This window comes from the organism of the source record quoted next, unplaced genomic scaffold (assembly GCF_019419815.1).
Source record: "Pyrus x bretschneideri cultivar Hongxiangsu unplaced genomic scaffold, Pyrus_bretschneideri_v1 Contig9, whole genome shotgun sequence".
Taxonomy (NCBI): Eukaryota; Viridiplantae; Streptophyta; class Magnoliopsida; order Rosales; family Rosaceae; genus Pyrus; species Pyrus x bretschneideri.
The window spans coordinates 1495648-1638128 of NW_025999831.1; the positions used below are offsets into that span (position 1 = coordinate 1495648).

Here is a 142481-nt window from a genome sequence, read left to right on the forward strand (position 1 = left end):
TGTGATTCAAACATAAGACCTCATTTGTTTTTGTAAACAACCTAAGCCCTCATCTAATATTGGTTTTAATATAATGATTGTGGAATATCAGGACAAACATAACCATACATTCATAATATTGCAAGTATTGATCAGGGGCGTATCTAGGATTTGAAGATGGGGTGGGTTGGATCTTAAGCTAATTCTTAACCTTGTTCAATTAAAATTCTTGCTTAAATATTTTGCATACTAACATTTGTTTTTTAAAATACATGCAAAACAACAAAATTTACAAGACATCAAACAAATTTCTACATGCAAATTACTAAAAAACCAGAACATACGTGTTGTTTTTATATGATAGTGCGCTGTCATATTTTGTGCGTGTCGTCTCCTCTCTAATTGGTTTACCTTTTCAGTGACCGAAACCCTCGCTGCCTTTTTGTATTGTTCATAGCCATTGCAAAACCCTCCCCCTCAAAATGTCACACCAGCAAATTCGATTTCCCAAGTTCTCACACCTAATCTAAACCCTCACACTCACTGCCATCGCAAAACCCCCATCAAATCCTACAACCAACAAATTCAATTTCACAACCTTTCACGCCTAATCTAAACCCTCGCGACTTCACTATCAAGTGTTGAAGGTATGGATTGAACTCTGAATCTTCCTGCATCACCGGTCTCCGCAACGTTTTCCAAATTGAAGGTAAGCTTATTTGGTATTCTGGATTATAGTGGAATTGAAATAGGTTTGCTTTCATTAACTTTTTGGGTTATTAAATTTGTATGCTCTGATTATTTTGGAATTCGAATTTGATTTTTATTAACAAATTTCTGATAAAACCCCAACAAGAAATTTAGGAACTTGTATTTTTTTTTTTTTTTTTGGGGTCTTCTTTCTTCTGATTTATTGGGGTTTTCATCTGGATTATTTTGTGAACATGCTCCATTTCTTTTACGCTTGGTTTCGTATACCTACAGCAGTCAAAGAAATAACCTTGCTGAACCAGAAGCCACTCGCCATTTGAGTGGCATATATGTTTATTTCTATTTAGCGTGAGAATATGGGTCCGAGATGGGATTCTTCCAATTCCTGAGCAGGGAAAACAGGGAGGGATGGTGACAGTAGAGAACCACCAACTTCTTTGTGGTGGAAATCATAGCTTCATTTTAGATTTTCTTTTGGGTTTAAGAAATGGGTTGGAATGATGTCTCATGAGCTGTGAACCAAATAATCTATTCATGTCTCATGATTGTGTGAATATTAATAAATTTAGTTGTGAACCAGAATCTGGATATCAACCAAGGTCTAACTGCGATAGGGTTCATGTTTTTTTTTGTAATTTGATTATTTTGAGCTCATATTTTTTATAATTCTGTTTTTGAAGGAATTAATTGTTAATTGTTATGTTGCATTTCAAGGCACGAAGCCAGGACAGAGTTTTCGTCTGCACCAATAAGTAAAAGATTCAATATTTTCACTCTGGAGACTCTGGATACCATATGTGTAGCCATTAAAGGGTTCATAAACGGGCAGAGCACTTTCGAAAACGGGATTCCATCTGAGGTAGTACTCGATTTTGCTAATATTGCTCTTCTTTACTGATTTCGGTTGACGTTGTGAATGTAATTTGCTTTTGAATGTTTTTGGGTACAAATTTAGTTTCCAGTTTTGGGTTTGCCTGGATATGTTGAAAAATATATGCATTTGAGAGTGTTGGGACTCACAAATGATGTAGGTACTGAGTTTTGGGTACCGTCTTTCAGTTCAGATTCATATTGGGATATTGATGCTTTGAACAATCTGTTAGTGGTAACTTTGTATATTGGCTATGAATATTGGCATTAAAATATAATTATGGAGAATGGGAAATCACCCTTTTGTTGGTTTTACAAGTATTAGTGAATGATGAGCACTGGACCCAGCAAAAACCTTTGGTTTTCAACCAAATTAGGTTGTTCAGCTGAAAAGAAGCATCTTTTGATTTTTATTGTTATGCCTCTGTCAACTTCTTTTTAGTTTAAATGCACTCTTCATCTCCTCAAGTAAATTTGATTATCTATTAATTTCCCCCATTTTTATTTTCAAATTTATATCGATTGCTAAGATTGTGGAAGGGTGTATGGGTTTGGGTAATTTTCATAGGAAGAGAACACCAATTGTGGTGACGATGGAGAATCCCTTCTTTGCGGTGGAAATTGACGGTCCATGTGCAGCATTCAGCCCAGTTTATAAGGGACAATGACATGGGGAATTGTTTAATTTTATCAAGTTTTGTACTGAGGTAACACTCTCCCCATTTAACATGGTTTAAAATGCTGATTAGTATATGTATAAATAGTATTGTGAGTATGGTTGTATATATGTAGTAGTAGAATTGAAAACATTTTTTGTAATTATGTGTAACTAGAGTTGTAAACCCGCGGCATCGCGCGCGGGCTTTTTGGCTTGTGAATCCTGTCACAAAATAAAAAAAATATACACTCAATTGAGGGACATTGGCATTACCACTCAAAATGCATTTATACATAAAATGAATTGGAGCATTGACCGCTAAATTATGACTTGAGTTTCAATTTGATCCTCAAACTATTTACAAGAGCCTAAAGGCCCACTTGGTATTCAACTCAAATCCAGAGTTTTAAACTCAAAAACACTTTTTGAGTGTCGTTTGATTGATTCATTCTCAAGAACACAACTCAAAAACACTTTCAAACCCTTTTTTTTCCTTGTTTTCTTCTTCCTCTGTTCTGCACGCTCATACCCCATGGATACGCCACTGGTGTTGATTGACCTAAAACCAAAATCCATTAAAGATAATAAAAATTGTCATTTTACGTTTCAAAAAGATGCAATTATTTAGCTAAGCGGTTTTCTGGTGTTTTCTTTAAACAAAATATTTGAATTGAATTGATTTATTTTCCTAAATGAATAAATGCATACGATACTTACCATCAAGAGTCCATGGCATATGATCTTTCAATATATGCCTTGATGCGCATGCCTTCAATACTTGGGACTCAGAATCTAGGGCACGCGCCGCACACCCAAAACTATAACTGATCTATCACAGATCAGTTTTTATAAAGGTCGATGACTAAACGAAGTTCTATAAATCGGCCACAAAATGTTATGAGCAAGACTTTCTTCAAAACCTTGAGTAGCTAAAGGAGCCGCCTTTACCAAAATATTGAAGAGATTACTACAGGTCCAGCAAATCAAGCAGACAAATCACGTATCTTCAAATATCACCAGTGTTCTTTCTCCTCTACCTTCAATATACATACTCGGCGCATGCAATTTTCTCTTCATGTTCTTTTAATTGTTGTAGTAGCTCATGATAGCCATAGCAGTTTGGGCAGCTACGAGGACAAGGAGGATGAAGGCGTAAAAAACTGAAATGAAGGACCATGGCCTGCCAAAATAGGTCCGCATGAGAGTGGCCCAGTGGCTGCTGTAGTAGGACTCCACATCTCTGAATTGCTCGGAAAGGTAGCAGTCTCTTATTTCTAAGCCAGCATTTTCCCCCAACTTTCTGAACAGCTCAGCTACGCTTTGGTCGTTCAGTGAGAAGCCGGTACTGATGATCCCATCGGAACATAGTAACTTGACATCTCTAGTAGAAGTCAGGAGACAGCTCATGAAAGTAATATAAGTGCTGAACCACGTACCTGTGTATTGGCGACATTGTTCTAAGGCCAAACAATTGATGATGAAAGTAGTGGTGAAGTCATTGATGGTTAAAGGTGGGATATCTAGAACCCAATTTCGGAAATTGATCTCCAAGAAGCTGTCCGCTGCTTTGCGTGCCTTGAACTTGATCCCCGAGGATCGTAGTTCTGTGGTACACTGGATTGACTTCAAGGATGGATGACATAACTTTTGAGAAGAGTACTGATCATTTGAAGTGCATTGGAGGGGAAGGAAGGTTAAGTGAAACAAGTCAAGCAAGTGCTCGGCCTCCATCATTCTTGAGTTTTTAAGGACTTGAGGAGGCCTAGGCAATGAGTTACTGAAGAACTTAACCGCAAGAAGGCTTAGTGGATCCCCACCTTTACGTTGATCCGATGAGATGTCGTATAATCTTTCGAGGACGAAGAAAGGGAGTTGATTTTCAAGCTTGAGGAGGTCCCTCATGAGAATTGGAATCAACCATGGCATGGCTAAGATGGGGTTGCCATCCCGATCATTTTCATCAACAACGTGATCATCGCCACTACTTTCACAAACATATCGAAAAAGCTCAATGATAAAGCACCCATCAAGAACCATCATTTCAACAAATTCACTAACGCTCAACTCCTGGTGGTCGGAATAGCAACTTCTCGTGATTTCCTCCAACCTGCTCATGGCTCCTATGTAGTCTTTTAGGTCGCGCTTTGTTCGCCAAAGGAGGCCGTCAAGAAACCACCATTTGTAGCTCTCGAATTCCGATAATTCCTTTTTGCCGCGGTGGTATGGCCCGATGGAGACGATTTCAGGCTGAATGGATTTTGGGCTGATTCCGGTGAGGCCGGGAGGAACTTTGTATATGCACACAGATCTCCTATTTTTTGTTGTTGGAACACCTCGTCTGTTTTGCTCAAGACGGCTTCGCATAGCAGCCACAGATTCGTCGATATCAATCACCACTTCTTCTGCAGTACAATTTTGCTCTGCTACTACTTTGATACCGTCACTGCAAGCCATCTCTCTCTCTCTCTCTCTCTCTACAAGTTCGTGAACATGAAAACTTGGGTGCAATTAGACTATTATTAGAGATTAAACCTTCTGCACCCGATGCAACGATACTTTATGCACACAGATTAAATACTGTATTATTAAAGATCAAATCTTCTGCCCTTATTTTATATGTGACTTTTCTATAACCTCTATTATTAGTTGAGAAGTTATTTAATAGGAATATGCTATTCACATATTTTATTTTACTTTTCACATATCTTTTGATAATTTATGTTCGTTGATCTTCTTCAATTTATCCGATCCAACAGATAAAAATTAAAAATTTATGTGAGAAGTGAAATAAAATGTGTGAATATCTCATTCTATTTAATATTATAAAGAAAGGTGCATTATTGTGGACTAGTGGAAAGTCAATGTCATGACTCATTATCGCTGCAAAGCACGCGGAGCTTTTACAAAGCTGTTCGACGTATTAGTGCTCCCTTCATGGCTTTTTCTTTTTGCTTTGAAGACTAATTACAAAAGGTCCCAACTGGAGACAAGAAGAGTAGGCGAAATTACCGGCTTGATTAACTTATTTATTGGTGAGAATCTAATGCCCCAAAAATCTAAGGGTCAAGAAAACAAATATATTATAACTATTTGTATATGGATGAATTATTAGTGTATTTTAAATATAAAAACGAATAATCTTTACACCTATTCTCTATGTCTTTTTCGTTGTGTATATATTTATTTATGTCGATTAATATTGTGTTCAAACTTTCTTTTGAATCTGTGATACTTGTGTAGGTTATTACCACAGGTCCACAAGCTTTAAATAATGGGCAACGTTAAAGAGACAAAATTTAGAAACAAAATTTATAAATTAAATAATGTATCATTAATATGGATGAGTGCGCTTATCAATACTTAAGTAATAAATTAATCATCAACTTTTATGCTTTTTAATTTTTAAAATTTTATCTATAAATTTAATCTTCCTAACATTACTCTTAAATAATTGTAAAGTTCCGTAAGCGCGAATCAGTTCTGAAGCGATCACATAATGACAGCAAGTCAGATGAAAAATGATCTGGACCGGCCTTCACATGCATTCGGGGGTTTCGCAAGGTAAAGGATCTTAATCTTACATTTTTTTTTATTTTATATACCAGCGATGCGGGCAGAGGGATAATCCAAAACTCGAAATCTGGGGGTAGGATAAATGCATGCTTACATGCCCTTGCACCTTCACTGTTTGATGATGATTAACTTGTTTAAAGCAAGACGGAACTGGATTTGAAATTGGGGTGGGTAATAACTACGAGTTGTATTTACACACAAAAAATAAGAAGATAATCCTGCGTCAAACCAGACCACATCTTGATTAGTTTAGTTTGGTTCGGTTTGGTCTATAAGGAAACGACCTAAACAAGCAACACCGGTACACTTGGCATTTATTTATTGGTTTACACCATGGACAATCATGTTTCATCTCATTGATAACACTGATACTGTCTCTAATTTGCTAATTATCACTTGTACAATCCGTCAGATGTGTGATTTTATCACAAAAAGCTTCAGTATTACTTGGAATGGAGTTAAGGTATTCACATTTTTTTCTTAGAGACACGGCCGATGAGATATTTTAACACCTTCCCCATGTGGAACCTAATTAATGGTTCACACATGGGAGATAACAACCGCAGTTGAGGGGAAGATGTATCTGCTGGGTTTTTCCTTAGTCTTTCCACTTCCCCTTCTTCTCGCTCGGTCTTTTCTTGCACTATTATTTCAAGAAAAGCTGATTTGCTCTTTCTCCAACTCTTCTATTTTTTTGCCTGCCCAAGTTCATTTCCAAGAGATTTACACCTTTCACAATTGTGCTTGTTTAGAAATTTAGCCATTGTTGGACATACAAGAGAGTTCTCTGAGATCTGTAGATTCCAAATAGAGTTGGTGGCGGGTGTGGCGGCTAGGGTCTAGGTGGGGGTGAAGGTGAGGGATGCCAAATAGAGTTGGTGGCAGGTGCGGTGGCTAGGGTCTAGGTGGGGGTGAAGGATGAGGGAGGTCAAGGCAGGGATCAAGGTTTTATTTTTTAAATTTGTTTTTAATTTTAGAATATTTTTCTTTTTAAATTAATTTTTCTTAATTTGTTTACATCTACATTAGCATAAATGTGGAACCGCAATTACTACATCACCATTTAATGGTTAACTTAACATGAATTCTAACAGATGTATGAAATTGAATTCAAATAATAAGTAATGTATGAAAGCAAAATTTAAAGATGTATGAAGTTGCAATTGATCCTAAACCTGAGCGGGTAAAATGTAATTTACTCACTTTTATTAATAATGACACACCCTGACTCGAATTTTAGTAGGCAGCAAAATTGAGGTGTGCTAACCATCACCCAGATGGGTGATGAAGCCATGATATACATGAAAGTATAACTAAAATTATCAACTAATTAAATTTACCAAAAATTTGGCAGAATTTTCTTTAAAATAGGGATAAGACCAAACTAAAACACCTGCAAAAAGTCACATTCATATCAAACACATCCCCGCAGGGCCACACTTAGTGGGTCTCCAGTCCTCAATTATATACACAATAATAGTTCAGAGCACAATTGTCTAATACCCGTTTACAAATAACGTTGAGCAGATAACATACTCAATAAGGATGTGTCAATGCCTGAAAGGATTCCTCGACGTTAAAGATGCTCACATCAACTGCTACTGATTTTGGTTTACACTTAGAACTAATCAATACATATATACTAAACTAATACTTTCTGGTGGCTGCATACAATATCATCCACTAACAATAACTAGTGGAAGCTGGATAATATAATCATGTCATTGCCGAGCAATCTTGAGGGAAGGACAAGCTGAGAAAGTAATTGTGTAGTCATGTCATTATTGAGCTAGTAATCTCAAAGTAATGACAAGTTGATAGTATAACTATAGTACCCCAATACATGTGTAAGTTGATATATAATCATCCACTAGCCGTAGCTAGTGGAAGTTGGAAATATAATCATCCACTAGCCGTAGCTAGTGGAAGCTGAAAATATAATCATGCCATTGCCGAGTAACCTCGAGGCAATGACAAGCTAGAAGGACATGTCCACAATGAGGACAAGCTGGTTATACTTATACATGTGCAAGTTGTGTCTTATGGCCATGGACTTGTACAATACTTTAAGTCTGTATAGGTGTACGTGTACCACAAGATAAGTAGTAATGAATCCAACATTCATAAATCGTTATCATCATCATAAATCATAAGGCATAAATCATAACTCATAAATCTAATAAAGTATGTATCAAGATCGAATCATAAAATATCACATCCCGAACTCGGAGGCATGATACACCATTTAATTTTATATAATCTTATATATAGTTGCATCTAACTTTTGAGCTAGACTGCCTATATACTCCGTAAAGAGATTGAGCCAATCGTAATTGACCTCCATAAGAGAAATTCAACATACGCTACTTAGATCCATTTCCCTATCCCATTTCCAAAGTTAACAATCATGCAATACTGGAATACTTCCATTTTATAATTTCCCCAACAAGTCTAACATGAATAAAATTAGCCAACGTAATGGTGAGAATATGAAAATCTTAACATCAATTAATTAAAGTACAAAAAACTACCTCAATTATTGGTGTCACGATACTTTCATACCTCATCTTTTAAAATTAACAATGTCACACCTTATCTTACGAATTTGTGCCAATTTTATACATTCCATTAGCTTGACATAAATTTCTCAATTAAATGCTGACGTGGCTTGATCCGGGACCCATTTTCTATTAAAAAATTAATAAAATATTATTAAAAACTAAAAAAAATCATTTAATAATTTTTAAATATTAAAATAATAATGAAAAGTAAAAATAAATAAATAAATAAAATAAAAAAAAAGCCCTCACGTTCCCCCCCCTTCTCTCTCTTCTTCCCGATCTTCATCTTCTTCCCCCTTACAGCACCCTTCCTGCAACCCAAAAAAAAGCAGAAGGTAAAAAAAAAAAAACCAATTTATCTTCCCCCCCCCCAACTCGCGATTTTCCCCGACCCCCCTTCCTTTCTTCCCCCTGTCCCATCTTCCCTAAACCCGCACCCACCCTTGCACCCACTACCTGCAACCCAAAAAAAAAAAAACCCATATCCCGTTGAGGTGGAATCAGGAAACCTTCGTGATGGGGTGGGAGTGGTGGATTTGGGATTGGCAGGGGGTTAGGTTTTTTTTTTTTTGGGGGGGGGGGGGGTGGGGGTAGGGGAGAAGGAACGGGGTTTGGTTTGGGGTTCTTCTTCTTTCTGGGTTGCATTGTTTTTTTTTTTTCCCTTCTTCTTCTTCTTCTTCGGTGGGGGGCGTTGATGGGTTTTCAAATTTTTTTTTTGGTTGAAGATTAAGTAAGAAAATGAAGATGGGGGAGAAGAGAGAGAGGGGGAGGGGGGGAAGGGACGAAGTGAGGGGTTTTTTTTTTTTTTTTTTTTTTAATTTAATTTAATTTAATCTTCTTTTTTTTTTACTTTTGTTTTAATATTTAAAAATATTAAATAATTTTATTTTAGTTTTTAATAATATTTTATTAATTTTTTTTTAATAGAAAGTGGGCTCCGAATCAAGCTACGTCAGCATTTAACTGAGAAATTCACGCCAAGCTAACGGAAGGTATAACATTGGCACAAATTCGGAAGATGAGGTATGCCATTGTCAATTTTAAAAGATGAAGTATGAAGGTGTCGTGACATCAATAGTTAAGGTAGTTTTTTATACTTTACCCTAAAAAAATTATAATTGTCTTACTAAACTGTATTCTATTTCAGACAAAAGAAATATATTCACAAGGCTATACTATAGGAACGAATGCTTACATACATGCTCAAATGGGGAAAATTCACGAACCCATTACAAGCAATTTCGAAACCCCAAATGGAGCAAACCAAGTGAATTTGACCAAACAACAAAAAGGGTTAGCTGCAAAACTAAAACAACCCAGCACCTAATAACCAAAATGATAAACAAAACAATTTCTAATTACAATTTTATAAGCCCTAATTTAGAAGGATATGAACAACACAAATATTTATCAGCACCACCATGAAAAAAAATGAAGATATTTATTTGGGGGAACATTATATTAACAGATCAAACTATAACAGTATATTGGCAGATAATGAAATAAAATATGAAATTAACTAGCAGAGGCATTAAACTGTAAACATAAGGAAAGTTGGATTCAAGATAGGAATATGGATTACCTGCTTAAAAGTGATCTGAGATTTAGAGAAAGGAGGTTCTAGAGAGAGATATGTGGTTATGACCATGACAAAGTGATTATATAAGGTGGTGGCAATAATGATAGTGATGGAAGTGTCACATTGTGATTTTCAACAATATGGTGGTAGTAAAGATGGTGTTTTTGGTGGCGATAATAATATTAAATGTGGAAATAGTGGTGCCAACATGGTGTTGATGTGGTGGAGGAGTATGGGTGGCAGCGGTATGCTGTGTGACTATGGTGGTAGAGGCGGTCATAATAAAGGTGGTGTCGGTGTGATCATTATGGGGTGGCGGTTATAAGTTGGTCGTAGGAAGTTGTGTTTGTAGTGAAGGTGGCGGTAATGGTAGTGGTGATGACTACAATAATGTGGTCATAGGAGATTGGGCTACAATGGTGATGATCGTGGCAAGTGGTGGTGGTGGTGATGGGACCGTGGTGATGGTTATAGTAAGGTGGTAATAGTCAAGGTGGTGTGGTGGTTGCTGTATCGATGTTGATAAGGTGGTGATGATGCTCATGGAAATGATGGTGGTGCAGCGATGATGACAATGATGATGGTGAGAGTGGAGGAGATAGTCATGATAAGGTGACGGTGGAGACATGGTGGTGGTGGAGTATATTATTAAAATTGGAAAAATGAAAGCCATCAAAATCTTAGGGTAGGAGGAGATGTTAGATTTGATATGACAAAAAACTTACTATAAAAGCACTCAAGGGGTCAAAGGAGATGTTAGACTTGATATGACAAAAAACTTAATGTAAAATCTTAGGGCTGTAGGAAATGTTAGATTTAATAGTGTAGTTATCAGTGTATAGCTTTGAATTACTTTGTTAGGGCGTGTTGACTTACAGGGAACATGAATTGAAATCATTTTGATCTTTGAGTTTTTAATGTAAACTACAATACGGGTATGAGAAGCATTTCATTTCTTTAACTTCCCATGTGTTTATTAACAACCTTTAAAAAGTAATCTCTGAGTTGTTTGCATAGCCAAACTGTGCGACACTTGATGTGCTTTGACGAAAATTTTAACAAAAATTAATAGAGGTAGCACATCCATACTAAAATAAGGTAGTGCATTTAGTAATGAAATTTCTCCAATGCACAATAAAAATGCATATTTAAGTTACATATCTAAACAAGAGCCGTTAGATTCCGTTAAGTCAGATAATCTAATGACTTTTGTTCAAATGTGTAATTTAAATGTATACTAAAGAAAGCACCGAGTTAGTAAGTGGTCCAAAGAAAATACTTTGGATGGCATTTGCATATCGTCCAGTTCCTCTCCAAAACGAAAACAGAAATAAATGGGCTTGGGTCGTTGTCTTTGAGGTGTGGGTCAAAAGCCCAATTCAATATCTATTCCGTCATTCTGCTATTCTCCACCAGTTTTTAGTTCAGCAAAACCCCAAATTAACAAAATTAGGGTTTCTCACTTCACTCTGCTCTGCTTTCTAGAAGGGACCTGGAAAGAAATCCATCCAATTGAAGAGTCTGCAGAACCCATTTTTGCTCGCTTATGATCCCAACAATTAGAGTAAGATCCAATTCTTCTGGGTGCAAGAATTGTGACGGTAAAGTGTATACACCACTACTTTTCTTCGGTTTGGTTCAATGTGTAAAGTTCCCAAGTTAATTGGAGTTTTAGTGTCGATTTCTCATTGCATTGTTGTATAAACTGAAAACCCGAATTTTGTTGCAAAATCCAAAAGTTGCAAGGTAGATTTTATGGAGCACAAGCATACGTTAATGGGTACTGCAAGTTTTGAAGGCGAAGGTGTAGGAGCTTGTACTGAGAGTGTGATGGACAGGTTCAGTAATCTTCCAAAGGAATTTGCCCATCTCATTCTTTCATTCATTAATATAAAGAACCTCACTCGTTTCAGCTGTGTGTTGAAAAGATGCAGAGAGCTTTCCCCGTCACCTCGGTCGTTGAATTTTTGTGGATTTTCATCGGCAGAGATAGCCACATGTGAGCTGAGCTTTCCCCGTCAACTCAGTGCTTTAGTCTTTCTTGGGAAGCACCGTGCTTCTGTGCGAATGAGAATTTTCGAGTGGTCGCGTGGATTCAAAATGGTGTAATGTTGAAGAGCTTTTTCTTGATGTAAGTTTACATGATTGGGAGGACCGGGTAACATTTCCCTCATGCACCTTTCTTTCTGCATCGTTGAGGTCATTAAATGTGGTGCAGCTGATGAGTATGTATATTAAAACACCCTCGTTTGCCTTTTCCTCTAATCTCAGTTGATTGGAGTTGGAAATATTGATGCTATAGACGAGTCGTTTTTTCAAATGGATCTCGTGTTCCTGCAAATGCATCAAGGAATTATCTCTTAGAGAAATTAGGGATACGAAGCATCACGATTGAAAGCTCCTCTTTGGAGAGATTTGATTTTTTTGAACCCTATTGGTCTCAAATCTGTCATTTCACTGGAACCTGAAGTAGATGACTTTGAAAACATGTTTGAGGTTCTTCGTAGTGTACGCACGGTTGAAGTTCTAAGTCTATATATATGAATCAACCATTAAGGTAAATGGAACCATCCTCTGGACTCAATTTTTATTTGTTGCAAAAACTAGATAATCTGCAATTTGGAAGGACTAAAGTTTAAATTTTTTTTCCTCGTTTGGGAACAGTAGAAGTAGGTAATTTATGTTTCTTACGTATCAGTGTCATTAATCATTATGATCTCGCTAACTAGAATAAATATCAACCTTTATGTTTGAAGTTTGTGGTTAAAAGAATGCAGGTAAACTGAGAAATATGATATAGTTTTTAGCCGTATAAGATTGCAGGCTCTGTTCAGGGAAGGATCCACGCCTGTTCAGTTCAATAATCTTTTTGATTTGGACATGAGTATTCGGAGCTTTTCTGATGAGCTCGTTCCAGCAGTGGTCTATCTTTTAAGAGGAATGCCCAATTTGTGTACTTTATACATAGGTGAACAACCAAGGCTTAGTGATCCTGAATCTGATGTAAGTTAAGTCTATGTTTTTCCTTTTCAATATTTTATTTGGTATCCTTTTTCCTTTTTCTTTTTCTTTTTTGGAAAATTTCAATTGGGTTGCTTGTTGGCTTCTTTCTTTTGCAGGCATCTGGGTTTGATATGGAATACTGGAAGCTACAAAATCTGGACTTTATTCATCACATTGAGGAGGTTACCGTAGATCTTTTCGATGGGTCTAATGGGATTGAGTTTGCAAGGTATATAATCGAGAATGCCAAGAACCTAGAACAAATGGTCATAAGTCATTTACCCGAGCAATATGATGTTAGACAGAAGCTAATTGAAGTAAGATGATGATGCCTTGACAGTGTAAGATCTTTATACTAAGGTTCTGATATTCGAGATTCAATGTTCGAGATTTCAGTGTTTGAGATTCAACATGTTTACTGAGAAATAAATTTTGTTGCTGACACTTGCTGTATTTAGTTTTGTAACTCTCCCAAGGTTGTATTGCTCAAGTTATCGTTTGATAATGAACAGTTAGGACTCTCTAAGGGAGGCACTTTGTAAGTTTTTATTTCAATCACAAATAAAAATCCGCAACATGGTCCTGAGCATCTAGAATTACAGACGGCAACTTATAGGCTTGGCAAATGACTCGTGTTTGTTGTGTTCGTGTTATTCTCGTTATCTTAACGGGCCGTGTCATGTCAAACCTGTTATCTTAACAGGTGACCCAATGACAACTCGATTGGTTAACGGGACATGTCGTTTTGTGTCAATTTAACAAGTCATGCAAGAAATTGCCTAGGCTAATGTTTAGATATGGAAAACAGTATCTTTATTGAATTTTTAACAGGTGACTTGATAACCATCCGAAACGATAATTGGTTCTTAACGGGCTACCTGATAACGATCCGACTCGTTAACAGGTTAGACCCAAAATCCGTTATTTTCGTGTTGGATTAACGAATCGTGTAAAAAATTACCAAGCTTAGTAGCTTGTATAGAATGGATTCATCATCACCTTACTGAACCCCGGTACACTCCGGAGCATCATTTTTTGGAGCCCAACACTAGAAAACCATCATCAGTGGGCCAAAATAGGGCTCTAAATCAAGGACCCCATTTTAGAGCCCAACCCACAATAAACCCCCAAATGAACAAAATTAGGTTTCTCAATCTCTCTGCTCCGCTTCTAGAGGGACCTGGCAAATTGGCAATTCATTGAAGTCCACATGAGTAAGCTTGAATTCTATTGGGTACAAGAATGGTACGTACAACTACTTTCATAAATTATAGTTTATGTTGAAAAGTCTCAAACTTCTGCTGGCAATGAATGCCCACAAAGCTAGTCATCTGCATGGGCAAAGTTTTCAATGCCCATGCTGAATGAAAGTGTCAGATGTAGATTTTAATTTTCAAGATGCATTAACTGCATCAGTTCGAATTGCTCTATAAATAGAGCACTCCGCATGTAACAGAAATGAGATGAAGAAGAAATACAAGAGAGAAATATCAATAACATCATATATTCCTCTGCCTTTTATTATCTGTCTGTGCTATAGTTTTTGTGTGGCATTTTACATCTACCTTGCACCTACCACTTAAAAGGTTATCTCTCAAACTTTAACCCTTTTATAACACGTTATCAGCACGAGTCTCTAAATATATTTATTCTTTCATCTCTCTTCGCCGAACGAACGAAAGAAAAAAAAAATGTTTCCTTTAAGGTTTTTACTGTTCATCTTCTTCCTCTGCCTCAACTGCGCCGTGTACCCTCGCGACGAGTTGTTTGCTCCATGCCTGCTCATAGTTCTCCAACTAACGGTTACATACATCTTTGATTACTTGTTTGGTGTAGAGATTGATTACTAACCTAGTATTTATTTGTGTTAATTCTACTGCAATCCAAGATGGTGCGGTACAATCGCCCATCTTGAACTGCAAATTTAATCTTACTGCGATCCAAGACGGTGCGGTATCATCGCCTATCTTGGACTGCAGATTTAATTTTACTGCAATTTTTAGGTGGAGCGGTATAATCGCACACCCTACCCTGCATATTCGAATTTACCTGCTGTTTAATTTCATTGCAATTTTATGTGGTGCGGTATAATCGCCTACGCTGCTCTGCATATTTAATTTTCCTGTTACTTGAGTGGTGCGGAATAATCGCCCATTCTATATTGCATTATTTCAATGAGAATGGTGCGGTACGATCGCCCTCCTCATTCACCCTGAAAATCTCGAGCCAGAAGTTTCGAGTGCTTATCATTTTGGCCTGAAGATCAAAATGAAAAATTTGTAAGAACCAGAAGTTCTAACATCATATTCCTTCAGGAATACATATTATTGCAAGTTCTTACACATCTCATTTTCTTTCAGAAAAGAAAATGGCGAACTTGGCGAAACTTGAATTTGCTGCCCTGGATATTACCGGGAAGAATTATCTGACCTGGGTACTGGATACCAAGATCCATCTGGAAGCAGGGAATCTTGGAGATACCATCAGGGAAGAGAGCAACTCATCCTCTCAAGATCGGGCAAAGGCCATGATTTTCATTCGCCGCCATCTTGATGAGGCGCTAAAGAGCGAGTACTTAACGGTTGAAGATCCGTTAGCTCTCTGGAATGCCTTGAGAAGCAGATACAATCACCAGACAACGGTGATTCTTCCAAGGGCCCGCTATGAGTGGACTCATCTGAGGATTCAAGACTTCAAGTCAGTGGCAGAATACAATTCTGCATTGTTCAGAATTACCTCTCAGATGAAGCTCTGTGGGGATATTATTACTGAGGAGCATATGCTGGAAAAGACTCTCAGCACATTTCATGCCTCCAACGTGCTCCTGCAGCAGCAGTATAGAGCGCGAGGCTACACTGAGTACAACCAGCTGATATCTGTGCTCTTAGTAGCTGAACAGAATGATGAGCTCCTGATGAAAAACCATCATTCCCGACCTACTGGATCTGCACCATTCCCAGAAGTGAATGCTGCTTCTCTCGGAGTGAACACCACATCCTCTGGTGGTGATAATCATAAACGAGGACGTGGTCACAAGCGAGGTCGATGGAATAGGAAAGGCAAGAACCATGGAGTTCAGTTTCATAACCAAGTCCCCAGGAATAATTCAGGCCCGAGCTTCAAAAATGTGAATCGCCACAAAGGCAAAGCTCATATGAACAATGCTCCTAGAAACTCTGAAGGAGCCTGCCATAGGTGTGGTGGCAATGGGCATTGGGCGCGTACTTGTCGTACCCCAAAACATCTAGTGGATCTGTATCAAGCCTCCCTCAAGGAGAAGGGTGTCGAGACTAACTTTCTCGACGAGGCTAGACCAATGGATATACCTGATCCAGTGTTTGACTTATCAGGGCAGTTGAACACAACTCATCTAGATGTTTCAGACTATATTGTAGAAAGGGGAAATGAAGTATATCGGTCCGATTGAATCATTAATGTACTTTTATTATGAACTTGTAGTATTCTCAGATTCAATAAAAGTGGCATGTAAATTTTCTTGTTATAACTTGCTTTTAATTCTGATTCTCTTACTCAGAGAGCATGGATAAAAACTGTGGTTATTCTCAGAACATGAGAAATGGTGGAGATATTTGTCTTGCAGACAGTGCAACCACACATACAATACTTCGTGATCGAAAGTATTTCTCAAGCTTAATACCTACAAGAGTAGGGGTAACAACAATATCAGGACCTTCAGATGTAATTCAAGGTTCAGGGCAAGCCCAGATTATGTTACCAAATGGAACAATATTGTCTATACATAATGCATTGTATGCTACTCGATCTACTCGAAATTTGTTGAGTTTCAAAGACATACGTCTAAATGGATACCACATTGAAACAAAAAGTGAAGAAAATGTGGAGTATCTATGCATTACCTCCAATGATACCCAGAAGCGTATATTGGAGAAGTTGCGTGGTATGTCGAGTGGATTATATTATACATACATAAGGACAATTGAATCACATACTGTCATGAACCAGAAGTTCATTGATTCAAAGGTTTACATGCTTTGGCATGACCGTCTGGGTCATCCAGGATCTACTATGATGCGTAGGATCATTACCAACTCTAATGGACATCCATTAGTGAGCAGACACATTGCTGCCTCAAATGATAACCCTTGCAAAGCTTGTTCTCAAGGGAAGTTGGTAATTAGACCATCACAACTAAAGGTTGATGCTGAATCCCCATCATTTCTGCAAAGAATTCAAGGGGATATTTGTGGGCCTATTCAACCATCATGTGGACCATTTCGATATTTTATGGTTTTGGTTGATGCATCTACCCGATGGTCACATGTTTGTCTCTTGTCTACTCGGAATGTAGCCTTTGCAAGACTTCTTGCTCAAATAATTAAGTTACGAGCACAGTTCCCAGATTATCCTATTAAGTCAATCCGACTTGATAATGCTGGTGAATTTACGTCTCAAACCTTTGATGATTATTGCATGACATTGGGCATTGATGTTGAACACCCTGTTCCTCATGTCCATACTCAAAATGGTTTAGCAGAAGCATTGATTAAGCGGCTTCAGTTAATAGCTCGCACTCTGCTCATGAAAACCAAATTGCCAGTCTCTGCATGGGGACATGCCATCCTACATGCTGCATCATTGGTTCGATTGAGACCTATAGCCAACCATCAATACTCTTCAGTACAACTCGTGTTTGGACATCAGCCCAACATTTCCCATTTACGAGTTTTTGGTTGTGCTGTTTATGTGCCTATTGCACCGCTGCAACGCACTAAAATGGGACCTCAGCGTAGACTGGGAATTTACGTGGGTTTTGATTCACCATCTATCATTAGATATTTGGAACCCTTGACAGGTGATATGTTTACAGCTCGTTTTGCTGATTGTCATTTTGATGAGACAATTTTCCCGTTGTTAGGGGGAGAAAAGACCGTTCCAGAAGAACGGAAAAAGCTGACATGGGTTGTTCCCACCTTGTCTCATTTTGATCCTCGCAACATTCAATGTGAAAATGAAGTGAGAAGGATCGTTCATCTTCAAAGCATTGCCAATCAAATGCCAGATGCATTTAATGATGCTATGAAAGTGACAAAATCAAATATACCAGCTGCAAATGCACCTGCAAGAATTGATGTCCCTGTTGGACAAAATAAAGTGGCAGCAAATGATTCATCTGGTGCACGCCTGAAGCGTGGTAGACCCCCAGGTTCAAAAGATTCAGCTCCTCGAAAGAGAAAGTCGAGGGCACAACTGAATCCAAATGAAATCATTCAGGAAGAGAAAATGAATGATACATCCACAATTCATAATTCTGGACTTCCAGAAAAAGAAAATGTCCTTGATGAGACATCTGTCCCTGAAGAGACAGAAATACATGAAAGCAAAGAAATCTCCATAAATTATGCATGTACAAATGAATTGTGGGATCGGAATGAAATAATCATTGATGATATGTTTGCATTTGCAGTAGCCACTGAAATCATCTTAAGTGATGATATTGAGCCCCGCTCTGTTGATGAATGCAAACAGAGACAGGATTGGCCTAAGTGGAAAGATGCAATCCAGGCAGAATTAAATTCCTTGGAAAAGCGGAATGTTTTTGGACCAGTAGTCCAAACCCCGCCTAGTGTAAACCCTGTGGGTTACAAATGGGTATTCACAAGGAAACGCAATGAGAAAAACGAGATCGCAAGATACAAAGCACGACTCGTTGCTCAAGGTTTTTCTCAAAGACCTGGAATTGATTATGAGGAAACATACTCTCCTGTAATGGACGCAATTACGTTCCGTTACTTAATAAGTTTAGTGGTTTCAGAAAGACTTGACATGCGACTTATGGATGTCATCACTGCGTATCTATATGGAGAATTAGATACTGACATCTATATGAAAGTCCCAGAAGGACTTAAGTTGCCTGAAACAAGTAATAAACCACGAGGTATGCTCTCGATCAAATTAAGGCGATCATTGTATGGTCTGAAGCAATCTGGACGAATGTGGTATAATCGTCTCAGTGAGTATTTGATCAAAGAAGGGTATATCAACAATGTTATTTGCCCTTGTGTGTTCATTAAGAAATCCAATTCTGGATTCGCTATAGTGGCAGTATATGTTGATGATATGAATCTAGTTGGGACTCCTGAAGAGCTCAATAAAACTGCTGAATATCTGAAAAGCGAATTTGAAATGAAAGACCTTGGAAAAACAAAATATTGTCTCGGCCTGCAGATCGAGCATTGTGCTAGTGGAATTTTGGTTCACCAATCAGCTTACATTGAAAAAATCTTGAAGCGATTTGGTATGGACAAGGCTTATCCACTAAGCACGCCAATGGTCGTTCGTTCTTTGGACATTAAGAAAGATCCATTTCGTCCAAAAGAAGATGATGAGCTGGTCCTTGGTCCAGAAGTACCATATTTGAGTGCAGTAGGTGCTTTGTTGTATCTAGCACAATGTACTAGACCAGATATAGTTTTTTCAGTTAATTTGTTAGCAAGGTATAGCTCTGCTCCAACAATTCGCCATTGGAAAGGTATCAAAGATGTATTGCGATACCTTCGTGGGACAACAGACATGGGTCTCTTCTACTCAAAGAACTCCACAGATGACCAGGTCCTTGTTGGATATGCAGATGCTGGCTTCCTCTCTGATCCGCATAAAGCCCGCTCACAAACTGGATATGTGTTTAAGAATGGAGATACAGCAATCTCATGGCGCTCAACCAAGCAAACATTAGTTGCTACATCTTCAAATCATTCAGAAATACTTGCTTTACATGAAGCAAGTCGTGAATGTTCTTGGTTAAGATCAATGATCCATCATATCCGGAATTCATGTGGTCTAACTTCGAAGACAGACAATCCAACTGTCATCCATGAAGATAATGCAGCCTGTGTTGCCCAAATGAAGGAAGGATTCATCAAGGGCGATAAGACTAAACACATATCTCCAAAGTTTTTCAGTGCTCATGAGCTTCAGAAGGCTAAAGTTATTGAAGTCAGACAAATCCGTTCAAATGAAAATCTGGCAGACTTGTTCACCAAATCTCTACCAAAGTGCACATTTCAGAAGTTAGTGCAAGGCATCGGATTACGTCGACTTACCAAACAGCTAAATTTGGAAAATGCGGAATCAGGGGGAGAAACATATCAGGGGGAGTATCCATGATACATGCTTGTTGTACTCTTTTTCCTTCGATTAGGATTTTTCCCACTGGGTTTTTCCTATCAAGGTTTTAACGAGGCAACATAAGCATACTTGACACTATATCAACAATCCAGGAAAAGTTGTACTCTTTTTCCTTCGCTATGGTTTTTTTTTCCCACTGGGTTTTTCCAAGCAAGGTTTTAACGAGGCAACTCATGTTGATATGTGGGCATCCAAGGGGGAGTGTTGAAAAGTCTCAAACTTCTGCTGGCAATGAATGCCCACAAAGCTAGTCATCTGCATGGGCAAAGTTTTCAATGCCCATGCTGAATGAAAGTGTCAGATGTAGATTTTAATTTTCAAGATGCATTAACTGCATCAGTTCGAATTGCTCTATAAATAGAGCACTCCGCATGTAACAGAAATGAGATGAAGAAGAAATACAAGAGAGAAATATCAATAACATCATATATTCCTCTGCCTTTTATTATCTGTTTGTGCTATAGTTTTTGTGTGGCATTTTACATCTACCTTGCACCTACCACTTAAAAGGTTATCTCTCAAACTTTAACCCTTTTATAACACGTTATCAGCACGAGTCTCTAAATATATTTATTCTTTCATCTCTCTTCGCCGAACGAACGAAAGAAAAAAAAAATGTTTCCTTTAAGGTTTTTACTGTTCATCTTCTTCCTCTGCCTCAACTGCGCCGTGTACCCTCGCGACGAGTTGTTTGCTCCATGCCTGCTCATAGTTCTCCAACTAACGGTTACATACATCTTTGATTACTTGTTTGGTGTAGAGATTGATTACTAACCTAGTATTTATTTGTGTTAATTCTACTGCAATCCAAGATGGTGCGGTACAATCGCCCATCTTGAACTGCAAATTTAATCTTACTGCGATCCAAGACGGTGCGGTATCATCGCCTATCTTGGACTGCAGATTTAATTTTACTGCAATTTTTAGGTGGAGCGGTATAATCGCACACCCTACCCTGCATATTCGAATTTACCTGCTGTTTAATTTCATTGCAATTTTATGTGGTGCGGTATAATCGCCTACGCTGCTCTGCATATTTAATTTTCCTGTTACTTGAGTGGTGCGGAATAATCGCCCATTCTATATTGCATTATTTCAATGAGAATGGTGCGGTACGATCGCCCTCCTCATTCACCCTGAAAATCTCGAGCCAGAAGTTTCGAGTGCTTATCATTTTGGCCTGAAGATCAAAATGAAAAATTTGTAAGAACCAGAAGTTCTAACATCATATTCCTTCAGGAATACATATTATTGCAAGTTCTTACACATCTCATTTTCTTTCAGAAAAGAAAATGGCGAACTTGGCGAAACTTGAATTTGCTGCCCTGGATATTACCGGGAAGAATTATCTGACCTGGGTACTGGATACCAAGATCCATCTGGAAGCAGGGAATCTTGGAGATACCATCAGGGAAGAGAGCAACTCATCCTCTCAAGATCGGGCAAAGGCCATGATTTTCATTCGCCGCCATCTTGATGAGGCGCTAAAGAGCGAGTACTTAACGGTTGAAGATCCGTTAGCTCTCTGGAATGCCTTGAGAAGCAGATACAATCACCAGACAACGGTGATTCTTCCAAGGGCCCGCTATGAGTGGACTCATCTGAGGATTCAAGACTTCAAGTCAGTGGCAGAATACAATTCTGCATTGTTCAGAATTACCTCTCAGATGAAGCTCTGTGGGGATATTATTACTGAGGAGCATATGCTGGAAAAGACTCTCAGCACATTTCATGCCTCCAACGTGCTCCTGCAGCAGCAGTATAGAGCGCGAGGCTACACTGAGTACAACCAGCTGATATCTGTGCTCTTAGTAGCTGAACAGAATGATGAGCTCCTGATGAAAAACCATCATTCCCGACCTACTGGATCTGCACCATTCCCAGAAGTGAATGCTGCTTCTCTCGGAGTGAACACCACATCCTCTGGTGGTGATAATCATAAACGAGGACGTGGTCACAAGCGAGGTCGATGGAATAGGAAAGGCAAGAACCATGGAGTTCAGTTTCATAACCAAGTCCCCAGGAATAATTCAGGCCCGAGCTTCAAAAATGTGAATCGCCACAAAGGCAAAGCTCATATGAACAATGCTCCTAGAAACTCTGAAGGAGCCTGCCATAGGTGTGGTGGCAATGGGCATTGGGCGCGTACTTGTCGTACCCCAAAACATCTAGTGGATCTGTATCAAGCCTCCCTCAAGGAGAAGGGTGTCGAGACTAACTTTCTCGACGAGGCTAGACCAATGGATATACCTGATCCAGTGTTTGACTTATCAGGGCAGTTGAACACAACTCATCTAGATGTTTCAGACTATATTGTAGAAAGGGGAAATGAAGTATATCGGTCCGATTGAATCATTAATGTACTTTTATTATGAACTTGTAGTATTCTCAGATTCAATAAAAGTGGCATGTAAATTTTCTTGTTATAACTTGCTTTTAATTCTGATTCTCTTACTCAGAGAGCATGGATAAAAACTGTGGTTATTCTCAGAACATGAGAAATGGTGGAGATATTTGTCTTGCAGACAGTGCAACCACACATACAATACTTCGTGATCGAAAGTATTTCTCAAGCTTAATACCTACAAGAGTAGGGGTAACAACAATATCAGGACCTTCAGATGTAATTCAAGGTTCAGGGCAAGCCCAGATTATGTTACCAAATGGAACAATATTGTCTATACATAATGCATTGTATGCTACTCGATCTACTCGAAATTTGTTGAGTTTCAAAGACATACGTCTAAATGGATACCACATTGAAACAAAAAGTGAAGAAAATGTGGAGTATCTATGCATTACCTCCAATGATACCCAGAAGCGTATATTGGAGAAGTTGCGTGGTATGTCGAGTGGATTATATTATACATACATAAGGACAATTGAATCACATACTGTCATGAACCAGAAGTTCATTGATTCAAAGGTTTACATGCTTTGGCATGACCGTCTGGGTCATCCAGGATCTACTATGATGCGTAGGATCATTACCAACTCTAATGGACATCCATTAGTGAGCAGACACATTGCTGCCTCAAATGATAACCCTTGCAAAGCTTGTTCTCAAGGGAAGTTGGTAATTAGACCATCACAACTAAAGGTTGATGCTGAATCCCCATCATTTCTGCAAAGAATTCAAGGGGATATTTGTGGGCCTATTCAACCATCATGTGGACCATTTCGATATTTTATGGTTTTGGTTGATGCATCTACCCGATGGTCACATGTTTGTCTCTTGTCTACTCGGAATGTAGCCTTTGCAAGACTTCTTGCTCAAATAATTAAGTTACGAGCACAGTTCCCAGATTATCCTATTAAGTCAATCCGACTTGATAATGCTGGTGAATTTACGTCTCAAACCTTTGATGATTATTGCATGACATTGGGCATTGATGTTGAACACCCTGTTCCTCATGTCCATACTCAAAATGGTTTAGCAGAAGCATTGATTAAGCGGCTTCAGTTAATAGCTCGCACTCTGCTCATGAAAACCAAATTGCCAGTCTCTGCATGGGGACATGCCATCCTACATGCTGCATCATTGGTTCGATTGAGACCTATAGCCAACCATCAATACTCTTCAGTACAACTCGTGTTTGGACATCAGCCCAACATTTCCCATTTACGAGTTTTTGGTTGTGCTGTTTATGTGCCTATTGCACCGCTGCAACGCACTAAAATGGGACCTCAGCGTAGACTGGGAATTTACGTGGGTTTTGATTCACCATCTATCATTAGATATTTGGAACCCTTGACAGGTGATATGTTTACAGCTCGTTTTGCTGATTGTCATTTTGATGAGACAATTTTCCCGTTGTTAGGGGGAGAAAAGACCGTTCCAGAAGAACGGAAAAAGCTGACATGGGTTGTTCCCACCTTGTCTCATTTTGATCCTCGCAACATTCAATGTGAAAATGAAGTGAGAAGGATCGTTCATCTTCAAAGCATTGCCAATCAAATGCCAGATGCATTTAATGATGCTATGAAAGTGACAAAATCAAATATACCAGCTGCAAATGCACCTGCAAGAATTGATGTCCCTGTTGGACAAAATAAAGTGGCAGCAAATGATTCATCTGGTGCACGCCTGAAGCGTGGTAGACCCCCAGGTTCAAAAGATTCAGCTCCTCGAAAGAGAAAGTCGAGGGCACAACTGAATCCAAATGAAATCATTCAGGAAGAGAAAATGAATGATACATCCACAATTCATAATTCTGGACTTCCAGAAAAAGAAAATGTCCTTGATGAGACATCTGTCCCTGAAGAGACAGAAATACATGAAAGCAAAGAAATCTCCATAAATTATGCATGTACAAATGAATTGTGGGATCGGAATGAAATAATCATTGATGATATGTTTGCATTTGCAGTAGCCACTGAAATCATCTTAAGTGATGATATTGAGCCCCGCTCTGTTGATGAATGCAAACAGAGACAGGATTGGCCTAAGTGGAAAGATGCAATCCAGGCAGAATTAAATTCCTTGGAAAAGCGGAATGTTTTTGGACCAGTAGTCCAAACCCCGCCTAGTGTAAACCCTGTGGGTTACAAATGGGTATTCACAAGGAAACGCAATGAGAAAAACGAGATCGCAAGATACAAAGCACGACTCGTTGCTCAAGGTTTTTCTCAAAGACCTGGAATTGATTATGAGGAAACATACTCTCCTGTAATGGACGCAATTACGTTCCGTTACTTAATAAGTTTAGTGGTTTCAGAAAGACTTGACATGCGACTTATGGATGTCATCACTGCGTATCTATATGGAGAATTAGATACTGACATCTATATGAAAGTCCCAGAAGGACTTAAGTTGCCTGAAACAAGTAATAAACCACGAGGTATGCTCTCGATCAAATTAAGGCGATCATTGTATGGTCTGAAGCAATCTGGACGAATGTGGTATAATCGTCTCAGTGAGTATTTGATCAAAGAAGGGTATATCAACAATGTTATTTGCCCTTGTGTGTTCATTAAGAAATCCAATTCTGGATTCGCTATAGTGGCAGTATATGTTGATGATATGAATCTAGTTGGGACTCCTGAAGAGCTCAATAAAACTGCTGAATATCTGAAAAGCGAATTTGAAATGAAAGACCTTGGAAAAACAAAATATTGTCTCGGCCTGCAGATCGAGCATTGTGCTAGTGGAATTTTGGTTCACCAATCAGCTTACATTGAAAAAATCTTGAAGCGATTTGGTATGGACAAGGCTTATCCACTAAGCACGCCAATGGTCGTTCGTTCTTTGGACATTAAGAAAGATCCATTTCGTCCAAAAGAAGATGATGAGCTGGTCCTTGGTCCAGAAGTACCATATTTGAGTGCAGTAGGTGCTTTGTTGTATCTAGCACAATGTACTAGACCAGATATAGTTTTTTCAGTTAATTTGTTAGCAAGGTATAGCTCTGCTCCAACAATTCACCATTGGAAAGGTATCAAAGATGTATTGCGATACCTTCGTGGGACAACAGACATGGGTCTCTTCTACTCAAAGAACTCCACAGATGACCAGGTCCTTGTTGGATATGCAGATGCTGGCTTCCTCTCTGATCCGCATAAAGCCCGCTCACAAACTGGATATGTGTTTAAGAATGGAGATACAGCAATCTCATGGCGCTCAACCAAGCAAACATTAGTTGCTACATCTTCAAATCATTCAGAAATACTTGCTTTACATGAAGCAAGTCGTGAATGTTCTTGGTTAAGATCAATGATCCATCATATCCGGAATTCATGTGGTCTAACTTCGAAGACAGACAATCCAACTGTCATCCATGAAGATAATGCAGCCTGTGTTGCCCAAATGAAGGAAGGATTCATCAAGGGCGATAAGACTAAACACATATCTCCAAAGTTTTTCAGTGCTCATGAGCTTCAGAAGGCTAAAGTTATTGAAGTCAGACAAATCCGTTCAAATGAAAATCTGGCAGACTTGTTCACCAAATCTCTACCAAAGTGCACATTTCAGAAGTTAGTGCAAGGCATCGGATTACGTCGACTTACCAAACAGCTAAATTTGGAAAATGCGGAATCAGGGGGAGAAACATATCAGGGGGAGTATCCATGATACATGCTTGTTGTACTCTTTTTCCTTCGATTAGGATTTTTCCCACTGGGTTTTTCCTATCAAGGTTTTAACGAGGCAACATAAGCATACTTGACACTATATCAACAATCCAGGAAAAGTTGTACTCTTTTTCCTTCGCTATGGTTTTTTTTTCCCACTGGGTTTTTCCAAGCAAGGTTTTAACGAGGCAACTCATGTTGATATGTGGGCATCCAAGGGGGAGTGTTGAAAAGTCTCAAACTTCTGCTGGCAATGAATGCCCACAAAGCTAGTCATCTGCATGGGCAAAGTTTTCAATGCCCATGCTGAATGAAAGTGTCAGATGTAGATTTTAATTTTCAAGATGCATTAACTGCATCAGTTCGAATTGCTCTATAAATAGAGCACTCCGCATGTAACAGAAATGAGATGAAGAAGAAATACAAGAGAGAAATATCAATAACATCATATATTCCTCTGCCTTTTATTATCTGTCTGTGCTATAGTTTTTGTGTGGCATTTTACATCTACCTTGCACCTACCACTTAAAAGGTTATCTCTCAAACTTTAACCCTTTTATAACAGTTTAGTATTTTTAGTGTTGGATTTTCCCTTCCATTGCTGTATAATTTAAAATCTAATTTCTTCTGCAAAACCCACAATTTAGATGTCAACCATGTTCTAGGTATGAAGAAAAATCTTCTCTTAGTGGTGCAGTTAACATCATTAGGAAATTATGTCTTGTTTGATTCACGAAATGTGAAGGTGTATCGACACCTTAAGGTCTCAGGGATGCCAACAATGGAAGGACAACGACTGCAGTCAATCTATGTAATGTCAACAAAAACTGCATATGCAAACAAGATAAGGAAGAACGAAACAACAAATGGCACATGAGGTTGGGTCACATTAGCTATCACAAGCTAGAAATGATGATGAAGAAGTCAATGCTTAAGGGGCTACCTCAGCTTGATGTGAGAATATAAACAGTTTGTGCAGGATTCCAATATGGTATAACACATCAACAACCATACTAGGAGTCAAAGTTCAAGCAAAAGAACCATTAGAGTTAGTCCACTTTGATGTGTTCGGGCCCATCAAGCAACCATTGATAAGCAGGATGCAGTACATGGTGACATTCATTGATGACTTCTCTAGGTACATGTGGGTTTTCTTTATGAAAGAAAAATCTAACACATTTCCAAAGTTTAAAGAGTTTAGAGAGATAGTTGAAGGGGAAGTGGGAAAGAAGATCTATTGCCTACATACATATAATGGAGAAGAATATACCTCCAATGAGTTTTCCCAGTACCTACGAGATTGTCCAATATGTCATTAGTTCACTTAAGCCAACACACCACCACAAAATGGAGTAGTAGAAAGAAAGAATCATATCTTGCAGAAATTTGTCGAAATATGCTACATACGAATAATCTACCAGGAAGGTTTTGGGCTAAACCCATGAAAACTGCATCTTATGTGATCAATAGGCTTCCTCAACCAAGGTTAGAATTTGTTTCGCCCTTTGAGAAATTGTAGGATATAAAACCTACAGTTTGTTACCTTTGAGTATATGGCTATATGTTCTACATATTTTCTCCAAGTCATTTTACGCAGCAAGTTTGGTAAGAAAGCAGTCATATGTATCTTTGTGGGATACGACAACCAGAGAAAATGATGGAAATGTTGTGATCCTACGACTAGAAGGTGTTACATATCACAAGATGCGGTGTTTGATGAACCATTTTCTTGGTGTCCTAAAAAAAATAAGGTGTTTCCTAACTCGAGAGAGAAATTAAAGATAAGTTGCAGCAGAAGATGGGGGAGCAAATTGCTCAAATCCAATCAAGTTATGATGAGAACGACGATTCATATGATGGTGATGATGTTGAGCAAGAAGTACCTTAAAATCTTTGGCAAACTGATGTGTATCAATAAGTAGGAAAGGTTAGACCTAGTGAAGTGGAAGTATCAACCCACAATCATAACTAAAGAGAGTTAACAAGAATATGAAAACCAAATCCTAAATATGCCAACGTTGTCATAGTTGAAGGAGTGAAAAAGAACTTGAGACGCTTGAAGAAGCATCACAAAGTTTGAATGGATAAGAGTTATGAGAGAATAAGTTAGTGCTTAAGCAAAATTAGACTTAGGCTTTGATGCCAAAGCCAAGAGATGTGAAACCCATATCCTGCAAATGGGTGTACAAGATAAAGTGTCGTCCTAATGGTTCAGTCGAGAGGTACAAGGCTTAGTTGGTGGTATGAAACTTCTCTCAGCAGTAGGGACTAGACTATGGTGAAACATTTAGTCTACTGGCAAAGTTTACAACTATATGAGTATTACTTACACTTCCAGCCAACAAAGATTGGAACTTGTACCAGATGGATGTGAAAAATGCTTTCTTGCATGGAGAGTTAGATCGGAGATCAACATGAATCAACCAAGAGGATTCGAGAACAAGACTCATCCTAAATATGTGCTCTAGCTGAGGAAAGCACTCTACGTCTGAAACAAGCACTAAGGGCATGGTATGGTAAGATTGTAGAAATTTTAACACATGTGGTTACTCTGTGGCGCATGCAGATTTCGGTTTACTCATCAAAGCTAATGGACGAAAGTTAGTTGTTGTGTTAGTGTACGGGGATGAAATCACTGATGATGACAAGGCAAAAATTCATCGAACAAATATAAATTTGTCAATTCGCTTTCAAATGAAAGAATTAGGACAACTCAAGCACTTCCTTGGGCTAGAGGTCGATCGCACACAAAAAGGGATATTTATGCAAAAGATTTGTTTGAAATTTTGGGATGCTTGAATGCTAGCCAATCTTAACACCGGCAAAACCCAATATATGTTTAGATGTGTGCACATAAAAGCAATTAAAGACTTAGAAGACGCAACAATGTATCAACAATTAGTAGGCAGTTTGATCTACCTAACTTTGCTTCGACCTAACATTTCTTATGCAGTATTGTTGTGATAAGTTGGTACATGCTAAATCCTAATAAGCTTCATCAAGAAGTGGTTGGCGAATATTGAGATATGTAAAAAGAGTACAATTGACTATGGTCTCTTGTACAAGAAAGGTGAAGACTATAAGCTGGTTGGCTGTTGTGACGTAGATTTTGTAGGAGATCATGACACCAGGAGATCAACCATTTGGTATGTCTTTAGAATTGGTTCTGGAGTAGTGTCGTGGTGCAGTAAAAAATACCCAACGGTATCTTTGTCAAAACAGAGTATAGGACAACATTAATGGCAACTTACGAGATAGCATGTGTGGTACAGTTAATGAATTATATCTACATTAACCAATAGATTATTCAGTACTATTATATTGCTACAATCAATTAGATGTTCGTTTGGCGAAAAATTCAATCTTTCACACAAGAACCAAGCATGTGGAGATACACTACCATTTTATCAAAGAGAATGTTCTACAAGAAGAAATTAGATGTGATTGATTAAGAAAGATGATCAAGTTGTGGACTTGTTGACAAAAGGTTTGAGTACCGACAAGTTTGAAAAGCTTTGTCGTCAACTCAACATGGAGAAAAATAATGAGTTGGTGTTGAGGAGGTGTGTTGAAGATCAACACCAGCCCAAAGAATAAAGGCCCAACCCATGAAAATTTATTAACACTTGAGCTAGTAAAAATCTAGAAGAATTGTGAGATTTCAACCAACATGCAAGATTAGTATAGTTAATTCTTGCAAAGAAAGTTAGTAGAATTAGCTAGATATTTCTAGCATGGTATTTCCATGCTTTTCCAAGGCTCTATCCATGCCTATAAAAGGACAAGGTATCCACCTCATTTGAAGCAACAAGAAGCAAGCAAATAACCAAGAAGTGAGAAGCAACCAAGAATGAGTCTCACTCTATGTGTGAGAGTGAGATATAAGGTCTTTGAGAGGAGTGTGAGCGTTCTAAAGTTTGTCTCTAGAAAATGAGAGAGAGTCATAACTTCTAAAATTGTGTCTTTGTAAGTTTGTTTGTTGTAATATTTGTTAGTGTAATACAAGTAATTTGTTTATTTGTTTTGTCTTTAAAACACTTATATTAGAGTTGTGTATTGTAATCTTATTCAACAAAGTTTAGGGTGATTAATAACATCTTTGTTGCATATATTGTAAATATTTGTGACAAGAAGTCATTTATTTTACATATATGGTGGGCTATTTCAAATTTTGGTTTTATTTAGATATTTAAAATTAGATGGGTTTTGGCATAAAAAATAAGAGTTGCAGGGGTTTATCACTGAGGAATTCTTTTTTTTAATGGACCGGTATGAACCAACGTGACGTCCAAAAAGAAAAGTTTAAGACATATGCAATTTTATCTCAGTCGTCCAATATCCTAGTGGATAGGGTGTTAAGTTTCTATCATGCGTCCTGCGTTCGAAACTCCTCCTCCTTTTAATTATTGTAATAGTTTTGAACCCTTCTCCTTTCCTTGATAATAATAATTAAAAAAAAATTATAATTTTCAACAGGGCTCTCCACAGTCCATATTTCCAAGTAAACATGAGTAAATGACCTAAGAGTACAAACTTAAACTCAACATCCATTCTTTGTGGTTACATTGTGAGCAGATATTTGTGTTCTGTGTTTTTGTTTCTTGTCTACGTGTTAATATTTATCAACCGCATCCGAGTGTGCATATTTTGACATGTTAGCGGCTCATTACTCGAAGATTTTCTTTCGTAAAAGAACCCCTTATGCTTCACCATGTGTTTCATCATGTAACTGCTAGCTATGAGAAGGAACCCTAGTGAATTATTCTTTTGAACTTGTTGAAATATAGAAGGGTCTCTTTAATAATCACCAGCACTTGGTTTCTCTAATCTCTAGTTGTGACATCCCACATCGTCCAGGGGAGTGATCCTTAAATGTATATTCTCATCTCTACCTAGCACGAGGCCTTTTGGGAACTCATTGGCTTCGGGTTCCGTGGGAACTCCGAAGTTAAGCGAGTAGCGCGCGAGAGCATTCCCAGGATGGGTGACCCATTGGAAAGTTGCTCGTGAGTTCCCAAAAACAAAATTGTGAGGGAATGGTAAGCCCAAAGCGGACAATATCATGCTACGGTGGTGGAGCGGGCTCGGGAAGTGATCCGTCCCGAGCCGGGATGTGACAAATTGGTATTAGAGCCTAACCCTGGTCGTGGTGTGCCGACGAGGACGTCGGGCCCCTAAGAGGGGTGGATTGTGACATCCCACATCGCCCAGGGGAGTAATCCTTAAATGTATATTCTCATCTCAACCTAGCATGAGGCCTTTTGGGAGCTCACTGGCTTCGGGTTCCGTAGGAACTTCGAAGTTAAGCAAGAAGGGGGCTAGTGCAATCCCATGATGGGTGACCCACTAGGAAGTTGCTCGTGAGTTCCCAAAAACAAAACCGTGAGGGAATGGTAAGCCCAAAACGGACAATATCGTGCTGCAGTGGTGAAGCAGGCCCGGGAAGCGATCCACCCCGGGCCGAGATGTAACACTAGTTCTAAACGGAGCCAATTTCTGGGGCTAATTAGTTTTGTGGTATATGGTATAGAAAGAAATTATTGATTTCAGAATTTAGTTGACTCTTACCAAGAAGATTTAAAGGTCATAGTCAAGCTATCCTTCATGCCTTTATGCTCTAGCATGTGCAAAGATTTTATGTTTTATTTGCTAGATAAACGTACAGAAGGTTCCGCTTTGATAATTAATGGATTATTTTCTTTGCTAATATGAATCTGTTATACGCTTAGATAAGCAATTAGGTATTTATTTTTTCATGCGTATGAGATGTAATGTGACTTAAAATTTTCTTTTTACATAGGCCACTATTTCTGGATTCATCATTCATATTGAATTCCTTATCTCCTAATTAACCTTTTAGTTATGTGAGCTCTTATTTTTGCTTTCTGGAGCAAATAAGCCTTTAATTTCCTTTGCAATTGTGTGTTTCTATAATGTGTATATAATTGGCTCTTCTAGGTTGTACCCAATCACGCTTGGTACTTGGTAGTCATGTATTCGCATGTCGTTTATGAAGGTTTCATCATGTGCATATTTCTTCCTTTCATAATATTTTTATCGAACGTTTGTTATTGCCCAAGTACTACGTCTTTGTTGATTTTTTAACTTTTTCGAAGTATGAATGTGAAATGCTCTGTGGCTGATTACTTGGTGCTTTTCTTTTGTAAATGTAGCCCTTGGCTTTAAGCATGTGAGACATCATGTTGTGAGACACCATGTAAGTTTGTAACTGCTTTGCTAGGAGGGAAGCATTTCGGAGCAACAACATGTTGCAATTGTGTGGATACAGAATGTGCCATTATTCTCTTTAGGATATAGAATGTCATGTCTATGTGCTTTATGGTTTTGCATAGAAGAATTACGGAACGACAACGTGTTACAATTGTGTGGATACAATTTTGTATTTGGTTTGTGTATTTAAAACTTAGTCCACTTGTTGAATATTTTCTCTTTCTTTTGAGCTTCAATGTACCAAACGTGTTAGATTGTTGGGGAATTCCGCCAAAAGGCTTTTCAGATACATGTGCTTTCTTATTTTGGAGGTTCATGCTATTTCTCAACTTTTTCATAGGTGATTGTTTTAGGGATGTGCTATCTATACATCCCATTTTATTTCTCACACACCCTTGATAATTTATGTCCGTTGATCTTCTTCAATTCATCTGATTCGACGACCGACAATTAAAAGGGTGTGTGAGAAGTAAAATTGGGTGTGTGGATATCACATCCCTTGTTTTAAATATATGTTCTTTTCATATTTATAGTATTGTGTTTTATTGCTGACTTTGGTATGCATATATGTTAAACGTCCTTAGTCTGACTCTTATGAACAAATACATGGTTATTACCTTTCAAATTGAATTTTACACATGTATCTGACAATATTTTACAATATTTTGGATTGTTGTTTTTGACGTAGTTTTGAACCGATGAATATTTATTCAAAAAACTGGTGCTCCACTTTGTTTTACCATTTAATCATACCTTGAAATTGAATCCCACGTGTTTTGATGCTCCACTCATTCATGTGTCCTTTTTTTTGGCATGTGAAGACATTGATGAATATGAGACTCACTTTTTGTTCTTTTGAACATTGGGATTATAAGGGCACAAATCTTTACTATGAATGCACAATTGTTGAGGTATAGACAACAATAGAGGAGACCAAGGGAAAGAGCTAGTTTAGAGCAGAGGACATTTGTTAGACTTCATTTTAGGAGAGAGAAGATAAATCGTATCACATGATTGAGTGATACTAATTGTTTATGGGAGCTGCGAATGGATAGGAATGCATTTGCAGTTTTATGTGATTTACTAAAGTATGTAAACATGTATGGAAGCCTACTTCCGGAAAATAGACTCATAATTTTTACACTGATGAATGTTGCCTTTTCACATCATTGATCCGATAAGCTTCAACCATGTTGAAGCTAATCATGATATTGTTATCAAAGATGACAGAATGGTTGGACTGAATGAAGCCCATTCCACCCATATCAGCTGCCAGGTTGAACACATGATCAACATTCTTAGTAACCTTCAAGCAATTATCCATGACCCTAAGGTCACCAAGATGGAATTCATGGCATACATATCTTCAGTCTTGTGCTAGTGTAAAAAATATATCATAGACAAGCATATATGTGTTCAAACTTCAAATATGAAAAAGTTTTAAAAAAGAAAATTAAAAATAAAAATAAATTAATTAATTAATTAAAAAAAAAAAAAAAACTGTCATGTCCTGTCCCACTTATAAACATTGTACTAAACAACAGACAGAATATGAGTAATTTAGTCATTTAATTTTTTGGTTCCGTTCCGTTCTGCGCTTACTAAACACATAATGGAACAACAATCCCATTCCATCCTACGCGTACTAAACATAACACGGAATCTTTGTTCCGTTCCGTCTGCATACCAAAAGGTAACTTAGTGCGTAAGTATGTATTGACTTGGACTTTTCATTTCTTCCCATATAAATCTTCTTCCACATCTATTTCCTGCAATCATGTTTATCATTTCATATTCTTCTTGAACCTCTCTGATCCTTCAAAAAATCAAAAATAAAAAAGTATTCTTCAAGCTCCGGAGCTGAGAAATGGCAGAAGGCCATGCCATCGGGATTGATCTGGGGACAACATATTCTTGTGTAGCAGTGTGGCAGGATGATCATGCAGAAATCATAGCGAACGACCACGGTAACAGGACGACGCGATCATATGTTACATTCACTGAAAATAAGAGGTTGGTAGGTGATGAAGCTTTTAACCAAGTCGGGAGATTCCCCGCCAACTCAATCTTTGGTAGGTTTAAAATGACCATTTCTTTACCGTTTCCTTGTTAATTTCTTTCTATACATATACTACTATACTGCCTACGTTTTCCATTAGTTAGCTTTCAGGAAGTTGAAAACTTTTACTGGTCTCAATCTTTATTGATATCCTGCTCAAGCACCCGACTTGGCAATATTTAGTTCAATTTTTATTGATATCCTGCTGAGTACCAGTTTGGTCCTGCTTAAATTTAAAAAAAAATCAACCTTTTTTTTCACAATTTTAGGTGAAAAAAAAAAAAACGAAAAAGCCAAAGCAGGAAAGCCCAGCTTTGGAAATCCATCCTTTATCACAATACACGGATGAACAGTACCATCGAATAATTTTTTCCTTATCCTCTCTTTCTCCTTCTTCCCAGTTCTTGACTCCACCCCCGTTTCTCCAGTCTGAGCGATTGCTCTCCGACGCCATGCTACCCAGATTCGCCACCCCATCTCTCTCCCAATCCCCACCAAATACACCCATCGCCACCTCGCCGACCACCGATCCCAACCCACTCCCTGCTAGATGATAACCCGGATCCCACCCAACCATCCATCACCCCACCTCCCAAACCATGCAAGGCCCTGAAAATCGAGATGCCGAAAATAGAAATGGGAGTGAGGCAAAGGTTCCAGATCGCAGGAAATGAAAACGGGAGTGACAAAGAAGCAAGGAAAAAGGTATAAAGAAAAAGCCATAAACATTTTGTCAGAAAGAAATAGAAAGAAAAGCTTTTGACGAAAAATAGGAAGAAATAGAAAGAAAAGTCAGATCGCTGGATGGGTCATTGACGAAAAATGGAAGAAAAACCATAAATATTTTGTCAGAAAGAAATAGAAAAAATGAAGAGTGAAAAAGCTAGAAGGAAAGAGAAACCACGAAGAAAGGAAAAAAAAGGAAACAATCAAGAACTTTCTGGCACAAAGAAAAAGATGGGAAGAAAAGCCCATAAGTTTTGTGCTTTTTTTTTTTTGTGTTATTTTACATAATTATTGTTGTTTTACATAAATATTTATCAAATATTATAATACTGGTTTTTTTTTTTTTTTAACTACAATCACTTTTATAATTATAATTATCAAACACTTTACTGTTTTATTTTTACAGCACAACAGAAGTTTTTTTTTTTTTTTTTTTAAAACGCAACAGAAGCATTTTTTTTTTTTCAAAACACAACAATAACTATTTATATATCCTAAATACCTGCCAACTCAATTTTTGTGAACTATTATTTGGAATAATTCACTTTCTAAAATAGGTCCAATTAATGATTATTATCTTTTTATTAAGTTTGTGATAAAATTGAAAATTTCAGAGAATTAGATATCCTAAATCATAAGAATTAGCCCTTCAAAAACCATGTTGCATCAGTCTTTTTACTTATTTAATTACCTATATCGTAGAGTTTTTTTTCTCGATAATCTACTATATTATAGATAAATGGCTTTTAGCTACCTATGTTATTGATATCTTTAGATTGTAAATTATAATCTATCTCTTCAGAATTAGTTGTATTCAATTCTATTTTAAATATGTTTCGCTTAGAAAATTTTGTAGTCTTCTTAAGATATAAATATGTTACAATTGGACTCAATTTAAAATATAACTAGAATTTTTGGACGAGGATCTAACAGTCCCGTTATAAGGAAAAGGATCCTCGTCGGATTTTTTTCTGAGAATCCTAAAAATCTCATGATCGTAACTGTTCATTATATATCGTACATTCAGTTTTCGTTAGCTACTATTTATACTTAATTTTAAATTTTAAATTTTGAAATAATTTTTAACCTCACGATATACGATGAATGATCACGATTACGGGATTCCTATAATTCCTAGGAAAATGACCGCAAGGATGCTTTTCCCCGTTATTATATAGGTGGGGAAAAGTAAGTTAAAAAAATAAATCACTTTAAGAAATAATTAATTTAAAATTAACTCTTGACAGATGCAAAGCGGCTTATTGGTAGGAAGTTCAGCGACGACTCTGTTCAAAAAGATAGGAAGCTTTGGCCATTCAGGGTCATAGAAGGTCCTGCTGACAAGCCAATGATTGCGGTTACCCACAGGGGTGAAGAGAAAAAATTTTCTGCTGAAGATATCTCATCCATGGTTCTAGCAAAGATGCGGGAGATTGCCGAGTCCTACCTCTGCTCAAAGATAAGTGAAAAAAATGCAGTTATCACCGTCCCCTCTTACTTCAACGATTCGCAGCGTCAGGCTACAATAGAGGCTGGTAAATTGGCCGGCTTAAAGGTGCTGCGCATTCTCAATGAACCAACTGCTGCAGCCATCGCTTATGGCATTGACAAGAAAGCCGGTAGGTTTAATAAGAGAAATGTGATTATATTTGATTGGGGCGGCGGTACTTTAGACGTGTCACTGCTTACCATCGGTCATGGCGCCTTTGACGTGAAGTCCACTGCTGGAGACACTCACCTTGGAGGTGAAGACTTGGATAACAGAATGGTGAATTACTGTGTCGAGGAATTCAAGAGAAAGCAAAACGTGGACATTTGTGGAGACGCCAAAGCTCTTCGGAAGGCCAAAACTGCCTGTGAGAAGGCAAAGAAGGCACTTTCGTTTTCCTTTGACACTGATATTGAAATCGATTCTTGGTATAAGGGTGAAGATTTTCACACAAACTTTACCCGTGACCTATTTGAAGAAATGAACATGGATATCTTCAACAAGTGCATGGAGCCTGTGAAAAAGTGTTTGGAAGATGCCAAAATGGATATAACCAATGTTGATGACGTCGTCCTTGTTGGTGGATCTTCTAGAATTCCCAAGGTGCAAGAGATATTACAGGAGATTTTCAAGGGAAAGGAGCTTTGCAAGAGCATGAATCCGGACGAGGCTGTGGCTTATGGAGCCGCTGTTCAAGCTGCAGTCTTGAGTGGAAATATAGCTGGGAAGCTTCGAGACTTCTCACTGTCGGATGTCATCCCTATGTCACTTGGAATTAAATCGGGTTATGAAAGTTACATGAGTGTTGTGATTCCAAGAAACACCAAAATTCCCATTAAGAATAACGAAACTTTTACAACTCTTTATGACAACCAAACTGCTATCTGCTTCCAAGTGTTTGAGGGTGAGAGTGAATTCACCAAAGATAATAATTATTTGGGTGGATTTACCATCCATGACATTCCTCGAGCTTGTAAGGGAGCTGTTAAAGCAGATGTTTGTTTTTCTATTGATGCAAATGGTGTCCTGACTGTTTCCGCTGAGATCTTGTCCACCGGCCAAAAAAAAGCGATCACAATCCACAGTGACAGGTAAACTCTTGGGGATTAACAGGGTGGTGTAAGTAAATGATATATAAAACGATATATGTAATGCAAAATAACATTTTTGGGGATTATAACATGGTTTTACTAAAATTCTTTCATCAACTGTTTTACTCGTGCCAGGTGAGCTCAAGTGTTCGCCAACAGATTGTGTTGTTTTGAGGAGGGAGGCAATGGTTGGGCACTATCCCTTTTGCTGGCCGTTCGGCCGTGCGTGCATCGTTCTGTATGCGGTTTTTTATCCTAGAAAATATTTGTGTGGGTTTATTCTTGTTTGTTGTGTGGCTTTATTCTTGTTTGTTGTACCTTGCTTGATCACTATATGTTTCTGTGCTCTATCATATTGAGATGACATACAACAGGCATTTTGAGATGATTTTCTTTATTGTACACAAACAGAAGATCGATAACATCTGCTCCGAGTAGATGAAAACCTAAAAACTGAAGAGAAACTAATGTGGCATGCATTAAAAGCATATGGATATGAATTAGGATTTGAAAATAAGAGTACGCATAACCAACAGAGAATAAACGAACTATATGAAAAAAGTTGCGGTTCCACCATAAAACCAATTGGCAATATAAAGAGTAGTTCTTAAAATTATTAATTGAATATAATTTTATTGACCAACTTATTTTTCTACATTAGGCCATTTATATGAAGCATCAGATAATAATAAACGTAATTTCAAAGTATTATATATTCTTAGTTACTAGCTTAAACTTCAAAGAGAGCATTAGTTTAAGATGTCCTTGTTGAGAATGAATCTCACATTAATGAGAGAATGAACCTTGCATAGGTTTATAAGGCCATCTCCAACCGAATGAGGGCCAAAGGGCTTGTTCTAGTCATCTGGGCCTCTAAGATATTAATATTTTAATGAACAGTTAAAGACCATATTTTCCTCCATTTCCGACCGAGGGTCAAAGGGTCATAGTGCTCGTTTTTACCTTGTCACAAAAAACCATCTCCAATTGAGGGCTAAATGGCCATAGGGCCAAACGTAATTTATTATTTAAATTTAATGTTGTTTCATATTGTTTAATATTGTTTCATGTTACTTAATTTAATTTAATGTTGTATAATGGCTTAGGAAGTTATAGGAAAAAAACTAGAATTTAAAAAAAAAAAAAAAAAAAAAAAAGGCCTACCATTCCTGTCAGATATAACCTACAGGAATAAATACAATGTTGTTGGTTATATCCGACAAGAATAATGAAAATCCATCCAGGCCCGGGACTGGCTGGCTGGTTGGATTAGGCCAACTGGTTGGCCCTTTGGCCGATTTTTGTCCAGTGGGGCCCATGAGCCCTTTGGCTTAGCCCTCAATTGGAGACAGTTTTTAGGCTATTTTCGGCCCTCTGGACCCTTTGGTTAGAGATGGTCTAAGAGATTGGGCTACTCCCCATATCGCCAATTGGTTTTATGGTGGAACATCAACTTTCTTCATGGTATCAGAGCAGGTTATCCCACGTGTAAAGACAAACGGCCACACGTACTCCACATCACCTCGTTGTGTTGTTCACGTGTTAGGCTTGAAAATTCACCAAACATGTGAGGACATATTGAGAATGGATTCCATATTGATGAGATGATGGATCTTGCATGGGTTTATAAGGGATTGGACTATTCACCATATTGCCAATTGATTTATGGTGGAACCTCAACTCTCTTCAGTCCTTGTGGCGAATATTCAGATAATTATGCAATGGATAGAATGGCATTCCCACATTCGCCCGGTCCCTTGCTCTCTAAGCAGTTACCATCTTCAATGTCATTAATAGAGTGCATTTTTGCTAGCCCTCAAGCCTTGGTGTACCATTACACATAATCAAGCAAAAAGGAAGTAGCCAAGGTAAAGGTTGTTGGAAAATTTAATAATATTATTATTATATTAAATTTATTAATTGAATGGAAATTAGAAGTAGAGTCTTTATGTAGAAAGACGTGTCTACTCAAATGAAGGGTTGCAAATTTTGACTTTTCATGAATAGTCACATGTTTTCTAAAGAGGTATCTCGCATTCTATAAATAGGGCAGCCCCCTATAATCACAAAATAATTTTTCCCATTAAATATTAGAAAGTCTCATTAAGTTCATATGAGAGAGTTTTCAACACAATTGTGGTTCATGGAGCCTTGTGACTTTGAGTGCTACTATTACAAGGATGTGGTCGTTGTATCTTTGGCGACATGCGCCGATCAACCATGAGCACCGTAGTGGGGCGTAAACTTATCTTAAGGACAAAGTGTCCAACACTTGCTTCGACCTTATTTTCTAGGTTTTTTCGAATCCATTATATCATGTTCATTTAACATTGGTTACTCATGTGCAAGCATTACTTTGATATATAATTACATCAATTATTTCTTGATTTTATATGCGATTTAATATAGCAATTAGGGTAAACTTTGATGAAACTGCGGAACTCCAACCCATGTTCTATGATGAAACAGTGTTATCTGCAGCGTATTTAGGATAAACTTTGTTTTTAATGATTCCTATACTTGGAAATAACAAGTGGGGTATTACAGGATACTCTTAACAGGAAGTCACCTATCTTGAGTGATGAATGAGGTTGTTCCCGTGAGAATTTTTTGAAGGCTTAGTTCTCTAAAAGCACTCATGAGAAACCAAGAATTGTTCAGGGGCAAAATAAACACAACTGAGCAATCACGGGGTGTTTGGAAGGCTATTATATGATTACTATTGTCTTGGTTTACACAAACGGCTAAGCAGTTTAAGATATCATGTTCACTGATTAGCTAAGTAAATCCGATAGTAATTCACTACGGAATGTTCAAAGCCAAAAACCACCTATTCCGATGCGGTACTTTTTCTACTAAATTCTCTCTACTGTCTGCATTGTCATTTGCATGATATTGAGTCAATTTCGATTCATGTGGGGAGTTGTTGGAAAATTTAATAATAATATTATTATATTAAATTTATTAATTGAATGGAAATTAGAAGTAGAGCTTTTTGGTAGAAAGATGTGTCTACTTAAATGAAGAGTTGCAACTTTTGACTCTTCATGAATAGTCACATACTTTCCAAAGATGTATCTCACATTCTATAAATAGGAAAGCCCCCTATAATCACAAAATAATTTTTCGTTGTTTACATAATCATACATAGAGTGCATTAAATATTAGAGAGTCTCATAGAATTCATATTAGAGAGTTTTCAACACAATCGTGGTTGATAGAGCTTTGTGATTTGGAGTGCTACTATTACAAGGACATGGTCATTGTATCTTGGGAGACATGCGCCGATCAACCATGAGCACCGTAGTGGGACGTAATCTTGTCTTAAGAACAAAGTGTCCAACACTTGCCTCGACCTTATTTTCTAGGTTTTTTTTAATCCATTATATCATGTTCATTTAACATTGGTTACTCATGTGCATGCATTACTTTCATATATAATTGCATCAATTATTTCTTGATTTTATATGTAATTTAATATAGCAATTAGATCCTATTTTTCCAACAATGGTAACAACGACATTCTCAAGGTCTAGAACGACCTAAAGTTAACCTTGATGGTGCTTTTTGCAAGTTGAGAGGGAAGGGCGGCGGTGGAGCTATTGTAGAGTTCTCTGTTTAGGGGCTGCTAGTCCACTTCATATACGGAGGCTCTTGTCATGCGACTGTAGAAAAAGATGTTACGACAAACTAATGTATTTCCAGTGCTAGAAATCTACAGAATAGTCAGGGCGGTCTAAGTGGAAGCCTATAGATTTATCAAACATCTATAGATTTATCAAGGCAATGGCTAGTCGCCTAGCACCTAGGCGGTGCAAGGCGGGAATTTTTAGAATAGTGGTTAGTATTCAGTAACAGTTTTAATATTCTCATTACTCCAATTAGGTTAAAGTTGAGGGACAATTTCTCCAATTGAGTTAAAGTTTAGGGATTATTGCTACAATTTTTCTCATTTTGTTTTCCAGATTTGCTCCTTGATTCAGCCTCATGTGTGTGGCACGTGACTCATTTTAGCAGAAGTTCTAATGGAATTGACGAAAAATACCATGGTTGCATGTTTTGAAGAGTTAAGGGATCAATAGTTATGAATTTTTAGTTGAGGAACCATTATTCCAATTAGATTACAGTTGAGGGACTATTGCTACAATTTCCTCAAAATATAATGCGAGAGAGTAAAAAGAATAACCCACAAGTCCTAAAGGCTATTTGGGGTTATAGTGCTTCTAAAAAGTAGTTTATTAAAAAATTTGTAACACCAAATATGTTTGGTAAAAAAAAAAAAATCGCTTTTATAAAAATAAAAAATAAAAAACTGCTGTTAATGACAGTATAAAGAGTAGAAGCATTGTCCACCATACTTATAAAAAATAAAAAAGTACTTTTCTTTTTCAAAGAATAGTAAACGGTACCCATTTAATGAAATTTCAAATGATAAATGTACCCACCCCCTCCCGATCATATTTTACAAAATTACAATCTTTGTCCCTAAATTATTCTCTTCGGCTTATTATATCACATTCAATATCATATTATTTTTAGTCATTTAACATATTCACAACAATTTTATATAAAAATTTACCAAACACTGAGACAATTTTTTTTTTTAAATCAGATCAATACCAAACTAAAAAAAAAAAAAATAGAAACAAAGGATCATGCATGACAACTACAAACTCATATTGCGACTTGGTTATCGCATGCGCCTCGTACAAAGTTGGAAAACTGAAAGATTTATAAAGTCTTTGTCTTTAATAGAAAAAAATAAAAATAAAAAAAACCAGAATTCTTTGCGTTAAAAGAACAAAATAAAAGAAGTAAAAATCATAATGCAGCTGGAACTCTACGCACTAAACTAGAAGTCTTCGTCTTTGTCTTCAACTCGAAGTCTTTGTCTTAGTAGAAAGAGGTCACCATCCTTGCAAAGTCATACAGGTCAATCAACTTGCAACCTGATGAATAAGAGGGGATAACAAATGCTTTTATCACTAGGTACTAAAAAAAAGGCCTATTGATTAGGTAGGCAGCTTACAAATTCAATCGCAATTCAGGAGGGAAAACACATCCATGGAACATTGGACGTATCTAAAAATGCCACAAAATAATTTAGTTAAAAGAAAAGTAAAATAAAACGCATTGTGAGTTATTGATTTAACAACCTGAAAATAAAAGAAAAAACAAAAGAACAAAGAAAAACTTACTGTGAAATCTTGAATATGAAATATTAGTGGCAGATTTAGGAAATATTTTTTGGTTATGAGGTGAGTCTTTAGCCTTAAGCAAAGGTTTTTTTGGTTTGTAGAATACTCTTTTTCAAAGCCTAGGCACAAAAGTTTCGAATCACATAATTACCACCACATCAACATACATAAAAGGACAAATCTAAACCTAAAGCAAAAGATGACTCAGCCATTTCCTTTTTCTTATTATTGAAAGTTGTTCCTAATCAATAAATAAAAATAAAAAGCTAAACTAAATGAAAAGCATTTCCTTCTGACCTTTTTAATTAAAATATGCTCTTTGAAAATGAAACAAATAAAGCTAAAGCTAAAGTTAAAGTAAAAAAAAAAAAAATTCAAGAAAAAGCTAAAGTTTTTATTTTTTATTTCACGTGCATCTACACTCCGCTTTTCTTTTCACAAAAATTATACTTTTCAACAAGGCTCTCCACAGTCCATATTTCCAAGTAAACATGAGTAAATGACCTAAGAGTACAAACTTAAACTCAACATCCATTCTGTGTGGTTACATTGTGAGCAGATATTTGTGTTCTGTGTTTTTGTTTCTTGTTTACGTGTTAATATTTACCAGCCGCATCCAAGTGTGCATATTGAAATGTTAGTGGCTCATTACTCGACAATTTTGTTTCGTAAAAGAACCCCTTATGCTTCACCATGTGTTTTATCATGTAATTGCTAGCTATGAGAAGTAACCCTAGTGAATTATTCTTTTGAACTTGTTGAAATATAGAAGGGTCTCTTTAATAATCACCAGCACTTGGTTTCTCTAATCTCTAGTTCTAAGTGGAGCCAATTTCTGGGGCTAATTAGTTTTGTGGTATATGGTATAGAAAGAAATTATTGATTTCAGAATTCAGTTGACTCTTACCAAAAAGATTTAAAGGTCATAGTCAAGCTATCCTTCATGCCCTTATGCTCTAACATGTGCAGAGATTTTATGTTTTATTTGTTACATAAACGTACAGAAGGTTCCGCTTTGATTAATGGATTATTTTCTTTGCTAATGTGAATCCGTGATACGCTTAGATAAGTAGTTAGGTATTTATTTTTTCATACGAATGAAATGTAATGAGACTTAAAATTTTCATTTTGCATAGGCCACTATTTCTGGATTCATCATTCACATTGAATTCCTTATCTCCTAATTAACCTTTTAGTTATGTGAGCTCTCATTTCTGCTTTCTGGAGCGAATAAACCTTTAATTTCCTTTGCAATCGTGTGTTTCTATAATGTGTATATAATTGGCTCTTCTAGGTTGTACCCAATCAAGCTTGGTACTTGGTAGTTATGTATTCGTAGGGCTGGAAAAAAATCCCAAAAATCCCAAACCAAACCGAAAAAATCCCGATCCCAAACCAAAAAAATCCCAAACCAAAATTCCCGAAATTTTCGGTATGTCATCCCGAACAAAACCGAAATTTTCGGTACGGGATTCGGTATTGCATCTCCATTTTTTCGGTATTCCCATACCGAACCGAAATAAATATTATATATATATATATATTATTTTTTAATTATAAGAGAATTATTTCAACCGTTCATTGTTTTAGATTTAATCTGTGCCGTTCATTTGTTTTTAGGTCAGATCCCCCATTTCAATTTTCACTTCCGTTCCATCAAGAGCTTGAAGCGCAGCCACTGTGCCACCAACCTTCCTTCACCAGAATCACCACCCAGCCACCACCTAGCTTGGCTTATAACTATTATTTTTGCTTTTGAGTTTGTTACTTTATTTATTTTAAAACCTTGGCTTGTAACTATTATTTTTGTTTTTGGGTTTGGTACCTAATTTATTTTTATTGCATGCATGATGCATGTGTAGTGGGCAGATTGAAACTTTGTTATTATTGAAACTTTGTGCACAAATGGGCAGTGGGTAGATTGAAACTTAATTTATGAAACTATGTCAAATTTGTGCAGTGGGCCGTGGGCAAATTAGTAGAAATAACAAATTGTCAGTTTGGGCCAAAAAGCATAATATGTCAAATTTTAGCCAAAAGCATAATATGTCAAATTTTAGTCCAAAAGCCCAAAAGCATTTTGGGATTCCCGATTTGTCCCGAAATCTCGAAATTATTTCGGGATTCCCGAAAATTTGGTTTGGGATTGGTATTGAATTTGGGATTTCCGAAAATTTCGGTTTGAGAATTGGGACAAGAGTTTCGGTATAGGATCTCATACCGAACCACCCCTATGTATTCGCATGTCATTCATGAAGGTTTCATCATGTGCATATTTCTTCCTTTCATAATATTTTTATCGAACGTTTGTTATTGCCCAAGTACTACATCTTTGTTGATTTTTTTTTACTTTTTCGAAGGATTAATGTGAAATGCTCTGTGGTTGATGACTTGGTTCTTTTCTTTTGTAAAAGTAGCCCTTATCTTTAACCATGTGAGACATCATATAAGTTTGTAACTAATTTGCTAGGAGGGAAGCATTACGGAGCGACAACTTGTTGCAATTGTGTGGATACAAAATGTGCCATTATTCTCTTTAGGATATAGAATGTCATATCTATGTGCTGTATGGTTTTGCATAGAAGAATTACGGAGCGACAACATGTTGCAATTGTGTGGATACAACTTTGTATTTGGTTCGTGTATTTAAAACTTAGTCCACTTGCTGAATATTTTCTCTTTCTTTTGAGCTTCAATGTACCAAGCGTGTTAGATTGGTGGGGAATTCCGCCAAAAGGCTTTTTAGATACATGTGCTTTCTTATTTTGGAGGTTCGTGCATATTTCTCAACTTTTTCATAGGTGAATTGTTTTAAATATATGTTCTTTTCATTTTTATAGTATTGTGTTTCATTGCTGACTTTGGTATGCATATATGTTAAACGTCCTTAGTCTGACTCTTACGAACAAATACATGGTTATTACCTTTCAAATTGAATTTTACAGAGATTATATATGAGAAGAAGTGCGGATAATATATTGTGCAATATACATGTATCTTACAATATTTTGGATTGTTGTTTTTGACGTAGTTTTAAACCGATGAATATTTATTCAAAAAACCAATGCTCTACTTTGTTTTATCATTTAATCATACCTTGAAATTGAATCTTGCGTGTTTTGATGCTCCACTTATTCATGTGTCCTTTTTTTTGCATGTGAAGACATAGATGAATATGAGAATCACTTCTTTGTTCTTTTGAACATTGGGATTATAATGGCACAAATCTTTACTATGAATACACAATTGTTGAGGTATGGACAACAATAGAGAAGACAAAGGGAAAGAGATAGTTTAGAGCAGAAGACATTTGTTAGACTTCATGTTAGGAGAGAGGAGATAAATTGTATCACACGATTGAGTGATACTAATTGTTTGTGAGAGCTGTGAATGGATAGGAATGCATTTGCAATTTTATGTGATTTACTAAAGTATGTAAACATGTATGGAAGCCTATTCCGGAAAATAGAGACTCATAATTTTTACACTAATGAATGTTGCCTTTTCACATCATTGATCGGATAAGCTTCAACCATGTTGAAGCTAATCATGGTATTGTTATCAAAGATGACAGAATGGTTGGACTAAATGAAGCCTATTGTGCCCAAATCAGCTACGAGGTTGAACACATGGTCAACATTCTTAGTAACCTTCAAGCAATTATCCATGACCCTAAGGTCACCAAGATGGAATTCATGGCATACATATCTTCAAACATGTGCTAGTGTAAAAAATATATCATAGATAAGCATATATGTGTTCAAACTTCAAATATGAAAAAATTAAAAAAAAAAAAAAAACTGTCACGTCCCGTCCCACGTGTAAACATTGTACCAAACAACAGACAGAATATGGGTAAGTTAGTCATTTAGGCCCTGTTTGGCGTTCACTCGTACTAAATAAACACCGGATAAATTTAACCGGTCGGATAGGATAATACGATATACACCCGCTTAATAAAACCAACCAAAACGTCCGGATTATTTAGTCGGGGAAGAAGAATATGGGAGAGAAAGGGAGGGAGTTTGGGGGGTGTGGTGGAGAGAGCTGGGGAACAATTATTTGAGATTCTTCTATTGTCAGGGAAGAAGAAGGGAGAGAGAGGGAGGGTGTTTGGGGGGTGCGGAGAGACCTAGGAACAAAAAAATGATTTCATTTTTTTAATTTTTTTTTTTTTTAAAGTTTGATGTCTCCTATCTAGTATAATATCAAACACAGTATAAATAATACGGTCACTAGTCCGATACTGCACCAAACACCCGACTAATTTAGTCAGTACTATCCGGTGGCTATTTATCCTATCCGATAGAAATAATCAGTACAGTCCAAGCTGCCAAACGAGGCCTTAATCTTTTGGTTCCGTTCCGTTCTGCGCTTACCAAACTCATAATGAAACAACCGTTCCGTTCCATCCTGCGTATACCAAACATAACATGGAATCTCTATTCCGTCTTGTCTGTGTACCAAACGGTAGCTTAGTGCGTAAGTATGTATTGACTTGGACTTTTCATTTCTTCCCATATAAATCTTCTTCCACATCTATTTCCTGTAATCATGTTTATCATTTTACATTCTTCTTGAACCTCTCTGATCCTTCAAAAAATAAAAAATAAAAAAGTATTCTTCAAGCTCCGGAGCTGAGAAATGGCAGAAGGCCATGCCATCGGGATTGATCTGGGGACAACATATTCTTGTGTAGCAGTGTGGCAGGATGATCATGCAGAAATCATAGCGAACGACCACGGTAACAGGACGACTCGATCATATGTTACATTCACTGAAAGTAAGAGGTTGGTAGGTGATGAAGCTTTTAACCAAGTCGGGAGATTCCCCGCCAACTCAATCTTTGGTAGGTTTAAAATGACCATTTCTTTACCGTTTCCTTGGTAATTTCTTTCTGTACATATACTACTATACTGCCTACGTTTTCTATTAGTTAGCTTTTAGGAAGTTGAAAACTTTTACTGGTCTCAATCTTTATTGATATCCTGCTCAAGTACCCGACTTGGCAATATTTAGTTCATATACATTTAGTTCAATTTTTATTGGTATCCTGCAGAGTACCAGTTTGGTACTGCTTAAATTAAAAAATAAAAATAAACCTTCAAAATCAGCCTTTTTTTTTTCATAATTTTGGTTGGAAAAAAAAAATAAAAAATAAAAAGCCAAAGCAGCAAAATCCAGCTTTGGAAAGCCAACCCTTATAACAATACATGGATGAACAGTGACATCAAATAAAATTTTCCTTACCCTCTCTTTCTCCTTCATCCCGGTTCTTGACTCCACCCCCGTTTCTCCAGTCTGAGCGATTGCTCCCCGACGCCGTGCTACCCAGATTCACCACCCCATCTCTCCCCCAATCCCCACCAAATACACCCATCGCCACCTCGCCGACCACGGATCCCAACCCACTCCCTGCTAGATGATAACCCAGATCCCACCCAACCATCCACCACCCCACCTCCCAAACCATGCAACGCCCTGAAAATCGAAATGCCGAAAATAGAAATGGGAGTGAGGCAAAGGTTCCAGATCGCAGGAAATGAACACGGGAGTGACAAAGAAGCAAGGAAAAAAGGTATAGGAAGAAAAAGCCATAAACATTTTTTCAGAAAGAAACAGAAAGAAAAGCTTTTGACGAAAAATAGAAAGAAAAGCCAGATCGCTGGAGGGGTCATTGACGAAAAATGGAAGAAAAGCCATAAATATTTTGTCAGAAAGAAACAGATAAAACAGGAGAATGAAAAATCTAGAAGGAAAGAGAAACCAAGAAGGACAAAAAAAAAAAAAAAAAAAAAGGAAACAATCAAGAACTTTCTGGCACAAAGAACAAGACAGGAAGAAAAGCCCATAAGTTTTGCGTTTTGTTTTTTTTTTTATTTTTTTTGTTATTTTACACAATCAAAACATAAATATTTATTAAATATTATAATACTATTTTTTTACTCCTATCACTTTTATAATTACAGTTATTGAATATTTTACTGTTTTATTTCACATCTGATTATTGTTACAGGACAGCATAATTTTTTTTTTTTAAAGTACAACAATAACTATTATTTGGAATAATTCACTTTCTAAAATAGGTCCAATTACTGATTATTATCTTTTTATTAAGTTTGTGATAAAATTGAAAATTTCAAAGAATTATATATCCTAAATCATAAGAATTAGCCCTTCAAAAACCATGTTGCATCAATCTTTTTACTTATTTAATTACCTATATTGTAGAGTTTTTTCCTCGATAATCTACTATATTATAGATAAGTGGTTTTTAGCTGCCTATGTTATTGATATCTTTTGATTGTAAATTGTAATCTATCTCTTCAGAATTAGTTGTATTCAATTCTATTTTAAATATGTTTCGCTTAGAAAATTTTGTAGTGTTTTTAAGATATAAATATGTTACAATTGGATTCAATTTAAAAAATAACTAGAATTTTTGGAAGAGGATCTAACAGTCGCGTTATAAGGAAAAGAATCATCGTCGGATCTTTTTTCTGGGGATTCCGTGATCGTGATTGTTCATCATATATTATACGATCAGTTTTCATTAAGTATTATTTATATTTAATTTTAAATTTTAAATTTTAAAATAATTTATAACTACACGATATACGATGAATACTCAAAATTACTGGATCTCTATAATCCCCAGAAAAAGGATCCGCAAGGATGCTTTTCCCCGTTATTATATAGATGGGTAAAAATAAGTTAAAAAAATAAATCACTTTAAGAAATAATTAATTTAAAAATAACTCTTGACAGATGCAAAGCGGCTTATTGGTAGGAAGTTCAGCGAGGACACTGTTCAAAAAGATAGGACGCTTTGGCCATTCAGGGTCATAGAAGGTCCTGCTGACAAGCCAATGATTGCGGTTACACACAGGGGTGAAGAGAAAAAATTTTCTGCTGAAGATATCTCATCCATGGTTCTAGCAAAGATGCGGGAGATAGCCGAGTCTTACCTCTGCTCAAAGATAAGTGAAAAAAATGCAGTTATCACCGTTCCCTCTTACTTCAACGATTCGCAGCGTCAGGCTACAATAGAGGCTGGTAAATTGGCCGGCTTAAAGGTGCTGCGCATTCTCAATGAACCAACTGCTGCAGCCATCGCTTATGGCATTGACAAGAAAGCCGGTAGGTTTAATAAGAGAAATGTGGTTATATTTGATTGGGGCGGCGGTACTTTAGACGTGTCACTGCTTACCATAGGTCATGGCGCCTTTGACGTGAAGTCCACTGCTGGAGACACTCACCTTGGAGGTGAAGACTTGGATAACAGAATGGTAAATTACTGTGTCGAGGAGTTCAAGAGAAAGCAAAACGTGGACATTTGTGGAGACGCCAAAGCTCTTCGGAAGGCCAAAACTGCCTGTGAGAAGGCAAAGAAGGCACTTTCGTTTTCCTTTGACACTGATATTGAAATCGATTCTTGGTATAAGGGTGAAGATTTTCACACAAACTTTACCCGTGACCTATTTGAAGAAATGAACATGGATATCTTCAACAAGTGCATGGAGCCTGTGAAAAAGTGTTTGGAAGATGCCAAAATGGATATAACCAATGTTGATGACGTCGTTCTTGTTGGTGGATCTTCTAGAATTCCCAAGGTGCAAGAGATATTACAGGAGATTTTCAAGGGAAAGGAGCTTTGCAAGAGCATGAATCCGGATGAGGCCGTGGCTTATGGAGCTGCCGTTCAAGCTGCAGTCTTGAGTGGAAATATAGCTGGGAAGCTTCGAGACTTCACACTCTCCGATGTCATTCCTATGTCTCTTGGAATTGAAGTGGATGAAGAAGAACACATGAGTGTTGTGATTACAAGAAACAACAAAATTCCCATTAAGAAGAACAAAAGTTTTACAACTCTTTATGACAACCAAACTGTTATCTGCTTCCGAGTGTTTGAGGGTGAGAGTGAATTCACCAAAGATAATAATTATTTGGGTGGATTTACCATCCATGACATTCCTCCAGCTCGTAAGGGAGCTGTTAAAGCAGATGTTTGTTTTTCTATTGATGAAAATGGTGTCCTGACTGTTTCCGCTGAGATCTTGTCCACCGGCCAAAAAAAAGCGATCACAATCCACAGTGACAGGTAAACTCTTGGGGATTAAATGGGTGATGTAAGTAAATGATATATAAAACGATATATGCAATGCAAAATAACATTTTTGGGGATTATAACATGGTTTTACTAAAATTCTTTCATCAACTGTTTTACTCGTGCCAGGTGAGCGCAAGTGTTCGCCAACGGATTGTGTTGTTTTGAGGAGGGAGGCAATGGTTGGGCACTATCCCTTTTGCTGGCCGTTCGGCCGTGCGTGCATTGTTCTGTCATGCGGTTTTTTATCCTAGAAAATATTTGTGTGGGTTTATTCTTGTTTGTTGTACCTTGCTTGATTACTATATACAGTGATGAAATAAATTATACATGTTTCTGTGCTCTATCATATTAGATGATATACAACAGGCATTTTGAGATGATTTTCTTTATTGTACACAAACAGAAGATCGATAACATCTGCTCCGAGTAGATGAAAACCTAAAAACTGAAAAGAAAATAATGTGGCATGCATTAAAAGCATATGGATATGAATTAGGATTTGAAAATAAGAGTACGCATAACCAACAGAGAATAAACGAACTATATGAAAAAAGTTGCGGTTCCACCATAAAACCAATTGGTAATATGGGGAGTAGTTCTTAAAATTATTAATTGAATATAATTTTATTGACTGACTTATTTTTCTACATTAGGTCATTTATATGAAGTATCATATAATAATAAACGTAATTTAAAAGTATTATATATTCTTAGTTACTAGCTTAAACTTCAAAGAGAGCATCAGTTTAAGATGTTCTTGTTGATAATGAATCTCACATTGATGAGACAATGAACCTTGTATAGGTTTATAAAGCCATCTCCAATAGAACGAGGGCCAGAGGGCTCGTTCTAGCCATCTGGGCCTCCAAGATATTAATATTTTAATGAACAGTACAATGTCATATTTGTCTCCATCTCCGACTGAGGGCCAAATGGCCATAGTGCTTGTTTTAGCCCTGTCACAAAAAACCGTCTCCAACCGAGAGTCAAAGGGTCATAGGGTCAAACGTATTTTATTATTTAAATTTAATGTTGTTTCATATTGTTTAATGTTGTTTCATGTTACTTAATTTAATTTAATGTTGTATAATGGCTTAGGAAGTTATAGGAAAAAAATAGAATTTACAAAAAGAAATTTGTAAAAAAAGAAAAGCCTACAATTCCTGTCAGATATAACCGACAGAAATAAATACAATGTTGTTGGTTATATCCGACAGGAATAATGAAAATCCATCCAAGCCCGAGGCTGGCTGGCTGGTTGGATTAGGCCAGCCGGTTGGCCATTTGGCCGATTTTTGTCCAGTGGGGCCCATGAGCCCTTTGGCTTAGCCCTCAATTGGAAACGGTTTACGGGCTATTTTCGGCCCTCTAGACCCTTAGATTGGAGATGGCCTAAGAGTTTGGGCTACTCTCCATATCGCCAATTGGTTTTATGGTAGAACATCAACTTTCTTCATGGTATCAGAGCAGGTTATCCCACGTATAAAGACAAACGGCCACACGTGCTCCACATCACCTCGTTGTGTTGTTCACGTGTTAGGCTTAAAAATTCACCAAACGTGTGAGGACGTGTTGAGAATGGATCCCATATTGATGAGATGGTGGATCTTGCATGGGTTTATAAGAGATTGGACTATTCGCCATATCGCCAATTGATTTATGGTGGAACCTCAACTCTCTTCAGTCCTTGTGGCAAATATTCAGATAATTATGCAATGGATAGAATGACATTCCCACATTTGCCCGGTCCCTTGTTCTCTAAGCAGTTACCATCTTCAATGTCATTAATAGAGTGCATTTTTGCTAGCCCTCAAGCCTTGGTGTACCATTACACATAATCAAGCAAAAACGAAGTAGCCAAGGTAACGGTTGTTGGAAAATTTAATAATAAGATTATTATATTAAATTTATTAATTCAATGGAAATTAGAAGTGGAGTCTTTTAGTAGAAAGATGTGTCTACTCAAATGAAGAGTTGCAACTTTTGACTTTTCATGAATAATCACATACTTTCCAAAGAGGTATCTTGCATTCTATAAATAGGGCAGACCCCTATAATCACAAAATAATTTTTCCCATTAAATATTAGAAAGTCTCATAGATTCGATATGAGAGATTTTTCAACACAATCGTGGTTCATGGAGCCCTATGATTTGGAGTGCTACTATTACAAGGACATTGTCGTTTTATCTTGGGAAAAATGCGCTGATGAACCATGAGCACCATAGTGGGGCGTAAACTTGTCTTAAAGACAAAGTGTCCAACATTTGCTTCGACCTTATTTTCTAGGTTTTTTCGAATCCATTGTATCATGTTCATTTAACATTGGTTACTCATGTGCATACATTACTTTGATATATAATTGCATCAATTATTTCTTGATTTTATATGTGATTTAATATAGCAATTAGGATAAACTTTGATGAAACTGCGGAGCTCCAACCTATGTTCTATGATGAAACAGTTTTATCTGCAACGTATTTAGGATAAACTTTACTTTTAATAATTCCTATACTTGGAAATAACAAGTGGGGTATTACAGGATACTATTAATGGGAAGTCACCTATCTTGAGTGCACCTATCTTGAGTGACAAATGAGGCCATTCCCGTGAGAATTTTTTGAAGGGTTTTGTTCTCTAAAAGCACTCATGAGAAACCAAGAATTGTTCAGGGCCAAAATAAACACAACTGAGCAATCACAGGGTGTTTGGAAGGGTATTATGTGATTGCTATTGTCTTCGTTTACACAAACGGCTAAGCAGTTCAAGATATCATGTTCACTGATTAGTTAAGTAAATCCGATAGTAATTCACTACAGAAGGTTCAAAGGCAAAAGCCACCTATCCCGATGCGGTATTTTTTCTATTGAATTCTCTCTCTACTGTCTGCATTGTCATTTGCATGATATTGAGTCAATTTCGATTCATGCGCAGAATTGTTGGAAAATTTAATAATAATAATATTATTATATTAAAATTATTAATTGAATGAAAATTAGAAGTGGAGCCTTTTGATAGAAAGATGTGTCTACTCAAATGAAGAGTTACAACTTTTGACTCTTCATAAATAGTCACATTCAATTAGGAAATTAATTAGAAAATTAATTAATTAATTTTGGTAATTAATCCTATTTTGAATGAATATTTGAGGTTACCTTATGGGGATGATTTGATGAGGATGGATGAAATAGGTTTTGAATAAATACCTATTTTGATCACTTTTAACCTTGATTGAGTGGTGATTGTCTACTGCTCGTGCGTAGAAGTTTCAATTTGTCTCAAGGGTAATCTTATCTTTTTAACCCAAAAATTCACGTGTCGCCTTCATATGTTTTTTTTACTATTTTTGGCTTCACAACCATAATTGCATGTTTTGAAGAGTTGAGGGATTAATGGTTATGAATTTTTAGTTGAAGGACAATTACTCTAATTAGATTAAAGTTGAGGGACCATTGCTACAATTTTTTCAAAATATAATGAGAAAAAGTAAAAAGAATAGCCAAATGTGCTTCTAAAAAGCAGATTATTAAAAAATTTGGAACACCAAATGTGTTTGGTAAAAAAAGAATGGTTTTTAAAAAAATTATTGGTAATGACAGTAGAAAAGTAGAAGCATGGTCCACCATACTTACAAAAAAAAACACATTTTTTTTTTCAAAGCATAGCAAAATGTACCATTTAATGAAATTTCAAATGATAAATGTACCCCCCCTATTCTCTAAAATTACAATCATTGCCCCTAAATTATGTTTTGGCTGATTATATCAAATTTAAAATCCTATCATCTTTAGTCATTTAACATATTCACAACAGTTTTATATAAAAGTTTACCAAACACTTAGACATTCTTTTTTTTGTTAAAAGAGCTTTAACAAAATAAAATAAAAAATTTACCCAACACTCAATAATTTTTTTTTTTTTAAAAAGCACATCAATACCAAACAAAAAAAAATAAAAAAAAAAGGATCAAGCATGACAACAACAAACCCATGCTGTGACTTGGTTATCGCATGCGCCATGTACAGGTTGGAAAACTAAAAGACTTGGAAAGTCTTTGTCTTTAATAGAAAAACTGGAATTCTTTGCGTTAAAAAAACAAAATAAAAGAAATAAAAATCATAATGCAGTTGGAAGTCTGCACCCTAAACTGGTAGTCTTCGTCTTCGTCTTCAACTTGAAGTCTTCGTCTTCGTCTTCAACTTGAAGTCTTCGTCTTCGTAGAAAGAGGTCACCATCCTTGCAAAGTCACACAGGCCAATCAACTTGCAAAATGATGCATAAGAGGGGATAACAAATGCTTTTATCACTAGGTACTAAGAAAAGCCTACTGATTAGGTAGGCTGCTTACAAATTCAACCGCAATTTAGGAGGGAAAATACATCCATCGAAGACTGGACATATCTAAAAATGCCACAAAATAATTTAGTTAAAAGAAATATAAAATAAAACACATCGTGAGTTATTGATTTAACAACCCGAAAAATGAAAGAAAAAACAAAGAAAAACTTACTGTTAAATCTCGAATATGTGATATTAGTGGCGGATTTAGAAAAATATTTTTGATTGTGGGTGAGTCTTTAGCCCTAAGCAATGGTTTTTTGTTTGTAGAATATTCTTTTACATAGCCCAGGCACAAAAGTTTTGAATTATATAATTACCACCACATCAACCATACATAAAAAGACAAAGTTAAAGCTAAAGCTCAAAATGACTCGGTCCTTTTCTTTTTCTTATTATTGACATATCTTCCCAATCAATAAATAAAAAGAAAAGTCTAAAGTTAAAGCTAAAGGAAAAGCATTTTCCTTTGCCTTTTTTTAACTAAAAGATGCTCTTTGAAAATGAAATAAATAAAGCTAAGCTAAAGTTCTTATTTTTTATTTTACGTACGTTTACGTTCTCTTTTTCTTTCTCCACATAGACTTTGACGAGCTGCATATGTTAAAAATCACGAGAGATAGTTAAGTGATGGTAATGATTACAACCCTATTTATTATTAGATGAATTTAAATTTTGAGATTTGTGTATTGGATAGATTGTCACATCCCGGCCCGGGTAGGACCACTTCCCGGGCCCGCTTCCACTACCGTAGCACGATATTGTCCGCTTTGGGCTTACCATTCCCTCACGGTTTTTGTTTTTGGGAACTCACGAGCAACTTCCCAGAGGGTCACCCATCCTGGGAGTGCTCTAGCCCTCTTCTCGCTTAACTTCGGAGTTCCTACGGAACCCGAAGCCAGTGAGCTCCCAAAAGGCCTCGTGCTAGGTAGAGATGGAATATACATATAAGGATCAGTCCCCTGGGCGATGTGGGATGTCACAATCCACCCCCCTTAGGGGCCCGACGTCCTCGTCGGCACATTTCCGACCAGGGATAGGCTCTGATACCAATGTCACATCCCGGCCCGGGTAGGACCACTTCCCGGGCCCGCTTCCACTACCGTAGCACGATATTGTCCGCTTTGGGCTTACCATTCCCTCACGGTTTTTGTTTTTGGGAACTCACGAGCAACTTCCCAGAGGGTCACCCATCCTGGGAGTGCTCTAGCCCTCTTCTCGCTTAACTTCGGAGTTCCTACGGAACCCGAAGCCAGTGAGCTCCCAAAAGGCCTCGTGCTAGGTAGAGATGGAATATACATATAAGGATCAGTCCCCTGGGCGATGTGGGATGTCACATAGATACAATCTCAAACTTTAATTAAAATCAACTAACAATGATAAATAAAATCCTGAGCATTATCACTACTTGAAGGTGGTAAGCAAAAATGCAGTCCCATAAAAATAGTGCTTAACATATACATATTAAAAATAAAGACCAAGTGATGCAAAATCTCGCAAAGACTAATACTATTCCAAGTCATGCATGAAACATACACATTTGTTCCTTCATGCCACTTGGTTATAAGCAAACATCATGCACATGTTGGATTACTAATTAGTAATATTCAGCTTGACATAGACTTTTATGAATAAACTTATAATTTCTAGCATCTAATAAATACCCAAATTAAAAATATTCATCGATATACAAAATGTTCTCATGGAGGTACTCATTTTTTGCCACAGATATCAATATAGAGGCTAAAAGATACTATGATATTAAATCCACATGTGGTCGAGATATTTACGAATTTAACCATTAAAATTCATAAACTCAATTATACATCCAGGTTCGATCATTTTCCGAAGTTTTGGTCCACAATAAAATCTGCTTACCTTGACTTCACCTATAAAACGTGCAAAGGCGATTTACATTTTAACCACAATTCAATGTATTGTGATTTTTTTGTTCGAACACTTTTGTATTTAATATCCATGGTTGAAAATATTTTTTTTTAAACAAACGATATTATCTACGCTAAAGGGAGTGGGTGGGCTTAGCCTCACAATGTGCTAGCAATAATGTGGTTCAAATTCTCCTTTGGTAAGATTCAAACCTAAGACCTCTTACTTACTAGTGAAGAGTAATACTACTAGATCGTACCAAAAATTCTAATGGACGTAACCATTTTTCTACCACAGATAGAAATATATAGGCTATAAATTGCAAAATGAAAATTATTTATTTTCTGTCTAAGTAAGAATCGCGACCTAGGCTGGACTAAGTGGGCGCCTAGACTTGTCTTAATTTTCAAACACCTATAGATTAATCAGGACGGTTGCCAGTTGCCTAGAGCCACCAAGGATTTTTTTAACAGTGGTTAGTATTCTATAACAGTTTTAATATTCTCATTTCTCCAATTAAGTTAAAGTTGAGGGACAATTTCTCTAATTGGGTTAAAGTTTAGGGACTATTGCTACAATTTTTCTCATTTTGTTTTTCATATATTTGCCGCTTGATTTAGCCTCATGTGTGTGGCTTGTGACTCATTTTCACAGAAGTTCTAACGAAGTTGACGAAAATGACCATAACTGCATGTTTTGAAGAGTTAAGGGATCAATGCTTATGAATTTTTAGTTGATGAACTATTGCTATAATTTCCTCAAAATATAATGAGAGAGAGTAAAAAGAATAGCCCCCAAGTCCTAAGAGCAATTTGGGGTTATAGTGCTTCTAAAAAGCAGATTATTAAAAAATTTGGAACACCAAATATCTTTGGTGTAAAAAATTAAAAGAAAAAAAGTGGTTTTTAAAAAACTTTTGGTAATGACAGTAGAAAAAGTAGAAGCATAGTCCACCATACTTATATAAAAAATAAAAACACACTTTTTTTTTTCAAATCATAGCAAACGGTACCCATTTAATAAAATTTAAAATGATAAATGTAGCACCATATTTTACAAAATTACAATCGTTACCCCTAAATTATTCTCTTTGGCTTATTATATAAGATTTAAAACCATATCATTTTTAGCCATTTAATATATTCAAAACAGTTTTATATAAAAGTTTACCAAATGCTCAAAGATTCTTTTTTTTTTTTTTTTTTGGGTTAAAAGAGCTTTTACAAAATTAAAAAAATATATATTTACCAAACACTCAATAATTTTATTTTTTTTTTTCAAAAACACATCAATACCAAAGTAAAAAAAAATAGAAAAAAAGGATCATGCATGACAATAACAAACCCATACTACAACTTGGTTATCGCATGCGCCACGTACAAGTTGGAAAACTAAAAGACTTGGAAAGTCTGTCTTTAATAGAAAAACTAGAATTCTTTGCGTTAAAAAAAAAAAATTAAAGAAATAAAAATCATAATGCAGCTGGAAGTTTGTGCCCTAAACTGGAAGTCTTCGTCTTCGTCTCCAACTTGAAGTCTTCATCTTCGTAGAAAGAGGTCACCATCCTTGCAAAGTCACATAGGCCAATCAACTTGCAACCTAATGCGTAAGACGGGATAACAAATGCTTTTATCATTAGGTACTAAAAAAAGCCTACTAATTAGGTAGGCTGCTTACAAATTCAACCACAATTCAGGAGGGAAAATACGTCCATCGAACACTGGACATATCTAAAAATGCCACAAAATAATTTAGTTAAAAGAAATATAAAATAAAACGCATCGTGAGTTATTGATTTAACAACCTGAAAATGAAAGAAAAAACAAGAAACAAAGAAAAACTTACTGTTAAATCTCAAATATGTGATATTAGTGGCGGATTTAGAAAATATTTTTGCTTGCAGGTGAGTCTTTAGCCTTAAGCAATGGTTTTTTGTTTGTAGAATATTCTTTTTCAAAGCCCTGGCACAAAAGTTTTGAATCATATAATTACCACCACATCAACCATACATAAAAAGAAAGTTAAAGCTAAAGCTAAAAATGACTCAGTCCTTTATTATTGACAGATCCTCCCAATCAATAATTAAAAAGAAAAAGCTAAAGTTAAAGCTAAAGGAAAAGCATTTTCCTTTGCCTTTTTTTAACTAAAAGATGCTCTTTGAAAAGGGAATAAATAAGGCTAAAGCTAAAGTTAAAGCCAAAGGATATAAATCAAGAAAAAGCTAAAGTTTTTACTTTATATTTTACATACGTCTACATTCCCTTTTTCTTTTTCCACATAGACTTTGACAAGCTGCATATGTTAAAAATCACGGGAGATGGTTAAGTGATGGTGATGCTTACAATTTTATTTATTATTATTAGATGAATTTAAATTTGAAATCTGTGTAGTCGATAGGTACAATCTCAAAATTTAATTAAACTCAACTAACAGTGATAAATAAAGTCGTGAGCATTATCATCACTTGAAGGTGGTAAGCAAAAATGCAGTCCCATAAAAATAGTACTTAATATATACACATTAAAAATAAAGACAAAGTGATGCAAAATCTTGCAACGACTAATACTATTTCAAGTCATGCATGAAACATAAACATTTGTTCATTCATGCCACTTTGTTATAAGCAAACATCATGCACATGTTGGATTACTAATGAGTACTATTCAGTTTGACTTAGACTTTCGCAAATAGACTTATAATTTCTGGCATCTAATAAATACCCAAATTGAAAATATTGATCGATATACAAAACGTTCTCATGGAGGTACTCATTTTTTGCCACAGATACCAATATAGAGGCTAAAAGATACTACAATATTAAATTCACATGCGGTCGAGATATTTATGAATTTAACCATTAAAATTCATAAACTCAATTATACATCCAGGTTAGATCATTTTCCGAAATTTTGGTCCACAATAAAAACTGCTTACCTTGAGTTCACCTATAAAACGTGCAGAAGGCGATTTACATTTTAACCACAGTTCATGTATTGTGATTTTTTGTTTGAACTAAGACCTCTCACTTACAAGTGAAAAGGAATACCATTGCATCGTACTAAAAATTCTCATGGAGGTAGCCATTTTTCTACCACAAATAGGAATATAGAGGCTATAAGATGCACTGTTGAAAGTTATTTATTTTATATCTAAGTGAGAATCGCAACCTAGGCTGGTCTAAGTAGGCGTCTAGACTTTTCTTAATTTTCAAACGCCTATAAATTAATCAGGGCGATGGCCAGTCGCCTAGTGCCTAGGCGGCGCTGGGCAGTGATTTTTAGAACAATGGTTAGTATTCAGTAATAGTTTTAATATTCTCATTTCTCCAATTAGGTTAAAGTTGAGAGACAATTTCTCCAATTGGGTTAAATTGATTGACCATTACTACAATTTTTCTCATTTTGTCATAGAGGTACCCATTTTTTAACCACATATACCAATATAGAGGCTAAAAGATACTACAATATTAAATCCATATGCGGTTGAGATATTTATGAATTTAATCATGAAAATGCACATGCTCAATTATACATTCAGGTTAGATCAATTCTCGAAGTTTTGGTCAACAATAAAAATTGCTTACCTATGACTTCACCTATAAAATGTGCAAATGCGATATACTTTTTAATCACAGTTTAATGTATTGTGAATTTATGTCCACAACTTTTGTGGCTTATGGAGGCTAAAAGATACTACGATATTAAATCCATATATGGTCTAAATATTTATCAGTTTAATCATTAAAATGATAAATTCAATTATATATCCAGGTTAGATCAATTCCCGAAGTTTTGGTCCATAATAAAAACTGCTTAACTATGAGTTCACCTATAAAATGTGCAAAGGCAATATACTTTTTAGCCACAATTCAATGTAATGTGAATTGTTGTCCGCAACTTTTGTATCTAATAAATATCCACGGTTAAAAATATTCATTGATCTACAAAAAGTTCTCATGAGTGTACCCATTTTTCTACCACATATAGGAATATAGAGGCTATAAGATGCTCATTGAATTGAAACATACCAAACTCATTAAACACTCTAATAGAAGCTCATTTAATTGAAAAGAAAAAGGAATCAATATGTAAAAATTGAACCAATTGATTGAACACATACCAATTATTAAGCTAATTAGTGCTCTAGAAATTTAGAGATGTCAAATGATGAAGAAAAGGAAGAGGAAGAGGTTTGGATGACTACAGAGGAGTAGATGGGGGTGTAGAATGACAACCATGGGAGATGGAAAGATTTTTAAAAAGAGAGAGAAGGGGCTTTGCTCCATAGAGATGATGGACTCGATCGTTAGGGTTTTATTTTTTTTTTATTTTTAAGTAGATTGAGTTGAGTGTAAAAAGAACTTTGATTGAGTTGAGTTTTGATAAGTAAGGGCGGTTTCGGAAATAATGTTGGGTATGAAGAGATAATGATAGATAAATCAAATACAATGTAATATGAAAAATAAGCTGGGTGTTGAGATACAAAATATGAGTTCGAATAAAATTTTTCTTATGCTACTCAGTAATGGAAATAGCCGCATTGTAAACTTATGTCAAGCGTACCAAAGGGCATTTATTCACCTATCCCAAAGAATAAGGAGCCTGTTTTCAATTTAATATCCAAAATTAAACATAATTGTGCAAGGAGAGAAAATTTTTGCGAAAATCACTTTCCTAAAAAATGTCTGTGGACTGCCACTAATTTGTTTATATATTGTACTTCATTTCTCCCTCCTCCCTCTTCATTTTCCATTCCTCAATTCTCCTACATGTTTTCCCTTGTTTCTTCTAACAAAACTTTCTGTAAAAGCTCACAAACAACTAAACATAGAAACTGAAATTGTATTGAACAAGCCTTGAGAGAACATATGCTAAACAAAGAGGTTCGGAGGGATAACCTCCTCCAAACAACCCTAAGTAACTAAACACTTCTTTATTTTGGTCTATAACCCTAATTAAACTCGTTATTACAAAAATACAAAATAACTTAATCCATCAAAATATCCAAAATCTTCACCCAAATCAGACTGCCATATATAGTTTATTCACTAAAAGAGCGGAGGAAAGCTATGTATGGTGCAGGAAAGCGGCTGCTAGTCCAAGTTCTCCCTCATGGAAGAAGAGGCTGCGAGAAAGCCAATCCTGCAACAGGATCATTTGCTACTACCAAATATCGAAGAAATGGTGTTGGTCCATGAATGTGGGCGGCCCCGTGCCGTCTTATCAGTTGCATCTGCCAAGGGAGTTGCCCCTGGCGAAGGAGTGACATCTGAAAGAGTAATGTAGTCTTGAAGCTTCCCCTTTCCATTCCCACAGGAGATTGCAGCTTGAACAGCAGCACCATGTGCCATTGCCTCATCCAGATCAATGCCCTTGCACAGCTCCTTCCCTTTGAATGCCTGTTGTAATAGTTGTTGCACCATTGGAATTCTAGAAGAGCCACCAGCAAGAAGAACATCATCGACGTTACTTGGGTCCATGTTAGCATCCCTCAAACACTTCTCCACTGACTCCATACACTTGATGAATAAATCCATATTAATTTGTTCAAACATGTCACGGGTAAATGTTATGTTGAAATCCTTATCCTCACACAAATGATCAATTTCAATGTCAAAGTCAGACTCAAATGCGAGTCTCCTTTTTGCTTTCTCACATTGATTCTTTAATCTCCTAAGCGCTCTGAAGTCTTTGCTCACGTCCAATTTACTCTTAGTTTTGAATTCCTCAACGCAATAATTGACCATTCTGTTATCGAAGTCTTCGCCGCCAAGGTGACCATCACCACCCGTTGCCATGACTTGAAATGTCCCTGAAGTATTCATGGTAACCAAGGAGACACCTAAACTGCCACCGCCCAAATCAAATATCATCACATTTCTGCTGCTACTCCAACCGGTCTTCTTGTGAAGGCCATAAGCAAGGGCAGCAGCACTTGGTTCGTCAATAACACACTTTACATCTAGGCCAGCAACCACTCCAGCCTCCTTTATAGCCTGACGCTGGGAATCGTTGAAGTAAGCAGGGACAGTGATGACTGCATTTTTCACAGGTGAGCCTAGATGAGTCTCAGCAATCTTACGCATCTTTTTCAGAATCATGGATGCGATTTCTTCAGGAGTAATTTGTTTCTCTTCGCCACCATTGCGGGTAACCACAATCATTGGCCTGTCATCCGAACCTTGAGTGACCTTGAATGGCCAAAGCTTCATATCACTTTGAACAGAATCTTCACTAAATCTTCTTCCAATTAATCGTTTTGTATCTGCAAATTGATCCATGCAAAGTTGGATTGGAAATTGTTATTAATAAGGGAAACTAATAAAATGGCCCAATTTTTTTTAATAAAAAAACACCTAATGAATTTTTATTAATAATAAAGAAAAAAAAAATGGCCGTGGCATGTTTGTAAATAAGTTAAATTTTGGTGGCACCAACTGTTTTTACATTGTTATTTCAATTGTTGCTTAAAAGGTCAACTGTTTCTACATTATTAGATTATTGTTTCTTAGAGAATTCTTAAGCTTAAGATTAAGAAACAATTGACCTAATTATGTAGAAACAGTTGGTGCCACAAAAGTTTTAACTCATTTACGAAAATATGGCCAACTATTATTAGGTTAAGTCCAACATTATCTTTTCTCCACTTTTATTTCTTTAATACGCATTTTACATTTTTTCTAAAACTATTACTAAAAATTAAAATCTTCTAAGTTCATGCATCTTCAAATTCCAATAAATCTACTTAATACTTTTTAACCAAAAAACTAATATACTAACATCAATTCATCTGTAGAACATACGATCTTAACTCAAGTAACAAATATGTGAATGTATAACGCCTATACATGATATATAAAACCTAACTAAAAGGAACAAAAACATAATATACCTACAAGCAATATACATTATACAGGTGAATTATAAAAAATAAAATAAAATAATCTGTTGTATAAAAATACGATTAACTTGTGATATAGCCTGATTATAAAAATTAAGAATAAAATCCATAAATGGGGTTTAGAGCATGAACAAGAAGAACAAGAAATAACAAAAAATAAATAAAGAAATTAGAAGAAATAATTAAAGAGATAATTAGGAATAAATGTATTTTGTACAGTAAATCTAATTATTAATGAGATAATTATTGATAATTAAGTGCTTTTCTTTAAATTTTTGTTAAGCCTTTTCATTAAAACCTAAATAATAATAACAACAGAAACATCATCATCATGATCAACAAATAAATTATAATATTTATAATAATAATAATAATAATAATTAATATAATACTAATCTAAATTACCTATATTAATAGAACTCTTATTGTTAACCAAAAAAGGTTAAAAAGACTATTTAATCTTCTATCACAAAATAAAATTTTACTGTTTTTTATTAAAACATCACCAGTGATATCTAGTATTAAAAAAAAACAAAATAAAACAACAATAAAACAAAAACTTCTCAATCCCACTCCAACCCACGTCCTTTCACTCCCTCTCTCCTTCCCATTTTAAAAACAAAAATAAAGTGTTCATAAACACAAAAGTGTGGAGGCCTATACTATCTAGTAATAATAAGAGTAACACACTTGAATTTATTTTCAAAGAAAAATCAATATATGTAATTGGTTGTTACTTTATTGTTCTCTTCAACCGTGTGTGTCTATGTTTTGTTTACAAATAGATGTCATAATGATTTCTAGTATTTAATTATTTACAATAAAGATAATGTCAATTAAGGATATTAAAATTTTAAATTAAATTTACAAACTAAATAATGTATCACCAATAAGAAATAAGTATGTTAATCAATACTTAAGTAATAATTCAATCATTAATAACCATAACATTTGATTTACAAATTTTAATTTATAAATTTGGTCTTCCTAACATTACCCTTACAATAATGATGGTTTTGATCATGAAAATATAATGTGATGTGGGTTTTACAAAGTATTTCCATAAGGGAACTATTATTAACACTGCAAAAATTTCATTCTACACTCCTCACAAGTGTATTTTTCTTTCTAATTATAGAAAGTTTAGAATGTAGATTTTTGGAGTGCTAATAACAATTATCTTCTCTAAAGGTATTTTGAGTGATCCCTCCAGACAGCAAATTAACTAGTTAATAAAACCAAACAAATATCGATCAGTCAAGAGAACTAAAAAAGAAACTAACAGAACATAATTTTACGATAGGATAGGACAAGCTGATCATTCAAATCCTACATACCAAAGATCGAGTTGGCGGTGTTTCTCACAACTTGGTTAAATGCCGCATCGCCTATCATCGCCTCCTCAGTGTTTGTGAATGCAACATATGATGCAGTTTTCCTGTTACCATAATCATTCAGAATGGTTTCTACATGATCTTTCTGCCACACGGCCACGCAGGAATACGTTGTTCCCAGATCGATACCGACCGCATGCTCTTCTTCTCCGCCACCCTTATCATGAGAGAGAGAAGGTTGATGCAAATTGGGAGAGACAACAACACTGCCAGAAACAGTATTTGGAGGCGGCTTCGTCGCTTGATTACTGGCAGTATTTGTATATCTCCGCTGTTCATTCAGCAGATATATTTCCTCTTCCTGTTTCAACAACAAGTGTTTCACCTCTTGGAAACTACGTGGATTAGAGTTTTCTAACCTTGTACGGTGCTCCTTTGGCAGTCCCGTCAGGATGTGTAGATAAAATAAGTCCCCATCTTCCACACGAGCACCGGCATCTGCAAGCAATTGCGCCAGATGGAAGATCTTTTGCAGATAGTCATTCATCGACATGGCTGTGTCTTTCTTTACATTTACTAGTTCACTTTTGAGATTATAGATGTAAGCAAGAGGGAGACTCTCGAAGTGTTTCTTGATGTTTCTCCACACCGTTTGTGAAGAGTCGGCGCCGGCCATGACACGGTGGTGGAGATCTATGGACAGAGTGTTTCTAAGCCACTCAAGAACCTTTTGATCTCTGTTACTCCAATTAAAAAACTCAGCAGAATGAAGTTGCTGATCAGGACGAGTGTCTGTTCCATCAATGATTCCAAGAAGATTATGGTAACGAAAATATGAAAGAGAACTAGATTTCCACTGTTGATAGCCATATATATTATCACTCGTGAGTTTGATTGGAACCAGTACTGCTGGTCCCATGTTCTCTCCGGCCATGGAAGTACCACCGCGAGATTAATTGGCTAGGAGATCCAAGCTGGAGAGGTGAAGTACCATGGCGAGTTGATCATCTTAATTAGAAATATATGTGGTGGTTTATCACCAAGTCAATGAATCTTCTATATATAAAGCAGCAAGCCCAGTTTTGGGTCCCGGGCTTCAACAAAAATAGTGAGACAGAAACGCCCATCTAACAAAAAAAAATAGTTTAGCAGTCCAAAATAAGGAGTTTTAACGAAACATTTTCGGTACTGTTCATTTTTAACAAAAAATTACATTTTTACTTTTTTCTGGTACTATTCACTACACCTTTATTTATAATTTTCATTAAAACTAGAGTTTTTTTTGAACTTTTCATTAGTTTTCCTTCCAAAACATTCACAAAAAAACGCAAGAGTAATTTTGTTACGAAAAAAGATTTTTTTTTGTCATAAATTTTTTTTTTATAATTAATATCTTAGTATTATGTGGAATATCTACAGATTTTTTCTAGCATGGTTTAATGTTATTCGTTTAGTCTAAATATTGGATTTTCTTTTTCATGAGTAGAGTTGTCTATCTGCACTTGGAATATTGATTACATGGAATCAAAACCAGCCAAAAAAAAAAATGCATAAAAAATGCAGGGACAGTTTTGTCAAATGCATGCATGCACCCTTATCTTTTTCTTTCTTACCTAGGAAGGTACCAACGCCTCACACACACACACACTTGAGAAAGTGGGAAGAGAGAAAAGAAAAAAAATAAAATAAAAGGATGAGTGAAAGTTGTTGGTGTCTAGGTGAAAGGGAAAGAAAAATATAATAACAAATAAGGAAAATTATGAAGATTGTGTGATGGTGTTAGAAGAAAATGAAAGGAAAATCCAATAAAAGCCATGCATTGTATATATAATAAATACGTGTAATGATGGCAAGAAAGTACGATAATTTAATTTTCAAAATATTTTCTTTTAATTTTCTTATTTTTAGGAATTAATATTTTTTTTAAATAAATTATCCTTAGAGTAAATTTTTAATACTTAATTTTATACTGAAACAATAATTTTTAAATATTTTAATGAGAAACAAAAGTTAATGCATGACGTCATTGGTATTTTTTATCTGAAATGTATGTCACAAAAATACCTTTTATAATGGTAAGTCTTTTTCACAGTTCTATATCCTTCAATTGGTTCTTCTCTCTGCAATTCGCTCACGCGTCGTCGCTTTCACATACAAAACCCATTGCCTCATTCTCCACACCATCACTCCTGGCGATGAATGACCAGCCTCCTTCCTCATACGACTCCATCTACGTCCCTCCCACCACCTCCTCTGCTCTGTCATCACTATCCCCAATTATACCTCCCCTGCAATCGGCTCCAAGTTCCGCGAAACCAGACTGCTTCTGCCGCTGCTATTCTCAATCGGAGGAGCAGCACAAGTGGTGTTCTGGCGTACAACTAGACTCAACAGCAGCAGGCGCAGTTGCAAAAGCTCAAGCTTCAGCAGCCTTCTGCTTAAGACGACGTCGTTTCTGAAGAAGGCTCTGATCGTGAAGCTGAGTTGTAGTCGCATTCGTTGAGATTTGTATATGTGAATTGTGTGCTCGTGGAGTTGTTAATTGGGAAATCCTTGTGTTTACTAAGTGTGAATTGGTAATTGGGTTTCAATTAAGGTATATATTTTGAACAACACATGATATATATATATACACACACACACACACAATTATTTTCCAATTACGTTTTTTATAAACTATATGTCTTTAATTTGTTTTATTGATATCATCACGTTTATGGGTTTGTTTAGATGTAAATAAATGGAGTGGTACTAGAAGAGAAGCAGATGATGAACGGGTTCAATAATCTTGTTCCAAGACAATTTATAAATATGGGAAGGGCTGAGAAAAATGAGCTTTCACAGTGTTCTCATGAAGGCTGCAAATCTCAAGATTGTTCCGGGTCGCCCTTGCAAAACGACATGGTCGAGTCCGTGGAGTGCTGCAAGAGTACTAATAATCATGTTCACTAGGATATTAATGGAAGAAGTAACACTGCTGGGGGAGAAGATTGCCCTGACCAAGAATTTAATAGGTAGATTTCTAAGAAGGTTCCCAAGTTGATAAGCACTAGAGAAGTGGATCAACCCTCATCTGAAACCATGTCCATGATTAAAAAAAGCTCGTGTTTCAGTTTGAGCATGATCTGAAGCTTTCATGGTATGAATCTAGCTACCTTGACATCTGCTTGACTAATATATAGTGTGTATCTACATATAAAATGTTACTTCACTCGGGAAATGTTTTCTCTAGGCTATCTAATTTGTCAATTGTGTACTTATTTCATAGGTCAAGTTGATATATAACAACATTAATCTGTATTTCAACTTGAATTTTAGTAGCGTGATCATGAATTTCTTTTTCAATTGTGTTGTATTGATGACATAATGTATCTAGTTTGCAATGCTTTGAAACTGAAAACAAAAACCATTTGAAACCAAACCGAACCGCAATCAAATAGTTTGGTTCCATATTGGTTCAAGCTTCAAAACCACACCAAATCAAACCACAAAAAATTTGATTTTGATTTTGATTTCAGTTTCACCCTAAACCGTACCGAACCAAATCATGTCCTCCCCTATACTCAAGGACATTTCAAGCACGCATTTACCAATAAGAAAATCACTTTAGCCTGTCAAGACTTAAGGTGGGGAGTTTTCCAACCACATTTTCCGTCTCGTTATGGAAATAGTATATGATGGAGTGTTTATGGTAAATAAGGTGCAAGACCCCAAAGATCACTATGCACCACTTTAAAGGGAATTACAGATTTATTGACACTGGATGAAAAAGGCAGTTTGCAAAACTTGCCCTCTAAACAACTTTGACACATTACAAGACTAGAGTCTTTTGGAAATGCAACATTAGATTTATGCAGCATTAGGGACACAACAGAATTAGATGGATGTCCTAATCTATTGTACCATGTAGTAGAGTTAACAAGCTGACCAATGAGAGCTTTACTGGAGACAGTACTTTGAGAGGTTGCAGGACACGCATTGGCTAAGGCAGAAATTGGGTAGAGTCCATTACTGCACAGTCTTTTATAAAGAATCCTCCATGTGACCTTGTCCTGGATCCAAAAGCAGAAGGAATCAAAGATAAGCCAATCGTTATTGTCCAAACATATCTTATGTACTGATAGAAGATTCTGTGTTAATTTAGGAACATATAACACAGAGTTCAGTTTGATAGGATATATAGAAGGTTTGAGAATAGTGCTACCAATGTGAGATACATGCAAACCTTCACCATTTGCAATTTGAATTACTTCAATAGTATGATAGGTTGATGCCAGAGATAAGTTGGAGAGATCAGCAGTCATATGATTCGTTGCTCCTGAATTAGTGATCCACACTTGTGAATTAGTTGTAGAAGCAGCTGAAGGGTTTCGTGGTGTTACCATAGTATGGTAGGCTTGCATTGGAACTGGAGCTTGAAATTGTTGTCCAGGAAACCTATGATTGAACCCTTGGTTGAGAAAATGAAGCCACCTAAGAGTATTGATACCCTTGTTGTGGATATAAAGTCATCCGGGAGCAAGAAGAATTGACTCTAGCTCCAATATAGTTGGGACCATTCCCATTATAAAAACAGAACCATGTATTGTGATTAAATCTCCCACAAATTTGACATTTTGGCTTCTCAAGTAGAGCAGAAATATTAGACTGTTGTGTATTTGGAAATTGACCAAGTATACCAGGACTTGGAGTTTGAATGACATGTGTTTGAGTAGGCATGTATTGTCGCGATGAAAATTTTCTTGGTTGTTGATTAAACATGCCCTTGCCCTTGTTCTTACTGGCATTGAAATGCTTGAAACCACCAGATACAAAACTGAATTGATTAAGCCCTCTCTAAGTTGAATTATTAGCAATCATGGTTGACATAAACGGTGCATTGATAGTTGACTCTATAATTGCTTCTTCAGCAAGTAACTGTGTTCGAAATTCTTTCAGAAATATGTCACTTTCATGCCCCCGGATCACATTCCTAAAGGTGTTGTATTCTGTTGGCAAACCATTTAATGCAAGAATAACAATATCTTCATCAAGAAAGTAAACCCCAACAACAGAAAGATAGTCTCTAACTTCCTTTATCTTCTGTAAGTACTGAGTAATAGAATCATAGCCCTTTTTAATTGTTTGCAAATTTGATTTCATCTAAAAGATGCTAGTCTTCGAGACAGTTGAAAAATGTTCTTGTAATCTTATCCAGAGATCCCTCGAACTGGTACTCCCAATGGCACAAGACATATCTATATGACTCAAAGATGCAGTGAGTAATTGCATTAAGGCTTTATCATGCATCATCCAAACCAAATACTCATCACTATCAAAGCAAGAAGAGGAATTTGACGAATTAACACCAGATTCTCCAGAATGAGAGGTGAATCGAGCAGGACATGGATAATAGTCATCAACAAACCCTAGAATTCCATTACTTTCAAGTAGTAATTTCATTTGGAAATGCCAATTTAGATAGTTCAAATCATCTAGATTAACATTCATAGATGTAGAAATCGATGAAACTAATGCAGTTATCGGTGATTAAAGAAGCTGTAATTGAGAGGCAGTTACCATTGTTGTCGAATTACGAGTTGTAAAACTCCTAAATGTTGCAGAAATATCTCTGGGAGAAAACAACAGACACCTAGAGGGTACGATTTGGAGAAGACGAAGTCACAACCAAAATCACAATTGCAGAACCTTAAGGAGCAAGAAAACCCTAAATTGCAGAACAAACGAAGTGAATTCAATCAAGAAACACCAGCAAGAAGCAAGAAGATCGAAGAAGATGAAGAATCAAAGCTGCGGAAGACTTGGATCAAAGGTCAAGCTTAAGCTTTCATGGCGATTGATACCATGTTAACCTACAGAGATAGAGCAAAAGAAAGATAAATAGAGAGAGAGGAATTCAAGAGTTTCTAGAGAGAGAAGGAGAAATTTTGTATGTTTATTTCTTAGCTTTTAAGCAAGAACATATCTCAGTATTTATACACATCTCAACCTCTTTAACAAACTAACAACCTAACTGACTTTCTAATTTTTATACAAGTGGCAATATCTTAGCCATACAATATATCTGTAACAATGATGAGTGGGCGGATGAGGAAGAAGAGGGGGGGAGGGAATTGGCCCAATTTGAGAGCCTCCTCCCAATCAATCCATCTCTTGGTTCAACCTTTTCACAATGTTGTACAAAAGGATAACGATTTTGGAAGTAAAGTGACTGTTATTCGGCTCGCGTGAGTTAATGAACAATGTACTTCATTACTATATATGACTCGCGTGAGTTGACGAGCAATATGCTTCGTTACTATAAAGGTGATACCCGAGATGAACTTCCTGGACTAGTTGATTTTACTGTGGAGAGGGCAAAGATGAATGTGTGAGAACTTTATCCAATATCCAACCAATTTATTAACATTGAAAGTTGAGGATGTGGATAAGAATTTTATTTGAAATTTGCATAACCAATTGCATCTCGACACATGTCACTCAAAATCTGAAGGAAACTCATTTATTAACATTGAAAACTGAAGATAAGAACTGCCACGTGGACATGAATTTTATCTGAAATTTGCATAACAAATTACATCTCGACATGTGTCAGCCAAGATCTTATCCGAAAGATTATTAAAACTACCTAGAGATAAGAAATCTGAAAAACTTAGTCATTTATTAACATTGAAAGCTAAAGATAGAAGTGTCACACGAACAAGAATTTTACCTGAAATTTGCATAACCAATTACATCTCGACACGTGTCACTCAAAATCTTATCCGAAAAATTATTAAGATTACATAGAGACAATAAATTTGAAGACTTACTTATTTATTAACATTGAAAGCTGAAGATAAGAACTATCATGTGGACTTGAATTTTATCATTTGCGTAACCATTACATCTCGACATGTGTCAATCAAAATCATATCAGAAAAATTATTAAGATTACATAGATATAAGAAATCTGGAGAGTTACTCATTTATTAATATTGAAAACTGAAGATAAAAGAAGAATTGTCACGTGGAAATGAATTTTATTTGAAATTTGCATAATTAATTACATCTCGACATGTGTCACTAAAAACCTTATCCGAAAAATTATTAAGATAGAAATATGAAATCTGGAAACTCATTCATTTAGCTACACATGTCACTTGAAAATCCTATTTCAAAAATTGTTAAGATCATGTAAAGATAAGAAATCTAAAGAATTATTCATTTAGCAACAAGTGTCATTAAAAAAATCATGTCCAGACAACTATAATATGGTAGTTTAATTGAATAAGCTAATAAATTTAAAAGTAATAAATTATTGAGATGCTATGAATATAGTCTGCAATTGTGCATCTAAAAGTAATATAGTCTGTAAGAAACGATTGTACTTGGGGGTTTTCGCTTCAATATAATTTCTTCTTGTTTCAAAAAAACAAAAAAAAAATTGTGGACGAGATATGTTTAGCTTTTTCGCTTAGAGATGATATATGAATATAGTTTGAAACTATTTATATAAAAATAATATTTTGGAAAGCTATAATTGTAACATCATACATCGCCCAGGGGAGTGGATCATGTAAACTTTATATCTATATTCACATTTCTATCTAGCACGAGGCCTTTTGGGAGATCACTAGCTTCGGGTTCCATCGGAACTCCGAAGTTAAGCGAGTTCACGCGAGAGCTATCCTAGAATGGATGACCCACTAGGAAATTCTCATGTGAGTTCCTAGAAACAAAACCATGAGGGCGTGGTCGGGGCCTAAAGCAAACAATACCGTGCTACGGTAGAGTCGAGCCCTGAATATGATAAGGGCCTGATCGGGATGTGTCAATAATTATGGACGAGACATATTTAACCTCTTCGGATAGAGAATACCTGATTCTCGTAATCTTGTAATGAATTTGTCTTGATTACCTTTTACGTGAACTAAGGATTCAAGAATTCGGCGACAGTCATCAGAATTATCTCACGACATAGTTTCCAAAGTGGGAAGCTATATATGGAAAAAAAATATCTAAAATACATATATTAGTAGTCTTATCAAAATCTATTAGAAAGTCTTAAACATAACAGATAGACGGAAGGAACCTCAAGCCCTTTGTTGAAACCAAAAAACCCCTTTGAATGATAGAACAATCCACATCAAACCAAGAATATTAAAAAACACTGTTAGGTAACCTTGTTTTCAATTGAAGCTCCTTTACCTGGTGAAAAAACTTCTCCCTATTACAAGAATTAAAAGACAGTGTATTCAAATGAAAGAAATATAATAAAATCGATAAAACCGTATTGGAAATTCTTTTCTTTTCATGTTTTACCTTCATTAGGTCTGCAAAAACACAATGTTAAGGAAAAAAAAACCCTTTGAAATGAGATAGACCTACGCGAAGTTGAGAAGAGTAACACAAAAAAACACTAATCCAAAGAGCCTTGCATAATTCATGGGCATGAGACTATTTGGCTTCATGTTTTTATCTTCAATTCTTGGCTAGCTAGCTCTACATGCTTCTACTCTTGTTTCTCTTTTTTAAAGTAATTCTTTTCTTATGGAAGAAGTGCGTTAAATTTAAGTGATTATGACAAAGAAAAAGAAATATAATAACAATCGGTCAAAATAATGCAAACCCTAATAAAAGTAAATTAATTAGCACGTGACTAACCGTAACAACTCAAGTGTTAAATGAAATATAATCTCAAGGATAAATTACGCTCTCAGTAAAACAAATTTCAATTTCTAAAATTGTTTGTTATTAATTTGTTAACGGTGAAACAAAAGTGCACTAGACCTTCCCAAAACGGTTGTAAATCGAATAATATTGGACAGACTACATAATTAGTGTACCATGATCAACCCAAAGACAAGGCATTCTTCTTGGAAGAGATAAAAGAACTGGCCATTTCAAATACTTGAGAGTTGTCACATAATACTACGATCTAGTGGTATTCAACTTCACGTATAAGTGAGAGGTCTTAGATTCGATTCTCGTCAAAGGCAAATTTGAACCACATTATTGATAACTCATTGTAAGGCTTAACTCACTCCTCCATCCCCTTAGTGTAGATATGTCGTTTGTTCAAAAAAATACTGGAGGATTATTATTATTATTATTATTATTAGTATTTTTTGGTGAAATGTTACTTTATTATCAACACAATATATTATATGAGAAGACCCAAATACTAATATCCAAGGAAAAAAATGGACCTCCCCACTCCACAGTAACCAAGAGCCCAAAACATAAAAAACAACAAAACAAACTCTAAATAATGAAGCAAACCCTAGCAGCATCAAACCACCCGCTTGCCCACCAACAGAAACAAAGGTCCCCAGCATCACGTACTTAAGATTTGGAGTAGAGAAAAGCGGAACACTTTGCGGCCATAATCAGCCCAATTGATAAAAAAATATTTCGAAAAGTTGAAAGTTCCATATTTGGATGTTCGGTTTCTAATTATCACGGTTGATTCATTGTATGGTTTAAACCAAATTTATCACCATTTAAAGTTATATAGAAAATAATAATAATGAGACAAGTAATGGGTATGAACCCAGGAAGGGTTACAATCGGGTCCAATTTGATCCTAAAACATAGAGCATAATGTATTTCAGCCACTCATGCCGATCTTTGTTTTTACCTCTCTAGGTTGAAAAGTTTCTCTAGCTAATACTTTATAATTGACAATTCTATAAACAACTGGTTCGCAGTCTATCGACGAGCCAACTGTTAGTGTGAGATCCCATATTGACTAACGGAGAGGGGGTGATGTATCTTATATGTACATTCTCCCCTCCTTATAGCACAAGGTCTTTTGGGAACTCACTAGCTTCGGATTCCATCGGAACTCCGAAGTTAAGCGAATTTGAGCGAGAGCAATCCTAGAATGGGTGACCCACTGGGAAGTTGCTCCTGAGTTCCCAGAAACAAAACATTGAGAGAATGATAAGCCCAAAACGGACAATATCGTGCTACGTCGAAGTCGAGATTGGAATATGACAATTAGTCAAACATCTTTCAAAATAAATTGAATTTTAAACCCTTCAAATAAAAAACATGAAGTTTTAGAATCTAAGATGCGATTAAAATATTTAGGAACTTAAGATCATGTCTAATTTCGAATGCAATATTGGAAATAAAACTTAAATCAAAACCCGAATCTTTTTATTGAAGTTATTAAAACATCGGGGGGTGTTCATAAGTTGAGATTGTTTGAATTTTCGTTTGGATGCATTTATGCTCATCACAATGAACTATGATATAGGCTCACCATGCACCTCGTCATTTGACACATGTCATTTTACTTAATCATAGTTTTTTTTTTAATTAGAAAAAAAAAACATTTAATATTAAAGTTAACCATAATTAGTCAAAAAGACACGTGTTGGATGATGAGGTGTATAATAGGCACACATCATAGTTATGGTGGTGATAAAAATACAATGAGAAAAGAGAAATTGAGTGAGAAAATGTTGTTGATTCCGCAGAGACCCTTGAGGGTTTAATATGGAGCACTGGAAGTTGCAACTTCTTTTATTTTATTTCTCAAATCAAGGAGGTTACCATACTGTTCAGTTGTACCATGGATGTTGTTGAGTTTCCCAAATCAACTTGATGGTGTGATGAAGTTAAAGAGCCAAACTAAGACAATTATGCTAGAAGAGACTATATCCGACTTTAGTTTTGGAAATACTTTCTCTGTAGATTTAAAGAGGGCGAAAAGACAATTGGATTTCCTATCATAAAAATAAAATCTTAGGTAGTGATGTGATTTCGCAGAATTTAAATTTTGTTGTTTTCACGTATTATTATAGCATTTTAATTTAAAAAAATAATAATTCCACATTATCTCTCTCCAACTCCTTTCTTTTTCATATATATTAAATTTTTATATTCACACTTATATAGTAAATAGGCTTCTTCTAATTTTTTATTATTAAGAATTCAAATGCTTTTGAAAAAAAACAATTATTAAGATTTTTTGTGTTTCTTCATAAAACACATTTATGAATGACCAAAAAAATTAAAAAAATAAAACACAGTAATGATCAAGGTTCTAAAAGAAGTTAGGCGCTAGTTGGGCGGCGGGCTAAGGCTTAGCGCCTAGGCGCCTAGGTGGGCGGGCGCCCAGGTAGACTAGGCGGATTTAAGTAAATCTATTATATTTCGTGTAAATAAGTGTCTGATTATACTTAAAATATATATACTTTCATCATAAACTACAAAATAGAATGACATACATATTATGAAATATTAGAACATAAAGAAAACATGGGAAACAAGGGCATAATGCGTGTTCATTTAGGTATGCAACAAGTCTCTTACAATTTATTAAAAAAATGCAAAATGAAAGTTATCTTTTTTCTGTCTAAGTAAGTCGCGATCTAGACGAGTGCCTAAACGGGTCTGGATGGGCTAGGCGAGTGCTTAGGTAGTTTAGACGGGCACCTAAGTAAGTCTAGGCGTCATTTCTTAATTTTCAAACGTCTAGGCATTAATCGAGACGGTAGCTAGTCACCTAGCACCTAGGCGGGGCCTAAGCGGTGCTAGATGGGAATTTTTAGAATAGTGGTTATGATGCAAAAGCTCTTTAATTTATTGTCAATCTTAATCAAAAGTGTCTTTTGGTTGTTGAAAAATACTTTCAATTATTACAACACGGAATTATTTTTAGGAATTGTTGTTGACACTCCAAAAATCTCATTTTACACTCCTCACAAGTGTATTTTTCTTTCTAAATATAGAAAGTTTGGAGTGTAGAATGAGAATTTTAAAGTGTCAATAACAATTCCCTTATTTTTTCCACACATGCAATGTAGACGTTAAAACTCAATTTCATGTTGAAGGCAAAAATAAGACCTCGAGTATGTGAATAAACACTCTTCAATGTAACACGCTATGAATTATCTCAAACTATTTTTTTTTTTCTATTGAAATTCTGATTTTGCATGAGGCGAATTCTAAACCACTTTAATTACAAATATTTGCTAAACATTCTAGTCCAAAAATGATTAGAGTCAAATGTATATTCAATCACATCAGCATGTGACACTTTATCACAGTGCTGTAAAACAATAATACATATGCATCATGGTGCTGGTTCATTCCTCACCAATTTTTCTTCATATCAACAACTATATACTTAACTCACTAACCTTGTCATTTATATAAAAAATAATAATTAAATCAGATTTAACTTTTCACATTGGAACTAATGAATATTTAACTCACTAGTCCTATCATTTATTTAAAAAAATATATATAATTGAATCAGATTTAACTTTTCACATTGGAACTAATGAATAGTTATTTTTTTAATAATACATATGCATCATGTTACTGATTCATTCCTTACCGATTTTTCTTCATATCAACAACTATATATTTAACTAACTAACCTTATCATTTATATAAAAAATAATAATTAAATCAGATATAACTTTTCACGTTGGAACTAATGAATATTTAACTCACTAACCTTATTATTTATTAAAAAAATTAATTAATTGATTCAGATTTAACTTTTCACATTGGAACAAATGAATAGTTATTTTTTTACCCAAACGAGAAACGATACCCCCGAATCAACGGTTAAACCCATTTACCGTCTTAACACCCCACGCTCATGAAACACTAGTCATTCAATGGCACCCCCAAATTAGCAAAATTAAGGTTTACTGCGCTCTTCTTCGAATTCGTCGAACTCCAGAATCTGTAGCACCAAGGAAAATGGAGGCATATTCACCCATTTGTGTTCGCACGCGCTCCTACTAACTACACTGCCAGAGTAAGCTCGAATTCATTTGGGTACAAGAATGGTACGCACTCTCTCGCAACTGCTTTTCTTCATTTGGGTTCAATCTTCAGTGTGTTAATTGATGTTTTCACTGTTTAATTTCCAAATCCCCGTAGTATTAATCGAAACCGGCTTCAATTGAAAAACCCCAAAACACAAAATTTAGGTTTCATGGAACAGAAGCATAAGATATTGGATAGTTCAAGTTGTGAGGGTGAAGGAAGATGTCGTAGTCGTAAGGAAGATAGATTCAGTGGTCTTCCCGACGGAGTTGCGTATCGTATTCTTTCGTTTCTTACTATAAAGGACGTCACTTGTTTCAGCATTGTGTCCAAAAGATGTAGGGAACTTTATCTGTCAACTCCGTCTTTGGATTTCGACTTCAAGACTACAAGAACACCCTCGGGTGAGTATAAGTATTTCAGAGAGGCCACGTGTGAGGTTAGATTGAATTTGTTGAACTCATTGGATAGGTTCTTGCTTCAACGCGGGGATAACAAGATAGAGTACTTTCGTCTTGTGTGGGAGAGTCACTCTGTAGTTGAAGAAGACAGTGACGACCAAAGGGATGAAGAACCATGCTTCTGTGTTAATGAGCGTTTTCGGATAATGACTTGGATTCATAATGCACTGAGGTGTAATGTTGAAGTTCTTGATGTTAAGAGCGATGTAGATTATTTTGAGGATGAACCGTATGCATTATTTCCTTCTTGTGTCTTTCTCTGTGCACCTTTGACTTCTCTAGCAGTTGAAATGAATCGTACAATGGTTAAAACACCTTCTGCTGCCTTTTCCTCAAATCTTGTAGACCTGAAGTTGATAAATGTTGAAATAGAAGATGAGGGGTTTTTCAAATGGATCTCATGTTCCTGCAAATTCATCAAGGAAATACATCTTTGTCATATTCGTATAACAGGTAATATCATCATCAAGAGCTCGTCTCTAGAAAAATTCGAATATTTGGAGGGTACATTCACACGGAGCCATATTGACATCTCAGCCGAGAAACTTGAAGTCATAAATATTGACTGGACGTTTCAGTCACCTGGTGACAATTCGTTAAATATTTTTGCTCCAAAACTTAAGTATTTTGAATGGAGAGGATATCTGATGAATCAGGCAAACCTGGGACAGCTAGAATGTTTGGAAAAAGCTGTTATTTGCCTGGAGCCTAAAGCAGATGACTCTGACAAACTGATTAAGCATTTTTACAGTTTGCGCAGGGTTGAACTTCTTGTTTTAAATGCAGCGACCTTTAAGGTAATGAGAACCACAACCCTTCATACTGAATATTACTTTTCGGTGAAATAAACTAGATATTTTGTTATCCGAAATAATTTTATTATTTTGTTCCTCTCTTTACATTTCAGTTTAAACAGGATAACAATACTTTTACATTAAAATGGTCACACTTGCTATAACAAAATGAGAAACGTGATATAGGTTTTGCCTTTATGACATTGCAGGCATTGTTCAGGGAAGGATACACGCATGCTCAATTTGATCGTCTTTTTTATTTGCAATTGAATCTAAGGAGCTTTTCTGATGATATCTTTCCTGCAGTGGTCTCTCTATTAAGAGGATTGCATAATTTGTGTACTTTATACATAACTTGTTTTGCTGTCCCAAGTTCTATGGACCCTCAACCCAATGTAAGTTAAGTCTATGATTTCCTTTCTTAATATCGTAAAACTTCTATCTACTCGTGAAAAAAAAATTGGTTCCAACTTGGGCTAGTTATAAGTATTATTAACCTCCATGTCGTATTACGTAATAATTTCTTTACATCTGTTTTAAAACTTGTCTCCACATTGCAAAAATTGTCAAAAAACCTAAAAGATGTAAGTTTAAAGATGAAATCAAATAATTCTCTTAAGTATGCAGTCTCCCAATATTTATTTAGGTCCCATTTTAAGATAAAGTTGTTCTGCACATGGTAAAAATTGTCAAGAATAGTTTATTCTTTAGAGTTCTTGTCACGTCTTTGAGCTTGTGAATACGTAATCACTTGTCAACATGGACACCTTTTTGGTGAAGCCGAGCTGCTCTTAGCTTCGTTTGGTTTCTCATTTTGTGGAAAATTTCAAATTGGTTGCTTGTTGACTTGTTGCTGTTGCAGGTATCTGGGTTTGATAAGGAATACTGGAAGCTGCAGAATCTGGATTTTATTGATCAGATTAAGGAGGTTACCATAGTGCTGGATGGGTCTAGTAACGGGATTGAGTTTGCACGGTATATACTCGAGAATGCCAAGAACCTGGAACAAATTTACTTACAACATTTATTGGATCTGCCTGATGATGCTATACAGAAGCTAAATGAAAGTAAGATGTCCAGGGCAACAGTTAACTTTGAGGAAGACTCCGAGGAAGACTACGAGGAAGACTCCGAGGAAGACTTCGAAGAAGACATTGAGGAAGACTAAAAGAGATAACAAAGAAAGCAGTTTTGATGTTTTGCAGTTGTTTTTTGCTATGATATTGAAACCCTAATGTACATGTTGATATAGCGTCGTTAATTTTTATGGTCGTATGAAAAAAATTCTCTTGAATTAGAGAAAACCGAAATGGAGAAAAAGAATCTATGGCCAAGCAGATCTTACTTCAATCTCACTTGGGCTTTTGAAACCTAATCTGCATTACTTCGCACCTTGAAACTCAATTTTTTGCATCAGTTTAAGCCGAAATCAAAGCACATTGAATTTTAAGCCTTTCAAATCAAAACCATGAAGTTTTAGAATTATAAGATGTGATTGAAATTTTTAGCAACTTAAGATCAAGCTTAATTTCGAGTGTAAATTGAAAATAGAATTGTATCACATTGCCGAAAAATAATTATGCATATGTATTATAATATTGGTCTGATCCTCAATTGTTCTACTTCTTTTTAACAAATAACTATTTAACTTACTGATGTGTTTAAAAAAATAAATAAATAAATAATGTATGAACTCATCTGGGCACAAGAATGGTACACACTCTCTCGCAACTGATTTTCTTTATTTCGGTTCAATCTTCGGTGTGGTAATTGATTTTTCAGGGTTTGGTTTTCAAATCCCCGTAGTATTAATCGAAACCGGCTTCAATTGAAAAACCCCAAAACACAAAATTTAGGTCTCATGGAACAGAAGCATGAGACATTGGCTAGTTCAAGTTTTGAGGGTGAAGGAAGTAGTCGTAGTCGTGAGGAAGATAGATTCAGCGGTCTCCCCGACAGAATTGCTTATCGAATTCTTTCGTTTCTTACTATAAAGGACGTCGCTTGTTTCAGCATTGTGTCCAAAAGATGCAGAGAACTTTATCTGTCAACTCCGTCATTGAATTTCGAATTCATGACTACAGGAGCACCCTGGGGTGTGTGGAAGTGTTTCTGCGAGGCCTCGTGTGAGGTTAGGTTGATGTTGGTGAACTCATTGGATAGGTTCTTGCTTCAACGCGGGGATAACAAGATAGAGCACTTTCGTCTTGTGTGGAAGAGTTGTAAGGATGTAGACAGTGGATAGGATCATGACAGTTGTCAAAAGATTATAACTCTTAGTTAGATAGTCAGTTAGAGAGTTAGTCTTGTGTATAAATACATCATTGTAATAGCTTGGAGATTAAGAAAAAAGATTAATACAACAGCTTACAACTTCTCTCTAAAACCTTCTCTCTCTCTCTCTAGTTCTTGATTCTGATTTCCTTCTACGATCTTCCCCTGTCTATATTAACATGGTATCACTCGCCATTGTTGCTTGCGCTGTGTTCTTCGATCCTTCAGCTGCTTCCGCTCATCTTTTTGCTCTGTGATTTGGTGTTGCCGATCGACTATTACCGTGTTCTTGGTTGATTCTTTGGTATCTTCTCTCTCTGTGATTTCTAGGGTTTCTGCATTGCCCGTTCTCTCTCTTTCTGCGACTATCGATTTGTGCACACCAGGTGTTTGTGATATTTCTTCTCTTCAATTTCTGTCTCAATTCTGCAAATATGGTTACGGCATCTCAATTACAAATTCTCCGATCACCTATTACTAGTCTTATCTCTACAATTTCTACCTCTGTGAATGTGAAGCTTGATGATTCTAATTACTTGAATTGGCATTTCCAAATGCAATTGCTACTTGAGGGGCACGGGATCATGAGATTTGTTGATGGCTCCACTCCTTGTCCATCTCGATATGTTCTTTCTAACTCTTCTGCTGTTGATGGTTCGAATTCGTCAACTCAATCTGAGAATGAAGATTATGTTGTTTGGAAGATGCATGATCGGGCCCTTATGCAGTTGATTACTGCAACTTTGTCTCCGGTTGCGCTTTCCTGTGCCATTGGAAGCACAAGTGCTTGTGATCTTTGGACCCGGTTACATGAACAATTTTCTGTTGTATCTCGGACTAGTGTTTTTCAACTCAAGTCGAATCTTCAAACCATCAAGAAAGGGACTGATTTTGTGTCTCAATATTTGCAGCGAATTAAGGAAGCTCGAGATTACTTGTCCGCGGCTGGTGTTCCTTTTGCAAATGAGGATATTGTTATTCTAGCCCTCAATGGATTACCTTCTGAGTATAATACATTTCGTAGTGTTATACGGGGTCGTGAGAATGTTATTTCTCTCCAAGAATTTAGGGTGCAGCTTCTTGTTGAAGAACTGATTGTGGACAGTACTGAAACTTCTCATTTTTTGTCTGCCATGGTGGCTAGTAACTTTGCTCCTAAATCCCATCCATCTGGTGGTGCTCATTCGGGTTTTTCAGGTCCTCAGCCTGTTTCCTCTGGTGGATTTCGATCCTTTAGTTTCAACAAGAAGGGTAAAAGTAAATCTAATCAGGGCTATCGGTATTCTAATCCGAGTCCTAGACAGCAGTTTCCTAATCACGGTTCACCATCAGCACCTGTTTTCTCTGGAGTGCTAGGACCCTCACCTTCACAGTCTATTGGACACTCAGCTATGCAGCAAGTGTCTTGTCAACTCTGTAATCAGTTTGGCCACACTGCTCCGTTTTGTAAATCCAAACAGTTGGAAAGACAAGGCTGTCAAATTTGTGGCAAGGCAAATCATACCACCTGGTATTGTTTTTTCAATGACAAAGGTCCCAACTTTGGTGGTCCACACTACTCTCAGATGTCTTGCCATGAGTATGTTTCTTCCGCACCTACTCAATCCAATATTCAGGCTCTGCACACAGTCTCTTCTCAGTCCTCTTCAGCTCCTCCATCACAGATTTGGCTTACTGACTCGGGCGCTACCAACCATATGACTGCCGATTTCAGCAATTTGTTCTTGGCATCTCCTTATCCCGCTACTGAGACTGTGCAAACTGCCAATGGTGAAGGTTTGAAAATTTCACACATTGGTAGCTCTATCATTCAAACACCTGTGAAACCACTCAATTGAATTCCATTCTTTATGTGCCTCGGCTGTCTCAAAATTTGTTATCTGTTCATCGCATTTGCCTTGATAACAACTGTTGGTTAGTGTTTGATGCTTACTGTTTCTGGATCCAGGACAAAGCCACAGGGAGGGTCTTGTACAAAGGCCAATGCAGTAATGGACTATACCCCATTCCATCCCTTTCCAATCCATCCTTTCTTTCTCCAGGTCATTCTCAAGGGCATTTTAAAGCTTCTGCATTGCTTGGACAGCTTGTTAGCTCTCATCTTTGGCATAGTAGGTTAGGGCATCCTTCAAATACCACTGCCTCTATCATGCTTACTAAGTCTCATAATTCTTGTACAAAGGATATTGTTCTATGCTCTGTCATAGTTGTCTAGAGGGCAAGTTTACTAAACTGCCTTTTCAGTCTAGTGCACACAAATCTGTAATTCCTTTTGAAACTGTACACAGTGACCTTTGGGGTCCATCTCCATGTAATTCCATTGATGGTTACAAGTATTATGTAACTCTCATTGATGAGTGCACTAGATATTGTTGGTTGTTTCCTCTTGTTAATAAATCAGATTTCTTTGACATCTTTGTTGGTTTCTATTCCTTTGTGCAAACTCAATTTTCTGCTTGTATTAAAACTTTGCAAACTGATGGTGGTGGTGAATATTGTAGCCATAAACTTCAAATGTTTCTTACCAATAAAGGTATTCTTCACCATAAATCATGTCCCTATACTCCGGAACAAAATGGCTTGGCCGAAAGAAAACATAGACACATTGTTGAGACCACTGTCACTTTGTTACAATCTGCCAAATTGCCCTCCTCCTTCTGGACCTTTGCTTGCCAAACTGTTGTCTATCTGATCAATCGTATGCCTACACCAGTTTTGAATAATTGTTCACCATTTGAAAAACTTTTTGGTACTCCTCCTATTTTGACTCATCTTAAGGTGTTTGGGTGTTCTTGCTTTCCTCTATTAAGACCTTATATTCAGAACAAATTACAAGCTAAGACCAAAGAGTGTGTATTTCTTGGGTATGCCTCAAAGTATAAGGGGTTCATTTGTTTTGATGTGTTACAAGGTAGGTTCTACATTTCTAGACATGTAGTGTTTGATGAGTCTAAATTTCCCTACTGTCACCTGTTTGCATTACCAAAGTCCACACCTGTGACATCACCTACCTCTCGGCCATACTCACCACTTCCAGTTCCTAATATGGACAATGTCCTAGTTCATTCACCCACACCCCCACCTAGTACTTCCTCCTCAGTTTCCCCTATGTCCTCCTCTTCCTCATCTATCTTATCATCCTCTCTACCTACTGAGCAATCCCCTTCTCCACCCAGTATCTATTCTCAGTCCATTACTGTTCCTGCAAGTTCTATTTCTCAACTCCCTGTGGACTCTCAATTTAGTCCGAACTTACTTCAAGTGGTGTTACCAATTACTCCACTTAATATGCATCCTATGCAAACTAGAAGTAAGATTGGAATCATTAGGAAGAAGGCCTTTCTCAGTCAAGTGGCTGCATCTTCTGATGTTGATTTATCTTTGGTGGAACCTGCAACATATAAATCTGCAATGAAGATACCTGTGTGGTCCAAAGCAATGCAGGACGAGGTTGATGCATTGCATAACCAACACACTTGGAGTCTTGTACAGTTGCCTCCTCACAAGAACCTTGTTAGTTGTAAGTGGGTTTTCAAACTCAAAAAGCACTCCGATGGGACAGTGGCTCGGCATAAAGCTCGCCTTGTTGCTAAAAGGTTCAGTCAAGAGCCTGGTTTGGACTATGGTGAAACCTTTAGTCCCGTGGTTAAACCAACCACTGTCAAGTTAGTTCTAGCCTTGGCAGCTCACTTCAATTGGACTCTTAGACAGTTGGATGTCAAGAATGCGTTTTTGCATGGTTTGTTAAATGAAGAAGTGTACATAGCTCAACCTCCTGGTTTTGGCGATCCTGCACATCCTGATTTGGTTTGTAAATTGCACAAGTCTCTATATGGATTGAAACAGGCGCCTAGAGCCTGGAATGACAGGTTTACCAGCTTTCTTCCCTCTCTTGGCTTTCAATCCACATATGCTAATTCTTCTTTATTTGTTAAGCTTGCTGGCAGTGACATTGTGGTACTTCTCCTCTATGTCGATGATATTATTCTTACTGGCAGTTCTCAGTTAGCTATTCACCAAGTGATTACCTTTTTAACTTCTGAGTTTGACATCAAGGACTTGGGGGATCTTCATTACTTTTTGGGCATTCAAGTTCTCAAAACTGCTACAGGATTATTTTTGTCTCAGTCCAAATATATACTGGACTTGTTGCAGAGAGTTGAGATGGTTGATTGTAAGCCATGTGATACCCCTTGTTTGCCTTACAATCGGTTGGTTAAAGATGATGGCACTCCCTACAATAATCCAACAACATATCGAAGTATAGTTGGAGCCTTACAATATCTCACCTTCACTCGACCGGACATTGCTTTCTCAGTTCATCAAGTCTGCCAGTTTATGCAATCTCCAATGGTGTCGCATTTTACTGCTGTCAAGAGGATTTTGAGGTATCTAAAGGGGACACTGTCTACTGGCATCTCTTATACTCGAGGAGATTTACTACTGAAGGCATTTAGTGATGCCGATTGGGCTGGTGATCCCAATGATAGGCGTTTTACCACTGGTTTGGTTGTCTTCTTCGGCAATAACCCTATTTCTTGGTCCTCTAAGAAACAACCCACTGTTTCTCGTTCCTCGACGGAAGCCGAATACAGAGCTATATCTACTACATCCGCTGAACTTGATTGGATTCAACAACTCCTGGCATTTATGCATGTCAAGCCTGCTGTTCCTCCTGTTCTCTTCTGTGACAATCTGTCTGCCATAGCTTTGTCCTTTAATCCGGTTCAACATCAACGCATGAAGCATATTGAGATCGATGTACACTTTGTGCGTGAACGGGTTGCTAAGAAGCAACTTTGTGTTCAGTTTGTCTCCTCTCGAGAACAATTTGCAGATATTTTAACTAAGGGCCTTAGTGCTCCTCTTTTTAAGTCTCATTGTTTCAACCTCATGCTCGGATCATCTCCTCATGAGTTTGAGGGGGCATGTAAGGATATAGACAGTGGATAGGATCATGACAGTTGTCAAAAGATTATAACTCTTAGTTAGATAGTCAGTTAGAGAGTTAGTCTTGTGTATAAATACATCATTGTAATAGCTTGGAGATTAAGAAAAAAGATTAATACAACAGCTTACAACTTCTCTCTAAAACCTTCTCTCTCTCTCTCTCTCTCTCTAGTTCTTGATTCTGATTTCCTTCTACGATCTTCCCCTGTCTATATTAACAAGAGTCACGCTGTATACGAAGAAAATGATGAAGCACCATGCTTCTGTGTTAATGAACGTTTTCGACTAATAACTTGGATTCACAATGCAATAAGGTGTAATGTTGAAGTTCTTGATGTTAAGAGCCGTGTGGTTGATTTTGACGATGAATTGTACTCATTATTTCCTTCTTGTGTCTTTCTCTGTGCAACGTTGCATTCTCTAGCGGTTAACATGAATTTTACAATGGTTAAAACACCTTCTGTTGCCTTTTCCTCGAATCTTGTAGACCTGAAGTTAATAAAGGTTAAAATAGAAGATGAGGGGTTTTTCAAATGGATCTCATGTTCCTGCAAATTCATCAAGGAAATATTTCTTTGTGGTATTAGTGTAAGAGGTAATATCATCATCAAGAGCTCTTCTCTGGAAAAATTTGGATATGTGGACGGTAGCAGGTTTACACTGAGCCATCTTAACATCTCAGGCGAGAAACTTGAAGTCATAAATATTTCCTGGACGTTTAATTCACCTGATGACAAGTCGTTGAATATTTTTGCTCCAAGACTCAAAGATTTATGTTGGAGGGGGAGCCTTGTGAATCAGGCAAACCTGGGACAGCTAGAATGTTTAGAAAAAGCTCTTATTTGCCTGGAGCCTGAAGCAGACGACTCTGACAAACTGATTAAGCATTTTTACAGTTTACACAGGGTTGAACATCTTGTTTTAAATGCAGCGACCTTTAAGGTAATGAGAACCACAACCCTTCATACTGAATACTACTTTCTGGTGAAAAAAACTTGATATTTTGTCATCCGAAATAATTTATTTATTTTGTTTTCTCTTTACATTTCAGTTTAAACATGATAACGATGCTCTTACATTAAAATGGTCTCACATGTTGTGACAAAATGAGAAAAATGATATAGGTTTTGCCCTTATGACATTGCAGGCTTTGTTCAGGGAACGATCCACGCATGCTCAGTTTGATCGTCTTTTTCATTTGCAATTGAATCCATGGAGCTTTTCTGATGATATCTTTCCTGCGGTGGTCTCTCTATTAAGAGGATTGCATAATTTGTGTACTTTATTCGTAAGTTGTTTTGCTGTCCCAAGTTCTATGGACCCTCAACCTGATGTAAGTCTATGATTTCCTTTATTAATATCAATGTCATAAAACCTACTCATGAAAAGAAATGGTCCCAACTTGAGCTAGTTATAAATATTATTAACCTCCATGTCGTAAATACGTAAAAATTTCTTTACATCTGTTTTATGAAACTTGTCTCCACATTGTAAAAATTGTGAAAACAACCAAAAATATGAAGCAATTTAAGTTTTAAGATGAAATCAAATAATTCTCCAAAGTATGCAGTGTCCCAATGTTTATTTAGGTCCCGTTTTAAGATAAACTTGTCGGCACATAGTAAAAATTGTCGAGAATAATTTATTTTTTAGAGTTTTTTTTCATGTCGTTGAGCTTGTGAAAACGTAATAACTAGTCAACATGGACACCTTGTTGGTGAAGCCAAGCTGTTACTAGCTTCTTAAGCATGTTTATATCTTCTTGTGATGAAACTTCTGGCATTTCATACTATATTTTGGAAATTGAAATGCTCCTTATATTATTGGAATTGGTTTTAGGATGTTTCATTTGGTTTCTTATTTTGGGGAAAATTCAAATTGGTTGCTTGTTGCTGTTGCAGGTATCTGGGTTTGATAAGGAATACTGGAAGCTACAGAATCTGGATTTTATTGATCAGATTAAGGAGGTTACCATAGAGCTGGATGTGTCTAATAACGGGATTGAATTTGCACGGTATATACTCCAGCATGCCAAGAACCTGGAGCATATGTGCATACAATATTTATTGGATCTGTCTGATGATGCTATACAGAAGCTAAATGATAGCAAGAAGATGTCCAAGGCCATTATCTTTGAGGGAGTCTGCCACAGGTGGCCACAGTTTGATTCCGACTGTGAGGAAGACTGAGGAAAACTTCGAAGAAGCCTTTGAGGAATGCTAAACGAGATAAGCAAAAAAAGCAAATTTGATGTTCATCAGAAGTTGTTTTTTGATATAATATTGAAACCTTAATGTACATTTTGATATTGCCTTGTTAATATTTATCGTGGAATAGAAAAAATTTCTCGAATTAGAGAAAGTCGAAATGTAGGAGAAAAAGAATCCACGACCAAGCAGATCTTAAATCAGCTCGTTTAAGGCTTATTTTTTGGTATGTCTCCTAGAATTTTATTTCAATTTCATCTTGTCTTCTAAAACTTAGTTTGCGTCACTTTGCACTCTCGAACTCAATTTTGCATCACTTTGCTATGTCAAGCTAATGTACTAATCAAGCTAATGTCGTTTTCTTATTGATTGAACTTCATACTAATACAACTGTGATAAAATGCCACTTGCAAAAGCAACAGCTTTTTCATATGAGCGCTTCAAATATATAGATATATATAGAGAAATTTTATTTAAACCCATGTAACCTCTTTCTACCTCCAACTTAAATTTTAGATGTTAATTGTCTTTTTTAACCTATTGCATAATTACTATCAAGTACAAGATTAAATTAATAATAAAACTAAAATTTATCAATAAACCTACACACTATAATTAAACTCCACCATGACTCCTTGTTTATCTTATGTTCATTTCGTCTCAAACCCTATAATTTTTATAGAGAGAAAAAAGTTTTTTTTCAGTCTGAGGAAAGTGCTTCTATCGTCTATGCAACATTAGCTATTGATAAGGCGTTGCAACCAGACAAGGTGAAAGAAAAATGTTAGTTTCCAACTGCAAGCTTTTAGTGCACTTTGAGGCTGCTGAGGTGACATTTCTTCAAGCATCGTATAACACATAATTGAATTGGTGTTTGTGGAACTTTTCAAAGCAAAAAAAAAAAACAAAGGGTACTCTCTCTTTCATTCAGCATGAATGTCCCTTGCATGTCGATCAGCGCAAACCTTGCTCCGGAGGTACCCAAGTCCATTCTGAGATAAAGCCGCTCCACCCCCCCCCCCCCCAACTGAAACACCCACTTGAGCTTCATCATTACTGCTTCCAACAACCATTAGTATTGTTGGACCTCTTGGCCGCCATCTCAATCTTGCATGCTCGTTCTTCACACCATTACACAACCCATTTCTTGAAAACTCCGTTTGTAGACTGAACATCCCTGAAGCATCAAACACTTAATAGCTTGAATTTGATGCACAACTACTATAACTACTTGGTGTTGGTGATCAGAGAGAGAGAGAGAGACCATGTGTAAGTGTATGTGTATGTGTATGTGTCAGGGGATGGCGACCATGGAAACATGAAGGAGGTTGCATTTGCAGCCATGGGAAATGTTATAAATGGGTGTAAAGATCATTTTACATTTTGAACTGGGTTTGGGAGAATAGTTTAGGTAATAACTATGGGTTTAAAGAGATATTAATTCTTTAATAAAAATTAATATGGGTGTAGATAATAAGTTGGATGTAGAGATAGATTATATGGGTTCAAATAAAATTTCCCATATATATATATATATAGGCCCTTTGTACAAAAGATCTCTATTTAAAAAAAAATAGGGATTAGATGTAGGGCCCACTCCACATCGAACTTTAACAATTCGAATAATCTATTTTGTAACTCTCAATTCATAAATTATCTTTGCAAAAATTCAATTCAATCCGAAATCATTTGCATATTTAATTATCAAGATAAAATTTCATTATTTCTTATATAACAAAGTATTCGTTAATTGTTTTGAACCCAATTAGATGTATTAAATATTTTCGATTTGACTAATATTTTGTAAGGATAATCTATAATTTGTAATTTGAAAAATAGACAGAATGGGATTCCTCATCTTAAAAAAAAAAAAAATATATATATATATATATATATATATATATATATGTATATATAGAGAGAGAGAATTGTTATTACCATTCCAAAAATCTCATTCTACACTTCAAACTTTCGATATTTGAGAAGAAGAATACACTTGTGAGGAGTGTAATGATATATATATATATATATATATATATATATATATTTCTGAGGCCTAGTTCTGCCAGAACGCCGCCATTCTCAAATAGTAACACCCCCAATTTTAACAAAATTAGGGTTCTTTCTACTCTTCTTTCTAGGAGGTAAGGGCACAGTGGATCGACACCAATTTTGGCTCCAACGTGCTCCTACTAGCTACAGTATGATCGGATTCTGTTGGTACGAAATGGGTAAGTACCACTTTTCTGCATTTTGATTCACATTGATGATTTGGTGTTCAATTCTCTTTGCATCGTAGTAGAAATTGAAATTCTAGCTTTATATTGCAAAATCCTAACACAGAAATTAGTTGGGTTCACGAGTCGCAAGCTTAAGTTAATGGCTTCTGCAAGTCGTCGACGTGAAGGAATTTGTAGTGGGCGTGAAAGTGAGAGTATGAAAGATGTATTTAGTAACCTTCCAGACCAGATTTCCCATCACATTCTTTGCCTACTTGCTGTAACCGACCTCGCTCGTTTCGGTTGTGTGTCCAAAAGATGCAGAGAACTTTGCCTGTCATCTCCCAAGTTGAATTTGGATGAATTTTCCTTGGTGAATACGTCCACTTGTTATAAGCGGCTCGAATTGTTTACCTATTTGGATAGGTTCTTTTTCCACCGTGGTGATAATAAGATACAAAGCTTCCGCCTTCGTTGGTATAGGCATGATGTATGTGAGGGTGAAGATGAAGAAGCACAATGCGTCTGTGATTGTTGTGCGAGTTTCAGACTGTTTACATGGATTGAAAATGCAGTAAGGTGTAATGTTGAAGTGCTTGATCTGGCGATGAATTATCAGGATGAGGAGGAACGGTTTCTGTTTCCTGCTAGTGTCTTTTTGTGTGGAACTTTGAGGCATCTAATACTGCACCTGAACTGTACGGTTCTTAAGACTCCGTCATTCGCTTTTCAATCTAATCTCAAGATCTTGGATTTGAAAAATGTTGATATAGATGATGGTGGTGGATTTTTCAAATGGATCTCATGTTGCTGTAAATTCATTGAGGAATTAAGCCTTGAACACGTTTGTGTGACACAAGAAATTACTGTTGAAAGCTCGTCTCTGAAAATACTTAACTGTTCTGGTATCTTTCTGATTGATAAATGTCATATTAACATCTCATGTGAGAAGCTTGAGTACATACGTATTTGCTGGGTATTGGACTCACCGAGAAACAAATCCTTAAATATGTTTGCCCCAAATCTGAAGTCTTTCAAATGGTTCGGGAGTTTGATGAATCACTCAAATTTGGGAAAATTAGAATGCTTAGAAGTAGCTTCATTTTTCTTGGAGCCAACATTGGATATCTTGGACAATATAGTCGAGGTTCTTCACAGTTTATGCAGGGCTAAACTTTTTATGCTAAATGAAGCGACCATTAAGGTAAACAGAACTGTAACATCTCAAACTGATTTTTCATTTTCTTTTTGAACTTCTTTCAACTTTTTTCCTTTACTTCTTTGTGATATGGCAATGATAGGATTAGTTACTTTACGTTCCTTAAGCTACAATGCTGTTTTAAAATTGAGATATGACATTAATCTTACATTAACCAGAACGAAAATTCACTTCTATGCTGAGTTTTGTGGAAAATAATAAAAAATATATTGCGAAACAAGTTTGTTTTTGCAATTTGAATTTTTTTTCTTCTTCTCATTTTGTTATCTGGAAACTATAGGATTAGATAATTTATGTTTCTTATGCTCCGATGTGATGATATTAGTTTTACGATAATCAGAATGTAAATTCATACCAATGCTAAATTTTGTTGAAAAGAATAAAAAATAAAATGAGAAACAATATACTATTGCAGGCTCTTCCATTGAAGGAATTATCATCTAGGCCAGCTCCACTATGTGATACTAGTTCTTTGTGTATCGAAATTGGAAGCTTTATTGATGAGCTGATCCCAGCAATGGTCTATCTCTTCAGAGCAATGCCTAAGCTTTGTACTTTATGCATAATGTTGAATCCGCCCTCTGGTGACCCTAACTCTAATGTAAGTTTATGCCAGTGCTTGCTTCAAGAGTATAAGCTCCCCCTCCCTACTTCTTTCTCCTTTTCTCTCTCTCTTCCTCTTGCTTTTTTTTTTTATCCTGGTACATATTCAAGATTTTTTTGAATAACGCAATTATTTCTTTCTTAAATTTGGGTTGATTTGCATGTTGCCTGTTTTCCTTTCCAGGCATCGGGGATTAGCATGGAATACTGGAAGTTGCAAAACCTCGCGTTTGTTTATCAGCTCAAGCACGTTGCTATAGAGCTTTGCCACGGGTCTAATGGAATGGAGTTAGCAAGGTACATTATCGAGTATGCTCAGAATTTGCAAAAGATGGTAATAGTTTATTCTTCCCAGGACTTGGAAAAAATTACAAGGGTGTTAGAGAAAAGCAAGATGATTCCCAATGCGACAATTGACTTCCAGGAAAAATCGATCAAGAGGTAGAAGAAAGCTGTTTCGATAATTTTCAGAATTTATTTTTGTTGCAATGTCGAAACCTTAGTAGGCAGGGGGCCGGACCCAGGCTATAGCCGAGGCTAGAGTTTTTGTTTTCAAAATTAGCAAGGAAAGCTTTCTTTCAAAATTATTGTGGTTTGTCTTCTGAAGGCCTTTTGGAATTGCTCCCGTATGAGCTTCTCTCTTTGGCTTCTGCATTTGCATTTTAGTCTGTGAAAGTTGTAAAACACGCAATCACGCAATGCACGTAAACATGCCTAGTTTTCATTTTATGCTTTGCTCGGTACTAATCACAAGTAAAAATGTTGTCAAACAAGCTAGGTTTCAAATTTTTTTTTTTTTTTTTTTTTCAGTTCTCTCTCTTCTTCCACTTGACAATCAGTGTGCCGACATGGTTGCAGCGGGTGCGGGTGGTGAGGGGGTGGCCGGTGCGGTGGTTAAGATTGCGCGGGAAGCTGACAAGTTCATGATTCATGGAATATGTCTATATTATATATCTCTGTAGACTGTATATTCTTACCGGGCTGAACATAATACATGTTTTGATGCGTGAAACCAAATCTCCATCTCCATAATTTGGGATTTATTTGAAAAAAAAAAGAAAAATGAAAAAGGAAGATTCCACAACAATTACAAATTTAAAGGAAGACTCGGTAATACTACGGTCTAGTAGTATTTATTTTTACTTGTAAGTGAGAAGTTTTAGGTTCAAAAGTGAATTTGAACCACATTATTGCTAACTTATTGTGAGGTTAATCACATCTCATCTTTTTTAATGTAGATAATATCGTTTGTTTAAATAAATAAATAAACTTGTAGCCTTATATGTCCTTCACTTGATTCCCCTCCAAAGGAAAAATCATTCGCTTCCACTTTAAATATACCTAAAAATTTAGTTCTTTGTTCGAACCTAATCATGTGTATTAAACGAGCCATATATTCTTATAGTTAGCCACATTTCATATATATATTTTTTTTTAAGAAAAGATTGACATTTCCAAAGAGTGAAGTTTTATTTTAACCAAAAAAAAAAAAAAACTGAAGTTTTAAATAATTTTTTCTTTACCAAATAATTCTTCCATCCATGTAAAAAAAAAAATGGAGTTTTAACGAAACACTTTCGGTACTGTTCACTTTTAACAAAAAAATCACAGTTTTATTTTTTCTTGATGCTATTTATTGCATCTTCATTTATTTATTTTTTCATTAAACTAATATGTTTTTTAACTTTTCATTAGTTTTTTTATAAAAAAAAAAAAGAGTAAAAATAAATTTGAATAATACAGGTTTCGGCGGGTGATATCGAAAAAAATAAAAAGTAAATAAGGTTTTGGCGGGCCAAAAGAAAATTTCACGCGGCAAATCGGGACTCGAATTAGCGGGAACAAATTTAGTGGAAATCGACAAAAATACTAAACTTATAAAAGCCTAGGAACCATCAGAACGCAACTCCCGAAAGCCCCAAATCAACAAATTTAGGGTTCTTCAAGATCCAGATTTGGGACGGAGGATGATGGGAGCGCACCGCCGATTCTGGCTCGCTGATGGACTTATGGTGGGTACAATCGAGATGGGTAAGTGAGTTGGCATTTCTTCATTTCTGTTCACTGTGCAAAGAGAAAGGCATAACTTGATTGACGCTTTACTGTTAAACTCTCCGTGAATCGTAGTAGAAACTGAAAAGCCATCTTCTTTTGCAAAACCCTAAATTCGGATTTTGATTAGCTTTCATGGAAAGCGAGGGTGAGGTAAAAGCTACTGCAAGTCCCCGAGGCGAAGGAGTTTGTAGTGAGAGTGAGAGTATAATAGATGTATTTAGCAAATTTCCAGACCAGATTTCCCATCACATTGTCTCCTTTCTTACTGTGACCGATCTCATTCGCTTCGGTTGTGTGTCTAAAAGATGCAGAGAGCTTTGCCTGTCATCCCCTAAGTTGAACTTCGATGGGTTTTCGTTAGCGAATACGTCCACGTGTTATTACCGGCTCAAGTTGTTGAGTTATTTGGATAGGTTCTTTTTCTATCGCGGGGATAGTAAGATACAGAGCTTTCGTGTTCGTTGGTTTAAGCATGAGGAATACAAGCTTGAGGAATACGAGGGTGAAGAACCACCGTGCTTCTGTGCTCGTGATTGCTACGAAGGTACCCGAATGTTCACATGGATCCAAAATGCGGTTAGGTGTAAGGTCGAAGTGCTGGATCTTGGGACGGATGTATATGACTCGGAGCATGAACTACTTCCGTCTTGTGTCTTTCAATGTGAAACTTTGAGGTATCTAGTGCTGCATGTGAATTGGACGATTCTTAGGACTCCCTCGTTCACTTTTCCATCTAATCTCAAGTATTTGGAGTTGAAAAAAATCTTTATAGAAAATGAGGGATTTTTCAAGTGGATCTCCTGTTGCTGCAAATGCATCGAGGAGTTAAATCTTCAAGAAGTTCATGGGATAGAAACTATGACCATCAAAAGCTCGTCTCTGAAAAAACTGAGCTTTTCTGGTTTTTCAGTTGACCTCTGCCATATTAACATCTCGTGTGAGAAACTTGAAGGTATATTTATATGCTGGTCTTTTGCCTCAGCCAGCAACAAATCCTTAAATATCTTTGCCCCAAATCTCAAGCATTTGAACTGGCTTGGGAACATGGTGAAACACCCAAATCTGGGAAAATTTGAATGCTTGGCTGAAGCTATACTTGCCTTGAATTCTCAAGGGGATGACAAGGACAATGTATTTGAGGTTCTTGACAGTTTTTGCAGGGTTAAAGTTCTTGTTCTGAATGAAGTGACCATTAAGGTAAAGTGAACCAGTCATTCGGACTTCTTTTCTTTTACTTCTTTGTGGTATGTCAATGATAGGATTAGTTTATATTTCTTACTATCTCACGTTGTTTTTAGTTTTACAAATCCGTGTTATAGGTTTTTCTGAAAAGAAAAGGGATTAAACTGAGAAACGTGATCTATAACATTGCAGGGCCATTTCAGGGGTGGATCCAGGCCAGCTCCATTATATGATACCTTTTGTTTGGGTATAAGTATCGAAACCTTCGTTGATGAGTTGATCCCAGCAATTGTCTTCCTTTTGAGGGGAATGCCTAATCTGTTCAATTTAGTATTAATGAAGTACAATCCACCTCTTGAGGCTCCTGAATCTAATGTAAGTTTAACCCCGCTCCCCCGCTCTTTGTTGGCATGATATTCATGATTTCAACTTGATATTTTCTGGGTATTGTCATTTGATTTGCATCTTGTCGTCTTTCCTTTCCAGACATCTGGGATTGATATCAAATACTGGAAGTTGCAAAACCTTGCATTTGTTTATCAGCTTAGGCAGGTTACCATAGAGCTTGGCAATGGGTCTAATGGAATGGAGTTCGCGAAGTATTTGCTCGAGTGTGCGCCAAATTTGGAGAAAATGGTCATTGTTTATTTACCCCAGGATTTGGAGAAAGTTGCAAAGAAGTTGGAGAAAAGCAAGATTTTCAATGCCGCCGCAGCTGTCTGCTTTCAAGAAAAATCAATCAAGAGATAGAAGAATGTACTTCCGATCGTTTTCAGGATTTCTTTATGTTGCAATGTTGAAACCTTTGTATGCTGAGATTATCAGAAGCATCGTTTCAGGATTTTGTTGGTTTTCTCAAGTATTTTTGTTGTCTTCTTTCTTAAGCATTATTGAACTCGTCAAGTTGAACCTAAAATCCCAATTTGAAGTCGAGAGAAATACCATTACATCGTAATGCTAGTGGCAAACTATGAAATTGGTTAGAAGTAAAATCATGAAAGTGATCTACTCTAAACTTTAGTTAGAACAAAGGCTAGTTGATCTATTAACTTCAAAAGACAAGATTACGAAGACATCATCCTTCGAGATTTTACATACAGTACGAAGAACACAACAGCGCATATACACATTCTGATACCCAGATCGTTTTCACTATTCTCCTTAATATTCCTCGAAGAGAATTGTGGCATTAGATATTTTCGTATTTCCGTCTAACATCCTTACAATGTCCTCCGAACTCTGGGTTGAGAGACTTATGACCATCTTCTCCGAATTCTTAGCGCACTGGCGCATACACCATGCTAGCTCAACTCCTCCGTACCGGAAAGCAATACTTGGCAGTCGTTTGAAAAGAGAGACCAGTGCTGGGACTAACTCAATCAACAAATCTTTCAATATGTATATGCAGAGACGAAGCGTCATCTAATGCTGCTGCCATGGATCCCTTTTGAAGAGCTTGTCGATAACAGAACTGCAATAAATCATGTTTCTCATTTTCCTTTTACTCGTTTCAGAAAAACTTGGCATAAACCTCAAGCCTTAAACAATAGTGATACAGACCTATGCCAAAGAGAGATGGAAATTTACTCTAATGGACTGTTCCTTGACAAACAGCAGTTTCGCCTTACGTAAACTGTAAAAAAGCTCAAACACCTGGTCAAGAACATCTACTTTCGGATTCAGAAAGACTGCAGCTTCTTCTAACAGTTCCAAATTACTCAGACTTGGGTGATTCATCAAACTCCCCTTCCAAGCCAAGAATCTAAGACTCGGAGCAGAAATATTTAAAGATTTTTCTTTCAAGATTTCTAGTTCTTCAGCAGATTTGTATATTTTCAAGTTTCTGACCAGAGATGTTAAGTATGCGAAGAGAATCGTCACCATCAATATACAATGTTTTAAAAGACGAGCTTTCAATGGTGATAGTTTCCACAATAAGATCTTTAAGCACTAATTTCTCAATGCATTTACAGCAACATGACATCCATTTGAAAAATCCCTCTTCTATTCTTTCCTCGCGCAACTCCAAGAATTTGAGATTAGAGGAAAATTCAAAGGAGGGAACATGAAGAGCCATACAGTTGAGATCCGCAGATAGAGACTTTAAAGATCCGGAAAGAAAGACAGAAAACGGAAACTCGATACGTTCACGTGGTATGTGATTGTGAATATCAAGTTCTTCAACATTACAGCCCACTGCATTGCGGATCCTTGACAACATCCGAACGGACACAAGCGCAAATCCGACGATACTAAGCCTCAAAGAAGAAGGGCATACATTCGAACCACCGAACTCGAAAGCATTTTATTTTATTATCACCGCGACGAAATAAGAACCGATCCAAACAATCGACCAACGTTTGCTGCTCACTAGAACCCTTCGGTATGGAAAATCCATCAAAATTCAGAGATGGTGATGACAGACACAGTTCTTGGCATCGTTTCGAGAAGCATTCGAAACTGGCCAGGTTTGTGATAGTAAGGAAGGGATGTGATGGGCAACATGGTCTGGGAGATCACTGATTCTGTCTACCATTGTTCTGCTCTCAGGAGGATTAGCATCAACTGCTTCCATGAATCAAACCAATTCTGTCTACCATTGAATTACTTTTCCGTCAGTGCCAATTAATATTACGATCTAGTGATTTATTTATGGACAGTTTTGATATAGGTGTTTACACCAATGCACCTCAAATACAATGCACAGCAGGAAACCATGTCTAGTTCGATTTGCTGCTGCAATTGAAAATTAGCCGGTGCTGTTTTCTGCTGTCTCCCATGAATCAAAGAAGGCAAGAAAACAACAGGAATAGAAAGAAAACGGAAACTTGGTACGTCCGTGTTTGATGTCGAGATCAAGCTCTTCAACATTACACCTTAATGCACTATGGACGCATGACATAAACCGAAAATAATCTTCGTAGGAGCATTCCTTATCGCCATTGCTACCGCTGTCAGAACCATCTGCACCAAGACTCATCAAACGATCACGAAAGACCTGTGAAGCATCCTTGCCGCAGAAGCATTCCTTATCGTCATCGGTTTTTTTTATTGCGCATCATTTTTAACGATGTTCGTACTGCTAGTCGTATAACATGCCCACAAGGCAATTTTTGGTAGTAGACAATCGAAAACGTGAAGTTAATTTAGTAGAGCTCCACTAATACTGTTTAATTTTTTGGGTTTGGGGATGCCGGTGAATGAGAAATTAGGACAGTGGAGAAATAGGAAACAGAGATGTGAATGGCGCTACGAATGCAGTCATGTTTAGTCAACCAACACAGTAATGCTCAAGGACAGCAAGAAAACTTACTTCAAAACGAAATGCTTACTGAAACTGATTCCATTGATCCGATGGTAGATACACAACAAACAAAAGAATTATGGCACACGCAAACATTGCTAGTTAAATTCTCAAAACTTAGTTCGATGTGCCACAACCGATCTGTCAACATTCACAATAAGGTAGTGATATTATAGCATAAATAAGTTCCCTAAAGTACCAAGACAGATTTCCTACTTTCCTTGAAGAAAATCTTGGCATTGGAAATTTTCTTGGTTTCATCTAACTTCGTCACAAGCTCGTCCAAATGTTGGGGTGAATGAATTATGAGCATTGTCTCCAAATTCTGGGCATACTCGAGTATATACCTGATTAGCTCAACTCCATTAGTCCCATGAGAAAGCTCAATGGAAACCTCCTTAAGCTGATGAATAAAACCAAAGTTTTGCATCTTCCAATATCCCATATTAAACCCACATGCCTGCAAGAGAAAAAAGAGAACGGAATCAATAGGGGATCACCCAACGAGTCTAAACCAAATATAATGAAAGGACAACTGCATTATCTTAAAGCCGTTATGAATATGAACCTGAGGATACATATTATACACGGAAAGAGAGAAGGAAGCAAGTAGCAACAGACTTTTTAACTTACATCATATTCATCGCCATAAAGAGGCCGCTTAGAATTTATGTATAAAGTACACAGATTGGGCATTCCCTTGAAAAGAGAGACTACTGCTGGGACCAACTCATCACCAAAGCTTTTAATATGTATATGGAGAGATGAAACGTTATCAAATGATGCTGGAATGGATCCTTCCCGATATGAAGCCTGCAATAAATAATGTTTCACAATTTCTTTGACTCATTTCAACAAGACTAATAAAAACCAATATCCGTCTTCCAGCTTTAAAGTCTACTGATACATGAGAACAATATATATTTAGCTTACCCTATCACCCCATACAAGAAATAAATAGAAGATTAAAGTTCAAATTGCCAACACAAAAATATATCAGTTTGATCTGAAGGGTTCTGGTTCACAGTACCTTAATTGTCGCTTCGTTTATGCTAAGAACTTTAACCCGGCATAAACTGGAAAGAACTTCCAGTACATCGCTAGAGCCATCTACTTCAGGCTTCAGAAGAATAGCAGCTTCTTCTAAGAATTCTAATTTTCCTATATTTCGGCTTTCCATCAAATTCCCCTTCCAACTCAAATATTTAAGACATGGGGCATTAATATTTAACGATTTTTCTCTAGGAGAGTGAAGCAGCCAGTCGATAGCTATTTCTTCAAGTTTATCGCCTCTGATGTCAACTGTGTCAGTTAAATTGTCCCCCACAAAAGAAAATTTTTTCAAAGACGAGCTTTCAATGGTGGTATCTCGCATATGAATTCCATCAAGAGTCAACTCCTCAATGCATTTGCACCAACATGAGATCCATTTGGAAAACCCCTGTTCTACCATGCCGCTTTTCAACTTCAAGTATTTGAGATTAGAGGGAAACGCAAAAGAGGGCACGTGAAGCACTACACTTCCCAGGTCCACCGACAGAGACGTCAAAGATCCACAAAGAAAGACAGAAGACGGAAACACCGGAGCTATCGCCTCTCCAGGACCAATATCAAGATCAAGCTCTTCAACGTTACACCGCACTGCATTGTGTATCCACGACATCATTCGAAAATACTCATCACAGGAGCACAGTGTTTCATCATCATCCTCATCATCGCCATCGACATGACCATCACTATCACTATCACTAACGTCTACAAAGTGACTCATCCAACAAACACGAAGACGCTGTATCTTATTATTACCACGAAGAAAGAAGAACCTATCCATACAATTCAACCACCTTTGCAGCTTACTACACTTGGCATCAGACAAACGAGGAAGTTCATCAATGTTCAAAAATGGAGCTGACAGATAGAGTTCCCTGCATCGTCTGGACACGCAGCCGAAACGGGCAAGGTGCGAGATAGTCAGGAAAGAAAGTATGTGGTGGGCAACATGGTCAGGAAGATTACTAAATCTGTCCATCATCCTCCTCTTACCATCAACTCCCTCACCCTCACAACTTCCAGTATCCATTAACTTGCGCCAGTAATTACTCAGAAATAAATTATCTGGAAAACCCCTCTTTCAATTCACTCACAGAAAAATTGAATTATCCAGAAACCAGAACAACAATTTGATTCATTTCTTAACGAACAAAAGAAAAGATGCGTTCTTTTGGTAGGAAACTAGAACATACCCAGATTCTGCTTACTAGGAAGAGTAGGAGGATGTGCAAGCCCAACTGGGTCGATGCAGATTCTGGAAATGTGATTGATTTGGAAGTTCCCCTCTCGAAAACCTAAACCTAATTTGCGCATTTGGGGGCGTCCTGCTCTGTGTGATTCCTGCAGGGGTTTTCTAATTTCTATGGCATCGGTTAAATTAAGGGGAAATTTGGTTTTTACCCATCAAAATATGGGTACGGGTTCTAACATGGTTTATGGTGTGTGGACATATGCTAGTAATAATAATGAGAAAGGACGTATATTGGAAGTATGAGACGGTGGGGTGCGTAGGGATTTATCAAGTTGTCAAGTAGACTATATTTGACAGAATTTTGAATAAGATAAGAAAATAGACAACGTGCAATAAATGAGCTAAAAATGTTAAAGCCTTTTTTAAAAGAAATTTCAGGGAAAAATCAAAATCAAACACATTCTTGAGGGGAATTTGAATTTCGGTCAGTTTACTCTTTACAATGTTTAGAGGAAGAATAAAAACTTTTATTTTGTTGTTGTTTTTTTTTTTTAATTATGTGAAACTAAAGAATTATGTTGAGTTTATATATATATTTCCTCCAAAACAAAATATTTATAAAAAAAAAAAAAAATTCCAGGTAAGTGGTATTTTCCCATAGTGATGAAAAAGTATTGAGTTTTTGGATGACGATGTGAGTTCGAACCCAATTGGTGACTAATCTAACATAATCTATCGTTCGACCAAAAAAAAATCCGGAATTTTTTTAATTACTTTAGATCATTCCATTATAGTATTACATTAGAGAGGTTTTACTATAGTATACCGATCAAAGATTCTACATTGGACAAACTTTCAAGATCCATTTAGGCCGGTCTTTCAAAGCCCAAGGCGTTACTTGATTCCCAAGTTTTCACAATCCAAACAACAATTCACACAACACATTGGGCACACAGTTTTGACCTTAAAAATCTCAGAGATTCAACCTCACAGACCTGCTTTCTTTAGAGGCAAAACACTGAAGTTCATAGAGAAGGAGATCTTGAAATTAAAGTTGCATAAGAACTTAATACTAATAAAAGAGATGAGCATCGTCCATATCCTTGAACAAAACACATATGATCGATCATCCAGTTCCGAACTTTCCCATCCTCCATATCCTTAAACACAACTTACAGGATCAACCGCCCAGTTCTGTCCTAATAACACATATAGGAAGAAAACAAACCCTACTAGATTTAACATTGATTTGCAATGCCGAAAAGGAACCATTGAAACCCCAAAATGTGGATGTAGAGTTGGGTGATTAGAACCCAGTACGACCCCGACTTTTTTCCAGATAGCCAACTGCAGCATTGGAAGAAATAATCCGGCTGCTCCTCAACTTCCTTGCGAAATTCCATTGATTGGGCAGGCAAATCACAAGCATTTCTTCCAAATTTTGAGCACGTTCAAGCAGATACTTTGCAAGCACGAATCCATTAGACCCGTTAGTAAGCTCTATGGTTACATACTTCAACTGAGAAACAAACTCCAGGTGCTGGCGTTCCCAATATCGCCTATCGAATCCAGATGACTAGAAAATTAACAAACAAACAAGCAATTCAATTATAGTTCCCAAGTAAGAAATGCAACTAAGATTGTCAATGGTAAAATGTACTCTGCATGTTGGAGAGAACGTAGATTTTCACTTACAGTAGCCGCATTTGCACTGCAAAAGAAGAAGGGTAGCTGATCAGATGATACTGTCAATTCCAAAGTAGTCAAATTACTGAGTCCTTTAAAAAGTGAGGCCAGCGCCGGGACAACCTTGTCATCGATACCACTCCAAATAGTCACATGCAAGCAACAGAGTTCATGTAATATTGGGGGTGTGTTGCCATCCTTGAACAGATTCTACAACAAAATTACAGCCAAAGGATTTTATCAAATCAAATCAAATAGAAAAGACAATAAAACCCTAAACACTACAAAAAGACTTAGACCAGTAAACCGATTTTATCCTCTCAATTTCGTACTCTTTACCTTTGCAGTCCCTTGATCAATACGGAGTGTTTTAGCACTGCGAATGCTAGAGAGGAACTCATGTGTTTTGCTTTCAGGGTCATCTACTCCATCAGCCATGAGAGAAATCTGAACTTCTTCCAAACAATTCAACTCCCCCAGATTCTGGTGATTCATCATATAACCCACCCAATTCAAACGCTTAAGATTTGGAGCGAAAATCTCCAACGAATTCGTCCGAGGCAATGGAGCATTAAATTTCCAATTTATACGCAAATCTTCAACTTTCTCACCAGAGATTTTAACATGGCAAAGATCACAACAAGAGGGAAACTCAACACCAAATGATTCCAAAGACGAACTCTCAATGTCGATTTTTCGCAACCCTATCACAAACTCGAGCGTCAACTCCTTAATATTTCTGCAGCAGAAGCAGATCCATTTGCAAAAACCCTCATCATCTTCCATGGTAACACTTCTCAGCGTCAGAAAAACCAGATTACAGATAGAAGATGCAGAAAATGTGGAAGCTTTAAGAGTTGCACGCTTCATAAGTAGAGAGAGAGACCTCAGAGACCCAGAAACAAACACAGATGAAGGAAAATCTATCTGGGTCTCGCTAATAATATCTTTTACGGTTGGCATCACAGTAAGAAAGAAAAAATCAAGCTTTTCAACGTTGCAAGTCAGTGCATTTTCAATCCAACCCAAAACCCTAGATTTTTCAACAGAGCAGCACTTTTCAATATCTGTTTCCCCAAGTTCGTACTTAGAAACCCAATCCAGAGAAAAGCTTTGTACCTTGTTATGGTGGCGATGTATGAAGAACTTGTCCAAGGAAGCCATCAACTCCAAACGGCTGTTGAAGGCGCGAGTGGACTCCGAGGGGAATTCAGTGAAGTTCAATGTGGGAGTTGACAGATAAAATGCTCTGCATTCTTGGGATAACATGCCAACTCGAGTGATGTCGGATATGGGAAGAAATGACAAAACGTGATGAGCAACTTCACGTGGAAGAGCACTGAATCTGTCCAAAGTGACATTTAGATTGGCAGAAGCACCTTCAGCAAGGGGTTCCATGGAAGTTTGATCGACAGGGAAGAGGAAGAGAAACGGTTTGTATCAAAGGCAACTAGTGTCAAATGAGAGGACTGCATTTATAGCGTGGGTTAATTTCATAAAAACCATTTTTAGTAAAAATCTATAAATTTGAGACGTGAAAAAATTAAAAATAAAATTTACATCTTTCTAATATGTAAATTCGAGTTAATTATTAGAATCAAATCAATGCTTCATTTTTAGACTTTTGATTAAATCCTACAATCCAATTATATTCTAAATATAAGTGTTTTTCAAATTCATTTTTATGTCAAAAATGCAATCAATAATATTAATTAATTTATTGCTATATTTTATGAAATTTCTTCCCTTCTCAATTTAAGGATATAATTATATCTAGTGAGTTTGAAATTAATTTGACGCAATATAATAATCCATATATATCTAAACTATTTAAGAAATGCCAATATATATTGATAGGTTTTGAGTTACATGTAATTTGTTGTTAATTTTTTACATACCAAAATTATGATAGTATAAACGTACCAGTAACGTAGTATGTATCTAAACAAAAAATAAAGTGTAGCAAATTATTGATACGCTATTTTTAATATATATGGCCATGCATATCTCATGTAAGTAATATTATTTGTAGTACGTTGGTACATTTAAAATATTACTATTTGATTATCTTTAAAAAAAAAAAAGAATTAGTCTTTTTTGCACCCACAATTCAAATTTTTTTTTGTTATTATTGATTTTTTTTAATTTCTTTTGAAATATTTATTGAATTAGTGGGACATAAATTAACAATATATTCTTTTGCAAGATTTTAGGAATTTGTTATATATTGGATTTAATGAGTAAATTAATTATAATAATAAAGTGTGAGATTTGAAATTAATTAGTAAATTAAATAAAATTGTAGAAAAGTAGTTTGATTAAATCTCTAAGGGGGCGTTTGTCTGCCCTCACTAAGTATCACTGGACTAGACCGGACTAACTATTAGTCCAGTCCCGTGTTTGTTTTGTAGTGGGATTATGTTTAATGAGACGAAAGGGGACTCACACGGACAAACTCCTTCGCTAGGAGTTCTTAGCGAGACCCCCAGTACCCATGGGATTGCTAAGACCTCGTCTACTCCGTCTTTGTATGCTACATCTCATCCTCTCTTTGCTCTCTGTTATCTGGAGCAACGACAACCACCATCACACCACAACTCGCCAACTCCAATGAGATCACACCACCAGCACACCACCACTCTCTCCCTTTTTCTTCACCCCGAACCAAAAATTTCGAACTAAGGAAGATCCTGCTCTTACCGTCGTTTGTCCAACTCTAGCCGTTTGCTTCGCTTCGTTGCACTTCGAACTCAACCTTGGACTTGTTTGATTCGCTTCGAACTTGACCTCGGACTTGTCGACTTCACGCGATTGACGAGATCTTGTGAACCCAATGGTGGGTGAGCCACCCAGTGTGCTTGAAGGAATATGGGAGGCCAAGAACGCCGGAGCCTACGACGGCGATAAAGACGTTGGCTGGATTGGGACGACAGCGAAGTATTTTGCGTCAAGGACAGCAGCTTGGGATTCTTGTTTTCATTTGGTTTTGATTTAAATTGGGTTTTGATTTCGAACTGGGTTTGATGTGATTTGGAATTGGCATTTGATTTGCTCTGTAATTGTTTGAATGATCTGCATATGTGGAATGAATTTTGGGGAGAGAGGAAGAGAGCTTAGAAAAAGAAAAAGAGACTAAATAATAAAATATTAATATATATTAGATTAAATAATATAATATTAGAATTTGTTATTATTCTGCTTCTTAGTCTTGCACTGCACCAAACGCTTCACTAAGCCAATCCAGCTTAATCCCTGAAGCTAGTCCAGTTCGAGACAGTCCGGTGCAACAAACGCACTCTAAAAGCCTTAGAGCACTTCCACGGGGGGGTGGGATAGGCCAACACACAACCAAAAAAATGGCCCATCACCTAGGGAAGTCTCTCCAACTGAGTAGATTGCCTAGAACCCAGCCCAAGCTGGTCTCCAGGCTAGCCCAAAATTGACAGACCTTGGGACCGGCCCATTTGACGCCATGCTGAAGCCAACGTGGCGTTGGAGGGCAAAGAGCCACGGAAGGAGAAGAAGGGAGAGGAGCTTGTCGCTGCATCGATCTTTCGTACAGTGGGAAGCTCTTGATGCAGAGCAACTTGGACATGTTTTCCACAAGACTCGATATTCACGCAAGAAACCTATCGGAGGTTTACAACACTGGCGTTTTGACACGGCAATTCGCGATCGTCGTTTCGAGGCCCAATAATGGAGCTTGAAGAGACGACATGAGGTTGTCTGCAAGGATTGTTTCTGTTATTTCTGGGTTTCGTTCGTACAAGGTTGTTTTGATCGGAGTTGAGATTATCGCGCCGTTGGATTCGGGTTTTGGAGTGTGGGAGTGAGGTTGGGAAAGAAGAAGCTGGAAAGAGATTACAGAGATTAAAGTCAGAAATTAAAAATAAAATAATATTTTTTTATTATTTTATAATAAAATTAACTAGCCTATTTTTTGTTAGGAGTGAAGATGCTTTGCCTATTACTGTTCATTATGATATATTACTGTTCACTGAGTGGGTTGGGTGCTGGCGCATTTTTTAGGTGGAATTGCTCTTAGATGTTTGGTGTAAGAAAATAAAAAAAATCAAGCATCTATATCAAAACGCTCCATCTATAAATTATGCTAAAGTTTGGTGAACCTAGCGCGAATTCAATTCCAACTAATTTTTTTTTTTAAACAAACGATATAATTTACACTAAAAAGATAATGAAGTGAGTTAAATATTCAACTCATCAACGATATCGTCTTTTTTTTTTTTTTTGTGAACATTGACTATATCGTTTTACTCCAAAACAAGTAATAGTAATGAAAAGTGAGTTCTGTTCCACGAGAGATAAAGATCTCATTCACTTTTTTCTTTTTAACAGTACTTGCGACAACCTCTCTCTCACACAAGTAAAATGCTAAAGTGTCTTCAAGAAGTTTTTATCAACCCAAAAATCAAAAGGGCCAAAGAGATTGCAAATTAAACCTAGATATGGATTCGAGAGGTTGGAGGTAAGGATGGGAGCAGATGGATGGCTAGCTGGTAGATTTTAGTTGGTTGAATTTATTTTTCTGTTTGAATTTTACTTTTTTTGGTTTATTTTTATTCTAACTTTTCAAAAATTTATAATAAAAAAATAGATTGTGACGGGAAATCTAACAGAAGACGAATGCTATACCTTAAACAAAATCCAAGAATGTATATTAATAAAAATTTAGTTCAGAAATCAAATTTAAACTTGTTTATGAATTCAAGAACCATTATGTAGTTTACTTTTTTCTTTAAACAGAAAATAAACTTCATTAAAAATGGGAAAAAATTACAACTTGTGTAATTTACATTTTAAGTCACTTCGTATCTTTCTTCAAAGGAGTAAGATTCTCTTCACTCTTAGCCTTTCTCTTATTTTTCCTCTGAATGATTACAGTTAAGCCACGTGAATATTTTGTATTAATTTTTTAATAACCAAAAAAAGATAAAAAGAGGTTTGTGAGAATAGAAAAGTAGATGGAGATAAGAGCAACTCCACCCCTATCCACTTTGTGCCAGCACCCAGCCCATTTATCCACTTAATTGAACAGTAACAGACTCAATGAACAGTAATAGGCCAAAGCATCTCCACCCCAAAAAAAAATGTGCTGGCACCTAGTCTAAAAATGCGCTGGCACAAACGATCTCCACCCCTACAAAATGCGCTGGCGCCCAGTCCATTTAAAATATTAAATAATTTTTTTATAAAATAATAAAAAAAAATAGTTTTAATTTCGGATATGATTTTTAACCAATCTCGTCACGCCACGTGTCATTATCCGAACGTACTATTTTTTGAATAGATTTCCGCTAAGATTTTCAACCAATCCCGACAACCCACGTGTCACTTCCTGTTTACAATAATTTAGGCAAGATTTCGATAAGATTTTTAACCAATCTCGTCACTCCACGTGTCATTATCCGAACGTACTATTTTTTGAATAGATTTCCGCTAAGATTTTCAACCAATCACGTAGTGCCACGTGGCATTGTCCAGAACCTCATCTTCTTTTTTTTGTCCATATAAACCCTACATCCCTACATTCATCCTCACACTAAACTCAATCCTTTTTTTTAGCTCAGAATTCTTCTTTATCATTTTCAAATCTTGAGTTCTTACAATGTCTTCTTCAAGGAGAGCGTATAAACAGTTGCAAGAGCAGCAGAAAAGGTTGTTGGCACAACAGGAAGAATTGGTCAATCTTGACCAAGGTGGAGGTGGAGATGAGGCCTTCGCAATGGAGGAGGATGACGATGATCACCATAGAAGGCGGAGGGCCTCACATTCCCGCCGTATCATGCAAGCTATGGGTCAGATAGCCAAACCCGGACGTGCGGCAAACATCGATAGAAGAAGGGAAAGACGAGGTAAAGATCTCTTGGAAGATTATTTTATTCCCAACAGCGTTTACCCTGATCATGTTTTTAGACGTCGTTTTAGAATGCAACGAAGTTTGTTCGCTAAAATCATGAGTGATGTTTGCAACCATGATCCATATTTTGTGCAAAAAGAGGATGCTTTTCATGTTCTAGGTCTTCTTCCTGAGCAAAAAATTACGGCTGCCTTGCGAATGCTTGCATATGGAGCATCCGCAGATCAAGTGGATGAGATCGCAAGGATGGGAAAAACAACAGTTCTGGAGTCCCTGATGCGGTTTTGCTCTGCAATTGAAGCCCTCTACACCAATGAGTACCTTCGGCAACCCACGCCAAGGGACATGCGAAGGCTTCTTAGGAAGGCTGAGATGCGAGGCTTCCCTGGCATGATTGGAAGCATCGACTGCATGCACTGGACATGGAAAAACTGTCCAAGTGCGTGGCAAGGAGCTTATGGTGACAGAAAAGGAGCCAAAAGCATCATTCTGGAAGCGGTGGCTTCTTTTGATACATGAATTTGGCATGCTTTTTTTGGTGTTTCAGGAGCTCAGAATGACCTAAATGTCCTTGCCCAATCTCCAGTGTTTGACAAACTGCTACAAGGGCGTGGGCCGAGATGCACATATTGGGTTAATGGTACTAAATACGAGGGACCATACTACCTTGCAGATGGTATTTACCCAAGGTGGTCAACATTTGTCAAAACAGTGTCACACCCGCAGAGTGAAAAAGAGAAACACTTCGCAAAGTGTCAAGAAGGGTGTAGGAAGGATGTCGAGCGTTGTTTTGGTATCCTGCAAGCTCGTTGGGCCATTGTCAGGGCTGCAGCTAGAATGTTTGATGTCGAGGCTCTTCGATCCATCATGATGACGTGTATTATTCTCCACAACATGATTGTTGAAGACGAGTATGATTATGATGTCGTCGATGAATACGAGCCGGATCCGATGAACAACTCAATAACATAAATCTACTATGCTCATGACCGGACCGAAGATCCCGTGCAACACGAGCCGTTGGAACGGGATGGACGTTACAATGAATTGATCGTTCAACGATACACTTCATTGCAAGAGCCATACTGGCACATAGCCCGCCAGAATGACTTGATTGAGCATCAGTGGAGCTTGCACGAAGGCGAAGATAATTAAAATAAGGCTTGTGGTTGAAGAATAAAGTGTATTGTTTTTTAAGTAATCTTATTTAGTGTGTTTGCTTTTTTTTTTTTAAGTTTAAATGGTGAGGTTATGTAATTTTAAGTTTAAATGGTGTTTTATGTAATTTTATTTGGTGTTTTAAGTTTAAATGGTTTTTTTTTTAAGTTTAAATGGTGAGGTTATGTAATTTTAATTTTAAATTAAATAAAGTTCTAAAAGTAAATAAGAAATTACATAAGAAATTAAATAAAGTCTGTGGAGTTAGGATATGTGGTGCTAGGATCTTGGTTGCTAGGATTTCTGTAGCTGGAACCCCCTTGACTTGTTTCGGCATCTCTTGCACGCCTCATTCGCAAGACATCTCTTTTTTCTGATGTCCAAAAATATTTTGAATTCGGAGACAGTCCTACTAGAGACTTGTTCATAGTGTCACGATCTGTTTGAGCCATCCTTTCTTCTCTAAGCATCTCATTCTCTCGATGAAGTGCTTCTCTAATCATCTCGTTCTCTCGATTAACTATTTCTCTTTGTCTCTCAGACGCCGCATCACGAGCCTTAGTAGCTGCAATAATTGCTGCCACAGCAGCAGCTTTTTCCTCATCTCTAGCCTTTTCCCATGCCATGTTCATTTCACCTTGACGAGTAAGTTCCTCCATATATTTAGTGTAGTCATTTTTGGAAGAACTACCTTTTTTCTTTGATGCCTTTTTACCTTGAGGCCTGAGGGACTGACGAGTCGGTTGGGTCTCTGGCACTTGTTCAGGCATCCCTTCCGTGTCTTCAAATGTGTTGGCTTCTTGTTCGGCTGTGTCTGCTTCTGGCGAACTGTGTAGACCCATACCGTGCATGACAACTTCTGGACCGGTTGCCACAATTTTGTATCTAGGCCAATCTTTGACAATTTGCCAACATTCCCATTTGTTGAATGATTTGTTATGGTTCTTTGCATTGTAGAATGCTTTGTGCTTGTAGTGTCTATAAAAATTACATAAAAATTACATAAGAATTGTGGAATGCATAAAAATTATATAAAAATTACATAAAAATTACATAAGTATTTGGAATGCATATTACATAAAAATTACATAATAAATTAAATAAATTAAAATATTGATGTGGGTGGAATGCATATAAATAAATAAAAATATTGTTACCTCATCCGCTAAACTTGTCCCACTACGCAAATTACCAGAAGCATGAGAGAGGGTGTTTTTCCAACAAGTAAAGGATGCGTTGAGTTTTTTCCAACGACCTTGAAGACCTTGACTAGATCTGACATCTTTTCCATGTACATCGTTGAACGATTTTGTAATTTTACTCCACATTTCTCGCTTATCCATCTCATTACCCGTAATCGGGTCATGAGTAGTGCGAACCCAACATTCACACAATGTAGCATCTTCACTGAGCTTCCACGAAGTCATTTTTTTCTCTCAAAGTGTACAAAATATTCAAATGTAGAAAGTGTAGAAAGTGTAGAAAATATTGAAATGTGGTGTAAGGTGGAAGATGAGGGTTAGGTATTTATAGAAAAAAAAATGTATTTTTTAAAATTTTTCTGTATTTTTTTAAAAAATTTTGACATTTTTTTATTAATTTTTAATAAATTTTAATGTTGTAATTAATCGGGACCGTTGGATTTGAAAAATAATCAAATCCAACAGCACTCATTACGCCACGTGGCCAACGGTCAAATTTCTGACCGTTGGGCCTTTTTTTTTTTTTTTTTAAATTTTTGGTGAAATAAACGTGGACCGTTGATCTGTGATCGGACGGTCCAATTTAAAATTTAAATTTAAATTTTTTTTACCGTTGGAAATCCAACAGCCTAAAAAACTAGCCGTTGGAAATCCAACGGCTCTGAGGAGGCCACGTTTCCTTCACCCGGACGTCTGCAAGTGGGTCTGCACGCAGGCCCCAGCGCCTGCAAATCTTGTCGGCTACTCGCTTGGGCAGCCGCGTGTGTTGCACGTGCCATCAAACAGACCGGCTTCTGGGTCTGTCCATTTTGGGCTGGGCAACAGACTGGCACGGGCTGGGTGCCAGTCAAATGTTTGGGCTGGAGCTCTTTTCTTGCAGGCGGGGCTGTTTTCTTCACTGGGTGCCAGTCCAACCCGCTGGGCTGGAGTTGCTCTAAGAGGAGAAAGAATCCTATTACTTTAATAGTGCGTTTACTAATCCGTAATCAAATTGAGAGGAATTGAATTGAGGGGGAATTGAAATGTCGTGGAATCAGAATCAGATTCCTGTTGAAGTTGTTTACTAAAACTGTCCGGAATCGGAATACAATTCCATAAAGCTGTTTACTAATTCAGCATAATCGAAATATAAACCAGTATGATTACTAAAATGTCCTTGTCTCAAATCAAATATTTTATATACTTTTTTTAATAAAATTTGATATAGTATATAATAGTAAGAAAAAATTAAATTACTTTTTTATTTTATAGACATACTAAAATGATTTTGTTTATTTTTTTTATAAATTTAAGTATTGACTTTGATATCTAAATTTTCTTACTCAAGTTGTAGTTTTTTCTCTTCGGCATATGTATGGAGTTGTGCATAATGTAAATGAGCATAGAATTATGTTTAATGACCTAGAAAGATATGGAAAGAAATTGTTAGAAGCATTTTCAGAGAAATAAGTCTAGAATTAAAAGGATAATTTTGAAAATAATAAAAGTAAGTGTGGGCATAAAGAGAAAAAAAATTATCATTCCGATTGGTTGGGTAATTCGGAATCCAAATGTCTTGTATATGTTGAGAATCTAAATCCTCTAATTTCAGAAATTGGATTCCATTTTTTGTGTGAGCCCCACGCACTTTTGATTCCTCTTAATTTTAGTAAACACATGTATAATTCACAATCAGAATCGAATTCTTTATTCTCATTCCGATTACGAATTAATAAACGCATTATAAAAATAAAAAACAAAAGTAGATCTGCAAGCAACAAGTATGTCAATCAGCTGAAATTGACAGCAAATGAGTGCTAGGTCTACCTATTTTCATTGGATATATAAGCCATATAGCACAAGGAGCTCCTCAGAGAAGAAAACTAGGCCCGTCAGTCACATCACAGACTAAAGTACGAAGTAAAAGCAGAGAACTTCGTCAAGATAAACACTCGATTGCTTGCGTAATTGTGTGACTAAACCCTGACATCGCAACATTGGAACCACAAACTCTGATAGCTAGCAATACGAGACAGTAGTGGTGCGCAACCGCGCATCGTGATTTTCTCTCGCTCCTGAACTCCTCCACAACCATTTTCTTCAAATCCCGAGCATGTTCAGGCGAAACCATTGCAACTCGGATTCATTTGGCCCGTAAGATAGTTCCAACGTTACCTCCTTCAGCTGAGAAATTAAATCAAGGTTCTGGCTTTACCGATATCCTTTATCAAATACAGATGCCTACAAAATTAACAAACAATCAATTCAACAAAAAAAATATTCCACATATAATATGTCAAAACTCAAATTCTTTGTTAGGACAAAGAACTTTAAAGTACCATGGAACTTACTTAAGCTCAATTTGGTAAAAATGCTCTATGTATGGATGAGGAGCTTAAGCTAAATTTAGTAGAATGCGCTATATAAATTTGTCTAAAGAACTTAAAAATGACTATATTAAATGTGTCATTGTTACATCAAACTAGTCCAAATAACCAAAATAACAAGGACAGTAAGGTAGGCAGAAAACTTCACCTTTTGAACTTGAAGGCCAATATCCCCATCACGGAATAGAATATGAGATATTATTAAAGTTTTCAAATTCTCCAAATTATGCTCCTATTCAGGCACACCGCATAAGTAATGGTGTAGATGTGTAACCACATTCAACTTCAACTTCGCCAGATTCTGATGATTCATCATACTACCATCCCATTCCAAATACTTGAGATTGGGAGCAGAAATTTCCAACGAATTATCCATCAACGGTAGATACTCATCAATATCCCAGATTATATTTATTTCTTCATGTTTCTCACCAGAGATCTTAAGATTGAATAGTTGAAGTTGAAAGAAAGAGGAACACTCAACCCTGAATGAATCCCAAGACGAGCTTTCAATGATGATGTTATTTAACCCTATCACATTTTTGAGCCCCAATGTTTTCATGAATCTGCAGCAAGAACAAACCCATTTGCAAAACCCCTTCCCACCATCCACGGTAACATAACTCAAGCCTCAAGGTCAAGAACCAATAAAAAAATATCAAACCCTTTTAGTAGGGTTTAAAACCTTTTTTGTAACTGTGTTTTGAGTCAAAATTTTCAGTCATTGTGCAGGGCTATTCCTTATTTCTCGCGAAAAGGCTAGTTACCTTAAGACAGCGTCAGATCACAGCCTTCCAAGTGATAATTTTGGGAACTTCAAAAAAAAAAAAAAAAAAAACTTTCGGTACTTTAACGAAAAATCATGTTTTTACATTAAAAAAATCAATACTAGTACTATTCATTTTATCTTTTATTTTGCCTTTATCGTTAAAATCCAAAGTTTTCAAATCTTTATTATTAGTTTTCGTGATAAATTTATCCTTTAAAGTATGTTATTAGCAAGCCACATAATTTAAGTATACAAAGAATTGTAAGTTTGTGAGTGTCAAGGAAAATGACTTTTTGTTCTCAACAAACTTGTTATTCAGTTTGTGAGTTATCACGTTGAGAAAATCATGTTTTTACTTGGCTAAGATTAGGAGTCCTAATAACATGCAATTATATTCAAGTAACCTTATCATGTTTTGACGAGAGTTCAATACCAAGTAGAACTATATCAAAATCCTAATTGATATGGAATATCTTGAGCATCGGTTAATAGGCTTGAGATCATAGATGATTGACTATATATTAGAAGGTCCTGCACTCACATTATCCATCCGTTTTGAGCGTAACCCTATTCTAAGCTGGAACTTTTGGCTGTTGAGTGTACAAGATCTCTTTCTCATTTCGCGTAGCAATGGCGAGTTCTTCTTTAGGTAAGCATACTTCATTTACGTATGCATGTTGTAATATACATGTGGTTCTATGCATGCAGTGTCTCTAATGGTTTACAAGAATTAGATGAAAAGCTTGAAATCTCAAAAGATGAAATTGATAGTTTTGAATGAGTTTATGGCCTTATTTTTTGAAATTTTAATACAGAAATTTAATCTTCACTTGAGTAATAATTTAAGAACTTAACCGGCAATTCACTCCTAATAAAATCCAATGTACACATTTTGCTTACGAATTAACAAAATCCAATATACATAATCAAACCCTAAGTAAAAAAGGACAGAACATCCTCCATCGATCCCATGATCCCATTGGTCATGTTAATGAGGGACGTTGGACGCCCTATTCGCAAAAGGACATAACTTCTTCTTGGTTGCACGACATAGTTTCTCCTTCAAGTCACACGTGACCCTAGATGGCATATTCGGATACAAGAACTTAATAGGTGACATGAAGAAGTAACTGTTTCGAAGAGAGAGTTCGACATCGATTTCGTAAGCTCCACCTGCATCTTCTTCAACGCTGGCAATGAAGCCGCTGACTTGTCCTTCAAACGAAAGCGTCCCAAGAGTCGTATTCTTCGGCACTTGGAGAAAAGAAGTCAATTTTGCCGTGGCAAACTTTTGGCGCTTGTAATAAGCGACGACTTGAATGTTTTCGTGGCGAAAGTGGCGGTCGGGGTTTTGGACGGAGACGGTGAGGGCAAGACTATAGTGGAGGGTGTTGAAGCCATTGGTGATGGTGAGCTTGAGCCCGGTGAGAAAGGCATGAGTTACGTTAAATGTGTTACGGCGGTAGTGGGCGGTATTGTCGGTGTAGACGGCGACGATACTGATAAAGATGCCAGCGATGAGGGCGACCATAACACGTCGAATATTTATTGTAGGGCGAGGATTTGAGGTCATGGTTTGAGAACAAGAATATGGTAAACAAAGCTAGGGATGATCAAAGGTTTAGTGCAATATGGTAATTAAGTATTTGAAGGTATAAATATGTATATATAGGGTTTTCAATTAAATCATTTTCCTAATCGGAGTATAATTCCTAATGTGGCAAGGATTTCTTGATGTTACCAATTAATCCTTTTCCTTATGGCGGTTTCCTTAAGCTGCAAGTATTATTGTCTCAATCAAACCGAAATGAGTGTATAATAACTTTTTTAAAGCGTAAAAACTGTTTAATTTAGAATAACACATGAGGTAGCATTTATATTTATGTACAAAAAATAATTTGACACATATAAAAAAGTATATAATTAATATTACAAAATGAAGTTACTAATACTATTGTTTATACCTCGTCATTTGTATTGTAAGTTAGAGTTTTCAAGTTCAACTTACTAGAATAGCCAAAGTTGGCCTAGATGCAAGGCAGCCTTGAACCTCACTCTGAACTTGGTCGGACATTTTTCATACCCTTAATTACATGTACCTTAAATAAGGAATAATGCTACACTTTATCATTTAGTTATATTATTTCTCTAGTAGAGATAGGATTCGTTAAAACATGTGGGTTACGTTGTAGACATCAAAATTTCGGTGAAATGAATGTTGACCAATAATTAAAATTTCAACGTTCACGTGTCACATAAATTTTACATGTAGCGTGTGACTCAACGAAAAATCGAAATAAATTGGAAAAGTCATCAAATATGACACGTGTCAATACCTGACAGAAATGATTTATTTCATCTGATTATTTAAATCCAAAAATCAAGTTTTGGAATTCTATAAATAGGAGGCCAATGCATTCATTTTGGGGGGGAAGAAGGAAGAAAGAAGAAGGAAAAGAAGAAAAGAAGGAAGGAAGAAAGAAGGAAGCCTTGAAACTCTAAAGCTCTCAAGCAAATCCCGAAGGATCAAGAAAGCAATCTTCGTTCTTCGTCAAATCCACCAACTCAAGATCAAGCCCCGACGGCCCTTGAGGAAAGTGTTCATCGTTCATCATCCGTTCAATTCAAGATCAAGCCCCGACGGCCCTTGAAGAACTTCCACCAACTCAAGATCAAGCCCCGACGGCCCTTGAGGAAAGTGTTCATCGTTCATCATCCGTTCATCCTAAGATCAAGCCCCGACGGCCCTTGAAGAACTTCCACCAACTCAAGATCAAGCCCCGACGGCCCTTGAGGAAAGTGTTCATCGTTCATCATCCGTTCAATTCAAGATCAAGCCCCGACGGCCCTTGAAGAACTTCCACCAACTCAAGATCAAGCCCCGACGGCCCTTGAAGAAAGTGTTCATCGCTCATCATCCGTTCATCCTAAGATCAAGCCCCAACGGCCCCTTTGGATCAACAACCTCAACAAATCCACACATCCGTTCATCCTAAGATCAAGCCCCAACGGCCCATTTGGATCAACAACCTCAACAAATCCACACATCCGTTCATCCTTCAAGATTAAGCCCAGAAGCCCTTGAAGATCCGTTCATCCTAAGATCAAGCCCCAACGGCCCCTTTGGATCAACAACCTCAACAAATCCACACATCCGTTCATCCTTCAAGATTAAGCCCAAAAGCCCTTGAAGATCCGTTCATCCATCAACCTTCAAGATCAAGCCTAACGCCCCTTGAAGATCCATTCATCAACTGTGCATCCTTAGATCAAGCCCCGACGGCCCTTTGGATCAACCACTCATCCACAAACCCACACCCTACGAAGATAGAATCAGAGGACCAAATTACAAAGAGATTGTAACCCCAAAATCTTTAATACAAAAAATATATTTTGTACACGTATTCTTGTCGCTTGTGTTTCAGGAATTTCTCGTGTTTACATACGTTCCTATTAAAAAAATGATACAAATTATGATACAATTAAATGGTAAGAGTAGCATTTTTGAAAGATAAAACTAAAAACTTTCCTTATTCTACAAAATCTAATTTGATTTGCCTCAAATTCACTGTTGTGGAGATGGTTGAGAGTAGACATTGCAAAATTTCCTAATTTCGCTAGTTTATTACAAAAGACTTATTAAGGTACTCAACTAAAACTTTCTCGCCCCATTTTCATCTTATATCTCGGTTTGCATTGGAACAGTTCTGTAAATAATGCTTAATTATTATTATTATTATTATTAGAACTAATACTGCTAATCATTAATTTCGTGACAAAGCAACCAGTTGATCTTAAAAAAAAAAAAAAAATAAATAAATAATAATACTGATAATCACAAAGTTATGGACTGGTTTCTGGAAAATTAAAAAAAAAAACAGCTTATTAAAAATTTTGGAACACCAAATGTGTTTGATAAAGCAAAAGCTGTCGTCTGTTTCATCGTCGAAATCAGGCTATCTTCAACGAGGGTTCTAGTCCTCTGCAACTTTAGCCATATCACCATATATTCACAAATCAAGCCGTATCTCAAGCCGTTTCCGGCCGATCCAGCCGGTTCCGAGCCGTACCTCAAACGAACCGAGGTGTTCCCGTTTCCGGAGCGCGATATGGGCACCAATGTGCCGAATCGGTCCTTCAAATTTAAGGAAGAAGATGCTTGCTGGTACGTGAATCTAATAATTGTTTTAGTTGTTGAATTGGTAAAGTGGGTTTCTATTTTTGGCTCTTTCGGGTTTTTGGTGCTGCAAAAATTGCATTATCTTTCGATTGAATTGTCGACCCCATCAATTATTTCTTTTAATGGGTGAAAGGTAGTAGTAAATTAGAAAAAGCACTTCAAGATCATAATTGGATTTGTAGTTCTGAAATTTCCTTTGGTGGTACAAAGTGTATTGGGTTTTTTTTTTTTTTTATTTCTTTCTCTCTCTCTCTCTCTAAAGAATTGAGCTTTCACATGTGTTTTTCTCTAAAGTCTGATGTTATTAAGGGTTCCATGGCGAAATTCTCTTTACTTTAGTTCAGTGTATAAATATAACTGAGTATTTGTATTTACTTTGGTTAACTGAACTCTTCAACCATCCTTGTAAAAGTGCAGAAAATGGAAGACCCAATTTTCTTGTAAAAGTATAAAACCCAGTGAGTGCATCAGTATGGATGGAAATCGTAAATTAATGGCAGCTGGAAGTTATCAACGTCATGGAGTTAGAGCTTTGGCTAAGATTATGACAGACAGAATTAGTGATCTTCCCGATGGAGTTGCTCATCACATTCTTTCCTTCCTTGCTATCACAGACCTCACTCGTTTCGGCTGTGTGTCCAAAAGATGCAAACAACTTTATCTGTCAACCCCTTCATTGGATATTGATGTATTTTCTGATGCACATATGGTTTCCTGCTTTAAGCAGTTGTTGAGTTCTTTGGATAGGTTTTTATGGATGCATCGTGGCGTTAATAAAATACAACGATTTCGTATCTATTGGGATGATTTTTGCCTTGACGATTTCCTTGAACCTGATTTTCTTGAAGATGCGACTTTTCGATTGATGACATGGATCCACAATGCTGTAAGCTGTAACGTTGAAGTCCTTGAGGTTGATATCCGGATGATGATTTGTCGGAGGAGACAACCTTTGTTTCCGTTGTCTGTCTTTCTTTGTGGATCATTGAAGTCTCTTTTTCTGAACATGGGCCGTATACTTCTTAAAGCACCCTCACTTACTTCTTCCTCTAATCTCGAGTACTTGGAGTTGAGATGTGTTTGTATAAAAGATGAGGATTTTTTCAAATGGATCTCAAGTTCATGTAAGTGCATCAAGGATTTACATCTTGAATATCTTGAGGGAATAAACAATGTCACCATTGAAAGCTCCTCTTTGAAATCGTTTAGTTTTGTGATGGTTGCTGACTCGGCTGACGGTGCCTGCCACATCAACATCTCAGGTGAGCAACTTGAAGAAATATGTATCAGCTGGGAACATACTCTTACAGGCAGCAGATTACTAAATATCCGTGCTCCAAATCTTAAGTATCTGAAGTGGTATGGGTGTTTGTCGATGCGCCAAAATTTGGGGGAACTAATGTGTTTAGAAAAAGCTGAACTTTCTTTGATGCCTGAAGCGGATGACCTTAACTTCTTGTCTGCGGTTCTTTGCAGTATAAGCAGGGTTAAAGTTCTTACTCTAAACCATGAGACCACCATGGTAGCGAGACACTTCTCTTTTAAATATTTTATATCTTTTTTATTCTAGTATTTTACAATCTGGTCCTGTATTATTTCTTAGAAAGGCTGTTAGAGCTTGTTAAATTAATTTGAAACTAAATTTAAAATCACACTTGCTAGAAAAAAAACTGATGTTAGGTTTCTAGTTCGGTTTGAATTGTTGTTCTGGAACGCTGTTAGATTACTTTGCCTGATTAGGTAAATTTACCTTTTGATAATTTGGGTATCGTGTTTTTAACTTGTAGGCAGTGTTCAATGGGGGTTTGAAGGCAAGACTATTAGGATATGTTTTTCATTTGAGCATTTCTATTGGAAGCTTCCGTGATGTCCTAGTTCCAGGAATGGTCTCCGTTTTTGGAGGACTACATAATTTGAATACTTTGGAGATAAAGACTAATCAATGGTCATGTGACCGAGAATATGTAAGCAAAAGTCTAGCCTCTATGTCTCTCTGTGTGTGTTTTCAATTGATTCGCAAGTTGATTGTTGCCTTTCCTGCAGTGTTCTGGGTTTGACATGGGATACTGGGGTTTGCAAAACCTTTCTTTTATTCATCAACTTAAGGAGGTGACGATAGAGCTGTGCAATGGATTTAACAGAATTCAGTTTGCAAAATATATCCTCGAGCATGCTCAGAATTTGAAGAAGGTGAAGATCGTTCATTTGCCTTGGCAGTGTAACAATATAGCAGAGGTAAAGAAAAGCAAAATGGCTTCCAATATTGCCACAGTTGTCTTTGAGGAATATAGGACACCCAGATGAGTAAATTGATTTCCAGCTTACATGTCTTGCATTCAACAAAAGTAACGTCTAGGTGTAAGGCTGAGGTACTTTTGCTTTGTTGTAAGGTATTGATTAGCTTAGAACAGTAGTGAAGGGTTGGTTGACAATAGTTTATCGTAATTTATGCAAGCTCGCCAGACGAAGAATCTAGACGTTTGAAAGTTCTCTCAAATGTATTGCATCTTGTTGCTTTCAAAGTCCACCCATCGTTTAGCGCTTGGTATCTGATCGTTTTAATGATGTTCCATCGTTTCTTTGCGAATCTTTGAGGTCTTTTGTTGTAACCTGAAGTCCTTGAGTTTACATCCGGATGTGTTTTTTTTTTTTTTTTTTTTTTTTTTTTTTTTTTTCTTCGGGAGAGACGACCTTCGTTTCCTTCGTCTTTCTTTGGGGATCATTGAGGTCTCTATTTCAAAATGGGTCGTACACTTCTAAAAGCACCCTCACTTCATCCTCTAATCTCGAGCACTTGAAGTTGAGATTTGTGTGTATAAAAGATAAGGGTTTTTTTCAAATGGATCCCAAGTTGATGCAAGTGCTTCAAGAATTTACATCTTGAATATGCTCAAGGAAAATCACAAATAAATAACAAAATTCGGCCACTTAGTAGTGTCTAATGGTATTCTTCTTCACTTGTAAGTGAGAAAGTTTAAGTTTGATTCTCGTCGAGGCGAATTTAAACCACATTATTGCTAGCCTATTGTGAGGTTAAGCCCACTCCCTCCTCTTTAGTGTAGATAATATCGTTTGTTCAAAAAAAAAAAAAAATTCATGTAAGAGCATCAAGTGTTCGACAAGTGCCGCTACCCCGCCAAAGCGCTAGGTGGTTGGTTACAGTCACGATTAATTTCTAGGGTTTTAAAAAATAAATGGGCTCCTAGACCTACCTAGGTGACCGCTTAGCCCGCTGGCACCCGTCTAGACTACCTAGGTCCCTACATAGGCCCTACAAAGACGCTTAGCCGCTAGGAGGCCTTTGCTCGCCCTCTAGCTAGCGCCTTTTAGAATATTCAATGTTTTTTTGCAACTTCTCTAGAGTAGCTTGCATTGATCCTATGTTTTAATAACAAACAAACTCAAAATATCACACCGAGATTTCCTAACATAATGTTGCACAAATTAAATTCACCTAAGCTACATTTGTTTCAAACTTTCAATAATACACAAATTCAAAATTTCACATAACTCACAATCTCTCTCTCTCTCTCTCTCTCTCTCTCTCTCTCTCTCTCTCTCTCTATATATATATATATATATATGACACACCCCGACCGAAATCAGGGCATGTTGACCGTCACATGAGAGTGACGTAACCATGTGCACAATGCGAAAGCTAAGAATAATAATAAAAGTACGAATAAATAAAAAAAATCAAACTACACACAGAGTAGTTAACAACCAAGTGCAAGTGTAAGGGTGAAAAACAATATTTAGAGCATAGAAAACCTAGTGCAGTCCAAAGGAACAAATACTAACTAAACACACCCAGAAGGGGGTCCTACACTGGTGATAGTCTGTCAGATATGCTGTGGATTCCTCGTGAGCCACCAAAAGAGTAATCCAAACTAGAAGCTGGAGGGGCACAAAACAGAAAGGGTGAGTGGGCAAAAACAAAGCTTTTAAAAATCATTTCATTATCAAAAGTTCTAACCCCTCGTCGTAAAACCTGTATAGTTTCCCAAAAAATAGAAAATACACATATATCGAAAATATGCTCAGAAATATGCCATGTCGAATGCCTCCACATAAAATGTAAGTAGGTGATGCCAATTAATGCAAATAACATGTCAGCCGGAGTCACCTAACGTGACCTGTACGGCTGAATCTAGAGCTCAAATCCCCAACTCACTAACTATACCTGCACACAAGTCGGAACCACCTAAAGTGGTCTGTATGACAGGACTGAGTGTAAATAAATACGCTCAAGTGCTACGATCACATGAAGATTGGGCGAATAATCGTGGATCACCTACAAGTCGGAACCACCTAAAGTGGTCCGTACGACAGGACTGTGCACCTAACTTGGATCCAAGATGAGCGTGTGGTGCGAGAGGTGAACATCACGTGAAGGACTGTGCCCTACTCTAGGCCAGAGCACTAACATCGGGGGTGTAGGTTATGAGCTCTCTATGCATATCACATAACTACTAATCATCATCATAAACCATAACTTACCTGACATTTACTTGTGTGTCCGCAGCACCAAACATACATATATGCAACTACTAATGCATAAATAAATAGGCAAACGCAATGTATGACATTTAAAACATATAAACATTCCATTTCATTTTCTGGGAAAAACCATAAGTATAGGCATATACGGAAAACCAAAAACCCACTCACTGGTATATGGAAGGGTCGTAATCCTCTGCCTCGAATGACTGCGCTCATCCTCGGGATAGGTCTCGCCTATATGCGACATAACTATAAACACGTCAATTTAAAGCACATAACCAAACTAAGTAATAACTTCTCAAACAATGCTCAAATGGGGTGTATGAATACACCAACGTGATCTACTCAACCTCACGAACATCCCCATATTTTTAAAATAATTTTCTGATGTCACACGCGCCGGCCAAGGCACGGCCAGATGCGCCTTCCAGGCGCGGCCACGTGCCAGGTACACTGACAGCGTCAGTTAACGCTGTCGGGAATATTCAGTTAAACCTTAACAGATTCCGTTAAATCTGACAGATGCCTTAGAATATTCAGTCCAAACAGACGGAATATTCCATCTTTTTCTCCGACGAATCACCGGTCGCCGGAAAACTGGAAAAAAAAAAACTTAAAACCTTCGTTGTCACTCGTTTCTTCACCAATTTCAATGAAATTTGCACCGATGGAAAGCTGGAGATGAGCAGAACAACGTTATACCTGTTTGAAACCTCTAAGATCACGGGATCATGTCGGAGAAATTCGGGAAAAACCGGCCAAACTTGCAACTCGCGATCCTGACGTCCAAATCCTTCCAACGAACCACCCCGAGCTTCCTAAGGACTTCACTAAACTTCCTACAAGCTTCAAATTCCCTGAAAAACAACATTTCACTTGTGCATGAACAGTGACCAAAATCGGGGTTCCCTGGTTCAACGTGAAATTGAAGGATTTATTACTTGAAATTGGTATGGTTGGACTCGTATGGTCCCCACGAACACAAAGGTATGGTTTTCCACCTCGATCAATGATGTTTGCAAAGGATTTGGGTCTTGTCCGTAGGAAGAAAGAAGAAGAAGAAGAGAGAGAGACACAGGAAAAGATGATAGGGATGAGGTGAATGTGTGGTTCAGATGCAACCAACCAACAACAAAACAACCACACAAAATGACAAATACCCACTAGGGGCAAAAATGTCATTTCACACTTATGGTACAAATAATTCGGGATGGGCTGTCACATATATATATATATATCACAATTAAATAAATAAGTTTACTAAAAAATTAAATTAAGAAATAAATACATACATTTTTCGTTAATTTATTCTAATTCATTCACAAACTTACAACAACCAAAATTAATTAATTACACAATTTAAAAAATATTTAACAAATAAAAAAAACAAATTAATTGGGAAAGGGGGGAGGGAGGGAGGTTTTTGCAAGGGGCAAAGGAGAGTAGCACTGGGGAAAGAAAGAAAGAAAGAAAGAAAGAAAGGATAGGAGAAAGAGAAGAGTGTCGGGCCTGTTTGTATGAACATGGATGACAAAATGGTTTGTCAGATAACGTCAAAAACAACGTTGAGCAAATAAAAGAGAGAGAGAGAGAGAGAGAGAGAGAGAGAGAGAGAGAGAGAGAGAGAGAGAGAATATTTTTGCAAAGGATAGAGAGGAGCAACATTGGGGGAAACAAAGAAAGAAAGAAAGAAAGATAGGAGAAGAGAAAGACAAGGTCGCCCGACCTGTTTATATGAACAAGGTGTTGCCTGATGAAATGGTTTGTCAGATAACGTCAAAAACGTCGTTGAGTAGATAAAGTGCCAATAGGTTCCTTGGCAGATCTTCATTGCACTTTGGCCGATGAACCTTCTAGTTTAGCTGATGAAATGGCGTGTCGGCCAATATCACATAAGTCGACAAACTGAATTTTCATTGAGAAATAGGTGACATAATACTCTCCAATTTTTTCCTCGGTGTCAAAACTTTGCTTGATGAAATTTATTTTTTCCGTCAAAATGGTTTCCTCGCTTAAAGATTCTAAACAAACCCTAAATGTTGGCCTGACTAATTTCTTCCGTCGGATAAAGTTACTTTTCCAAACAAAATTTGATTCGTCCAGCAAACATTTGTTGGACAAATAGTAATTTTTGGCGTTGCACTTGGCATTAAGGTGGATGCGCGGGATTCGGGTGGCGACGGGGAAGGACTAGTGCCCTTGTTTTTCACCATTAACGACTTAACAGCAATAATTTTGGAAACTGAATTTTTTTTTTTTTTTTTTTTTTTACTAGGAGAGTAATTTATCCTTGAGTTTATATTTCATTTAACAATTGAGTTGTTACAGTTAGTCATGCGCTAGTTAATTTACTTTTATTAGGGTTTGCATTAAATTAACTGATGGTTATTATGTTTCTCTTTTTTTGCTATAATCACTTAAATTTAACGCACTTTGCCATAATCACTTTAATTTAACGCATTTCTTCCACTCAAAGAGGAGAATTACCTTAAAAAGGGGGGAAAAGAGTAGAAGCATGTAGAGCTAGCTAGCCAAGGATCGAAGGTAAAAACATGAAGCCAAATAGTCACGTAAACATGAATACAAGACTCTTTGGATTCGTGTTTTTATTGTTGCTTTTCTCAACTTCGCGTAAGTCTAGCTCATTTCAAAGTTTTTTTAATTTTTAAATTTTGTGTTTCTGTAGACCAGTGAAGATAAAACATGAAAAGAAAAAAACTTTTACTACGGTAAAAAAGAGAAGTCTCTTCGCCATTTAAAGGAGTTTCAATGGAAAACAACGTTACTTATGGGACATCTTTGTAAATCTCACTCCATCGTACAAATCAATAAATTTTATTTTTTTGTGTTCTTTTTCATGCATGATATTTAACAAAATTTGACACCTACTTGGTACGAGGAGGTCTTAAATTCTAATCTCGCCAGCCTTCACATAATATACGTGTACGATGAGTTTGATATGTCTTTAAAACTGTTAATGCTAATAATTTCTTTTGGTTAATTTTGAGTGCAGCAAATAGGGTGGCAGGAAGATTATGTGATAAGTGTCATACGGGTATTGGTCCCCATCCTTTCTGGAGTCTTTGTTACACCAAAAATGACAACCGCTTGTGCAGAGAAAAATGTAGTAGAATGCACGGAGACCGGCGAGGGGGTGGTGGTTACGTCACCGGGCGGTGCTCGTGGTTGGTGTGTTCGTGCCTATTAGATTGTAATAACCCTAGATGTGGACCCGACGATTGGAGACATGGGGAGTGCGGAACTTTTAGTAAATTTGACTGTGAGACCTCCTGGGGAAATTAATGATGTATGAATAAATAATCAATCACCTCTCGATTACGCATCCATATATGTTGATGCATTATTATCAATAGCCTTTCTGCCTTTCTGCGTGTGAAATTCTCATTATTTATCGGAAGCGCCCTTAAAAATCCTTTAAATATGTCAAAATGGGTCGTACACTTCTAAAACACCCTCACTTACTCCATCCTCTAATCTCGAGTACTTGAAGTTGAGATCTGTGGGTGCGTTTGTTGCACCGAACTATCTCGGACTGAACTAGCTTCGGGGATTAAGTTGGACTGGCTTAGATTAGACTAAGTTGAACTAATTTAATGAAGTGTTTGGTGCAGCGTCGGACTAACAAGCATGATAATTAACAAACTCTAATATTATATTCTTTAATCCATAATTATTAATATTTTATTTTCATCTTATTTTTTTATCCCTCTATTTCTCCCTTACCGTCCCATTCTGTCCCTCTCTTTCTCCCTTTTCCATTCCAATCTTTTCCTCCCTAGATTAAACCTCTCGATTCCAGCCTCTCTCTCTCTCCTCCCTTTCTCTCTTTAGCTATGCACTAGTTGAATGGAACCCTCACGACTCCATTTTTTTCGATGAATTGCAAGTTTTTCGACGAGTTTTATGACTAAACCTCGTCGGATTAGATGAGGTTTGCACCATAACAAACTCTTCCTCATCTCTGGTCCCAGATCCGAGCTTTGCATGCTCAAATCTGTCATGGATTTGAAAAAACCCAAGCTGGCCGAGATTTCTAGGCCATTTTTTGGCCACCTTCTACCACCTTTTGGCCTCAATTCAGGTAGAATCGTAATCCCCTCACTCCCATCTTCAATTTGGTATTTTATATGAAAATTGGTTGTGATAGTCCAATGGTTTTCGAGGGTGAGTGGTCGAGGAGTAGAGCGAGGAGGAGAGAGGGGACAGTCTTAGCTAGTCCCATGGTTTTCGAGGGGTCTCACTAAGACCAGCTAGTCCTTGATTTAGTCTAGGCGAGTGAGACTTAGTCTTATTAAACCTAGTCCCTGTCGGGAACAAACATGGGATTGGACTAACCCTTAGTCCTGTCCTGTCCAGTCTAGTCCAGTCCAATACACTTTAGTGAGGGCAAACAAACGCCTCCTGTGTGTATAAAAGATAAGGGTTTTTTTTCAAATAGATCCCATGACACACCCCGACCGAGGTAGGAGCGTGCTGGCCGTCACACAAAGGCGACGTAGCCATGTGCACGTGCGGAAGCTAATAGAGTAGTAATAAAAAGTACGAATAATTAAAAACTAGCATTCAAGTACCAGAATAAGTGCTAGTTAGTGCGATACAAATTCAGAGCAGGTCTATAGCAGTCCAAATAAAATAACAACCGTAGTACGCCCGAAGGCGAACCTACAATGTGGAGTGTCTGTCAGAACGCCGAAAAGCTCGCAAGGGAAACCACCGCAACGGCTAAGCAACTAGAACCTGGAGGGGCGCAAAACAAAAGCGTGAGTGGGCAAAAACAAAACTCTTTGAAAACCATTTAGCAAAACACAAACTAACCCCTCGCCGTAAAACCTGTATACGTCCCAGAAAATAACATATGTACGTATGTATAGATATGCTCAAACATGTTCAAGGGTATGCCAATCATGCTCAATATGTGCTATGACAAAATCTCCTAATGATATGCAAGTGCTCAGGTGTGAGTCGTATCAATCACACAATCTTCTGACAACCGGAGTCACCTAACGCGACCTGTACGGCTGTATACAGAGCTCAAATGTCAATCTCAATAACTAAACCTGCCCACGAGTCGGAAACACCTAAAGGGTCTGTACGACAGGCCTGGGTGTAACATGTATATACGCTCTAGTGCTACGATCACGTGAAGGCTGTGCGAATAATCGCGGGTCACCTACGAGTCGGAACCACCTACTGTGGTCTGTACGACAGGCCTATGCACCTAACTTGGATCCAAGCTGAGCGTATGGTGCGGGAGGTGAACAACACGTGAAGGACTGTGCCCTACTCTGGGCGGGAGCACTAACACCGGGGGTGCAGGTTATGAGCTCTCTAATCATCTCTAACCACTATTTAATGCAATCGTTAATTAACGCTTACCTGGCACTCACCTATGCCTCCGCAGCACCCACACATAAATATATATGACATATGCATATGTATATGTATGCCACAAATGATGCATGCAACGATGCATAAACGATAAATAATAAAGTACATGGCATAAGGCAATTAACCCTTTTTAAATCAATTTCTGGGAATATAAATGTATATAGGTATATACGGAAAACAAAAGCCCACTCACTGGTATGTAGAAGGGTCGTAGCCCCCCTGCCTCGAATGTGCACGCTCGTCCTCGGGATACGTGTCACCTATATGCGAATTAACTATAAAAACGTTAACTTTAGAGCACATAACCGTCCGTTCAAAATAACTTCTCATACATTGCTCAAAATGGACAAATGAATATACCAACGTGACCTACACAACCTCACGATCACAACCATATTTTTAAAATAATTTTTGGACCACGCACGCGCCCCCACGCGCCAGCACAGGCACGGGTCCACGCGCCCCCACGCGCGGCCACGTGACCTGCACACTGACGGCGTCAGGTGACGCCGTCAGGAATATTCCCTGGAATATTCCGTTAACCCTGACTGACGCCGTTAGCTTCTGTTAGGAATATTCCGTTAACCCTAACGGAATATTCCTCTGTCTTCTCCGGCCAACCCCCCTCGCCGGCGCCGTCGCCGGAAAACCTGCAACTTAGGTTTTCTCGCTCGTTTTTCAACCGTTTTTCAAGATTTTTGCACCAAAAGAAAGCTCTAGACTAGTAGAACATGTCCCAACAAGTTTTAAGGGCTAAAACCTAGAGATTATACCTGTCCAAAAACTCCAAGCTCGGCAAACCTCGAACCAGGCCTTCCCGACGTCCAAATTCGTCCAACGAGCTACTCCGACGCTCCTGGGAACCTCACCAACACCTCTACAAGCTTCAAAAGTCCAAAAACTCAATGTATAAAACTTGCATGAACAGTACTCAATTCGGCCATTGTTGAATCGACGTGAAAACGAAGTATTCCTCACCTGAAAATGGTATGGTTGAGCTCGCCTCGACCTTACGAGTTGAATGGTGTAGCTGGTTTCCACGATCTGTTAGGATTGTGTGGGTTGTGGGTTTGTCCGTACGTTTTCAAAGGGAAGGAGGAGAAATGGAGCTCGGGGGAGAGAGAGAGAGGAAAGTCAGAGGGAGAGAGAGATAGCAAGTGTGAATGTGTGTGTGTGTGACCCCCACACCTGTCCACACCACACTAAACACCAAAAACCTAATAGAACAAACTAGGGGTAAAATGGTCATTTCACACGTACGGTTCGATAGTTTCGGGACGGGATGTCACAACCTACCCACCTTATTAGAATTTCGTCCCGAAATTCAAAACAACCGAAAACGACTCCTAGTAACCAAAGAATAATCTAGGATACAAATCCCTCATCCGATCTTCTGTCTCCCACGTCGCTTCCTCAACGGAATGGTTCCTCCACAAAACCTTCACTAATTTCACCGTCTTGTTCCGCAGAACCTTCTCTTTCCAATCGATGATCGTCACCGGTTCCTCGTCATACGTCAAGTCTGGATTAATTTCTAACGGTTGAGGAGGTATCACATGGGATGGATCAGCAACATAATGTCGGAGCATAGACACGTGGAAAACGTTATGCACTCTGGCTAGCTCCGGAGGTAACTCCAACCTGTAAGCTACCTCACCAACTCGCTCCACGACCATGTATGGTCCGATGTACCGTGGACTTAATTTGCCTTTCTTACCAAATCTCACTACACCTCTCCACGGCGAAAGCTTCAAAAATACCCAATCTCCGACTTCGTACACCCTGTCTGTAGCATGCCGATCCGCTAAACTCTTTTGTCTGTCTTGTGCCGCTTTCAAATTAGTCTTGATTACCTGGACGTTCTGGGTAGTCTCCTCAACGATCTCCGGACCTACTAAGACCCTTTCTCCGACTTCTGACCAACACAACGGTGTGCGACAAGCTCTACCATACAAAGCCTCAAATGGTGCCATGCCAATACTTGAATGAAAACTATTATTGTAAGCAAACTCCATCAAATCTAACCGCTGGTGCCAAGCGTCACCAAACTGCAACACCGAAGCTCGCAGCATATCCTCTAAGGTCTGTATAGTTCTCTCTGACTGCCCGTCGGTCTGTGGATGATACGCCGTACTATAAAGTAATCTCGTGCCCAAGGCTTCCTGGAAAGCTACCCAAAACTTCGATGTGAACCGTGGATCACGATCCGAGACAATACTCACCGGAACACCGTGGTACTTCACAACCTTCGAGATGAACAACTCCGCTAAACGGCTCAAAGAATACTTCTCTCTCACTGGAATAAAATGGGCCGACTTAGTGAGTCGATCAACGATCACCCAAATGCCGTCAAAGCCATTATGTGTACGCGGCAACTTGTACACAAAATCCATGGTGATATTTTCCCACTTCCACTCGGGAACTGGAAGCGGCTGCAACAACCCAAACGGCTTCTTCCTTTCTGCTTTAACTTGCTGACAAACAGCACAACTGCTCACATACTCGGTTATCTCCCTCTTCATACCTGGCCAATAATAAAATGGTCGAATGGTATGATACATTTTCGTAGCTCCTGGATGCATGGCGTAAGCCGAGATATGTGCTTCATCGAGAATTTCTTTCTTCAACTCCACGCTCTTAGGCACGAACATTCTACCATCTAGCATCAACATGCCATCCGAATCTCGAACTCTGAGGTCTCGCCTCCTTCCTTGCTCACGAGCTTGAATTAGTGCTTGAGTCTCTTGATCAGCTACCTGAGCTTCAAGTACCCGATCAATAAGAATTGGCCTAACTTGGAAATTAGCAAGTAACGCCACTTCTCGATCTTCAGCTTCTAACCTCACTCCCGTGGCACGCAAGTCAGCCAAAAGAGAAACACGACTAGCGTACAACGCATTAATGCGGCCCTGTGACTTCCTACTAAGCGCGTCAGCCACTACGTTCGCACGACCAGGATGATAATCAATCGTGCAATCGTAATCGCTGAGCAACTCCAACCACCTCCGCTGACGAAGATTAAGTTCCTTCTGAGTAAAGAGATACTGGAGACTCTTGTGATCTGTAAAGATCCTGCACTTTTCTCCGTAAAGATAGTGTCTCCACAACTTCAACGCAAAAATGATAGCAGCCAACTCCAAATCATGTGTAGGGTAATTCATCTCATGAGGTTTCAACTGCCGCGAAGCATAAGCAATCACCCTACCCTGCTGCATCAATACACAGCCCAAACCATTCAAGGAAGCATCGCTATAAACCTCGAAATCACCGCTATCGTCTGGGAGTGCCAAAACAGGTGCATGAGTGAGACAATGCTTCAACTGTTGGAAACTCTGTTCACACCTATCATCCCACTCAAATTTAACATCCTTCCTTGTTAACCTCGTCAGTGGTAAGGCAATCACCGAAAAATCCTTAACGAATCTCCGATAATACCCTGCCAATCCAAGGAAACTTCTCACCTCGGTGACGGTTCGCGGTTGCTCCCAATTCTCTACCGCTGCAACTTTCTGAGGGTCAACCAAAATACCCTGAGCAGAAATGACGTGCCCCAAGAACGCAACTTGGTCTAACCAGAACTGGCACTTGCTAAACTTAGCATATAGTTGGTGTTCCCTCAACCTCTTTAACACCAAAGTAAGATGTCGAACATGCTCCGCTTTCGACTTAGAATACACCAGAATATCGTCAATAAAGACAATGACAAATCTATCCAAGTAAGGCTGGAATACTCGGTTCATCAAATCCATGAAAGCGGCTGGTGCATTCGTCAACCCAAATGGCATAACCAGAAACTCGTAATGACCGTAACGAGTCCTGAACGCCGTCTTAGGGACATCATCCCTACTGATCTTCAGCTGATAGTAACCAGACCTCAAGTCTATCTTAGAGAACACGCAAGCACCTCTCAGCTGATCAAACAAATCATCGATACGAGGCAAGGGATAACGGTTTTTAATCGTCACCCGATTGAGTTGCCTGTAGTCGATGCACAGTCTCAAAGTTCCATCCTTCTTCCTTACGAATAACACTGGAGCGCCCCAAGGTGAAGTACTAGGCTGAATAAAACCCTTATCCACTAATTCTTGCAGTTGCACTTTCAATTCCCTTAATTCAGCAGGTGCCATACGGTAAGGAGTCAACGAAATAGGATTAGTACCTGGAAGCAACTCGATAGTGAACTCTAAATCTCGATCTGGTGGTAACCCAGGCAATTCCTCGGGAAAAACATCTGGAAAGTGTCGGACGACCCTCACGTCCTCAACACCACAAGGAGGAACCTCATCCAACACCACATGGGCTAAATACCCCTGACAACCCTTAGTCAACAACTTTTTCGCCCGTAGCGCCGAAATAACACCATGTCTCACCCCACTCTGCTCACCAACAAAGGTAACCACGGGTAGTCCAGGACGACGAAATGTAACTACCTTCCCGTAACAATCAATATTGGCACGATTGGGGTGCAACCAATCCGCGCCCAAAATCACATCAAAATCCACAATATCTAACGGGATAAGATCAGCGGGCATAACCACGCCCTCCACTATCACTGGACAACCTGGGTACACGCGATCCACAATACATCTCTCCCCTCTAGGCATAGCGAACTCTAAATCATACCCTAGGGGTGTGGGGCGAGGTTGCGTCACTTGAGCAAATGTATGAGAAATCACAGAATGTGTAGCTCCACAATCAATTAAGACTCTAGCAAAATAACCAAGAATATTTAACGTACCCATAATCAGATCCGGGTTGTTCTGAGCATCCTGCAAAGAAATGTTGTGTATACGCCCCTGGCCCTGATGCCGTCCGCCACGACCTCTGCTCGCCTGAGCACCACGACTCTGCGTACCACGCCCCTGACTGGGCTGACCGGTCTGTCTCGAAGACCCTGCACTACTGGTAGCAATCTCTCCTGTCTGAAACTGTCCTCCTTGATACCATTGAGAACCGCCGGCTGAAGCTGGAGGATACGGCATATAGCCGCCCGAATACTGAGGGTAACTACCCTGGGAGTAGGGGTCCTGAGGATACTGATACTGTCCCGAGGCATAGGGTACAGCATCACCCTGGTAGTGGTAGGCACCACCTCGACCTGCTTGTCCGTAACCACTAGGACCCTGGATCTGTTGGAGTGGTGCAGGTGGTGGCATAAAGGTCTGCTGTGGTTTCTGCTGCTGCTGGCCCTGGGGACAATGTGCCGCTCTATGTCCCACCTGTCCACATGTGAAGCAACCATTGCTACCACGTCTACACTCACCAAAATGCCGGTTGTTACACCTACGACAAACTGGGGCTCTGCCTCGCCCACCATCGCCCTGCCTCTGGCCTCTAGCGCCACCAGAAAATCTACCTCCACGACCCTGCCCAGTGGCACTGAAGCCACCACTCGAAGAACTAGAACTAGCTCCACCTCTCTTGAAGTTCTGAGTCTGACGGGGCCCAAGCGATGCTTGACCTTTACCTTTGTCATCTTTCTTCTGGTTGCCGTCCTTTTCTTCATCAGTATCGCTCGACATATTCTCCGAATCCTCGATCCTCAGTAGTATCTCATAGAAGTCCCGATAAGTCTCGCTGTGGATTGCAGACGCCATAGAACGCCACTTCTTCCTAGTGCCCAAACGGAAAAGACGGAGCATCTCCGCCGGATTACCAGCGACATCAGGGTGGTAACGGGACAAGTCCGTAAACTTACGGTAGTACTCATTCGCTGACATCTTCCGCTGTTTCAGTTCGGAAAACTCCTGTTTCTTACGGTCAATATACTCAGGGGGCACATACCTTCTCCTAAACAACCTCGTAAAAACATTCCACTCGACCCTCTGATCCGGAGTCAACCTACGAAGCTCCTGCTCCCACCAAGCTGTCGACTCCGTATCAAGAAACCAAGCGGTCGTCTCAACCCATCTCTCCATAGGCAAGTTCCCCTGATTATGTAGCACCCGAAAAGTCTTCTCTATATGTTCTAGCCAGTGCTCTGCGTTCTCGGGTCCCTCACTGCCCTTAAACTTATCCAACTTCAGATTGTACATAGTTTCCAGAGGAGTCCTCTGGGGAGGGCGCATCACTGCCTGAAGGGCTGTAGCAAAAGCTTCCCCCAATTGAGTAATATCGGGGAACGTAGGCTCAGAAGAGCGACGGGGTTCCCGACGAGGCGGCATAGTTCTGACAGAAGACACCAAAATTATTAGAATACTCACAAGGACACAGGACTGCCAAACCTAGGCTCTGATACCAAACTGACACACCCCGACCGAGGTAGGAGCGTGCTGGCCGTCACACAAAGGCGACGTAGCCATGTGCACGTGCGGAAGCTAATAGAGTAGTAATAAAAAGTACGAATAATTAAAAACTAGCATTCAAGTACCAGAATAAGTGCTAGTTAGTGCGATACAAATTCAGAGCAGGTCTATAGCAGTCCAAATAAAATAACAACCGTAGTACGCCCGAAGGCGAACCTACAATGTGGAGTGTCTGTCAGAACGCCGAAAAGCTCGCAAGGGAAACCACCGCAACGGCTAAGCAACTAGAACCTGGAGGGGCGCAAAACAAAAGCGTGAGTGGGCAAAAACAAAACTCTTTGAAAACCATTTAGCAAAACACAAACTAACCCCTCGCCGTAAAACCTGTATACGTCCCAGAAAATAACATATGTACGTATGTATAGATATGCTCAAACATGTTCAAGGGTATGCCAATCATGCTCAATATGTGCTATGACAAAATCTCCTAATGATATGCAAGTGCTCAGGTGTGAGTCGTATCAATCACACAATCTTCTGACAACCGGAGTCACCTAACGCGACCTGTACGGCTGTATACAGAGCTCAAATGTCAATCTCAATAACTAAACCTGCCCACGAGTCGGAACCACCTAAAGGGTCTGTACGACAGGCCTGGGTGTAACATGTATATACGCTCTAGTGCTACGATCACGTGAAGGCTGTGCGAATAATCGCGGGTCACCTACGAGTCGGAACCACCTACTGTGGTCTGTACGACAGGCCTATGCACCTAACTTGGATCCAAGCTGAGCGTATGGTGCGGGAGGTGAACAACACGTGAAGGACTGTGCCCTACTCTGGGCGGGAGCACTAACACCGGGGGTGCAGGTTATGAGCTCTCTAATCATCTCTAACCACTATTTAATGCAATCGTTAATTAACGCTTACCTGGCACTCACCTATGCCTCCGCAGCACCCACACATAAATATATATGACATATGCATATGTATATGTATGCCACAAATGATGCATGCAACGATGCATAAACGATAAATAATAAAGTACATGGCATAAGGCAATTAACCCTTTTTAAATCAATTTCTGGGAATATAAATGTATATAGGTATATACGGAAAACAAAAGCCCACTCACTGGTATGTAGAAGGGTCGTAGCCCCCCTGCCTCGAATGTGCACGCTCGTCCTCGGGATACGTGTCACCTATATGCGAATTAACTATAAAAACGTTAACTTTAGAGCACATAACCGTCCGTTCAAAATAACTTCTCATACATTGCTCAAAATGGACAAATGAATATACCAACGTGACCTACACAACCTCACGATCACAACCATATTTTTAAAATAATTTTTGGACCACGCACGCGCCCCCACGCGCCAGCACAGGCACGGGTCCACGCGCCCCCACGCGCGGCCACGTGACCTGCACACTGACGGCGTCAGGTGACGCCGTCAGGAATATTCCCTGGAATATTCCGTTAACCCTGACTGACGCCGTTAGCTTCTGTTAGGAATATTCCGTTAACCCTAACGGAATATTCCTCTGTCTTCTCCGGCCAACCCCCCTCGCCGGCGCCGTCGCCGTCGCCGGCGCCGTCGCCGGAAAACCTGCAACTTAGGTTTTCTCGCTCGTTTTTCAACCGTTTTTCAAGATTTTTGCACCAAAAGAAAGCTCTAGACTAGTAGAACATGTCCCAACAAGTTTTAAGGGCTAAAACCTAGAGATTATACCTGTCCAAAAACTCCAAGCTCGGCTAACCTCGAACCAGGCCTTCCCGACGTCCAAATTCGTCCAACGAGCTACTCCGACGCTCCTGGGAACCTCACCAACACCTCTACAAGCTTCAAAAGTCCAAAAACTCAATGTATAAAACTTGCATGAACAGTACTCAATTCGGCCATTGTTGAATCGACGTGAAAACGAAGTATTCCTCACCTGAAAATGGTATGGTTGAGCTCGCCTCGACCTTACGAGTTGAATGGTGTAGCTGGTTTCCACGATCTGTTAGGATTGTGTGGGTTGTGGGTTTGTCCGTACGTTTTCAAAGGGAAGGAGGAGAAATGGAGCTCGGGGGAGAGAGAGAGAGAGGAAAGTCAGAGGGAGAGAGAGATAGCAAGTGTGAATGTGTGTGTGTGTGACCCCCACACCTGTCCACACCACACTAAACACCAAAAACCTAATAGAACAAACTAGGGGTAAAATGGTCATTTCACACGTACGGTTCGATAGTTTCGGGACGGGATGTCACATCCCAAGTTCATGCAAGTGCTTCAAGAATTTACATCTTGAATATGCTTATGGAAAATCATAAATAAATAACAAAATTCAGCCACTTAGTAGAGTCTAGTGGTATTCTTCTTCACTTGTAAGTGAGAGGTGTCTTAGGTTTGATTCTCACCAAAGGCGAGTTTAAACCACTTATTGCTAGCTCATTGTGAGGCTAAGCCCATTCTCTCCTCCTTAGTATAGATAATATCGTTTGTTAAAAAAAAAAAAAATTCATGTAAGTGCATCAAGTGTTCAACAAGCGCCGTTACCCTGCCAAAGCACTAGGTGGTTGGTTATAGTCACGATTAATTTCTAGGGGTTTAAAAAATAAACAGGCTCCTAGGCCTACCTAGGTGACCATTTAGCCCGCCGGCACCCGTCTACCTAGGTCCCTACATAGGCCCCACAAGACGCCTAGGCGCTAGGAGGCCCTTGCTCGCCCCCTAGCTAGCGCCTAATATTCAATGTTTTTTTGCAACTTCTCTAAAGTAGCTTGCATTGATCGTATGTTTTAATAACACACAAACTCAAAATTTCACACCGAGATTTCCTAAGATAATGTTGCACAAATTAAATTTACCTAAGCTACATTTGTTTCAAACTTTCAATAACACACAAATTCAAAATTTCACATAACTCACAATCTCAAAATATATATATATATATATATATCACAATTAAATAAATAATTTTACTAAAAAATTAAATTAAGAAATAAATACATACATTTTTCGTTAATTTATTCTAATTCATTCACAAACTTACAACAAACAAAATTAATTAATTACATAATTTAAAAAATATTTAACAAATAAAAAAAAAACAAATTAACTGGGAGAGGGAGAGTGAGAGATAGGTGATGAGGTAATTGATTACACTTTTTAAAAATATTTAACAAATAAAAAAACAAATTAATTGGGAGAGGGGGGAGGGAGGGAGGTTTTTGCAAAGGGCAGAGGAGAGCAGCATTGAGGAAGGAAAGAAAGAAAGAAAGAAATAACGAAAGAAAGAAAGAAAGGAGAGGAGAAGAGAAGGGTGTCGAGCCTATTTGTATGAACATGCTTGAAGAAATGGTATGTCAGACAACGTCAAAAACAACGTTGAGCAAATAAGAGAGAGAGAGAGAGAGAGAGAGAGAGAGAGAGAGAGAGAATATTTTTGCAAAGGACAGAGGATAGCTACACTGGGGGAAAGAAAGAAAGAAAGAAAGAAAGAAAGAAAGGAGAAGAGAAAGAGAAGGTCGCTTGGCCTGTTTGTATGAACAGGGTGTTGCCTGACGAAATGGTTTGTCAGACAACGTCAAAAACATCGTTGAGCAGATAAAGTGTTAGTAGGTTCCTTGGTAGATCATCATTGCACTTTGTCCGATGAACCTTATAGTTTAGCCGATGAAATGTTGTGTCGGCCAATATCACATAAGTCGACAAACTGAATTTTCATTGAGAAATAGGTGACATAATACGCTCCAATTTTTTCCTCAATGCCAAAACTTTGTTTGACAAAATTTATTTTTCCCGTCGAAATGGTTTCCTCGCCTAAAGACTTTGAACAAACCCTAAACGTTGACCAATGTTGTTTGACTAATTTCTTCCGTCGGATAAAGTTACTTTTCCAAACAAAATTTGATTCGTCGAGCAAACATTTGTCAGACAAATAGTAATTTTTGGTAGTGCACTTGGCATTAGGGTGGATGCGCTGGATTTGGGTGGTGACGGGGAAGGACTGTCACATCCCGACCCGGGGCATACCACATCCCGGGCCCGCTCCACCACCGTAGCACGATATTGTCCGCTTTGGGCTTACCATTCCTTCACGGTTTTGTTTTTGAGAACTCACGAGAAACTTCCCAGTGGGTCACCCATCATGGGATTGCTCTAGTCTCCTTCTCTCTTAACTTCGGAGTTCCCATGGAACCCGAAGCCAGTGAGCTCCCAAAAGGCCTCATGCTAGGTAGGGATGGGAATATACATATAAGGATCACTCCCTTGGCCGATGTGGGATGTCATAATCCACCCTCCTTAGGGGCCCGACGTCCTCGTCGGCACACCACGACCAGGGTTAGGCTCTGATACCAAATTGTCACATCCCGACCCGGGGCATGCCACATCCCGGGTCTGCTCCACCACTGTAGCACGATATTGTCCGCTTTGGGCTTACCATTCCCTCACGGTTTCGTTTTTGAGAACTCACGAGCAACTTCCCAGTGGGTCACCTATCATGGGATTGCTCTAGCCCCCTTCTCGCTTAACTTCGGAGTTCCTATGGAACCCGAAGCCAGTGAGCTCCCGAAAGGCCTCATGCTAGGTAGGGATGGGAATATACATATAAGGATCACTCCCCTGACCGATGTGGGATGTCACAATGACGAGTGCACTTGTTTTTCACCATTAACAACTTAATAGCAAAAATTTTGGAAACTGAATTTTTTTTTAATTTATTTATTTTTTACTAGGAGAGTAATTTATCATTGAGTTTATATTTCATATAACAATTAAGTTGTTACAGTTAGTCATGCGCTAGTTAATTTACTTTAATTAGGGTTTGCATTAAATTAACTGTGGTTATTATGTTTCTCTTTTTTTTGCCATAATCACTTAAATTTAACGCACTTTGCCATAATCACTTAAATTTAACGCACTTCTTCCACTTGAAGAGGAGAATTACTTTAAAAAGTGGGGAAAAGAGTAGAAGCATGTAGAGCTAGCTAGCCAAGGATCGAAGGTAAAAACATGAAGCCAAATAGTCACGTAACCATGAATACAAGACTCTTTGGATTCGTGTTTTTATTGTTGCTTTTCTCAACTTCGCGTAAGTCTATCTCACTTCAAAGTTTTTTTAATTTTGTGTTTCTATAGGCTAGTGAAGATAAAATATAGAAAAGAAAAGAACTTTTACAACAATGAAAAAAAGAAGTCCCTTCACCATTTAAAGGAGTTTCAATTGAAAACAACGTTACATATGGGACATCTTTGTAAATCTCACTCCATCGTACAAATCAATAAATTTTATTTTTTTGTGTTCTTTTTCATGCATGATATTTAATAAAATTTGGCTCCTACTTGGTACGAGGAGGTCTCAAATTCTAATCTCGCCAGCCTTCACATAATATACGTGTACGATGAGTTTGATGTCTTTAAAATTGTTAATGCTGATAATTTCTTTTGGTTAATTTTGAGTGCAGCAAATAGGGTGGCAGGAAGATTATGTGATAAGTGTCATACGGGTATAGGTCCCCATCCTTTCTGGAGTCTTTGTTACACCAAAAATGACAACCGCTTGTGCAGAGAAAAATGCAGTAGAATGCACGGAGACCGGCGAGGGGGTGGTGGTTACGTCACCGGGCGGTGCTCGTGGTTGGTGTGTTCGTGCCTATTAGATTGTAATAACCCTAGATGTGGACCCGATGATTGGAGACATGGGGAGTGCGGAACTTTTAGTAAATTTGATTGTGAGACCTCCTGGGGAAATTAAGAAAAAAAATAAGATGATATATGAATAAATAATTAATCACTTCTCGATTATACATACATATATGTTGATGCATTATTATCAAATAGCCTTTTTGCCTTTCTGCGTGTGAAATTCTCTTTATTTATAGGAAGCGTCCTTAAAAATCTTTTAAATATGTTTGACAAATGTTTACGCGAAAATGATGTGTTAATATTTAATTGCACGGTGTATGTCACTTTTTTTTTTTTTTTTTTTAAGTTACCGTAATCAAATTTGGTGTGTGTGTTTTGATACATTAATCCAAATAAATGATGAATAATATATACATACAAATACATAAAGTCTGCTTGTAACGTGATGATGTCATTAGCAAATCATTGTCTCTTTAATCATGTTTCAATGTATCAAGCGAAGTAAAATATAGAAAATATGTACACGTAAAGTCTACAATGATAATAATGCAAGATCATGTGGAAAAGAAAAATATAACACATATTCTTGTTATTCACATGTCAGGTCTAGTCGTATTTTCTTATTTTTTAAACCTCTAAAGAGTAACCGTGTTACTGGCCAATCGCCTAACACTTAGACGGGGTCTAGTCGATGCTAGGTGAGAACATTTAAAACAATTTAACACATTCAAACAACGAACTTGAACTCATATTACATCAACTCACCAAATAGAGAGATTTTTAGTGTGCTTGAAACACTTTCTTACACAAGTATAATTATGCAATTTGCTGGAAAAAAAATGAATTTCCTACATTTAATGTACAAAACTATGTTCACACGCTTTTTTTTTTTTTTTACCGATGAGCAAATTTTATATTAAGTTTTCTACAAATATTAAGAACGGTTATTATTGTAAAACAAAAAGAAGGAATAAAAAATATAAGACAATTTGAGGGGAGTTTTAACATAAATACTTACTGTTCAATTTTAATGAAAAATTACATTTTTTTTATGATACTATTCATTACATCTTTATTTATATTTTTTCATTAAAACTAATTTTTTTTTTTAAATTTTTCGTTAATTTTTCCCAATTTAAAGGCGCGGAGCTCAGAAGAAAGTCTGCTATACAAAGTCTTCAACTTGAACCATCCACACAGATACAGTGGAATTTAATTTCTGGTACAAGAGGAAAGCAGAGGAATTCAGAAATTCGAACAACAAGCTCTTTTCACCGATACCCACTTGCTCTCCTACAGTCTTGAGCTCCTTCTTTCGTCAGTTTCTGAGTGCCTACCAAGTGTTTGAATAAATGCCGGAACGACGGTTTCGCGTCACTACTGTTGCGCCGCTTCAGGTAATCACTAGAACTTCCGTGTTTTACTTTCATAGTAATGTTGGTGTTAGTACGTAATTCCCTTTTTTTTGCAACTTCTCTGGAGCAGCTTGATACTATTTTATAATGTGACTTCTTACTTGCGCCGTAACTTTGCCATAATACACAACACTTGATCCTCAATTTCCCTTGGCAGATGATGCTGAAGCTCGCGGGATCGTGATTGCATACGGGGTTGGTGCACCCAAGAGCTT

General features: G+C 37.5%; 12 protein-coding genes, 3 long non-coding RNA genes and 1 pseudogene across 21 annotated transcripts in view; 11 read left to right on the plus strand and 5 right to left on the minus strand.

Annotated features, from left to right (window-relative positions):
* The first annotated feature begins 371 nt into the window (after positions 1–371).
* LOC103956436 lies at positions 372–2481 on the plus strand. The gene is made up of 3 exons (XR_668493.3): positions 372–688; positions 1405–1549; positions 2129–2481. It is a non-coding gene; the product is annotated as an uncharacterized LOC103956436 (long non-coding RNA).
* LOC103956437 (UPF0481 protein At3g47200) lies at positions 2463–4717 on the minus strand. Its single transcript, XM_009368426.3, has 2 exons — positions 2936–4717; positions 2463–2777 (listed from the first exon to the last, which is right to left on the minus strand). The coding sequence occupies exon 1, from the start codon at positions 4670–4672 to the stop codon at positions 3302–3304; it is 1371 nt and encodes a 456-aa protein (XP_009366701.1). The 5' UTR covers positions 4673–4717; the 3' UTR covers positions 2463–2777; positions 2936–3301.
* Positions 4718–11348: 6631 nt separating this feature from the next.
* LOC103956438 lies at positions 11349–13483 on the plus strand. Its single transcript, XM_009368428.3, has 2 exons — positions 11349–12934; positions 13051–13483. Exons 1-2 carry the CDS (start codon positions 12812–12814, stop codon positions 13258–13260), a joined length of 333 nt encoding a protein of 110 aa, XP_009366703.1. The 5' UTR covers positions 11349–12811; the 3' UTR covers positions 13261–13483.
* A 20682-nt stretch (positions 13484–34165) lies between these two features.
* On the plus strand, positions 34166–38154 carry LOC103956439 (heat shock cognate 70 kDa protein). 2 transcript variants are annotated; one of them, XM_009368429.3, is made up of 3 exons: positions 34167–34473; positions 36434–37766; positions 37902–38154. In XM_009368429.3, the coding sequence occupies exons 1-3, from the start codon at positions 34269–34271 to the stop codon at positions 37903–37905; spliced, it is 1542 nt and encodes a 513-aa protein (XP_009366704.1). In that variant the 5' UTR covers positions 34167–34268; the 3' UTR covers positions 37906–38154. The 2 variants fall into 2 exon arrangements, with proteins under 2 accessions (XP_009366705.1, XP_009366704.1); XM_009368430.3 differs by lacking the exon at positions 37902–38154 and having other exon boundaries at positions 34166–34473; positions 36434–37770.
* Positions 38155–47503: 9349 nt separating this feature from the next.
* LOC103956440 (heat shock cognate 70 kDa protein) lies at positions 47504–51402 on the plus strand. The gene is made up of 3 exons (XM_009368431.2): positions 47504–47813; positions 49733–51065; positions 51201–51402. The coding sequence occupies exons 1-3, from the start codon at positions 47609–47611 to the stop codon at positions 51202–51204; spliced, it is 1542 nt and encodes a 513-aa protein (XP_009366706.2). The 5' UTR covers positions 47504–47608; the 3' UTR covers positions 51205–51402.
* A 3697-nt stretch (positions 51403–55099) lies between these two features.
* Positions 55100–55779, minus strand: LOC125473578. Its single transcript, XR_007255431.1, has 2 exons — positions 55584–55779; positions 55100–55474 (listed from the first exon to the last, which is right to left on the minus strand). It is a non-coding gene; the product is annotated as an uncharacterized LOC125473578 (long non-coding RNA).
* A 6340-nt stretch (positions 55780–62119) lies between these two features.
* Positions 62120–66581, minus strand: LOC103956441 (heat shock 70 kDa protein 18). Its single transcript, XM_048576620.1, has 2 exons — positions 65536–66581; positions 62120–63562 (listed from the first exon to the last, which is right to left on the minus strand). Exons 1-2 carry the CDS (start codon positions 66464–66466, stop codon positions 62451–62453), a joined length of 2043 nt encoding a protein of 680 aa, XP_048432577.1. The 5' UTR covers positions 66467–66581; the 3' UTR covers positions 62120–62450.
* A 1058-nt stretch (positions 66582–67639) lies between these two features.
* LOC125473572 lies at positions 67640–68877 on the plus strand. Its single transcript, XR_007255424.1, has 2 exons — positions 67640–68128; positions 68263–68877. It is a non-coding gene; the product is annotated as an uncharacterized LOC125473572 (long non-coding RNA).
* Positions 68878–78126: 9249 nt separating this feature from the next.
* LOC103966408 (F-box/LRR-repeat protein At3g58900-like) lies at positions 78127–80937 on the plus strand. Of its 2 annotated transcripts, XM_009379568.3 has the most exons (3): positions 78129–79570; positions 79777–79962; positions 80430–80937. In XM_009379568.3, the coding sequence occupies exons 1-3, from the start codon at positions 78482–78484 to the stop codon at positions 80733–80735; spliced, it is 1581 nt and encodes a 526-aa protein (XP_009377843.1). In that variant the 5' UTR covers positions 78129–78481; the 3' UTR covers positions 80736–80937. The 2 variants fall into 2 exon arrangements, with proteins under 2 accessions (XP_018507711.1, XP_009377843.1); XM_018652195.2 differs by lacking the exon at positions 79777–79962 and having other exon boundaries at positions 78127–79570.
* A 491-nt stretch (positions 80938–81428) lies between these two features.
* On the plus strand, positions 81429–88980 carry LOC103966407 (annotated as a pseudogene).
* A 1336-nt stretch (positions 88981–90316) lies between these two features.
* On the plus strand, positions 90317–94056 carry LOC103966405 (F-box/LRR-repeat protein At4g14103-like). Its single transcript, XM_048576651.1, has 5 exons — positions 90317–90362; positions 91235–92421; positions 92852–93037; positions 93224–93480; positions 93898–94056. Exons 1-5 carry the CDS (start codon positions 90317–90319, stop codon positions 93911–93913), a joined length of 1692 nt encoding a protein of 563 aa, XP_048432608.1. The 3' UTR covers positions 93914–94056.
* Positions 94057–94919: 863 nt separating this feature from the next.
* LOC108865396 (F-box/LRR-repeat protein At4g14103) lies at positions 94920–97117 on the plus strand. The gene is made up of 3 exons (XM_018652194.2): positions 94920–96291; positions 96469–96651; positions 96763–97117. The coding sequence occupies exons 1-3, from the start codon at positions 95227–95229 to the stop codon at positions 97024–97026; spliced, it is 1512 nt and encodes a 503-aa protein (XP_018507710.1). The 5' UTR covers positions 94920–95226; the 3' UTR covers positions 97027–97117.
* Positions 97118–99604: 2487 nt separating this feature from the next.
* LOC103966409 (F-box/LRR-repeat protein At3g58900) lies at positions 99605–102102 on the minus strand. Of its 2 annotated transcripts, XM_048576714.1 has the most exons (4): positions 101824–102102; positions 100611–101664; positions 100214–100393; positions 99605–100040 (listed from the first exon to the last, which is right to left on the minus strand). In XM_048576714.1, the coding sequence occupies exons 2-4, from the start codon at positions 101658–101660 to the stop codon at positions 99771–99773; spliced, it is 1500 nt and encodes a 499-aa protein (XP_048432671.1). In that variant the 5' UTR covers positions 101661–101664; positions 101824–102102; the 3' UTR covers positions 99605–99770. The 2 variants fall into 2 exon arrangements, with proteins under 2 accessions (XP_048432671.1, XP_009377846.1); XM_009379571.3 differs by having other exon boundaries at positions 100611–102101.
* A 762-nt stretch (positions 102103–102864) lies between these two features.
* On the minus strand, positions 102865–105088 carry LOC125473607 (putative F-box/LRR-repeat protein At3g28410). The gene is made up of 3 exons (XM_048576685.1): positions 103848–105088; positions 103518–103718; positions 102865–103398 (listed from the first exon to the last, which is right to left on the minus strand). The coding sequence occupies exons 1-3, from the start codon at positions 104904–104906 to the stop codon at positions 103129–103131; spliced, it is 1530 nt and encodes a 509-aa protein (XP_048432642.1). The 5' UTR covers positions 104907–105088; the 3' UTR covers positions 102865–103128.
* Positions 105089–118543: 13455 nt separating this feature from the next.
* LOC108867891 (putative F-box/FBD/LRR-repeat protein At5g44950) lies at positions 118544–121650 on the plus strand. Of its 3 annotated transcripts, none has more exons than XM_048576321.1 (4): positions 118544–119046; positions 119474–120583; positions 120849–121025; positions 121105–121650. In XM_048576321.1, the coding sequence occupies exons 2-4, from the start codon at positions 119534–119536 to the stop codon at positions 121363–121365; spliced, it is 1488 nt and encodes a 495-aa protein (XP_048432278.1). In that variant the 5' UTR covers positions 118544–119046; positions 119474–119533; the 3' UTR covers positions 121366–121650. The 3 variants fall into 3 exon arrangements, with proteins under 3 accessions (XP_048432278.1, XP_048432277.1, XP_048432279.1); XM_048576320.1 differs by having other exon boundaries at positions 118546–119046; positions 119479–120583; XM_048576322.1 differs by having other exon boundaries at positions 118553–119046; positions 119910–120583.
* Positions 121651–141963: 20313 nt separating this feature from the next.
* LOC103956448 (pentatricopeptide repeat-containing protein At1g08070, chloroplastic-like) overlaps positions 141964–142481 on the plus strand; it is a 2985-nt gene continuing 2467 nt past the window's right edge. For both annotated transcript variants that reach the window (XM_048576623.1, XM_048576624.1), the window contains exons 1-2: positions 141964–142248; positions 142424–142481. The exon at positions 142424–142481 is cut by the window's right edge and continues 40 nt beyond it. The gene's annotated coding sequence lies outside the window, so the exon portion shown is untranslated. The remainder of the gene's footprint in view (positions 142249–142423) is intronic.

What these genes read in the sequence shown, in the direction of transcription:
- LOC108865396 (XM_018652194.2), top strand. Translation starts at nt 95,227, where the DNA reads ATGGAAAGCGAGGGTGAGGTAAAAGCTACTGCAAGTCCCCGAGGCGAA. An exon ending in TGAATGAAGTGACCATTAAG is followed by an intron (nt 96,292 to 96,468) that starts GTAAAGTGAACC and finishes ATAACATTGCAG; the next exon opens with GGCCATTTCAGGGGTGGATC. An exon ending in TTGAGGCTCCTGAATCTAAT is followed by an intron (nt 96,652 to 96,762) that starts GTAAGTTTAACC and finishes TTTCCTTTCCAG; the next exon opens with ACATCTGGGATTGATATCAA.
- LOC103956439 (XM_009368430.3), top strand. Translation starts at nt 34,269, where the DNA reads ATGGCAGAAGGCCATGCCATCGGGATTGATCTGGGGACAACATATTCT. An exon ending in CCCCGCCAACTCAATCTTTG is followed by an intron (nt 34,474 to 36,433) that starts GTAGGTTTAAAA and finishes AACTCTTGACAG; the next exon opens with ATGCAAAGCGGCTTATTGGT.
- LOC103966409 (XM_048576714.1), bottom strand. Translation starts at nt 101,660, where the DNA reads ATGGATACTGGAAGTTGTGAGGGTGAGGGAGTTGATGGTAAGAGGAGG. An exon ending in TAAACGAAGCGACAATTAAG is followed by an intron (nt 100,394 to 100,610) that starts GTACTGTGAACC and finishes TATTTATTGCAG; the next exon opens with GCTTCATATCGGGAAGGATC. An exon ending in TTTATGGCGATGAATATGAT is followed by an intron (nt 100,041 to 100,213) that starts GTAAGTTAAAAA and finishes TTTCTCTTGCAG; the next exon opens with GCATGTGGGTTTAATATGGG.
- LOC103966405 (XM_048576651.1), top strand. Translation starts at nt 90,317, where the DNA reads ATGAAGGAGGTTGCATTTGCAGCCATGGGAAATGTTATAAATGGGT. An exon ending in GGGAAATGTTATAAATGGGT is followed by an intron (nt 90,363 to 91,234) that starts GTAAAGATCATT and finishes GAAATGGGTAAG; the next exon opens with TACCACTTTTCTGCATTTTG. An exon ending in TAAATGAAGCGACCATTAAG is followed by an intron (nt 92,422 to 92,851) that starts GTAAACAGAACT and finishes ATACTATTGCAG; the next exon opens with GCTCTTCCATTGAAGGAATT.
- LOC103956441 (XM_048576620.1), bottom strand. Translation starts at nt 66,466, where the DNA reads ATGGCCGGAGAGAACATGGGACCAGCAGTACTGGTTCCAATCAAACTC. An exon ending in CACCGCCAACTCGATCTTTG is followed by an intron (nt 63,563 to 65,535) that starts GTATGTAGGATT and finishes ATCAATTTGCAG; the next exon opens with ATACAAAACGATTAATTGGA.
- LOC103956437 (XM_009368426.3), bottom strand. Translation starts at nt 4,672, where the DNA reads ATGGCTTGCAGTGACGGTATCAAAGTAGTAGCAGAGCAAAATTGTACT.
- LOC103956438 (XM_009368428.3), top strand. Translation starts at nt 12,812, where the DNA reads ATGAGTATTCGGAGCTTTTCTGATGAGCTCGTTCCAGCAGTGGTCTAT. An exon ending in TTAGTGATCCTGAATCTGAT is followed by an intron (nt 12,935 to 13,050) that starts GTAAGTTAAGTC and finishes TTTCTTTTGCAG; the next exon opens with GCATCTGGGTTTGATATGGA.
- LOC103956440 (XM_009368431.2), top strand. Translation starts at nt 47,609, where the DNA reads ATGGCAGAAGGCCATGCCATCGGGATTGATCTGGGGACAACATATTCT. An exon ending in CCCCGCCAACTCAATCTTTG is followed by an intron (nt 47,814 to 49,732) that starts GTAGGTTTAAAA and finishes AACTCTTGACAG; the next exon opens with ATGCAAAGCGGCTTATTGGT.
- LOC125473607 (XM_048576685.1), bottom strand. Translation starts at nt 104,906, where the DNA reads ATGGAACCCCTTGCTGAAGGTGCTTCTGCCAATCTAAATGTCACTTTG. An exon ending in TTGATCAAGGGACTGCAAAG is followed by an intron (nt 103,719 to 103,847) that starts GTAAAGAGTACG and finishes ATTTTGTTGTAG; the next exon opens with AATCTGTTCAAGGATGGCAA. An exon ending in GCAGTGCAAATGCGGCTACT is followed by an intron (nt 103,399 to 103,517) that starts GTAAGTGAAAAT and finishes TTAATTTTCTAG; the next exon opens with TCATCTGGATTCGATAGGCG.
- LOC108867891 (XM_048576321.1), top strand. Translation starts at nt 119,534, where the DNA reads ATGGATGGAAATCGTAAATTAATGGCAGCTGGAAGTTATCAACGTCAT. An exon ending in TAAACCATGAGACCACCATG is followed by an intron (nt 120,584 to 120,848) that starts GTAGCGAGACAC and finishes TTTAACTTGTAG; the next exon opens with GCAGTGTTCAATGGGGGTTT. An exon ending in GGTCATGTGACCGAGAATAT is followed by an intron (nt 121,026 to 121,104) that starts GTAAGCAAAAGT and finishes CCTTTCCTGCAG; the next exon opens with TGTTCTGGGTTTGACATGGG.
- LOC103966408 (XM_009379568.3), top strand. Translation starts at nt 78,482, where the DNA reads ATGGAACAGAAGCATAAGATATTGGATAGTTCAAGTTGTGAGGGTGAA. An exon ending in TAAATGCAGCGACCTTTAAG is followed by an intron (nt 79,571 to 79,776) that starts GTAATGAGAACC and finishes ATGACATTGCAG; the next exon opens with GCATTGTTCAGGGAAGGATA. An exon ending in CTATGGACCCTCAACCCAAT is followed by an intron (nt 79,963 to 80,429) that starts GTAAGTTAAGTC and finishes TTGCTGTTGCAG; the next exon opens with GTATCTGGGTTTGATAAGGA.